Raw genomic sequence first — 144,179 nt, 5'->3', positions numbered from 1 at the left:
TGGTCGGTATATATAATACTTTTGACCCCATATAAGTAGTGCCTCCAAGTCTTTAATGCAAAAACAACCGCGCCTAATTCCAAATCATGCGTCGTATAATTTTGTTCGTGAATCTTCAATTGTCTAGACGCATAAGCAATCACCTTCGTTCGTTGCATTAATACACAACCGAGACCTTGCTTTGATGCGTCACAATAAATCACAAAATCATCATTCCCTTCAGGCAATGACAATATAGGTGCCGTAGTTAGCTTTTTCTTCAATAACTGAAACGCTTTCTCTTGTTCATCATTCCATTCAAATTTCTTCCCTTTATGCGTTAATGCAGTCAAGGGTTTTGCTATTCTGGAAAAGTCTTGGATGAACCTTCTGTAGTAACCAGCTAGTCCTAAAAACGGGCGTATGTGTTTCGGAGTTTTCGGGATTTCCCACTTTTCAACAGTTTCTATCTTTGCCGGATCCACCTTAATACCTTCTTTGTTCACTATGTGACCGAGGAATTGAACTTCTTCCAACTAAAATGCACACTTTGAAAACTTAGCGTACAATTCTTCCTTCCTCAATACTTCTAACACCTTTCTCAAATGTTCACCGTGTTCTTGGTCATTCTTTGAGTAAATAAGTATGTCATCAATGAAAACAATGACAAACTTGTCAAGGTATGGTCCACACACTCGGTTCATAAGGTCCATGAACACAGCTGGTGCATTAGTTAAACCAAACGGCATGACCATAAACTCGTAATGACCGTAACGTGTTCTGAAAGCAGTCTTTGGAATATCATCTTCTTTCACCCGCATTTGATGATACCCGGAACGTAAGTCAATCTTTGAATAAACAGACGAGCCTTGTAGTTGATCAAATAAGTCGTCGATTCTCGGTAGTGGGTAGCGGTTCTTGATGGTAAGTTTGTTCAACTCTCGGTAGTCGATACACAACCTGAATGTACCATCTTTCTTCTTGACAAACAAAACAGGAGCTCCCCACGGTGATGTGCTTGGTCGAATGAAACCACGCTCTAAAAGTTCTTGTAATTGGCTTTGCAGTTCTTTCATCTCGCTGGGTGCGAGTCTGTAAGGAGCACGAGCTATTGGTGCAGCTCCTGGTACAAGATCTATTTGAAATTCAACGGATCGATGTGGGGGTAATCCCGGTAATTCTTTCGGAAATACATCGGGAAATTCTTTTGCAATGGGAACATCATTGATGCTCTTTTCTTCAGTTTGTACTTTCTCGACGTGTGCTAGAACAGCATAGCAACCTTTTCTTATTAGTTTTTGTGCCTTCAAATTACTAATAAGATGTAGCTTCGTGTTGCCCTTTTCTCCGTACACCATTAAGGGTTTTCCTTTTTCTCGTATAATGCGAATTGCATTTTTGTAACAAACGATCTCCGCTTTCACTTCTTTCAACCAGTCCATACCGATTATCACATCAAAACTCCCTAACTCTACTGGTATTAAATCAATCTTAAATGTTTCGCTAACCAGTTTAATTTCTCGATTCCGACATATATTATCTGCTGAAATTAATTTACCATTTGCTAATTCGAGTAAAAATTTACTATCCAAAGGCGTCAATGGACAACTTAATTTAGCACAAAAATCTCTACTCATATAGCTTCTATCCGCACCCGAATCAAATAAAACGTAAGCAGATTTATTGTCAATAAGAAACGTACCCGTAACAAGCTCCGGGTCTTCCTGTGCCTCTATCGCATTAATATTGAAAACTCTTCCACGGCCTTGTCCATTCGTGTTCTCCTGGTTCGGGCAATTTCTAATAATGTGGCCTGGTTTTCCACATTTATAACAAACTACATTGGCATAACTTGCTCCGACACTACTTGCTCCGCCATTACTCGTTCCGACACCATTTGTTCCTTTCGTTCTATTAGCCCCTGGTCCGTAGACCTCACACTTCGCCGCGCTATGACCATTTCTTTTACACTTGTTGCAAAATTTGGTGCAGAACCCCGAGTGATTCTTTTCACACCTTTGGCATAGCTGCTTCTGATTGTTGTTGTTGTTGCGGTTATTATTGTTGTTGGGATGATTGTTGTAGTTGCTGTTGTTGTTGTTGTTGTTGTTGTTGGGCCGTTTGTTGTAGTTGCGATTGATGTTGCGATTGTTGGGATAATTGTTGCGATTATTGTTGTAATTACTGTTGTTGTTGTATTGGTGATTCTTATCACCGTTTTCCTCCCACTTTCTTTTGACTTGCTTCACATTGGCCTCTTCAGCAGTCTGTTCTTTAATTCTTTCTTCAATCTGGTTCACTAGTTTGTGAGCCATTCTACATGCCTGTTGTATGGAGGCGGGCTCGTGTGAACTTATATCTTCTTGGATTCTTTCCGGTAATCCTTTCACAAACGCGTCGATCTTCTCTTCCTCATCTTCGAATGCTCCCGGACACAATAGGCACAATTCTGTGAATCGTCTTTCGTACGTGGTAATATCAAATCCTTGGGTTCGTAACCCTCTAAGTTCTGTCTTGAGCTTATTGACCTCGGTTCTGGGACGGTACTTCTCGTTCATCAAGTGCTTGAATGCTGACCACGGTAGTGCGTACGCATCATCTTGTCCCACTTGCTCTAGATAGGTATTACACCATGTTAACGCAGAACCTGTGAAGGTATGCGTAGCGTACTTCACTTTGTCCTCTTCAGTACACTTACTTATGGCAAACACCGATTCAACCTTCTCGGTCCACCGTTTCAATCCGATCGGTCCTTCGGTTCCATCAAATTCCAAAGGTTTGCAGGCAGTGAATTCTTTGTAGGTGCATCCTACACGATTTCCTGTACTGCTAGATCCAAGGTTATTATTGGTATGTAGCGCAGCCTGTACTGCGGCTATGTTTGAAGCTAGAAAAGTACGGAATTCCTCTTCATTCATATTCACGGTGTGTCGAGTAGTCGGTGCCATTTCCTTCAAAATAGTTAAATGGAACAAGTTAATCATACAGAATATTAAGAGTAGTTAATAGTATTTCGTAGCTTAATATGAACTCATTTATAAAAGCTTTTTCTTCATATTAGCGTTTTATAAGTTTAAATTCGGGTAGTACCTACCCGTTAAGTTCATACTTAGTAGCTAATATACAATTCAACTACTACAATTCTATATGAAAAACTGATTATAATAATATTTCGCGTTCAAAATTTTATACAATATTTTACAAACTTACAATACCGCTTATTTTACATAAAGCATGAAATATAGCACACAATAACTTTGATACAAGATAGTTGTGAAGACAATTTTAGCTAGTACACAAGTCGTTCAGCAAAGGCAATAAAGACACGTAATTCATACGTCCAGAAACAAGTCATGCATTCTGGTTTTACTAGGACTACTTCCCATCCTTGGTCTTGTGTAACATAACCGTTATGGCCGTTGATAAGACAGCGTGTTGTAACGTCATCAAAGGGACGAGGGTTACGTAATGTCCAACAGTCCCGTAATAATCTAAAAACCTCATTTCTTACCCCAATTACCGACTCCGTCACTTGTGGAAACGTTTTGTTTAATAGTTGTAGCCCGATGTTCTTGTTCTCACTTTGGTGAGAAGCGAACATTACTAATCCGTAAGCATAACATGCTTCTTTATGTTGCATGTTAGCCGCTTTTTCTAAATCACGAAGTCCAATATTCGGATATATTGAGTCAAAATAATTTCTTAACCCGTTGCGTAAAATAGCATTTGGGTTCCCCGCAATATATGCGTCAAAGTAAACACATCGTAACTTATGGGTTTCCCAATGTGATATCCTCCATCTTTCAAACGAAAGTCTCTTATAAACCAAGACATTCTTGGAACGTTCTTCGAATGTCTTACAAACTGATCTCGCCTTAAATAGTTGTGCCGAAGAATTCTTGCCGACTCTAGACAAGATTTCATCAATCATGTCTCCGGGTAGGTCTCTTAAAATATTGGGTTGTCTATCCATTTTGTGTTTTTAAACTGTAAAATAGACAAGAGTTAGATTCATAAAAAAAAATACTTATTAATACAAGCAATTTTTACATATATCATAAAGCATAAGAACACTATATTTCATATATTACACCACACGAATACAACTATCTTATTCCGACTCGCTCGTTTCTTCTTCTTCGGTTTTGGTTCGTTTTGCCAAGTTTCTAGGGATATATGATGTTCCCCTAATACGAGCCGTCGTTGTCCACATTGGTTTAGAAAAACCTGGTGGTTTAGAGGTTCCCGGGTCATTGTTACAACTTAAGGACTTCGGGGGTTGACGATACATATAAAGTTCATCGGGGTTGGAATTAGATTTCTCTATTTTTATGCCCTTTCCCTTATTATTTTCTTTTGCCTTTTTAAATTCAGTTGGGGTAATTTCTATAACATCATCGGAATTCTCGTCGAAATCCGATTCATCGGAGAATTGGTAATCCTCCCAATATTTTGCTTCCTTGGCGGAAACACCATTGACCATAATTAACTTTGGTCGGTTGGTTAAGGATTTTCTTTTACTTAACCGTTTTATTATTTCCCCCACCGGTTCTATTTCTTCATCCGGTTCCGATTCTTCTTCCGGTTCCGAATCTTCTTCCGGTTCCGACTCTTCTTCCGGTTCCTCTTCGGGAACTTGTGAATCAGTCCACAAATCATTCCAATTTACATTTGACTCTTCATTATTATTAGGTGAGTCAATGGGACTTGTTCTAGAGGTAGACATCTATCACATAATATCAAACACGTTAAGAGATTAATATATCACATAATATTCATATGTTAAAAATATATAGTTTCCAACAAAAATGTTAAGCAATCATTTTTAAAGAAAACACGGTCGAAGTCCAGACTCACTAATGCATCCTAACAAACTCGATAAGACACACTAATGCAAATTTTCTGGTTCTCTAAGACCAACGCTCGGATACCAACTGAAATGTCCCGTTCTTATTGATTAAAAACGTTCCATATTAATTGATTTCGTTGCGAGGTTTTGACCTCTATATGAGACGTTTTTCAAAGACTGCATTCATTTTTAAAACAAACCATAACCTTTATTTCATAAATAAAGGTTTAAAAAGCTTTACGTAGATTATCAAATAATGATAATCTAAAATATCCTGTTTACACACGACCATTACATAATGGTTTACAATACAAATATGTTACATCGAAATCAGTTTCTTGAATGCAGTTTTTACACAATATCATACAAACATGGACTCCAAATCTTGTCCTTATTTTAGTATGCAACAGCGGAAGCTCTTAATATTCACCTGAGAATAAACATGCTTTAAACGTCAACAAAAATGTTGGTGAGTTATAGGTTTAACCTATATATATCAAATCGTAACAATAGACCACAAGATTTCATATTTCAATACACATCCCATACATAGAGATAAAAATCATTCATATGGTGAACACCTGGTAACCGACAATAACAAGATGCATATATAAGAATATCCCCATCATTCCGGGACACCCTTCGGATATGATATAAATTTCGAAGTACTAAAGCATCCGGTACTTTGGATGGGGTTTGTTAGGCCCAATAGATCTATCTTTAGGATTCGCGTCAATTAGGGTGTCTGTTCCCTAATTCTTAGATTACCAGACTTAATAAAAAGGGGCATATTCGATTTCGATAATTCAACCATAGAATGTAGTTTCATGTACTTGTGTCTATTTTGTAAATCATTTATAAAACCTGCATGTATTCTCATCCCAAAAATATTAGATTTTAAAAGTGGGACTATAACTCACTTTCACAGATTTTTACTTCGTCGGGAAGTAAGACTTGACCACCGGTTGATTCACGAACCTATAACAATATATACATATATATCAAAGTATGTTTAAAATATATTTACAACACTTTTTAATATATTTTGATGTTTTAAGTTTATTAAGTCAGCTGTCCTCGTTAGTAACCTATAACTAGTTGTCCACAGTTAGATGTACAGAAATAAATCGATAAATATTATCTTGAATCAATCCACGACCCAGTGTATACGTATCTCAGTATTGATCACAACTCAAACTATATATATTTTGGAATCAACCTCAACCCTGTATAGCTAACTCCAACATTCACATATAGAGTGTCTATGGTTGTTCCGAAATATATATAGATGTGTCGACATGATAGGTCGAAACATTGTATACGTGTCTATGGTATCTCAAGATTACATAATATACAATACAAGTTGATTAAGTTATGGTTGGAATAGATTTGTTACCAATTTTCACGTAGCTAAAATGAGAAAAATTATCCAATCTTGTTTTACCCATAACTTCTTCATTTTAAATCCGTTTTGAGTGAATCAAATTGCTATGGTTTCATATTGAACTCTATTTTATGAATCTAAACAGAAAAAGTATAGGTTTATAGTCGGAAAAATAAGTTACAAGTCGTTTTTGTAAAGGTAGTCATTTCAGTCGAAAGAACGACGTCTAGATGACCATTTTAGAAAACATACTTCCACTTTGAGTTTAACCATAATTTTTGGATATAGTTTCATGTTCATAATAAAAATCATTTTCTCAGAATAACAACTTTTAAATCAAAGTTTATCATAGTTTTTAATTAACTAACCCAAAACAGCCCGCGGTGTTACTACGACGGCGTAAATCCGATTTTACGGTGTTTTTCGTGTTTCCAGGTTTTAAATCATTAAGTTAGCATATCATATAGATATAGAACATGTGTTTAGTTGATTTTAAAAGTCAAGTTAGAAGGATTAACTTTTGTTTGCGAACAAGTTTAGAATTAACTAAACTATGTTCTAGTGATTACAAGTTTAAACCTTCGAATAAGATAGCTTTATATGTATGAATCGAATGATGTTATGAACATCATTACTACCTTAATTTCCTTGGATAAACCTACTGGAAAAGAGAAAAATGGATCTAGCTTCAATGGATCCTTGGATGGCTCGAAGTTCTTGAAGCAGAATCATGACACGAAAACAAGTTCAAGTAAGATCATCACTTGAAATAAGATTGTTATAGTTATAGAAATTGAACCAAAGTTTGAATATGATTATTACCTTGTATTATAATGATAACCTACTGTAAGAAACAAAGATTTCTTGAGGTTGGATGATCACCTTACAAGATTGGAAGTGAGCTAGCAAACTTGAAAGTATTCTTGATTTTATGAAACTAGAACTTTTGGAATTTATGAAGAACACTTAGAACTTGAAGATAGAACTTGAGAGAGTTCAATTAGATGAAGAAAACTGAAGAATGAAAGTGTTTGTAGGTGTTTTTGGTCGTTGGTGTATGGATTAGATATAAAGGATATGTAATTTTGTTTTCATGTAAATAAGTCATGAATGATTACTCATATTTTTGTAATCTTATGAGATATTTCATGCTAGTTGCCAAATGATGGTTCCCACATGTGTTAGGTGACTCACATGGGCTGCTAAGAGCTGATCATTGGAGTGTATATACCAATAGTACATACATCTAAAAGCTGTGTATTGTACGAGTACGAATACGGGTGCATACGAGTAGAATTGTTGATGAAACTGAACGAGAATGTAATTGTAAGCATTTTTGTTAAGTAGAAGTATTTTGATAAGTTTATTGAAGTCTTTCAAAAGTGTATAAATACATATTAAAACACTACATGTATATACATTTTAACTGAGTCATTAAGTCATCGTTAGTCGTTACATGTAAGTGTTGTTTTGAAACCTTTAGGTTAACGATCTTGTTAAATGTTGTTAACCCAATGTTTATAATATCAAAAGAGATTTTAAATTATTATATTATCATGATATTATGATGTACGAATATCTCTTAATATGATATATATACATTAAATGTCGTTACAACGATAAACGTTACATATATGTCTCGTTTCAAAATCATTAAGTTAGTAGTCTTGTTTTTACATATGTAGTTCATTGTTAATATAATTAATGATATGTTTACTTATCATAATATCATGTTAACTATATATATAACCATATATATATGTCATCATATAGTTTTTTACAAGTTTTAACGTTCGTGAATCACCGGTCAACTTGGGTGGTCAATTGTCTATATGAAACCTATTTCAATTAATCAAGTCTTAACAAGTTTGATTGCTTAACATGTTGGAAACATTTAATCATGTAAACATCAATCTCAATTAATATATATAAACATGGAAAAGTTCGGGTCACTACACAACGCTCAAGTGTGGGAATATTTGATAATGCTAAAAACGAACATATATTTCATAGCATTATTCCTCAAGAAAGACAAGCTTTTAGTTGCAATTGTTCTATTTACAAGTGATATTCGTTTAAATAATAAAAAGTGAAGACAAAAGACAGATTCGACGAATTGAAGACGCAAACGACCAAAAAGCTCAAAAGTACAAAAGACAATCAAAGAGGTTCCAATTATTGATAAGAAACGTCTCGAAATTACAAGAGTACAAGATTCAAAACGCAAAATACAAAATATAAAATTGTACGCAAGGACGTTCGAAAATCCGGAACCGGGACCAGAGTCAACTCTTAACGCTCGACGCAACGGACTAAAAATTACAAGTTAACTATGCATATAAATATAATATAATATATAATTAATTATATTAATTATATATATATTATATATATATATATATTATAAAACCGTCGGCAGAGAAACTCCAAGGGTGTGAGCTGTAAATACATTCTCCGCGACTCGCGGAGTTTGAAGAGGATTTTGCCGCGAGTCGCGGAGCCCCAAATTTGAAAACTGCCTATATAGCCAACCGAATTCTGATCAAAAACCATCATCTTTTTCTTCTCTTATCATACGTAAAATTTATATATATATAATTTATATTTTAATTTTAATTATAATTCTAATAATAAGGGTATGTTAGCGAATGTTGTAAGGGTGTAAGTCGAAATTCTGTCCGTGTAACGCTACGCTATTTTTAATCATTGTAAGTTATGTTCAACCTTTTTATATTAATGTCTCGTAGCTAAGTTATTGTTATGCTTATTTAAAACGAAGTAATCATGATGTTGGGCTAATTACTAAAATTGGGTAATTGGGCTTTGTACCATAATTGGGGTTTGGACAAAAGAACGACACTTGTGGAAATTAGACTATGGGCTATTAATGGGCTTTATATTTGTTTAACTAAATGGAAGTTTGTTAATGTTAATATAAAGATTTACAATTGGGCGTCCCTATAAATTACCATATACACTCAATCGGACACGATGGGCGGGGTATTTATATGTACGAATAATCGTTCATTTAACCGGACACGGGAATGGATTAATAGCCACTAGAATAATTAAAACAGGGGTGAAATTACATTCAAGGGTAATTGGTGTAATTGTTAACAAAGTAGTAAAACCTTGGTTTACACGCAGTCGATAACCTGGTGTATTCATTAAACAAAGTATTAAAACCTTGTTACAATTCGAATCCCCAATTAGTTGGAATATTTAAATTCGGGTATAAGAATAATTTGATGAGGACACTCGCACTTTATATTTATGACTGATGGACTGTTATGGACAAAAACCAGACGGACAAATTAAATAATCCAGGACAAAGGACAATTAACCCATGGGCATAAAACTAAAATCAACACGTCAAACATCATGATTACGGAAGTTTAAATAAGCATAATTCTTTTATTTCATATTTAATTTCCTTTATTTTATATTTAATTGCACTTCTAATTATCGCACTTTTATTTATTGTTATTTAATCGCACTTTTAATTATCGTACTTTTTAATTATCGTAAGTTTATTTTATCGCACTTTTATTATTCGCAATTTCATTATCGTTATTTACTTTACGCCTTAATTTAAGTCTTGTATTTATTTTATATTTTACATTAGGTTTTAACTGCGACTAAAGTCTTAAAATCGACAAACCGGTCATTAAACGGTAAAAACCCCCCTTTATAATAATAATATTACTTATATATATATTTGTATTTTTAATAAAAGTAAACTAATATAGCGTTGAGCTTTGTTTAAAGATTTCCCTGTGGAACGAACCGGACTTACTAAGAACTACACTACTGTACGATTAGGTACACTGCCTATAAGTGTTGTAGCAAAGTTTAAGTATATCCATTCTATAAATAAATAAATATCTTGTGTAAAATTGTATCGTATTTAATAGTGTTTTATGCTAAAATTAATAACTATTTTATATACACCTCGCATAACATCACTCCCGGGGATCATGCATAAAAAGAAATATCTGCTGCAATGCATAGGAAATGTCAGGTCTGGTGAAGGTTAGGTACAGGAGAGCACCCGCGAGACTGCTATATAAAGTAGGGTCCTTAACAGGGGGACCGCCCGCGGTAAGCTTGGTTCCAGTGTCAATGGGAACCCTGCTGGAATTACAACCAATCATATTAGCAAGCTCAATAATCTCGTAGGAATACTTTTGCTGAGAAAGGAACATCCCAGTGGAAGTACGTGTCACAGAAATGCCCAAAAAATAGTGAAGCGGTCCCATGTCAGTCATGGAGAACTCCTGATGTAAGGAACTAATAATACGCTGAAGAAGCGCAGGCGATGATGCAGTCAAGATGATGTCGTCGACATATAATAGAAGATAAGATGTATCGTTGCCCTGTTTATAGATGAACAGGGATGTGTCACATCTGCTATGCTGAAAACCAACACGCTGAGCATATCGGGCAAACCTCTAGAACCAGGCGCGAGGAGCCTGATTTAACCCATAAAGAGATTTCTACAGAAGACAGACATAATCCGGATGTGTAACAACCCTCACTTTTCGACTTCTAAATTACTGAATTAACCCTAGGGTTATATGTCTGACTATATGTATTAAGAGTTGTTATATACAATTAAATATTGACCGAATAGTAATTTTTAGTCAACAATGTACGCTTAAATAAATAATATATTATTAATTTATATAATTTGACATAATTTAACTAAGTATATAAACTTTGTATCACTTTTATTATTTAGTTAATGTATTATTTATTTAACTATATAATAAATCCAATTATATATAAATGTAATAATATTTACAAACTTACTAAAACTATAGTTTAATAATTAAAATCATAATTATTATTAAAAATACAAAATACCGAATTATTTATTATTTTTATGAAAAATTTGTATTTATTAATTAAATAAAACAAAAATAAAAAAAATAAAAAAAAATATTATTGACAAATATTCTTGAAAAAACATTAAATAAATTTGTTTATTTACATAAAAAAATCCTTAAAATAAATAAAAAATAAATAAATAAATAAATAAATAAATAACTTACTTTTTAATTAAAAATTTTAATGGAAAAACTACTTTTATTATTTTATTTTGTGCATTATCCCATGACCTAACATTTAATACTTTTTAATTTTAAAATCCCGTTAAGAATTAAATATTTCTTTTTCTTTTAATTATTTTATTCTTTTTACCTAATTTTTTCAAGTATAAATACCCCTCATTTCTCATTCAAACTCACACCAAAATTTCTCTCATTCTCTCTTTGAAGAATTACTACTAGTAAGTATTCTTTTCTTACTTTTTATTTTTTTTTACTTTTTACTTTTTACTTTTTACTTTTTACTTTTTACTTCGGTTATTATTTTTACCGAAATATGTAAATAATGTTATAAATTATATGCAATTAAAAATAAAATAAATAACATGTATACTCTATTACTATTACTAGCACCTATAACCTACTACTTATATTGTAACATAAAAACATTTTGGGATATGTATTAGAGATGTATAGATCTTTGAACTTTCTTGACGAATGGTTTCTATGAGATTCTAGGCAGAGTGTTTGGATTTCCGATTTAAAGGGTCCTATGGCTCAAGCCCCTAGATCTAAATTAGCCATTCGAAGGGAAAGGGGTGATTGGAAGCTTATCTAATACGGCAAGTATCCTAAAATGGAAAACACTGATAAAAGTAGAAACTCTCTAGTCATAGAAACTTAGTAAAATAAGAAACTTTCTAAAAATGGAAACTTTATAAAAATAGTAACTTACTAGGAATAGAAACTTAGTAAAACAAACACATACTTAAACTTAAACATGGGCAAAACACTTAACTACTCTTAAATGTCAATAGGTTGACTTTTCTGCTCACTCGTTCAACTCTTTATTCCGAGGAATAACTCTCTCTCTACTTACTAAGGTGAATTCATAGCCCCTCTTTATTGCTAGCAAACTTACTTACTTTTACTTGGGGTGAGACACATGCTGTTTTTACTTTTTACACTTTAGACACAAGTACCAAACTGTTAAACTATGCTATACCCGGCTATGTCCGACTAAGTCCTTACAGTGATATTTTTAATTGCTGCGACATGCTTAATTATTGGGGGTAGGCCTATCGGGAGTAACGTCCCCGATACATTTGACCAAGTCATTGTATTACTTAATAATGAAATTAAACCGACAAGGACAGACACAACTTGTCATGGGGCAAAAACTTGAACGTTTAGTCTAAATATCACGCATTGGCATAACTTTTTGATCCTGCGGGAGATCAACTTTACAAACTAAATCTTGTGGTCTAAAATAACAACAAAATTTTTGTTAAACCTATGAACTTCACTCAACCTTTTTGGTTGACACTTTAGCATGTTTTGTCTCAGGTACTGTTTGATTCAAGCTCTTATACTTGCTGCGTATGTGATGCTACTTGGACATAGGATCAAGAGATATCGCATTTATTACTTCTGCATGTGAACATTTACGAAATTGATATTCCTATCATTGTAACGATATTTCATTTTCCGCTGCGTACTCATTAAAGTTAAATTCATCATTTAGTATTGTTCTCGTTTATTATAATATGTTGGTATGTTTTGATATTAGTGACGTTCCTTCCAGACCCTATTGGGAGGACGTTACAGATTGGTATCAGAGCATAACCAGGCTGTTATAGAGAACCAGGATTGCATTTTTATGTGTGCCTTACTTGTTAGCTAGGGTACCTTAGCAATCTAGGAAACTATAACCTTTCCTGCCTTAGACTTTAAAGCACTTAGGATTGCCTTGTAATCTTAAAACATATGTCTTACAATCCTATCCTAAAACTGATCAAAATCTCCTTCCTAATGTTAGGATGTCTAATTATCATCAAACGACCAAAATGAATCTTTTCAAGCCAACCGAAAAAGATACTGAAAGGTCTTCCACAGAAAGACCAGTCCAAAGTCCACCTTATGGCTTTGGTGGTCCTCCCTCACCAAATTATAGCCCAAATACTACTCTAAAGTTACATGGGTCTCCTGAATACTATCCAACCCCGAGGAATAAAGACAAGAGGAAATGTCTTGAAGAAACTGGGCCGTCAAAGAAAAGATCCCGATCTCCTTTCTACGATGAAGTTGATGCCAAGTACGAGCTCATGAATCTGCGAAAAACTACCGATGACCTAATTCGCCATATTGCAAGGATCGATTTTCAAATGAAGGAAAAAGACCTAGCGATCAAGAAGCTCATGGAGGAAAATGCTGAACTAAAGAAAGAGATAAAGTTGGTGAAGTATGAAGGTGATAGAAATACCCGATGGGGGAAGCAATCTCTCTCCTACCTAAGAGAAGATGTTGACCTTAGATTGAAGATGGAGGAAAACCGCTTGAATAATCAACTTTCTATAAGGGACCACAAGTACCATGTAATCAACAATTATGTTTTCAATCTTTATGATAACATCGAGTATCTTTATGAGGAACAAAAGGAGAAGAACGACAAGTTTGAGAAGTTTATGAAGGAGGTTGAGGACGAGAAGAAGAAATATGAAGACTACTTCAATCTTAATATTTCCTAGTTATTTTCTATCTATGCAAAGGCTAGGCCTTAAACTATTTCTATCCCCGAATCGTGTAATAAAAAGGCTTGTTTAAAGCCTTGTTCTTAATAAAATAAAGTGTTTCGTTTATATCATATTCATCTTTATTCCACTTAATTTTTTTTTTCAAACTTATGACCTATCAAGTTTATCAAACTTCTATATGTTATTGAAGATAACGGTTCGTCCACAAGCTCCTGCTACTACTTCAAACACTCACGTATCTTATGCCTTTATGCATCGGTTTGCGAACCGGAAAATATTATTGGGTTATCACAGTATACGAATTGAAATTCTTTAATCAATATCTGGTTACAAATCTCAACACGTCATACCACCATTATTACATAAATGGATGACACATCATATCTTATCATATATTATCATGTCTATAAACTTTGTCTACCACTTATCCTAAATTTCCTCCGTAAATTACGGAAATCTTTTTGCTATAAATACGTATTCAAGGAGACGAATATATCATTCGGTATTCAATACCCATTTCATATCAAACCCTATTCCAAACATATAATATGAATTTCTCAAACTCTTTAAGCTCCCACGGCAGCGTAACCGGAACAAACAAACCAATCAGCCATCATCTATTCTGGATGAATTGGGGATGGGTTCGTAGCCGACTCAATCAATGGAGACAAGAAGAAGGTGATCCCTTCCACCAACCGAATTCACCTCTTGGCGAAGAACCTGAAGCGCTTACCGGTGAACCAGTCCGAAACACCATTTTCTCTCTTCTTTCCAGGGTATCCCGTCACGAATATATAATATCGAAGATTCTAGATCTTATTCACCCCCTTGTTCCAACCACCAATCATCCCGAAATAATAGAAGAAGTCAACGAGCTTCGCGCTCGAGTAGTGGCTCTGGAAAATCTGGTGTGAAACCTAAGAACACCAGCAGCAGCACCAGCAGCATAACCAGCATCACCACCAGTACCATCAACATCACCACTAACAACATCAGCTTCATCAACAATAACATTCGCATCCCCCGTCTCAACAACACACTCAGTACCTCAAACATCAACATGATACGCCCCATAGATACCAAGGAATATTAGCAATAAAGAGTTAAGATGTATTGACTCATTCTTCGTGAAGAATTATATATGTATACCTTATATATATATATATATATATATATATATATATATATATATATATATATATATATATATATATATATGATTTGGAACAATAATAAATCTTGTCGTACTAAGCAATTACGTGAGAATCTCAACTAGTATGTACTACTTGGTTAATTCATATCACTAATATGCTATGATGTACACCCTTCGCTAATGACTTAACAATTGTTAATCACTGCTTCAGCACAATAAACTCCATTTCATAATAAATCAAGTATAACGATGAATGTATTGATTCATAACTTCATTAGCGAAATATTTCGCAACAATTATGAAATCTCTAAGATTTTGGAGATTATTTACTCTCGTTCCAAACCGCAAATCAAATGAGTTTAATATATATTAACTCATTAAATCCATGATTATATCTGAAAAATACATATATGAACGTATATCTTCATAAAGATTGTAAAAACTGTTAATTGTGAAAATATTTTAAAGGGTAGGTAATACCCGAGAAATATTTACATCTCACATAAATACACTGTACATTCTTCAATTTTGATTCATAAATCATTAATTATACTCACTGCCTTCACTGTGATACACAATCATTTTCATACAAATTTAATTACACATTCTGAAATTAACATACCAGAATTCAAGTAAAGCTTTAGCAGGTGTTATCTTCCTAAAGATCACTACATTCATGAATTATATTCATTCGTATTCTATGATGAATTATCACATCAAACCACCGAAATTATCATCAACAACGCCTATTCGTTAACCATTAGATCCGTTGACGATTACAATCAGCGTTTAATCATCTAAAAAAATAAAATTTCTTGAAACCATCTCGGATTGATAACCAATGATTCAGATATGGTAGCATTAAATGCAGAGGAAACAAAAGAATTTTCCTCGTCATTGGAACTTAGAAATTCTGAGATATCACTGTATCTTTCGTTATAAATATCCTCTATATTTCTGAAGATATCTTTATAACGATTCTTGTCAGCAATTAATTATCTCTTTGTGATATCTTTATCACATCATAAAGGAAACTGTTTTAGTTTCTATATTCTGTAAAGTTCAAGTTTAAATTATGAATGATTTGAAGTAGTGTTGAGAATTGAAGCATGAGTTAGTATAATATAATGACGTCAGGCCAACGTGATTATATTACAGTAAGTCATGCTAAATTTTTAATGGAAGATGATGATTCATAGACTTTATAATCATCATTTGTCATGTTACACGACTCTTATCTATTTAAACTCTAAACATATCAAGAAAATATTTTTCTTGATAATTCGGTCTTTTCTGGATATTCTGGTAATATGACAAATCAATTCGTGCTATTACCTTTCCTTCTGCTTTGAATATCATGATCATTCGAAACTTCATACCTACGAATTCTGGACCGTTACTTGCTTTACAAAAGCATGAAGCTTCGACATATACGGGAAAATATAAATCCCGGTAACAACACTGAAATTACAAACCGTGTATATCAATGCGTATAGAAATATAAAGACACGGGAGAACTAAAAACATAATAAATTCTAGAGCATAGTAGAAGTAAACAGACTCCTCTGGTGGGAGTTGGAAAAGAAGGATGATTGTGGCGATAACCAATATAATGTCAAAGACAAGAACTGGATTGAGCATATTAACAAAACTTTTGGAAGTATGAATTGAGAAAGAAAGTATATAAGTGGTGAAGATAATGAAACGGAAGAAGCTAATTTATAGCAAAAATTCCAGACACAGCAATTGAGGCAATTCACCGCCTTTAATTAAAGAAAATCCTAATTTCTGTAATTACCGAAAAATCAAATCTTATAAAGATTTCGAAGATTTCTTTAACTCCTTGAAATCCAGAAATCAATCGTAACTACGTCAAAAGTTAAGGCAAACATTTAATTTTCTCATTTACTCTTTTACGATAGCTTCGATTATACTCTTTCTATAATCGAATTACTTTATCCATATTATTTAATGTCGATAAAACTCTAATTCATCATTCTTGTTATAAAGAATGACGATCTCTATCAAATTTCATGACTATGATTTTCATGAACTCCTCTCTGTTTTGTCTGCCTAATATTGCAGCATAAACGCTCAAGGTTTTAAATGAGCTCAATATTATTCATAACATATTTCATGTATCCAATTTACTGAAATGACTTGCATAACATCATCATTTTGAATGATCTCTGCATTAATGATAAAATGCACTTCGTAGAAGAACCTATAGAGATTATGGTTTGTATGACTTAAACGCTTGAAACAAAACAATATTCTATCCTTTGGAAAACACGCAAGGCCCCGAACATACCTGGGAACGTGAAGACCAAATGAAACAGAAATATCCCCATCTCTTCTCAACCGCTGATGCATCCGAGAAGTCTACCTAAAACTTCGGGACGAAGTTTTTATTAACGGGGAGGTACTGTAACAACCCTCACTTTTCGACTTCTAAATTACTGAATTAACCCTAGGGTTATATGTCTGACTATATGTATTAAGAGTTGTTATATACAATTAAATATTGACCGAATAGTAATTTTTAGTCAACAATGTACGCTTAAATAAATAATATATTATTAATTTATATAATTTGACATAATTTAACTAAGTATATAAACTTTGTATCACTTTTATTATTTAGTTAATGTATTATATATTTAACTATATAATAAATCCAATTATATATAAATGTAATAATATTTACAAACTTACTAAAACTATAGTTTAATAATTAAAATCATAATTATTATTAAAAATACAAAATATCGAATTATTTATTATTTTTATGCAAAATTTGTATTTATTAATTAAATAAAACAAAAATAAAAAAAAATATTATTGACAAATATTCTTGGAAAAACATTAAATAAATTTGTTTATTTACATAAAAAAAATCCTTAAAATAAATAAAAAATAAATAAATAAATAAATAAATTACTTTTTAATTAAAAATTTTAATGGAAAAACTACTTTTATTATTTTATTTTGTGCATTATCTCATGACCTAACATTTAATACTTTTTAATTTTAAAATCCCATTAAGAATTAAATATTTCTTTTTCTTTTAATTATTTTATTCTTTTTACCTAATTTTTTCAAGTATAAATACCCCTCATTTCTCATTCAAACTCACACCAAAATTTCTCTCATTCTCTCTTTGAAGAATTACTACTAGTAAGTATTCTTTTCTTATTTTTTATTTTTTTTTACTTTTTACTTCGTTTATTATTTTTACCGAAACATGTAAATAATGTTATAAATTATATGCAATTAAAAATAAAATAAATAACATGTATACTCTATTACTATTACTAGCACCTATAACCTACTACTTATATTGTAACATAAAAACATTTTGGGATATGTATTAGAGATGTATAGATCTTCGAACTTTCTTGACGAATGATTTCTATGAGATTCTAGGCAGAGGGTTTGGATTTCCGATTTAAAGGGTCCTATGGCTCAAGCCCCTAGATCTAAATTAGCCATTCGAAGGGAAATGGGTGATTGGAAGCTTATCTAATACGGCAAGTATCCTAAAATGGAAAACACTGATAAAAGTAGAAACTCTCTAGTCATAGAAACTTAGTAAAATAAGAAACTTTCTAAAAATGAAAACTTTATAAAAATAGTAACTTACTAGGAATAGAAACTTAGTAAAACAAACACATACTTAAACTTAAACATGGGCAAAACACTTAACTACTCTTAAATGTCAATTGGTTGACTTTTCTGCTCACTCGTTCAACTCTTTATTCCGAGGAATAACTCTCTCTCTACTTACTAAGGTGAATTCATAGCCCCTCTTTATTGCTAGCAAACTTACTTACTTTTACTTGGGGTGAGACACATGCTGTTTTTACTTTTTACACTTTAGACACAAGTACCAAACTATTAAACTATGCTATACCCGGCTATGTCCGACTAAGTCCCTACAGTGATATTTTTAATTGCTGCGGCATGCTTAATTATTGGGGGTAGGCCTATCGGGAGTAACGTCCCCGATACATTTGACCAAGTCATTGTATTACTTAATAATGAAATTAAACCGACAAGGACAGACACAACTTGTCATGGGGCAAAAACTTGAACGTTTAGTCTAAATATCACGCATTGGCATAACTTTTTGATCCTGCGGGAGATCAACTTTACAAACTAAATCTTGTGGTCTAAAATAACAACAAAATTTTTGTTAAACCTATGAACTTCACTCAACCTTTTTGGTTGACACTTTAGCATGTTTTGTCTCAGGTACTGTTTGATTCAAGCTCTTATACTTGCTGCTTATGTGATGCTACTTGGACATAGGATCAAGAGATATCGCATTTATTACTTCTGCATGTGAACATTTACGATATTGTTATTCATGTCATTGTAACGATATTTCATTTTTCGCTGCGTACTCATTAAAGTTAAATTCATCATTTAGTATTGTTCTCGTTTATTATAATATGTTGGTATGTTTTGATATTAGTGACATTCCTTCCAGACCCTATTGGGAGGACGTTACAGGATGAGTAGAATCACGAAACCCTGGTGGCTGATGCATGTAGACAGTCTCCGATAGGTGACCATGAAGAAAGGCATTCTTGACATCAAGCTGATGAATGGGCCAATGTCGAGAGGCAGCAAGGCTGAGAACTGTCCGAATCATGGTCGGTTTGACAACCGGGCTAAAGGTCTCATCACAATCGATACCAACCTGCTGACTGCGGCCGTTTGCGATAAGCCGAGCCTTATACCTGATGAGAGAACCATCTGCATTAAACTTGTGCTTAAAGAGCCACATGGAGCGAACTATGTTCGTGTCCGATGGGCGAGGCACAAGTTTCTAAGTACCATTTTTAATTTTTTTTGAACGGCAAGATTGCATCAGTCCGGACCGAAGCCTAGTCATCATTTGCACACACACACGTTCGGGCAGGAAACCCGAACCACGATCACAGGGATCCGAACCCTTAAACCATCCCGAGGGGCAGGCGGGCCGGACCTTAGTCCCGGATCGGGTTGGTAAAACCTTCCCTTTGGGCTGACCTCAATGGAGCCTATTTCAGTCCATGTTTAATTTGGTCAATCAGAAGCCAGGTTCGAACCCTGGACCTCTTACCCAGCGAGGGTGTTAAACACCACCGCGATACCACTCAGGCAAATGCCTCGGTGGTCAAGTACCATTTTTAATTAAAGCATTGTATTCTTCGGTCATAGCGTTGTGCCAATTGGGGTCGGTTAAAGTGTGAGAGTAAGATTTGGGAACGGGAGTGGGGGAGGATACGAGAAGATTGAGACAATCAACAGGTTTAGTGGTACCGAAACGATGACGAGTGACCATGTGATGGGTGGAGGTGTTATTTGGTGGAGGATGTATAGGTGGCGATGGTGAATTTGGTGGAGGATCTATTGGTGGTGGTGGTGTATTTGGTGGAGCGGGATCCGGTGGTGGAGATAGAGGGGTAGGAGCAGGTGGTGATGGTGGTATGGGAGGGGTGACAGGAATGTTGGCTGTGGGGTAGGTACGAGAGTAAAGATTAGGTGGAGGATCAAGAAAGTCGTAAGTGGGAGGAGTGGATGTGGTGATAGAACTATATGGAAAAGAGGTTTCATCAAAGGTAACATGGCGAGAAAGAATGATTTTGTGGGTGGCAAGATCAAGGCATCGATAGCCCCGATGGTTGGATGGGTAGCCGAGGAAAATGCAAGGTGTGGAGCGAGGGGCAAGTTTGTTAGTGGTGTTTAAGTGAGGGTAGCAAAGGCAGCCGAAGACACGTAGGGTAAAGTAATGAGGAGCGGTTTTGAATAGGCGAGTATGAGGGATTCCGTGGTTTATCGCAGAGGATGGGAGAAGATTGAGTAGATATGTGGCCATATGAAGAGCTTCTACCCAAAAGGATGGAGGGAGATGTGCCTGGAAAAGAAGGGTGCGAATGAGATTATTAATAGTGCGTATCATGCATTCAGATTTTCCATTTTGTTGGGAAGTTTGTGTACATGAAAGACGAATTTGAATTCCATTTTTACGAAAAAGTTGGTGTATTTGGTTATTGTCGAATTCTCCACCTTGATCACATTGGAAGGCTTTGATTTCATGGTTAAATTGAGTTTTTATGTAAGCACGAAATTGCACAAAGATATTAAATACATCAGATCTGTTACGTAGGGGAAAAACCCATAAATAATGCGAAAAATGATCTAAAAAGATAAAATAATATTTATAACCACCAAGACTCGGAACTGGAGAAGTCCATAAATCCGAGTGAACGATATCAAACAAAGAAGTGACATTAGAAACAGAACTAGTAAATGGAAGTCTAACATGTTTACCAAGTTGACATGCATGACAAAACGTATTATGCTTATTATTGCAAGAAATAGAATTGCTAGAACAAAGACGACGAAAAACATCAGTGCTGGGGTGTCCAAGTCGCTGATGCCAAATACTAGGAGTGGTGATGAGAGCATGTTGAGAAGTTGTAGTAGTCGGAGTGGTGACAGGGTAGAGATCTCCGGTGCTATCACATCGGAGGATCAGGCGTGTCAAGTAATCCTTCACAGAAAAACCAAATTCGTCAAAAGAAACAGAAACTTTATTATCACGAGCAAAACGACGTACAAATATAAGATTTTTAACAATGTTTGGGGTGACAAGGACATTGGATAAATGTAAGGGACGATTAGTATTTGGCAAAACGCTATGGCCAGTATTGGTTACGGGGATTGAATTCCCGTCACCAACGGCAACCGAGGGATATATGCAATAATTAAAAATAGTACTTAAGTTATTAATGCTAGATGTGAGATGAGTGGACGCACCGGTGTCCATAGTCCAACCTGCGTTGCTATAGTCAGGAAGAGTCGTAGTACTGAACGCGTTCGGAATAATAGTTTCCTGTCCGTATGCGGGCTGATGTGATGGGCCAGAGAAACCAGGTGGAACAGACCCACAATAAGCCAGAGGCCCAATTCCCTGAAGTGTGGGCTGACCAGTAACAGTAGCAGGCCCATTAGCAGCGGTTGAGGCAAATAAGGGCCCAGCAGACTTAGTTGAGTGACATGGCCTGAGGTAGAACAGGACTGAAAGCATGCGATTGGACTGGACTCACTCGCTGGGCTGAGTTACTTGTCAAACCAAAATTATTAAGTAATAACTGTTGGGCCTCAATAATTTTTAAGAGTTGGGCCTGAGAATTACCATTAGTCCGATTGCTTGGAGAAGAGTTACTAGCAGCCCAATTAGAACCTGATGCAATATGTCCAGGAGATACCCGATTATTATTCACTCGATTAGGTCCCTGGTGCAAGTACCTACAATGTTCACTGAATCTACAGTAACCACGAGTGTATCCTCTACATATATGTTGCGTATTGGAGGTGGAATACGGCCGAGGAGTTGGAGCAGGTGTATGTGCGAGTAGAACAGTGGGACTAGATGGGGTTGCATTATTATCCGTTGACACACGAGTAGAACGATTCGAACGCATCTCTTCCAAAGTGATCATTGATCGAACCGTTTCCAAGTTTGGAAAGGGATTGCTATGAATGATGATATGAGCCGCGTGAGGAAACTTGTCGTTTAACCCATTGACGGCGTATGTAACGAGATCGTCCTCTTCAATTGTGGTGCCAAGATTTCGTAGAAGAGAGGAGATCGAATCGAGTTTGTGAAAATATTCCTCGACGGTAAGATTACCAATGTCGAGGGCTTTGAGCTGAGCAGTGAGTTCGACCGTTTTGGCTCGTTTATTGTCTTGAAATATTTTGGCCAAAAATTCCCATGCTTCTTGTGCATTTTTTGGTTGTGCGTTTTCTAAGAGAGATTCAGAGATCGTAAGGAAGATCCATGATCGAACGACCGAGTCTGCTTTCGACCATTCTGGAGTGTTACGTTCTTCACTGGTTGACGAGCCATCGAGAAATTGTAGCACATCGAACCCGGTGCAGTGAGTAGTAAAAAGGGTGCTCCAATGACTGTAATTGAGTTTGGCTAGATCAAGCTTGATGGGGATTAGGTGACGAACAGAGGTAACCGTATATATTTTATCGTATTTGGTAGTGGGAGCCATGGGAATAAAAGAATGACGATGAAAAAAGAAGGCAGTAGGGGACGACAGTAAGGGATTAGGGTTGGAGAAGAAGATTGTTAGGGTTTTGGGGAGTATTTTGGGATGGCATCTGATACCATGTTAAATCCCATAAATTGTGTTATTGATTGATTTTCTCAACGATACATGCTGGCACATATAAAGGGCATAAACCTAGACTAATAAGGCTCACAGGCCCAACATAATAAACATGGCACGCAGGCCCAAGATACATCTGCTAACACCAATCACACGCCGACACATGTCCCTGACGCGTTTTTTTCGTCGAATTCGTAACTGAATCCCCGTACGCGTTAGCCGTGACGCTGCGTTAAGGGCATCACGGGACGTCAAATTTTGCCAGGTTGGGTGACGGATCGAGTTTGACGTCGGGTTAACTTCGGTATTACAAATTCAGTGGTAGTAAAAGTGTGTGTTCCACGTATGGTGCGTGTTGCACTAGATAAGATTAGATTTTCAGGATAAGTTTTTTCAACATTTTCCAGATTTTTCTGACTTTCATTAAAATATTGTATCTCTTTAAAAATACAACCATTTAATCACTTAGACCAGCTACAATGCAGCGTTAGAATCTTCCGTCAGGTGATGTGGATAAGGAGTGACGGACGGAAAGTTGATTAAGGCAGCGTGAGGTAAACTCGTCAGTTATAATTTTGACGAAATAAAATCAAGGCGTGAGATATGTACGAACCAATGAACGATTTTAATATTAATTTATTTTTTCCAACTCAATTTTCAATCGAATTTTACCACATCACCCAACAAATATTTGACACAAAAACTTGACATTTTGGGTTAATGAAGGTCAAATAAAGTCACAGTTAAGGACCCACTTTTTCATCAAAAAGTGCACAATTTGACTCTGACATCACAGTCGGGGTTAACAGTGGTCTTAGTATCACATTAAACTATTTCTTATGAGACTCTTGTTTAACATTAATGTAGATCAAAGTAACTCTTTTTGATCAAATTCTTATTTAACATGTCACCTGACCCATCCGTTTTATACTGTGTGAAATGGTAATACTATGCAATTTACTATCCAAAAACTTAACTCTGTAGTTAGTGATCCTGTTTTACAAAATGTGCAGATGTTCATGGAAATCTGTTGGTTTATTAGCAGCTCGAATATGGTTTCAATTGTTTAAATGTCCAGTTACAATTGGCATTTTTTTGATAATGCTTATAATTGGAATGCTTAAGTGGCATATGATCCTTTTGTACATATAATGGAAATACACCTTGATATAAACAATTCAAAATTATCAATATTATATTCTAATATATTTAGCCTAACAAATTTAAATACTTTAACATTGTATAGGATTTCCATCTAAGCATAATACGAATCTAAACATCACGAAACACTTTACACATTCAGTGGTAGTAAAAGTGTGTGGTCCATGCATGGTGCGTGTTGCACCAGATAAGATTAGATTTCTAGCAGAATAAGATTTTTGATATTTTCTAGATTTCTCTAACTTTCAAGAAAATATTTTCTCTTTAAAATTACAATCATTTAATCAGTTAGTATCACATTAAACTATTTCTTATCAGACTCTTGTTTAACATTAACGTAGACAAAAGTAACTCTTTTTGATCAAACTCTTATTTAACATGTCACTTACTGTATGAAATGGCAATACTATGTAATTTACCATCCAAAAACGTAACTCCACATTTACTGATTCCGTTTTACAAAATGTGCATTATAATGTTCATGGGAATCTATTAGGTTTATTAGCACAGCCCATCCCATTTAGTAACTTCGTTAGTCTCACTCCACCATTTAGATGTAGTCGCCCCAATATTCCCCGGCATGTCTAGAGCTCAAGTACAATATATATAATAATAATAATATTTCTTGAACTGTGTTGTTTTTTGTCTCTAAACAAGTAATATGAGACGGAGAAGTATACAAAATGAGATGTGGTTAGTGAACCCACCCTTGTGGTTTAGTGGTTCACCACTTTGCACTTGTGCATTGAGATGGGGGTGGGAAGGTCTCAAGTTCGAGTCCCTCCCCTTAAAAATATTTGTGTGATTTATTTCCTGAAAGCTGAATTGCCCCGGGGAAGTTTTACCGACCCGTATTCAGGACCCAGGTCCGACCGCCTGCCCCTCGAGATGGTATAAGGTTCGGATCCCAGTAATGCGGTTCGGATTTCCTGCCCGAAAACGCGTGCGTGCGTGGCAAATGAGAGTATTCGATGCCAACAACTTGCCTTTCAAAAAATAAAAAAATGAGATGTGGTTAGTGAGGTTATGGACAAAAGAGTGGGGTCACCGGCAGACACTCCATTGTACTACCGTATACCTCTGGAATTGATTAATATCATTTGCGGGGGAAAAAATTAAATGCAGTCGTTGTAATATGCCAATGGAAGTCGAGCGGATGTCACTTTTTCAGCGGTAGTAAAAGTCACAATCCATTGTAATCGACACATCTTAATCATGAGGTGGTAACCTAGTAGTAATTATGACTTTCCAACTAAAGTAGAAAATAAGTCATTAGTTCGAGTCAATGGAGCATTAAAAACACCTTATGATCACGAAAGTTTACTTTCCACAACTCCATACCTTTGCAAAGCATGTTGTTGCTTCGATATCAGTCTCCTCGTAAAGCGAGTCAGAAACTCAGACCACAATTAGAAAAAAAACGCATACTATTGTCTTTACATCTTACAAAGCATGTGGCATACTGCCACGTGTCACTCCGTGATTCACCCTCCGTTTTTTTTTCACATGTAATTTTCTGATTGGCACCTAATTTAATCTGCAAAATTACTACAAAATTACTACAAAATTACTACCGCTCCTAAATAAATTAGGGTTAAGAAAAAAAAAAGGGATCCCTCCGCTCTCCCTTTACCCTCTCTGTTCAGTCGCTCCTACACCCACACCATTTACACCGCCGATTATGGCCTCCCCCGCCGTTGATAAACCACGCCGCCACAGCAGACTTAATCGCTGCAATTTTACGCACAAAACGGTACTAATTTTGTATATTAGTACTAATTTTGTACTAATTTTGTATCAAGGTCAAGTGAAGAGCCACGGGATACGGCGCTTCATTTGATTGCTGCCATGAGTAAAATCCAACATGCGTACTTTTTTCTTCCTGAGGGTTACCAATTTTCAAATCAATCTTGAAATTCCTACATCTTCGAATCGATAAATTAGTTAACAAGCAGTTTTGAGAAGCCAATATAAATCAATTTTTTTTGGATAAAAACGGTTTCATTAAACCGTCTACATCATCGGATTCGATTCCCACTGCCGATTAATCGATTCGAAGTAATCATCGGATAAGGTATGTAATAAGGTTGATTTTGAAGTAATCATCTTGATTTTGTATTTATAGATAAGGTATGTATTAACTGATTGATTTTGAGTTTTTCATTTCCTTAGGGTTTTATTTTGATTTTTCAATTTATGTTTATCGAATTTGTTTTTTAATAAACATTATGAAGCCACATATCAGATTTAAAAGAAAGGAACTACAGATTATTTGTTGCTTATGTGTTAATTATTCTGCTGTTTCACTTTTGTTGTTGCACGTTAATAATTAATTGTTGTGAAAAAATAGAAGAAACGTAAGGATAGTGATGTTGTATGTGGTAATCAATCAGATATTGTTTATTTTGATAGTGTTTATTTGGATAGTGATTATTAGGTCAACCACTATTTGGATTATAATTTTCACAGTTTTGTTTAGTTAGTTCGTTTCAGTTTTTCTAATCATCATTATAATCAGTATCAGTTTTATTATCCATTGTTAATTTGTTAAAAGAACTGATAATGGTATGCAAATGTTTAGGATCTTTTTTTAGAAATACTTAATTAGTCATATGAGATAGTGGCTTAACTATTAAATTTATTGAATAAGCAAAATTAGTTAGTTAAGCTTTTTCGGACTGCAAGAAACCAGTGTGCAGTTAAGAAACTTATGGTTCTAACAATTTAACATTCAAAATCACGGGTTGTTAACTTCAATAATACTTGGAACCTGTCACATCTTTATGGTCAACCTGACCCATTTAGTGGTTGACCCATTTTGACACATTTGGTAGCCTGTGTATAAACTGAGACAATGATATCTTAGTGGTTACCCATTTTGACACATTTAGTAGCCTGTGTATAAACTGACTTTTACTAGGGTTGTTTGAATCACTCAAAACATGTTGGTTTGTTGTTATAATGTTTGTATAGTTAATCGTTTGTTGAATTTGGGTACTCAAATCCACGTTTTTATCGGCAATGTAATTGCAATATCTTGATGAAGCTATATAATGTGTAGTAATTTGTCTTTTTTATTTTTTGTTTTTGATTATTGAATGTAGTGACTAGACTATAGTTTTTGTTAGTGTATTTTGTGTTAATTATATATTTTTTCCAGTTTTGTGTTAATTGTATTTTGTATTTTGTGTTACTTATATATGTTTTTTAATTTATATTATTTTATTTTGTTTTAAATGCATCTGGGAATTGGGAATGAGCAATGTTTGATACGTTTGTTTGCAGGTTCTCATTGTTACTTTACATCGTCTTCGATCTTCTTTCTGTTTTACGGTAACTTAATAATTCCACCTTGCGTATATTAGATCTATTAGTAGAAAATAGAAATTAAGATAATGTTGGTAGTATTTTGACACCTGAATTGAGTATGATTTTCGTGTTTATACAATGGCACATTTTAATTCAAATTTTAATAGTTTTCTAAATGCTCGACTGTCAAGATTCTAAGTACCAATCCGAAAATGTATTGGACTTATATTTTTTTAATTTTAGCGATATTCAAATTTAGATTTCAAGTTCCACTGATATATTCCTTGGCACCAGGAGTCATTGGGGTCACATTATTTTTTGGTCAATTGAAGTGTTTTTTGATGAGATGGTGATGGCCATGAACTATGATGCAGGTAAATGTTGCATACGCTAAGATACTATTTGATTTATTTATCATATTTATGTGATCTCTTTTTAGAGTTTGGATAAAGTGACTGTAGTATTGGTTTTGTGATTATTTTAGGATCAAAAAGTATGTTAGCTATATTAGTTTAAAGTTTAAAGTTTTATATTGCTTAATTTGTGTTCTATGTCGGCTATTTCAGGAGTTATAGTTATTACTACGATATTTGATAGTGGTAATTTAGGTTGTTTGAATACATATATGGTTTTAGTCATCATGTTCAAATTTTAGTTTCTTCTCTCATTATGATGCTTAACATTGATTTTTACAAGAATTTTTATAGTTAGGTGCAAAGAATCCATGTGCATTCTCATGTTCAGTTTTTACATATGTCTATCATATAATTTGACACTATCTTTTATCTTCTTTCAAGGTGGCAAAATGGGCGAGTGTTTGCAACAGTTCTCAATGGTTATCGTGTCATTTATATGAATTTTACTTCTACTAGAACCACTAACATGTTTAACCTATAAACTATTGAGAGTTTAATGCGATCCTTATTTTTGTACGTTCAGGTAATGGAACGTTGTGTTGCGATACTTGGAGTAGACATGTTCAATTGCATACTTCGCAAGTCTGCCCATGAAATTCAAACAGATTCTTTGCAACTTATCCTATCACCATGAGTGTCTTTTTTTACATACATAAGAAACATAAGAAGATGAAAAATAGAACCATAAAAAATTATGTATTTTATATAACTCTTGATATAGGAATTTATGTATGTATGTATATGTGTAGTGTATGATATGATTGATGACGATGGACAAGTGATATGAAATGGACAGAAAAACAGAATCAAATATTCTGATGTACGCATGTTTATTATCCGGGCTCCAACCGTCAATAATTGGTGCTAGATCAAATAACGTTACACCTCGGCTCGGGTTATTTCTTCACTCTATCCTAAATTGGTGTAGCATCTTCTATACTTTATATTATCCTTTCAATTTTGGTATAATTTGTTTTGCAGGATCTTTATGAACTTTCCCACAAATCTTTTAATGTGGCTTCAAAGGTATGTTGCTTTTCAATATTCTTAAAGTTTCAACTAACTGGTGTGTATTTTTTTTTTACTGTAGTATAGATTGATTATGGTGTTAATTGCTATATCAAGAAACTTGTTGTTTGATCTTAGTTTAATAAACACTTTTGGTTTAGCGTACAGCTCACGGATTTGCACATCATCTATGCAGTTGCTATATCAAGAAATTACCATGGAATTTTGTTGACTTTTTTGTATGTTTTGGACTCAAAACATGAAGTCTTTTGTAAAAAGCAACAACTTATCTTTGTATGATGCAAAGTAACTAACTACTACCAACTTAGTTTTTGTAAATTTGTCTATGCAATTACCCACCTAGCTTTTGGACTGTTAGTTAACAAGTTAACTAGATATATGTAAATTTTGTAGTATCGCCCACATAGCTTTTGTAATTGTGGTTAGTATTTTCACCAAACTTATGCAGGTACGTGTGAATTTGTACTAAACCTTATAGCTGCTATGTAATGAACCTTAATTAATATGTAAACTGTATTTTGTAACTCCTTTGAAATCAACCACAAGATGTAAACTGTATTTTGTATGTATTGCATTATGTATGAATGATTAACTCCTTAGGAAAAACACTTGATGTTGTATACCAATTTAGAGAGTTATTATTTTACTAAACAATGTTTAACAAAACCATAAAATTGTCGGTTTGACTTTATCGGGTCAAAATGGCCTAATATCGGTTTGGTACGCTAGATTTAGTGGCTTTTTCCTTGTGTCGCTTTTTTTTATTTTGGTGCCTTCATGTGGTATTTTTGTTACTTCAGTAGTTGTTTTGGTCAAGCAACTAAGGAAGTCCGAGAAGTGTATAGCCACAAGAATATGCTACTTCAGTTATATGTATTTGTATTTCTAAATTCTTTGATGCAACCGTTATTCACTTTGGTATCTATATATCATGAATTTGTAGCTTTCACATTATACTCTACTATGTTGTTACTTTTACATATTCATTTAATTTTCGTTTCTGTTTCTACTTGCAATCTTAAAGTTGAACAAAAAATCGCTAAAATCATCATATTGATTGGAGTACCCGGGCAGACATAAATAATATATTATATTTCTAATTATTTTTTTTGCGTGTGTAAGATTCTTCCAAACGAAGTTTATTGTATTCTCGAAATTGTATAGGTGATTACATATGATACTACCAACAAAATCAAAAGCATTTTGGTTGACCAAAAGTTGATTGATGGTTCAAATGCTAATGGAAGGGGAAAACGTTCATCTCTCTGATCTTCAGTAGTGGAGCTAGAGGGGGACTGGGTGGTGCCCAGCCACCCCCAAGGCCAACCAACCTGATATGATTTCATATTTGGAGGTTTGGCTATTAATCTGCAGTTAATGATTAAAATGTTGCATAAAATAGTGGTACGGTCATACATATATATAGTTACTACTTATTCTGTTACTACCAATCTTATACTTAGTCTTTATAGGGCCCTCCATGCAACGCACGGGCTCTTAAAGGCTAGTATACTACATTATGTATGCATGTACACACCACCTGTATACTACATTATGTATGCATGTACACACGACCTTTTGTTGCAACCCACGATGAAGAAGGGTTAATTAGCAACTGAAAATGAAAATTTCAAGAGAGAATGAAAATATATTTGTTGCCTCAAAGCTTAAATGAAGATCCCATCCCACCAAACTTTAAATCTAAATCAATCGTGTCCATTAAACAATCATTGACCTGAGACTTGACCAAAATCCAACGGTTACAATTAAAACATACTGCCAGCCCCCTGTATAAATCGTAGTGCTTGTGGCGACCTCGTGTTCACTCGTATTATCACTCCTAGGGTTTTTCACCGATATCATTTTTCATCTTATCATCTAGTAGTAAAAAAGGTTAGTTCGTTTAACTCATCGATCGATCGCTCTTATCGTTTGCTTTATTAATAACGTCTTCGATTTCATTGAATGTGATTTTCAACTCTGGCTGTTCTGTTAATTTTGTCATTTAGTGACTTGTTGCTCTTGATCAACGGATTGTTAGGTGCTTTTGTGGATGCAAATGTGCATTTGTTTTAGAACTTGATCTATATTCAAATGATCAATTTATACGTTTTTATATTTATATTAGCGTTTGGAAATGATCTCTGTATAGTGTATCTTATTGTTTAAACTTGATCGACATTGAAATGATGATATATTTGTGTTATTTAAAAAATGTATGTAAGTTCCTAGTAATTATTTATTTTTTTATGTCAGAAATGACTAAATGTTGTGGTATATGAAATCGTTTATTTTGTTTGAAGGATAAATTTACATTTAGATTCGATTATTTTGCATGTTAATAATTGTTTTGTTAAATGAAATAATGGATTAGGTTTTTTAAGACGATGGGGAAGTGCTATCCAACTGTTAGTGAAGAGTACCTTAAGGCTGTTGATAAAGCCAAAAGAAAGCTCAGAGCATTTATTTCTGATAAGAAATGTGCACCGTTGATGCTTCGTCTCGCGTAAGAACATTTGGTTTTGTTATGTATTATACATTGCAGTACATGATATTGTTTTTACAATAATTGTGCTGAATTTGGTATTAAATCATCAATCCATGTAATAATTGTTTATTTTATTTATCATATACTGTAGTTATTTATCTTGATTTTGTTTGTGTACATATGATTCTAATTCTTTATTGAGTTGACCTATAAATTTTTTAAGGCTTTTGGATCTATTTAAGTGGTAGACCTGATCCTGTGCTTTGAATCATTGTTACGTTTTTAGTTTCTCAAACAAGTTTCGGATGATTTTGTAGTTTAAACTGAGGTGTTATATTTTATAAACTGTTTTAAACTTTTTTTCTTTTTTTTTTTTTTTTTTTTTTAATTTTAATTTTTTGTTGTTTTGTTGGGATGCAGATGGCACTCTGCTGGTACCTATGATGTGAAAACCAAAACTGGAGGCCCTTTTGGTACCATGAGGCATAAGGCTGAGCTAGGCCATGGTGCCAACAATGGACTTGACATTGCTGTTAGGCTATTGGAGCCAATTAAGGAACAATTCCCCATCATCTCATACGGTGACTTCTATCAGGTAACTCTAACATTTAGGTGATTATTGAATTTGTTTATATTTTATAATTGATTATTGGATGCTGATAGGCTTAATCTTTTGATTTAGTTGGCTGGTGTTGTTGCTGTTGAAATTACTGGAGGACCTGATGTTCCTTTCCACCCTGGGAGGGAGGTTAGTCTTGTTTTCTGTTGCTCCTGTTTGTCGATATTGTTGGTTTTATACTCTATTAGAAATACAAATACCTAACACCCATAACAGTTCGCTATACGTCCAACAACTGTTTGGAGCCACTTAGGGCTTCTCCAATGCATGTTTTTTAAGCTTTTACTATTACAAAAAGCTTGTTTCTATCAGTTATTTTTTACCGGTTAGAGTTGTTTTTTTGTACGATAGGAGAATTATTAGATTGTTGGTGTGATGATTATCTAATATTCATCTTCTAATACTTATAAAGACTTGAAAATAGCTGTTTGCGTTGGATTGATAGGCACTTTTTGCATCATTTAGTAATACTAGACTTGATGATGGCTTTTCCTATTGAAGTGAAAGGCTTTTTTGGAAAACTCTTTTGAGCAAAAGTTTTACCATTAGGATTGTGTTACTGATTATGTTTTGGTTTTCATTATCTATGTGTTACGCTAATGAACTTGACATGGCTTCAGGACAAGGACGAACCACCAGTTGAAGGTCGTCTTCCTGATGCAACCCAGGGTTAGTGTGCTCGATTTTATAATGTTCTTATTCTTATTGATTTGTGAGATGACCTTGTTTTTTATTTGATATATTTCTCTCAATTGATATTTATATGTGAAATGAAATGATGATGTCATCTGATATTCTACTAAAACATCATGTTTGTATTCACTCCAGGAAATGACCATCTAAGAAATGTATTTGTTAAAACCATGGGTCTTGAAGACATTGACATTGTAACTCTATCTGGGGGCCATACTCTGGTTGGTGTTAGACGCTTTCATTATTTCATGCATTAATTTGTAAGTATCAAAAAACGAAGTTTCTAATGTAGTTTTGGATGTTATAGGGTGCTGCCCACACAGAGCGATCTGGTTTTGATGGGCCATGGACCACTAACCCACTTATCTTTGATAACAGCTACTTCACGTAAGATTACTTTATTATAGTCTATAGTTTCTATTAAAATCCTACAATCATGATGTCATTATTAGGCTAATTCCTTTGCTAAGAAAAAATCAAAAAGAAAAAAGAAAAAAAATCTAAGCTCTTAAGGTGATGTCATTAATCTAATTAATGACTAATTAAATTAAATCTACTTATTTATTTATTTCATGTTTTTCGGGGAAAAAATTCACTCTCATTAATTATTATTATATTATTATTCAAATTCAAATATGAGTTCTTTTTACGAGATTAATTACGTTATATATGTATACGAAATACACGTCTTAATAAAAGGTTCCAATGTAAGCTTTTATGACAAGAAAATAGTAATTGTGATGAAAAATAGAAGATGATGGTGAGAGAATAAATGTAGTTCATCTATTCCGACCAAGTTTAGTACATCAATGTGTTTGTAAAAACAACGAGAAGTTTTTTAGTCAGAATTCATTGGGTCATTAAACTAAATGACTTTAATGTTTAAATTCACTTAATTACCTAAAATATACCATTAAACTGTTTCGTTTAAACAAACTCGTGGTTTCACGGGTCATTTCACTAGTAAATAGTAATATGTGTATATATATATATCTTAATTATCATTATTTATTTATTTATTTATTATTATTATTATTATTATTATTATTATTATTATTATTATTATTATTATTATTATTATTATTATTATTTTTTGTGTATTGTTGTTTGAACAGAGAACTCCTTGCTGGTGAGAAGGAAGGACTACTGAAGCTACCAACAGACAAGGCTTTGCTAGAGGACCCTGTATTCCGACCATTGGTTGAAAAATATGCTGCTGTAAGTACACATTAAGTGTTTACCTTTGGGTGAAGATTTTAAATTTTCAAAACTGTTAGTTGAATATTCAGTTGTAATGTTGTTTGCTTGATTCAGGATGAGGATGCTTTCTTTGCTGACTATGCAGTATCCCACATGAAACTCTCCGAGCTCGGGTTTGCTGAGGCATAAGGTTTATGATGGGGGAGGAAGGCCAGGGTGAGAGTTGACCTGCTGGTTGCTGCGCGACATCTTTCATTTGAATTTGAAGTTATTTTGTTATGTTTTCAAGGTATTATTACGCTTAGAAAAACATATTGTGAACATGCAAACTTGTGGTATCGGCTTTTGTGCAGTTTAATGAATCATCTCACCCTGCATTTCCTTTTTTGAGGCTTGGTTGTGTATTCTACTATCTGTTTTGATCAAGTAGACCTTTGTGGCACCATTTGTGTGTGGATGCTTTACTAAGGGCCTGTTTCTTTATGGATTAATGAGCTTAGTTGAGCCAATACATTAATCGGTAATTTTATATGCTGTTTACTTGCAACTTAAAAAAATAAATTAACTAGATGAAGGCATTATTCGGTAAGTTGAAAAAGTGTACTTGTCCCCATATAGCTCCTCCTTAATCCACCATTTCCCCAGATTACCCTTCTTTCTATTTTCTTTCATCTTCTACCTACAATATTATCCCAAAATCAAAACTTTCAGAATATTACCGTCGCTACTTCAGTGACCCATACTCCGGCGACCTGTACTGTGGTGACCTTTGCACACCATCACATGTTCTCAGACGTACTTGTGTATGTAATTGATGAACAAAATCCGTGAAATTTCATTTTAATTAGTGAAGCCCTTTCTTTAAAAGAGTTGTTGGTGTTCATCGTGATATCTTTGTGTTACACAGAAAAGAAAATGGGGGTGGTGTTGTCATAGTTTGGGTAGGTAGGTTAAATAGTGCAGACTACATTATTTATTACTGTTATTTAAAATGATTTTCACATGTTTTAGATTAATTCTTGATTTGTTGCTTTTGATTTTTTTAATACGGATGTTGTTTGTTATAAATATTTCATCAATTTGTTGTTTTGTTCCTCGTGATGTACTGATGTCTCGATGAGCCGTTTGTTGTTAAATAGAAATTAATTAATATATAGTTTAGGTGTAAAATTGTAATTCTCGCTATCTAGATGTTTTATTCAGCATAAAAAGTAAACAGGATTACTCATTTAATGATTACTGGATATAGTCATTCTATATCCATATTGTCATCTATATCCATATATGACTTAATCAGTAAAAAAGTAAACAGCCCCTTAGCTAAATAACTTATAAAGGGCCAGATGTCTTGCGTGTCTGGTTTTATATATCTCTACTATATGTTTGTGTATCCATCATATACATATTCGTTAGATTAAACCATAGAGAATAATGAGTCTGGTAGATATCTGGTAAGCCTTTTACATATCTGTGCTTGACTGGTTACTTCAACGCTTTTTAAATCACTGATTAAGGTTTGGATCCTTGTGTGTATATCAATCAAGGGCTTTTGAGAGCAACAAATCAGTTTTCCTAATTTCTTATCAAGTTTTTACTCTTCAAACTTTTCAATACAGTAACCCATTCAATATTGCACAACATGTCATTTTGCATCTAATAATATGTGCAAAGATAGTTTCTGAATCTACAAAGTTTTTTTTTCGATTTTGTAAAGTGTTCTATCTTGATCTGACCATTGGCTCCACAGAGATTCTTTTCAAGAACAACTATATTTGCTTCGGCATTCAAAATAACATTCATCATCTTACCAGTAATAACATTCAAAATAAAGTGACCGTTTCCGACCCTTTTCCCTGGTCATCCCAACAATGTTTATAGTGAGGATATCGGATATTTTTTAGGTGGATGTTATAGGTAAAAACTATGTTTCCATGTGAACTATCTTAGATGGCTAAGTAACTAAAACTTGCATCAATGAATGCATCTATTAGGTGATGTGTATTGATTTGTTCTTTTAAACAGATAATAGCTATAAAAGATATAATCCCACCACCCGTACGAAGGGAGTTTACAGATGTCTACATTACCACTGAGCTTATGGTTGCTGTGACATCTTTCATTTGAATTTGAAGTAATTTTTGTTATGTTTTCAAGGAATTATTACGCTTAGAAAAACATATTGTGGAACATGCAAACTTGTGGTATCGGTTTTTGTGGAGTTTAATGAATCATCTCCCCCTGTGTTTCGTTTTTGAGGCTTGTTTGTGTATTCTATCTGTTTTTTTAATTATGAAGTAGTGGTTATATTCTACGTTATAGACCTTTATGGCACCATTTGCGTGTGGATGCTTTACTAATCTAAATAACTTGTAAAATGCCAGATGTCTTGTGTATCTGGTACACTGGACTCTAGAGCTTTATGTAAAAACTTTAGATAACTGAAATTGTTATTTATGTAAAAATATGGAGTGAATTGAAATTTGGTTACAACTGGTAATCTGGTACACCTGGACGAATATGGTTGATTTATACCCATATTCGTTAGATTAAACTTTATAGAATAATGAGTCTGCTAGCTTTTTCGTAAGCCTCATATCTGTGTGTGACGTTTGGTTACTTCAACTCTTAATAAATCACTGATTAATATTTGGAACCTTGTGTGTATATCAATTGTTGATACCTATTTCTGGATTACGTCTAACAAGTATGAGTACACTACTAGAACTACTTACAATGATGGGGTGGATTGCCGATTGATGTTTACTCTCGGGACAGATTCCCGCAAACCCGATTCACGGCCAGAATGTCATGAGGTGGCTTTATCAATCTCGTGGAGCCAAATTGTGAGTTGGTCCGTCTAGCGCCTTGCGGCTAAGTGTTAATTTTCTTGAGAGAGGAAGTACTATGTGAGAGAGAGAGAGAGTTTATTTTCTGACACAAGTTACTAACTTGTGTAAAATGATGACCCAAGTGGTCTATTTATAGGCGCAAGTCATCCGTGATGTTCGGAGACACGTGTCATGCTATGATTGATTAATTTTATGTGAAGATTGCGTATTGAATTTTATGCCAAGTAGTGAGTAGCATGTGTGCTAATCACGTACTTACTTAAGGGCTTAAGCATAGAAAGCTGCCTTCAGGGCTTACGTAATACGTTGAGTTCTTGACGAAAAACGTTGAAAAGGTTAAAAAATGCTTTTAATACTATTTTTATATGTTTTAAGTGCTTATTCCGCATAGAAATGATGATTTTATGCATGTAAACCATATGACACACCATTATCAATCAATACTTACGAGAGCAACAAATCAATTTCCTATTTTCTTATCAAGGTTTTTCTCTTCAAACTTTTCAATACAGTAACCCATTCATATGGGGAGATCATCACACACCACTTTTCGATTCATGTACGCCTAATTACCTATTTTACACTTAATTATTTTTTTGAACAGCGATTGGGATCACCCGAGGGGGACTTTACCACCCGTTGCGATCATCTCCCGTTTTGACTATGCCGATGCAGCAATAATAACCCCGCCCTCATAGCTGCTCGGGAGGAAACCTTGAAACCGATTCAAAGGCACGACCAAGTAAAACCCCCTCCCCTTTACCCCCCAAACGATATGAGAAAGGTGTCATGGGTGGATACTTCATGGCAGAGATGAAATTGTGTTTTTAATATATAGCCAACGAGGGTCGAACTCCTGACCTCCCCTAAAGGAAGCAGGCCACCAACCGCTGGACCACATCACAATTTCATTTTTTTTACAATTAATTATACTTACAATAATAATATAAGTTCAACTCCCTAGATTAATCTAGGGACATAACTGTGAATTTATAAGACACAAGTGTACATAGATAAAAAATTGTTGTGTGAGGATCATCTCGCCATTCATATGGCACAACATGTCATTTTACAACTAATAATTTTTGAAAAGATGTTTTCTGAGCTTACACAACAAGAATGTTTTTTTCTTTTGTATTGATTTTGTAAACTGTTTTATCTTGATCTGACCATTGGCTACATGGAGATTTTTTCAAGAACAAACTATATTTCCTTCCTCATTCAAAATAACATTCACCATCTTACCAGCAATAGCATTCAAGATAACTATATTTCAATTTTTGTTTTCGAGTTTGTATGTTGTCATGTTGATCGTATGTATGTACTCTGTATTATTTTCGAGTTTGTATGTCGATCGTTAAAGTTTGATATTAACAATTCTATTTTCATTTGTCGTTGATACTAGTTGTTAGGTCGGTTCGTGTGGCGTGCACTCTTGGGTCGACTACCGGTTCGTGTTGAATTAGACAAACGGGGCATAGAACTTGATTCATTAAGATGCCCCGTGTGTGATGAAGCAATCGAAACCGTCGAACATGTTTTACTAAATTGTTCTTCTGCAAAAGATCTTTGGAATTGTGTAAACCGATGGTGGAACTTAGGCATTATGGATCGGGTCAATTTACAAGAAGCTTTCAAAGGGATATTAAACATGGCAAATACAAGCACCTCAAAAATTTGGCAAGCTATTGAATGGATTTACGAATATATGATTTGGCAAAATAGAAATCTCGTGATGTTTCAAAAGAAAAGAGGAAATGAACCAATGTCATTAATTGAGATTCAACTAAAATTATTTGAATGGATTTCAAGAAGGTCAAAGAAAGTCACATTTGATTGGAAACAATGGTTCATTAATTCAAAATCGTTCGATGATCATGGATGATGTTATCTTAGACGTTGCTAGTTCTCTCATGTTGTAGTACTGCATGTTTTCGATTCTAGCTCAGGATTTAAATTTCAGTTCTATTTTTTTTTTTTTTTTTTTTTGTCGGTTTGTCTAAGACCACAACCAACGGTAGCTTCTTTGCTACCTTCTTTTCTAAACATTAAAGGACACCATAGGTTGCAGTGTGTTTTATGTGTCAATGAATAGAAATACAATGTATTTGTCATTTGCAAGAAGGAGAAGGACACAAGTCAGCAGGGCCTACAAAGAAGGAAAAAGGGGTTGACATCCTACCCATCTATTTTATATTTTATATTTATATTATATTAGTATTATTATTATATAAATATTCAATATATAATAAGTGGGTCCAGATAAATATGTTATTGTTGGAAGTGTTCGGTCTTTTTTAGTGTTTCTCAGAATATATTGAAATGGCACTGATGTAGAATTGTAGAGTTCAATCTTTTTTTAGAAGTATGTCATGGTAGGGAGTGGTCTAAGTATGCTATCGCATATTTCTGCTCTGTACTACCTTAATAATATTAATAAATTGCTTTGCCTTAAAAAAAAAAAAAGTTGTTAGGTGTTACATGTAAAGAATGTAAGATCCAGAGTACTTGTAAACAGATAAATCTTACAGTAATTGTAATCTTCAAAATTAAACAAGTTACAACATAATATTTTACTACCAAACCCACTCAATTCCCAAAAATGGATAAAAAACACACACTAAATTGTGAAATTCACTACTGTTGCCAACCTGTATTTATAAATAATAAATAAATAAATATAATACATTTTACATTACATTTTAATATAAAAATTATTATTATTATATTTATTATAAATTATAAATTTAAATTTTGGTTGCAATACATAAACTTATAGTACTGTATGTATACATATATTAATAATCCCTTCATCACATAAAGCGTGATGTACACCTCCTGTGTGTCATAACCTCACAAAGACCCCTATCTAACCTACAAGTGTCATAATACAATGGGATACACGTGTCCACCTATACACTGGATGCACAATACCATTTATTCCATTCAATACGTCGATTCTCTCTCTCTCTCTCTCCCCTAAATTCTCTCTTCTTCCATAACCAAAAAAACAAACGAATCCGGTGTTTCCCAACCCCCATTTACGTTCTCCGGCGACTGCAACCTTTAACGGAAAAGGTGTATTATTAATCCTCGGTTTTTAACACGCATAACGGTACCGTTTAATCTTAAAACCACCGCTGCACGATGAATTGCTTCCGTCCGATGAACGCAAGTTAGCCAGAAAATCTGAGGCCGAAAAACTACAGTCTATTGCTTCTACACCGGTTACCATCCACAATTGATCATATTGCGGTAATTGTTGATTTTATAAATTTCGTCGATTCATATTTTAATGGCCTGTTGTACGAAACTCTATTTATTCAAACGACTATCCTATTGAATAAACCCTAATTTAACTCTTAATCCGCCAGATTCCATTTGAAGTATCAGTCCGAATTCGGAATTCCGAATTCCGATTCAGATAATCATTGCGCCGGATTCCGTTTATATGACAACGATGTAAGCAATAGTTGATTATTACGGAGTATTATTTTTTATTTATTTTTTTTCCTGTGTGGCTATTTTTCATGTTGGTTTGAGAAGCTGAATTACTAAATGGGTAATATATGTGTCAATTTTGTTTCCAATGTAACAATTAGGAAGATATTTATTGGTGTTTTAGCTAAAGAAACTACTATTGGTTAGTCGCTAATTCCTTTTGTTGGTTAATGATTTTTTTTTAATGATGAATTATTTTTGTTGGTGTTTATCTGATTTGATTGTTATATGTGTATATTTACACATACCTGGATTCTTTAATTAAATAGATTGGAAAGCATATCACTTAATCATCTTTTATTTTGTATATAGTGCTATTCGAAACGATCTCTTTGCAGACATATTTCAAAAAAGTATTGATCGGATTTCTTTTTGTTTATTTGTACGTTGACAATACATTGTTAGAAGTCAAATTGTAGTTCTCTTTGATATTTTAGAGAGTGTGATATTTATTTTGTGGGTTATGGTGAATAATTTTTTAATTGGTTTTAATGCAGGGAGATCCAGTTCTTTGTGAGATATGTGTTGGCAATGGTATTTTGTGTGATGACCCGTCCTAATTCATCCGGACAAAGTCCATATCGATTACAAACGATTCACAATAGTTGGTTACATCGCGAGGTACTTGACTCTATATGATACATTTTACAAACATTGCATTCGTTTTTAAAAGACAAACTTGCTTTATATCGAAAATTGACGACATGCAAATCATTTCATAATATATTCAACTATAATTGACTAAGTAATAATCTTGATGAACTCGACGACTCGAATGCAACGTCTTTTGAAATATGTCATGAATGACTCCAAGTAATATCTTTTAAATGAGCAATTGCACAACGGAAGACTTCTTTCATACATGAGAATAAACATGCTTTAAAGTGTCAACCAAAAGGTTGGTGAGTTCATTAGTTTAACATAAATAATCATTTCATAATTTTAATAGACCACAAGATTTCATATTTCCATTTCTCATAAACATACGTCCCATGCATAGAGACAAAAATATCATTCATATGGATTGAACACCTGGTAACCGACATTCACAATAAACATATTAGAATATCCCCATCATTCCGGGATCCTCCTTCGGACATGATATAAATTTCGAAGTACTAAAGCATCCGGTACTTTGGATGGGGCTTGTTGGGCCCGATAGATCTATCTTTAGGATTCACGTCAATTAGGGTGTCTGTTCCCTAATTCTTAGATTACCAGACTATAAAGGGGCATATTCAGTTTAATAATCCAACCATAGAATGTAATTTCATTTACTCGTGTCTATTTCGTAAAACAGTTATAAAAGCAGCGCATGAATTCTCAGTCCCAAAAATATATATATAGTAAAAACATTTAAAAAGGGAGTAATGAAACTCATCATACTGTATTTTGTAGTAAAAATACATATAACGACATTTAACGAGTGTAGGGTTGGCCTCGGATTCACGAACCTATATCAATTATATATATTAAAACGTATAATAACAATTAACAAATTATATATTAATATTATTATTATACTTTTTATATTAATTATTTATATGTTTCCTTAATTAATTAATTATATTTATTTTATATAGATACTTAATATTTATATATGAAATTCTTATTAAAGTATATTTATATATTTATAAGGTATTAAAATTTATATATAAGCATATATTAAAATAATTTATATTATATATGTAATAATAATAAAATTTTATTTTGAAAATAATAGTATCTAATATTAATATAGTTGTGATATATATATATATATATATATATATATATATATATATATATATATATATATATATATATATATATATATATATATATATATATATATATATTTTATGTAAACATTATCTGTTTGTTAACAATAATTATAATGAGACTAATTTTAATAATAATCGATAATTTTAATAATAATGATAATAATAATAATACTTATATTCATAATAATAATAATAATAATGATAATAATAATAATAATAATAATAATAATAATAATAATAATTCCATTATTAGTGATAATAATAATGATAATATTATTAATAAAAATAATAGAATTAATAATAATGATAAAAATTATACCCTATCATTTTATGTGATTATTATTGTCATAATATCATTATGTAATCACCCCGCACCATCATTATCTTATATCATTATCATCATCATGATCTTGTTACTTATATTATTATCATGTTTATAACCTTATCTTCATTCTACCATCATCTTCTACATCATAACTTAATAATAATAGTAATAGTAACATGTATTTGTAATATGCTTAAATCATACTTTTATATTATTTTCATAACATTAATATCCTTTAAATCATATACTTAACCTTAATCTTAACATTTTAATAATGTAACATTATCATAATAATAATAATAATAATAATAATAATAATAATAATAATAATAATAATAATAATAATAATAATAATAATAATAATAATAATAATAATAATAATAATAATAATAATAATAATAATAGAACTAGAAGTAAATGTGTATACCCTTTAGAAACTTTGTCTAAAAAGAATTGTCCTGGATGAGACTCGAACTCGTGACCTCACATTCATGACAAACACTTCTAACCATCAATCTGCTTACTGTTTTCTTAATTTTACATCTTACGAAAATTCTTTTAACCCTCGAATATGTACGGCCCAGACTCTAGTTCACCATAAGCCCAATATGAGCAGCCCAATTATAAAAATCAGTAAGCAGCCCAACGTATCATCAAATCAAATACTCGATCGTTTGCAGTTTTATGGGCGACAGCAATAAAAAAAATATAGGGTTTACAAAAGGAGCAGCAACAACCGATCACCATCGCTGTAACATATCATCATCTTCTTCATGTTATCGCGTTTAATCATCACCTTCATCGTTGCTTTTTCATAAATATAATAGAAACAGAACGAGAGTTAAACATGGCAGCCTTGATCATATGCTATTCATCATCACTTTAATTGCATCATCATCGTTACCTCACTTCATCATCATCAATATCATTATTCGAAAAAAAATATATTAGCATCACAGATTCATTAACATCGCTCACCATCACCAACCTTATTATTATCCTTCTTACATTCGAGGGTTGTAGATTACGGTGGTGATGGTTTCTCGGTGGGTAAGGGTGCCGGTGATTATGATAGTGATGGCGAGTGGTTTGATATAGGTGACGGTGGTGATGAGGATGGGTTCTTCGGTGGGGTGATGACTTTCGCGAACCTAAACAGAGAACATAATCGAAATAGAAGAAAAATGAAGAATGATAGTAGTTGTGGTGTTTGAAATCTTGATCATGGTTACGTTGTTGGTGTATGCCGAATAAGGAAGTGGTGGAGATTATCTATTTGTTGATGGTGGAATCATGGTAGTTCTTGGTCATGAAAACAAGAGAGAGACGAGAGGGAGATCATGAGAGAGAGGTGGTGACTTCGATGGAAAACAGAAGTATAGTATCTAATAGTAGGCAGTAATAAATGGGTTGTATTAGCATGTATTACAGCTGCAAATAGTAGTTCAAAGTGGCAGTGCAGGTGATGATTCAAATAGAATAGAAATAGTAAACAGCAAACGGTTTAATGATGGGTTGATGTTGGTGTTTTTAGGTGAGTTTAATCGAACCAAAAAGAAAAACGGGGGGTTTGCAGTCGGGGAAGAAGGTGGTTAGTGGTTGTTATGGTGATGGTTGGTGGTGAAGGGTGGTGGGTAAAGAAGGTTGGAGATGATCTCAATGTATGGCTTTGTAATGAGGAAGAGGATGGTTAATCAAGTTAATATATTAATCTCCATATGTATAAGTATATATATATCATTTATGTAAGAGTGCAGAAAATGAATTAATGTGAGTTGATCGTAGACTAGTGTAGGTTTATTGATTGGTGTACAGTTTAGTAAACAAAAGAAATAATAGAAAGTGGTTTTGGTTATATCTATTATCTATCCTTATATGATTGATACGGGTGTTTGAATGAAGCACAAATAATAATATAATTTAATAATAATAATAATATAATATATAATATTAAATCATTGAACTTAAGAAACGTGGAAACAGCGTATCAGCCTTATCATTTAACTTATACTACCGACAGTTTTCACGGACTGTGTCCATTGCTAAACAGTTAGCGTATAAAAGTGTTCCTAAAAATCCCAAACTTTTAGATTAAACATATTTAATTATTTCACTCATTACCTGTTTGAAACCTGATCAAAAAGGTTAAATAATTATTTATTTTATGTTCCAATTCATATGTACGGAGTGCTAATATTTAATCTTAAAAGGGTAAAAATATTTTTGACAAATCTAAAATCTTCGTAATCAATTTACAGTTCAACTTTTATTTCAATCCTTCATGGACATGTACAATATCTATATTAAAACTAACAAATCGTCAACCGAGTGCTATTGACGATTACTTAATTAGACTCGAAATCATTTATTTTTAATATATTATCTTTCTATATATAAAGAGTTTTAAATAGCAAATTTAACTACTAAATAAATATATTATATATCTTTAAACCATTGAATTTAATATAATTTATATATTTACAAGTAATATTTATATACATATTTATATATATAAATATATATCTATATAATTATAATAATAGTTTTCATTACATCGCATATTATTTTTCATATTTATTTTCAACAATTAAATCATATATTATTTCAAATAATATTTTCAAATTAATGTATATGTATCTATTTATATATATTTGTTCGTGAATCGTCAAGAATGGTCAAAGGTCAATTGAATATACAAAACAGTTCAAAGTTTTTGAGACTCAACATTACAGATTTTACTTATCGTGTCGGAATCATATAAGAATTAAGTTTAAATTTGGTCGGAAATTGTCGGGTCATCACAGTACCTACCCGTTAAAGAAATTTCGTCCCGAAATTTGAGTGAAGTGGTCATGGCTAACAATAAAAATATTTTCATGACGCATATGAATTGATAAATAGAGTTTTATCATTATTGAGTAATATGTATAAAACAATTTGATTATTCGAAGAGCACGAATGAAGCTATCATAAAAGAGTGAGATGAATAAATAAAGTTTCATTTTAACTTTTGACGTTGTCTTGGTTGAATTCCGAAATTCAAGGGATTTTAAGAAAATCTTCGAAATCTAAAAGATTTGATCCTTCGGTGAATAAGAAAATTAAGATTTCTATAATTAAATGCGGTGATCTGCCTCGATTACCACGTCTGATTTTTCCATTATAAATTTACCTTTTCCGTTCCATTAGTTTTCACCACTTCTATACTCAATTCTCAAATTCAAAAGATTTATGAAAATGCTTAACCCTGTTCTGATCCTTGTTCTTATTCTAACTATCGTAATGATCGTTCTTCTTTTCCAACTCCCACCTGAAGAATCTGCTTATTTCTATTATGCTCTAGGGATTATTGTATTTATAATCCTCCCGTGTCTTTATATTTCCATACGTACTGATATCCGCGGTTTGTAAATTTCGGTGTTGTCATTGGGCTTTATATTTTCCCTTATGCTTCCGAGTTCTTTGCCTTTTTATTCTCCTCTCAACCTCTAGTAAAGAGAGTAATGGTCCAGAATTCATAAGTATAGATTTCGAAATGAACGTAATTAATGTTCTAAGAAATAAATGGTAATAACACGATCTTGATTCGTCAAATTACCAGAATATCCGAAAAAGATTGAACTATCGATAAGATATGTTCTTAATATGTTTAGAGATTGGATAGAATGTAAGAGTCGTGTAAATGGCACCTGATGACGGTATGTTCTGTGAATCATCATGTTCCATTAGAAACTCAGCATGACTTACTGTAATATAATCACGTTGATCAAGTGTCATTATATTATACTAACTCATGCATCAGTTCCAAACATTACTTCAATAACATTCATATTTTAAGCTTGAAAGTTTACAGAATATAGAAACTAACAGTTTCTATATGATGTAACACTGATAGCACGATGAGATTAATGATTTCAGATAAGAACAGTTATGAAAATATCTTCAGAAATATGGAGAATATTTATAATGAAAAATACGATGATATCTTGGAATTTCTAATATCGATGGATGTTGAAGAAGATTTATCCGTAAGCGTTTAGATTCGGAAGCAAGGTATTCGCTAAAGATTTCATCAGAAACAGAATCATTTGGATTCTTTGAAGTCAAATTTATTCTTTGTGATTTGTCCACGGCTTCCTTCATAGTTTCGCATAATCCGCTTTTCGATACTAAATTTTCTATTGAGTGTTTCCAATACTCCATTCTTTATCATCAAACTTTCGACAGTTAAGGTCGTGTACAGTTTGTGCTGCTGTATTCGGCTTTTTCAGAATTTGTGGTATTGATTTGTAGACTGGGTGCTGTTCAAAATTTCAGAATTGAAGATCATGATTTTAAGAGGTATATGTTATATATATATATATATATGTATATATATATATATATATATATATATATATATATACATACATACATATAACTGTTGTTGTAAAATTGTTGCGAGATTCAAAATAATGATTGCTGATTCCCGGTATTTGGTATGGCAACACTCGTTACAAGATGCGGATGAGTATATGATAGGGTTTCAATGAATATAATGATTTTCGAAAAATCAAAGATCAACGGAGTTGCTAGTACATCTTCTGATAATGTCGTGGAATATAAAAGGTTCATCGGTAACAATAAAAGAGTATACATATAAATCAAGGTGATAATAAAGTTGTTTTGAGCGAAGAGTCGAAGTTGATTTGTTGGAGCTGTGACAAAATTTGCTACTTTGAAAGGGATTACCAAGTTATTTTGGGTAATAATAATGCTAAAGGAGCTAACACAGATACGGGTTAAACGTTTTACTCAGGTTCCGAGTGTTTTCAGGTGCATAACTATATGGATCAATCTCTTCTTCCGTAGATGAAGTGCGGTTGGTTCATACTCTCGATTGAGGTGTTTTCAAGAATCATGAAAGGTTTGAACGCAGATTGTAATCGTCAAGATACAAATGAAGTTTAAGATGAAATCAAGTGACAAACTTGAAGAATTGTTTAGTTTCATATGTTATAGTCAATATTTTAATTCATTTTAATTGCCCAATGTTGGTAGTCCACAGTTGATAGTACACAGTTAGTAATTCAATAATTCATATATAGTTTAATATATAATATTCGAATTAATTAATACGTATCGTGACCCGTATTCGTCTCAGACTCGATCACAACTCAAACTATATATATTATTGTAGAATCAACCTCAACCATGTATAGAGAACTTGATCATTACTGCATATAGAGTGTCTATAGTGATTCCAAATAATATATATAGATGCGTTGATATGATATGTCAAAACCTTGTATACGTGTCCCGATATTTAAAATGCGTAAAATGAATAACAGAGAATAAATGACTATAAATAAAGTGCGTAAAGTAAATAACAGAAATTAAATGACGATAAATAAAATTGCGAGAATATAAATTGCGATAATTAAATTGCGGTAAATAAAATGTAACCAGTTAGCTAGGAACAGTTAGCTAGGAACAGTTAGCGTGGATTCTTAACAATATTTCAATTAGTTAATTCGTTTGTTTCTAACAAATTTTATTTTGTTCAATGTTTTCTTCATTATGCCACTTGTTGAATTCTGAGAAGTCAAAATCCAAATATGAAATTGAATAAAAATGGTTGGTGAACAGATTCGTATATCGGTGGTTGTAAATAGGATAGTAAATGACTGTTGAATCAGATTCGAAGAATGTACAATGTAACTTATTAATATGAAATCTAAATATTCCTTGGGTATTACCTACCCGTTAAAATATTTTCACCATTAACAGTTTGTACAAAAGAATTTTTTTTAATTACAATCTTTATGAAAACATATATACATATATATTTTCTTCAGACGTAATCATGGATTTAATGAGTCAATGTGATATTAAACTCATCAGATTTACGGCTAAAACTAGAGTACATAATCTCTAAAACATTAAAGATAACATAATTGCCATGAAGGACGAAGATAGTTTATGTAGAACGATTCGTAGAACGATGATTATATTCGAGGTACCGAATGAGACGTTGATCATGCATATTTTAACCGTGGGGTTTAATATGCCTGCTCAATACATAAAGAGGGGTTTAAGGATCTTAGAACGTGGCTCTCCGGTCCGGCTACCGTGAATAACCCTGGCTGACATGATGATGTCGGCGGGGTGGCCAAGTGATTAAGTCCACCTCCGATAACGGTCGTCGATCAAGAGGCCCCAAATAAGGTCGTAGGTACTAGCTTACAAAAGACTAACCTGTTAACCTTGAAAAGATGCTGAATGATGTTGTTTTACGTAATGTGTATCGTATGTGATGGTTACGTAATGTGCAGTGTCCGGTGAATGATGATTAGGGTTTGTATTTATAGGCAAACCCTAATTCTAGAACCGTCCCAGATCATGATAATCTCATCCATAACTGACTCCCCCGAATCACGGATATAATTATGGAAAAGATATTTACTTGACAGCTAAGCAACCGCTGTACCGAGAACAAAGGAATCAGATACAATCCGCATACCGCATAGCGCACACAAGCACACGCCTTCGCACACTATTAAGCGCCCGCATGCATATGAGGTGCGCATGCGGGTTGCAGTATCATTATGTCCCCCCAGTTTGATGTTATATGACGCAAGACACATGACATCAAACTATTAAGTGGAAAAAACAAGAAAACGGCTAGCATTCAATGTTCCGCGTGCATTTCGAGGTCATTTAATGCCTGTCACTGTCGCAGAAGACCATTCGGCTGACAAGACATAAAGTGGTAGTTGGCAGGCGCGTGTCAGCCATGCGCTCATAGGTAACCATACCCATCTGACATCCTCACGTGCACTCAAAATGCTAACCGTTGATCGCTGAACACGTGTTCAGCCACGATAAACCCATTCCAGCCCATGGCCCCAAATCGTCTCTATAAATAGCCCCAAATCACACACATTTCCATTTTTCTGCTCCAAGCTTCCTCAATACGCTGCTACATTCAATTTCGATCAAATCCTAAATACTCCGGCCACCGTCTAAAGGTTAGTGATTCTCCAACTATTCTATAGAAAATGACTAAGGCTAACGAAACCTATGTAGATAGTGTCAGATCGATTATAGAGCAGAAACATATTGACCACTTAGTTAAACAATACTCGCCATTAGCGAAATACAATCTGGTGCCACCCTTGCCCAATCAGCGTGCTCACGAGCCACCGGAGAAAAAGGTGGCCATCTACGAACATGCGTTCAAGCACGGTAACTTTAGGGTTCCCCCATCTGACTTCTTCCTAGGCGTATTAGATCACTTCAGAGTGGGATTAGGACAACTACACCCTTATGCCATAGGCAAAATAGTTCTATTTGAAATGTGGTGCGCCGCACTCGATAGGGTTCCGTTGGTTAAAGTTTTCTGTCATCTATACCGCTTAGCCAATCACCACAAATCCTGGTTCACCTTCTTTGCCCGTCAAAATTTCACCAAAACCCCAAAGTCAAATGCGGGTAACTAGAAAGAAACTTTCTTTTTCATTGACCAAACTGTAGTTGGTACCGCTTTTCCGCAAACGCTTATATGGTGCGAGAAGGTGGAAAAGGATGTGAACAAAACCCCGGTCCTTGATGATGAGGAAACAAAGCTGTTAGCGGAGTGCACTAACGCACAACTGGTGCACCGGTCATACGGGAACGTGATGTTGCGGCTAGGGAAGATATCCGTACACTGGCCATGGGAGGATGTGCGTCCAGCCATAGTCGGACCGGATGGAAAGGGTAGGAATAGTATAATCACGTACTAACAGTTTGCTATTTATGTGTTCTAATGCACGCGTGCATGTTTGCAGAGATGAAGATGAAGAGAGTACTGACTGCGGAGGAGATTGCGGGCATCGCCTTCCGCAAACAGAATGTGAACCAGCCGTTAGAGCAGGAGAAGACTGGCGAGAATGCACCTGCCACCTCCGGCAATAAGCGCAAGGCCGCCGAAGCCTCCCAATCCCAACAGAAGAAGAAGAAACTCACTCCTAAATAGAGGGAGGACAAGCGGAACGACAACTTCGTTCCCATCGAACCCCGTTCTGCGGATCTACCTCTCCCATCATCTGGTAAGAGTTCTGCTTGCGCGCATACCGCACATTTAAGTTTGCATTTATTTAACCATTTATGAATACGCAGGGCATGCTGAAGAGACTCATCACACCCCACCGCGGGTCAATCCGGACCTCGAAGCTACCGCCGAGTCAAAGGACAAGACGATACACCTGGACTCCGAGTCTACACCAACCCCGCCACACGGTAGCTGTAGTGACCCGAACTTTTCCATGTTTATATATATTAATTGAGATTGATATTTACATGATTAAATGTTTCCAACATGTTAAGCAATCAAACTTGTTAAGACTTGATTAATTGAAATATGTTTCATATAGACAATTGACCACCCAAGTTGACCGGTGATTCACGAACGTTAAAACTTGTAAAAACTATACGATGACATATATATGGTTATATATATAGTTAACATGTTTTTATTATAAGTATGTATCTCATTAGGTATTTTAACAATGAGTTATATACATAAAAATGAGACTATTAATTTAAGAAACTCGAAAACGATATATATAACGATTATCGTTATAACAACGTCTTACTAGGTACATATGAATCATATTAAGATATTGATACACTTGGTTAATTATGTTAAATGATAAGTAAATATATTATTAAGTGTATTAACAATGAAATACATATGTAAAAATAAGACTACTAACTTAATGATTTCGAAACGAGACATATATGTAACGATTATCGTTGTAACGACATTTAACTGTATATACATCATACTAAGATATATTATATATCATAATATCATGATAATATAATAATTTAACATCTCATTTGTTATAATAAATAATGGGTTAACAATATTCAACAAGATCGTTAACCTAAAGGTTTCAAAACAACATTTACATGTAACGACTAACGATGACTTAACGATTCAGTTAAAATGTATATACATGTAGTGTTTTAATATGTATTCATACACTTTTAAAAGACTTCAAGACACTTATCAAAATACTTCTACTTAACAAAAATGCTTACAATTACATCCTCGTTCAGTTTCATCAACAATTCTACTCGTATGCACCCGTATTCGTACTCGTACAATACACAGCTTTTAGATGTATGTACTATTGGTATATACACTCCAATGATCAGCTCTTAGCAGCCCATTTGAGTCACCTAACACATGTGGGAACCATCATTTGGCAACTAGCATGAAATATCTCATAAAATTACAAAAATATGAGTAATCATTCATGACTTATTTACATGAAAACAAAATAACATATCCTTTATATCTAATCCATACACCAACGACCAAAAACACCTACAAACACTTTCATTCTTCAATTTTCTTCATCTAATTAATCTCTCTCAAGTTCTATCTTCAAGTTCTAAGTGTTCTTCATAAATTCCAAAAGTTCTAGTTTCATAAAATCAAGAATACTTTCAAGTTTGCTAGCTCACTTCCAATCTTGTAAGGTGATCATCCAACCTCAAGAAATCTTTGTTTCTTACAGTAGGTTATCATTATAATACAAGGTAATAATCATATTCAAACTTTGGTTCAATTTCTATAACTATAACAATCTTATTTCAAGTGATGATCTTACTTGAACTTGTTTTCGTGTCATGATTCTGCTTCAAGAACTTCGAGCCATCCAAGGATCCGTTGAAGCTAGATCCATTTTTCTATTTTCCAGTAGGTTTATCCAAGGAACTTAAGGTAGTAATGATGTTCATAACATCATTCGATTCATACATATAAAGCTATCTTATTCGAAGTTTTAAACTTGTAATCACTAGAACATAGTTTAGTTAATTCTAAACTTGTTCGCAAACAAAAGTTAATCCTTCTAACTTGACTTTTAAAATCAACTAAACACATGTTCTATATCTATATGATATGCTAACTTAATGATTTAAAACCTGGAAACACGAAAAACACCGTAAAACCGGATTTACGCCGTCGTAGTAACACCGCGGGCTGTTTTGGGTTAGTTAATTAAAAACTATGATAAACTTTGATTTAAAAGTTGTTATTCTGAGAAAAATATTTTTATTATGAACATGAAACTATATCCAAAAATTATGGTTAAACTCAAAGTGGAAGTATGTTTTCTAAAATGGTCATCTAGACGTCGTTCTTTCGACTGAAATGACTACCTTTACAAAAACGACTTGTAACTTATTTTTTCGACTATAAACCTATACTTTTCTGTTTAGATTCATAAAATAGAGTTCAATATGAAACCATAGCAATTTGATTCACTCAAAATGGATTTAAAATGAAGAAGTTATGGGTAAAACAAGATTGGATAATTTTTCTCATTTTAGCTACGTGAAAATTGGTAACAAATCTATTCCAATCATAACTTAATCAACTTGTATTGTATATTATGTAATCTTGAGATACCATAGACACGTATACAATGTTTTGACCTATCATGTCGACACATCTATATATATTTCGGAACAACCATAGACACTCTATATGTGAATGTTGGAGTTAGCTATACAGGGTTGAGGTTGATTCCAAAAAATATATAGTTTGAGTTGTGATCAATACTGAGATACGTATACACTGGGTCGTGGATTGATTCAAGATAATATTTATCGATTTATTTCTGTACATCTAACTGTGGACAACTAGTTGTAGGTTACTAACGAGGACAGCTGACTTAATAAACTTAAAACATCAAAATATATTAAAAGTGTTGTAAATATATTTTGAACATACTTTGATATATATGTATATATTGTTATAGGTTCGTGAATCAACCAGTGGCCAAGTCTTACTTCCCGACGAAGTAAAAATCTGTGAAAGTGAGTTATAGTCCCACTTTTAAAATCTAATATTTTTGGGATGAGAATACATGCAGGTTTTATAAATGATTTACAAAATAGACACAAGTACGTGAAACTACATTCTATGGTTGAATTATCGAAATCGAATATGCCCCTTTTTATTAAGTCTGGTAATCTAAGAATTAGGGAACAGACACCCTAATTGACGCGAATCCTAAAGATAGATCTATTGGGCCTAACAAACCCCATCCAAAGTACCGGATGCTTTAGTACTTCGAAATTTATATCATATCCGAAGGGTGTCCCGGAATGATGGGGATATTCTTAAATATGCATCTTGTTAATGTCGGTTACCAGGTGTTCACCATATGAATGATTTTTATCTCTATGTATGGGATGTGTATTGAAATATGAAATCTTGTGGTCTATTATTATGATTTGATATATATAGGTTAAACCTATAACTCACCAACATTTTTGTGACGTTTTAAGCATGTTTATTCTCAGGTGATTATTAAGAGCTTCCGCTGTCACATACTTAAATAAGGACGAGATTTGGAGTCCATGCTTGTATGATATTGTGTAAAAACTGCATTCAAGAAACTTATTTTGTTGTAACATATTTGTATTGTAAACTATTATGTAATGGTCGTATGTAAACAGGATATTTTAGATTATCATTATTTGATAATCTACGTAAAGCTTTTTAAAACCTTTATCTATGAAATAAAGGTTATGGTTTGTTTTAAAAATGAATGCAGTCTTTGAAAAACGTCTCATATAGAGGTCAAAACCTCGCAACGAAATCAATTAATATGGAACGTTTTTAATCAATAAGAACGGGACATTTCAGTTGGTATCCGAGCGTTGGTCTTAGAGAACCAGAATTTTGCATTAGTGTGTCTTATCGAGTTTGTTAGGATGCATTAGTGAGTCTGGACTTCGACCGTGTTTACTTGAAAAATGATTGCTTAACAAATTTTGTTGGAAACTATATATTTTTAACATGTGAATATTATGTGATATATTAATCTCTTAACGTGTTTGATATTATGTGATAGATGTCTACCTCTAGAACAAGTCCCATTGACTCACTTAATAATAATGAAGAGTCAAATGTAAATTGGAATGATTCGTGGACTGATTCACAAGTTCCCGAAGAGGAACCGGAAGAAGAGTCGGAACCGGAAGAAGAATCGGAACCGGAAGAAGAATCGGAACCGGATGAAGAAATAGAACCGGTGGGGGAAATAATAAAACGGTTAAGTAAAAGAAAATCCTCAACCAACCGACCAAGGTTAATTATGGTCAATGGTGTTTCCGCCAAGGAAGCAAAATATTGGGAGGATTACCAATTCTCCGATGAATCGGATTCCTACGAGAATTTCGATGATGTTATAGAAATTACCCCAACTGAATTTAAAAAGGCAAAAGAAAATAATAAGGGAAAGGGCATAAAAATAGAGAAATCTAATTCCAACCCCGATGAACTTTATATGTATCGTCAACCCCCGAAGTCCTTAAGTTGTAACAATGACCCGGGAACCTCTAAACCACCAGGTTTTTCTAAACCAATGTGGAAAACGACGGCTCGTATTAGGGGAACATCATATATCCCTAGAAACTTGGCAAAACGATCCAAAACCGAAGAAGAAGAAACAAGCGAGTCGGAATAAGATAGTTGTATTCGTGTGGTGTAATATATGTAATATAGTGTGCTTATGCTTTATGATATATGTAAAAATTGCTTGTATTAATAAGTATTTTTTTTATGAATCTAACTCTTGTCTATTTTACAGTATAAAAACACAAAATGGATAGACAACCCAATATTTTAAGAGACCTACCCGGAGACATGATTGATGAAATCTTGTCCAGAGTCGGTCAGAATTCTTCGGCACAACTATTTAAGGCGAGATCAGTTTGTAAGACATTCGAATAACGTTCCAAGAATGCCTTGGTTTATAAAAGGCTTTCGTTCGGAAGATGGGGGATATCACATTGGGAAATCCATAAGTTACGATGTGTTTACTTTGACGCATATATTGCGGGGAACCCAAATGCTATTTTACGCAACGGGTTAAGAAATTATTTTGACTCAGTATATCCGAATATAGGACTTCGTGATTTAGAAAAAGCGGCTAACATGCAACATAAAGAAGCATGTTATGCTTACGGGTTAGTAATGTTCGCTTCTCACCAAAGTGAGAACAAGAACATCGGGCTACAACTATTAAACAAAACGTTCCCACAAGTGACGGAGTCGTTAATTGGGGTAAGAAATGAGGTTTTTAGATTGTTACGGGACTGTTGGTCATTACGTAACCCTCGTCCCTTTGACGACTGATAATGCTAAAAACGAACATATATTTCATAGCATTATTCCTCAAGAAAGACAAGCTTTTAGTTGCAATTGTTCTATTTACAAGTGATATTCGTTTAAATAATAAAAGATGAAGACAAAAGACAGATTCGACGAATTGAAGACGCAAACGACCAAAAAGCTCAAAAGTACAAAAGACAATAAAAAAGGTTCCAATTATTGATAAGAAACGTCTCGAAATTACAAGAGTACAAGATTCAAAACGCAAAGTACAAGATATTAAATTGTACGCAAGGACGTTCGAAAATCCGGAACCGGGACCAGAGTCAACTCTTAACGCTCGACGCAACGGACTAAAAATTACAAGTTAATTATGTATATAAATATAATATAATATATAATTAATTATATTAATTATATATATATTATATTTATAAATAAAAAACCGTCGGCAGAGAAAGACTCCAAGGACTGAGCTGTAAATTCATTCTCCGCGACTCGCGGAGTTTGAAGAGGATTTTGCCGCGAGTCGCGGAGCCCCAAAAATCGACTCTGCCTATAAAGCAAACCGAATTCTGATCATTTTTCATATCCATCTTTCTCTCTTCTCTCATATATACGTAAAATATATATATATAATTTATATTTTAATTTTAATTTTAATTATAATTCTAATAATAAGGGTATGTTAGCGAATGTTGTAAGGGTGTAAGTCGAAATTCTGTCCGTGTAACGCTACGCTATTTTTAATCATTGTAAGTTATGTTCAACCTTTTTATATTAATGTCTCGTAGCTAAGTTATTATTATGCTTATTTAAAACGAAGTAATCATGATGTTGGGCTAATTACTAAAATTGGGTAATTGGGCTTTGTACCATAATTGGGGTTTGGACAAAAGAATGACACTTGTGGAAATTAGACTATGGGCTATTAATGGGCTTTATATTTGTTTAACTAAATGAAAGTTTGTTAATGTTAATATAAAGATTTACAATTGGGCGTCCCTATAAATTACCATATACACTCGATCAGACACGATGGGCGGGGTATTTATATGTACGAATAATCGTTCATTTAACCGGACACGGGAATGGATTAATAGCCACTAGAATAATTAAAACAGGGGTGAAATTACATTCAAGGGTAATTGGTGTAATTGTTAACAAAGTAGTAAAACCTTGGTTTACACGCAGTCGATAACCTGGTGTATTCATTAAACAAAGTATTAAAACCTTGTTACAATTCGAATCCCCAATTAGTTGGAATATTTAACTTCGGGTATAATAATAATTTGACGAGGACACATGCACTTTATATTTATGACTGATGGACTGTTATGGACAAAAACCAGACGGACATATTAAATAATCCAGGACAAAGGACAATTAACCCATGGGCATAAAACTAAAATCAACATGTCAAACATTATGATTACGGAAGTTTAAATAAGCATAATTCTTTTATTTCATATTTAATTTCCTTTATTTTATATTTAATTGCACTTCTAATTATCGCACTTTTATTTATTGTTATTTAATCGCACTTTTAATTATCGTACTTTTTAATTATCGCAATTTTATTTTATCACACTTTTATTATTCGCAATTTCATTATCGTTATTACTTTACGCTTTAAATTAAGTCTTTTATTTATTAGGTTTTAACTGCGACTAAAGTTTTAAAATCGACAAACCGGTCATTAAACGGTAAAAAAACCCCCTTTATAATAATAATATTACTTATATATATGTTTGTATTTTTATAAAAGTAAACTAATATAGCGTTGAACTTTGTTTAAAGATTTCCCTGTGGAACGAACCGGACTTACTAAAAACTACACTACTTTACGATTAGGTACACTGCCTATAAGTGTTGTAGCAAGGTTTAAGTATATCCATTCTATAAATAAATAAATATCTTGTGTAAAATTGTATCGTATTTAATAGTTTTTCCTAGTAAAATATAAACTATTTTTTATACACCTCGCATAACATCAAGTATTTTTGGCGCCGCTGCCGGGGAAATCTCTTAAAAGCCGGAAGCGGAACGCTAATATAAAAAAAAAAAGATTTTTATTTTTAGTACGTTTTGTAGAAATACGTTTTAAATATTCGAAAATATAAAAATAAAAACAAAAATATAAATATTTTTTAAGAGTTTGTAAGTTATATAAAAGTTTCTTTATCTTTATTTTATAAAAATATAAGTTTTATTTAATTTATATAAATATATTACATAATTTTATTAAAAAAAAATATATATAAAATTTAATTCGGCCTGTACTGTAGCAGCCCACTCTATGGCCCGAAACCCTAGCCCATGCGATCACATGGCTGGGCAACTGAGGACTCATGCGATCGCATGAGCCCATCTGACACGCCAGATTTGACTTCCTGCTGCAATAATTACGAAATTATTATTATTATTATTATATAATTAAAACCCTAATTAGGGTATTATTTTTTTTATTATTAGTTTAGTTTTTATTATTATTAATTTGTTATATTTAGTTTTATTTTAGTTTTCATTAAATTATAAAATTAATAGTTTTATAAAATAAATAATATAAAAATAATATTTTTATAAAATTGTACTTTTTACAACTTTTTATATATTTTTATATTTTGTCCCTTTTTAATCATTGTAGCGTAATATTTGTATTTTTAGCTCATAATTAATTTTAAACTTAGTTTTTGCTATAGTTATTTTTACTCCTAGATTTTTAGGCTTTGCCGTAGAATTCCTTAAGTGCTTTTTCTTTAGACTAAGATTTAGGTGCTCTAGAATTTTGCGACGCCTTTTTAAGTTTTAGTTTCTTTTTAAGTTATTTCCATTTGGTATTTAGTTTTTCCTGTAAGCTTTAATATTTTTTTTAGACACCTTTTACTATGTATCAATTATCATTCCAATTAGTAATTTCAATTTGCGATTATAATTTTAAATTAGTTGTAGTAATAAGGTTAGGTTAGTCAAGTATTTTTAAGTTTTTATAAGTTTCTTTTATTTTTCCGTCACCTTTTATTTTTCAACCATTTTTTCTTTTTCGACCTTTTTCGACGAACTCTTTTTCTTTCTCATTTCTCGCCATTCTAGTTTTTAGGACTTAGAATTTTTTCTACTTCTTATCTAAATTTCTTAAAATTACGAAAATTTATTTTAAGTGGTTAAATTAATAGACATCAAAATTTTCTGGTTCGTAGTAATAGTTGGATTTGTACGTGGACCGGGTTATTGGAGCCAAACAGTCCTCAATTATATTGAGACCAAAAGAATCCTGCCCCTCTGCTGCATCTTTTGGCTATTCAAAACGTGGGCAAAATCAGAAAAGTCTATTGGTTGGATAACTTATTATAATTTTTCTTTCCTTTTAAAAACTAATAGGATATTCAGTGAATGCACCGAGCAAGACGTTCACCACCTGTAACTAGATCAAGACATTTAGCAAATATAACCGCCGTTGATTTTTCTTTAGAATCGTCATCCAGTCGACCAAGTACTTCAGTTCAAATTTCCGATAATCCATTTTTTGAACCCAACATCACAATTGAGAATCCGGAGAATATTCAGGAACGGTTCGTAGATCCTGAACCATTAAACTTTCCTCCGGAGCCACCAATCATTCAAACAGAGATTGTTGAGGAACGAACCATTAAATCAGAATCATCTAGTGATACCGATTCAACAAATTCAATTATGGAGAATCTGGAACCTTTAAGTATGGAAGACCGAATGAGAGCTAAACGCACTGGCCAAGGTCACGCAATTACTCATCCAGACATTAATGCGCCAGATTATGAAATCAAAGGACAAATTCTACACATGGTGACTAATCAATGCCAATTTAGTGGTGCGCCGAAGGAAGATCCAAATGAACATCTACGTACCTTTAATAGGATCTGCACACTATTTAAAATCCGAGAAGTGGAGGATGAACAGATATATCTCATGTTATTTCCCTGGACTTTAAAGGGAGAAGCCAAAGATTGGTTGGAATCGTTACCTGAAGGGGCGATCGATACATGGGACGTTTTAGTTGACAAATTTCTTAAACAATTCTTTCCTGCATCTAAAGCCGTAAGACTTCAAGCAGAAATTGTTACGTTCACACAGAAACCAAATGAAACTCTATATGAGGCGTGGACAAGATATGAAAAGTTATTAAGAGGATGTCCGCAACATGGTTTAGACACCTATCAAATAGTACAAATATTCTACCAAGGATGCGACATCACTACAAGGAAAGACATAGATATAGCAGCTGGTGGTTCTATTATGAAGAAAACCGAAACTGATGCTTACAAAATTATTGATAACACTGCTTCCCACTCACATGAGTGGCACCAAGAAAAAGATATCGTTAGATCATCTAAAGCAGCTAGAGCCGATTCTAGCCATGACTTAGATTCCATTTCCGCAAAGATAGATGCTGTGGAGAGACGAATGGAAAAGATGACTAAAGATATTCACTCAATACGAATTAGTTGTGAGCAGTGTGGAGGACCACATTTGACAAAAGATTGTCTCAGTATTGAATTAACAATGAAACAAAGAGAGAATATTTCATACATAAACCAAAGGCCTGGAAATAATTATCAGAATAATTATCAACCGCCAAGACCAATTTACAATCAAAACCAGAATTATAACCGAAATATTCCATACAACAACCAACAAGGTCCTAGCAATCAACAAGTATCCAATAATACTTATAATCAGCAAAGACCAAATTTTCAAAACAAACCACCACAACAAACCGATGATAAAAAACCGAATTTAGAAGATATGATGACGAAGCTAGTTGAAACTCAAACGCAGTTTTTCACATCTCAAAAACAAACTAATGAACAAAATGCTCAAGCATTTAGAAATCAACAAGCTTCTATTCAAAATCTGGAACAAGAAGTAAGTAACCTAGCAAGGTTAATAGGTGAAAGAAAACCGGGAAGTCTACCTAGTGATACAAATGCTAACCCCAGGAATGAAACAGCTAAAGCTATTACCACAAGAAGTGGTACAACACTTAAACCACCTGAAATACCTGTAACTTCTGATGAAACTATTCCTACTCCACAAGAACCACAACCTGATCAAGATAAGGAAAAAGAACCGGTAGTTGAAAAGGTTAATGAAAATAACACAGTTAAGGATAAACCTTATGTTAAACCATACCAACCACCACTTCCTTACCCGAGTAAAATGAAGAAAGAGAAACTTGAAGCCGAGCAATCCAAATTCTTGGATATGTTTAAACAGATAAATGTAAATCTTCCTTTCATTGATGTGATTTCAGGAATGCCAAGATATGCTAAATTCTTGAAAGATCTAATCTCAAATAGAAAGAAAATGGAAGAACTCTCGGCTGTTACTATGAATGCTAATTGTTCAGCAGTGCTGTTGAATAAGATACCAGAAAAACTATCTGATCCAGGAAGTTTCACAATTCCATGTTTTCTGGGTAGTCTTAGTTCAATAGAAGCATTGGCAGACTTAGGTGCTAGTATAAATCTAATGCCGTATTCACTATACGCTAAACTAGACCTTGGAGAATTGAAACCAACCAGAATAAGCATACAACTAGCCGATAGATCAATAAAATATCCTAGAGGGATAATGGAGAACATGCTAGTTAAAGTTGGTACTTTAGTATTTCCAGTAGATTTTGTTGTTTTGGACATGGAAGAAGATTCTCAAGTTCCTCTCATATTAGGAAGACCATTCTTAAACACGGCTAAAGCAATGATAGACGTGTTCGGTAAGAAATTGACCCTAAGTATAGAGGATGAGAGTGTTACCTTTTCAGTTGATAGAGCAATGCAACAACCACAATCTGCAGATGATACATGTTATTATATTCAAACTATAAATGCACATGCAGAATTATTAGAAGAATTTCCAGAATTACAAGGAACAGGAGAATGTTCTTTAGGAGAAGGTAATGAACCAATTGATGAAGCTGAAATGTTAGCTACACTTATAGCTAATGGATATGAACCAACAACAGAAGAAATTCAAATGCTAAAAGAAGAAGACAGATATCGATATAAATCATCGATAGAAGAACATCCGAAATTAGAGTTAAAGCCACTTCCAAACCATTTGGAATACGCTTATTTACATGGTGAATCTGAATTACCTGTAATAATATCGTCTTCTCTTACTGAAAATGAGAAATCACAACTCATTTCTGTGTTGAAAGCTCATAAACCAGCCATTGCATGGAAGATTCATGATATTAAAGGAATAAGTCCTTCGTATTGCACACATAAAATCCTTATGGAAGAAGGTCATAAAACGTATGTGCAACGCCAACGAAGACTAAATCCTAATATGCAAGATGTAGTTAAGAAAGAGATTATTAAACTGCTAGATGCATGTTTGATATATCCAATTTCTGATAGTCCATGGGTAAGCCCAGTTCAATGCGTACCTAAGAAGGGTGGCATGACTGTCATTACAAATGAGAAAAATGAGCTTATTCCTACTAGGACTGTAACAGGATGGCGTGTATGTATTGATTATAGAAAATTAAATGACGCCACCAGAAAAGATCACTTTCCCTTACCTTTCATAGATCAAATGTTGGAAAGATTAGCCGGAAATAGTTACTATTGTTTTCTAGATGGATTTTCCGGATATTTTCAAATTCCAATAGCACCCGAAGATCAAGAGAAAACCACATTCACGTGCCCTTATGGTACTTTTGCTTACAAACGCATGCCATTTGGACTTTGCAACGCCCCTGCAACCTTTCAAAGGTGTATGATGGCGATTTTTCACGACATGATAGAAGAATGCATGGAAGTATTCATGGATGACTTTTCAGTCTTCGGTGATACATTTAAATCATGTCTAATTAATCTGGAACGAATGCTAATTAGATGCGAAAAATCAAATCTAGTACTTAATTGGGAGAAATGCCATTTCATGGTTAAAGAAGGCATCGTTCTTGGACATAAAATTTCAAAAGAAGGAATTGAAGTGGATAGAGCTAAAGTAGATGTAATTGCTAAACTTCCACATCCCACCAATGTTAGAGGAGTTAGGAGTTTTCTAGGGCATGCCGGTTTTTACCGACGTTTCATAAAAGATTTTTCTAAAATTGCCACTCCTATGAATAAACTCCTAGAAAAGGATGCGCCATTCATCTTTTCAGATGAATGTATCAAATCTTTTAATATTCTTAAAGAAAAACTCACTAATGCACCGATCATGATAACACCAAATTGGAATCTACCATTTGAACTAATGTGCGATGCAAGTGATTTTGCAATGGGAGCCGTTTTAGGACAAAGGATTGAAAAACGATTTCAACCTCTATATTATGCTAGTAAGACATTACAAGGAGCACAAACGAACTATACAACTACTGAAAAAGAACTCCTTGCTATTGTCTTTGCTTTTGACAAATTTCGATCATATCTCGTTCTAGCAAAAACGGTGGTCTATACCGACCATTCTGCTCTTAGATACCTATTTTCAAAACAAGATGCTAAACCAAGATTAATCCGTTGGATCTTACTCTTACAAGAGTTTGATATTGAAATCCGAGATAAAAGAGGAGCAGAAAATCTCGCCGCTGATCATCTTTCTCGTCTTGAAAATCCTGAGTTAGAAGTTCTAAATGAATCGGCCATACAAGACAACTTTCCTGATGAATATCTATTGAAGATAGATTATAAAGAAATCCCATGGTTTGCAGACTATGCAAACTACTTAGTTTGTGGATTCCTTGAAAAAGGATTATCGTACCAAAGACGAAAGAAATTCTTCAGTGATATAAAACACTATTTCTGGGAAGATCCACATCTGTTTAAAAGTTGTCCCGATGGAATAATACGCCGATGTGTATTTGGAGATGAAGCTAGTAAAATTTTAAACCATTGTCACACAGGACCAACAGGAGGGCATTATGGGCCTCAACTAACAGCAAGAAAAGTTTATGAAGCTGAATTCTATTGGCCTACAATTTACAAAGACGCAGACCTTCTTTGCAAATCCTGTGATGCATGTCAAAGGGCCGGAAAAATAAGTCAACGTGATGAAATGCCACAAAATGTCATCCAAGTATGTGAAGTATTTGACATTTGGGGTATTGACTTTATGGGTCCATTTCCAAAATCTAATAATAATCTATATATACTCGTAGCCATTGATTATGTATCTAAATGGGCGGAAGCACAAGCTCTCCCAACTAACGATGCACGAGTTGTAGTTAACTTTTTAAAACGTCTTTTTGCAAGGTTTGGAACACCGAAAGCTTTAATAAGTGATCGGGGTACTCATTTATGTAATAATCAACTTGAGAAAGTTCTTAAAAGATATGGAGTAACTCATAAAATCTCCACCGCATATCATCCACAAACAAGTGGACAAGTTGAAAATACCAACCGAGCTTTAAAACGTATTCTAGAGAAAACCGTAGGATCAAATCCGAAGGAATGGTCCATTAAATTGGAGGATGCACTCTGGGCTTTTAGAACAGCCTACAAAACTCCAATTGGAACCACACCTTTTAGACTTGTTTATGGAAAAGCATGTCATCTTCCAGTAGAAATTGAACACAAAGCATTTTGGGCTTTGAAGACATGTAATCTTGATTTACATGAAGCCGGACGTCTACGATTAAGTCAACTAAATGAATTAGAAGAATTAAGACATGAAGCATACGAAAATTCGTTAATCTATAAAGAAAGAACGAAGAAATGGCATGATAAAAGAATCAGAAGTTCAAAAGAATTTAAAGAAGGAGACAGAGTTCTTCTTTTCAATTCACGATTCAAGCTATTTCCTGGAAAATTGAAATCAAGATGGTCTGGACCATTCATAGTCAAAAGAGTTTTCCCATACCGAACGATAGAATTAATAAATTCAAATGGGATTGAATTTAAAGTTAATGGTCACAGAGTTAAACATTACATACATGGTCCGATGGAAGTCGACAACGAAGTTAATCACAATTTCGACACCACAGCTAACTAAGTGTGGGGAGAATCAAGTCTTTAAAGGATAATATGTATTTCTGTTAGAGTTAAATTGTCTGTTTTCGTGTAAATCTCGAAAATGGAACCCGAATGGTCTTTCCCTAGCAGACCCTAAAGAACTAGTCTTCTCCCCCCATTCTGAATTTTTATTTTTTTTTAGGTTTTTACGAAATGAAGACTGCCTGTGAACTAAACCATGGTCTAATGCTACACGCTTTGATCACTAAACGTAATAATGACATACTCCCGAGTGAAATAGTATCAGTAATCAGAGAAAGAATGGACGGAGTTAGAAAAGAATCCAGATGCGAAGATAATAAGTTACAATTTGGTAAAGGAAAATCAAAATCCGCAGCGAAAAGAAGAGCACGACACCTAGAACGATGTCACAAATGCGAAAAATGGTCACATGGAGGTAAATGTTCAAATAATCAAACCTATTCAAATACCGAATTTATTACTTTATGCAGAGACGGACCGTTCATATGTTTAGAAGAAAAGACACTGAATGCTCGAGGTTACGCCTATGTAGCCATGGAAAATCAATTAAACCGACTATCTTATGAATGGGATAGATCATATAACTAAGAAATCTATTTCACAGGTATGTCTGTACAGTTTTTATTTTTATTTTTATTTTTAACCTTTTGATAATAAACGCTAATTTGTTCGCTAAAAAGTATTAAATTGGTATTGAATAAAATTAGGTTTGGCGACCGAAATTATTGATATCATTCAAAAATTTATTACATCACTGCGAAATTTAACGTTTATTCTTAAGGTATAAATATCTTTAAACAATCAACCCAAAATATTTCAAAAATTCGTCATGAGTTAAATTAGGTCTTGGAACCGAAATTACTTTACCGAAAAGAGGGGCGCATATTTTTGATAATATTTGATTGATTAAAGTGGGATAAAAAGACAAAAAGATTTTTAATTTTATTTTTACCATATTTTTAAAATTAATATTTAAATCTTAAATTAATATTGTAAACTTTGTAAAAACAATATATTTAAAATTGTAAATATTTGAAAAATTAATATAAGTTTGATATGAATTTATAAATTTTTAAATTAAATTTGGTGTGAACTTTTAATTTTTAAAATATGAATTTTTAATTTTATGCATTTCAAATTTTAAGTTTGGTGTGAATTTTTAATATTAATTTTGAATTTCATATTTAAGTTGTGTGAATTTAAAAACAAAAATTTACTTTATCTCATTAAGTTAAGAATATGATTTTTAAAATTCGTCGTAAGTTGAAGACTAGGTCTTTGAACCGAAATTGCTTTACCCAAGGGAGGGACGAGAACTTTTATTATCATTATTTTTAATCTTTTTGATTTAAAGTATGCCAAAAACATTAAAAAAAACCCAAAAATCTTAGCTTTTAAAACAATCGCTACAAAAAGACAAATTTTAAAATTTTGTCGAGGGACGGACTAGGACATCGATCCGAAACGACCTCGTCCTAAATAATAAGGGAAACAAAATTTTAAAAATTAATTACTTAATTGTTTTAATAAGTTAATGATTATAAAAAAAAATAATAATAATACCAAACTCTGCGAGTCGCGGAGTTTGGAGGGTAAATCCCCGCGACTCGCGGAGGAGTCGGATTACAGAAAAAAAATAAGAGCTGCAACAGCTCAGTTTCACACTCCACAAACTCAAAAAACTGCTGCGAAAAAACTCCGAAAAACCCCGCAAAATACACCCCAAAATCACAATTTTTAACCGTTAATCACCAAATCTTTTGCTAAAATCATGTTGAGAAGGATGCTATCTAAGAATTACTCAAGAAAAACGGTAAATTTCTACACCTAAACACCATTTAATCCGAAATTTGGTGTTCTTGAGCAAATTTTTCCCCAATTTGATTTTGATGCTTTTTAGTGTAATTAAGCTTAAATTGTTTATGTATTATGCTTGTATAACCTAGATTGATGCTGTTTAACATGATTAGAAGCCTTAAACTTCAAATTTTGAGTAATCTAGGGTTTGTGTTCTTGAGCAATTTGGGGCTTTTTGATATAAACAGGTTATGGCCGATTTTTGTCATGAATTGTTGCTAAATTAAGTAGTGTAACATGTTTAGGTAGTTAAATGATCCAAACTTTGAGCCTAAACATGATTTTGAGAATTAAAGTGGACTTTTTCAAGTCTAAAATTCATGAACTTGATTTTTGAAAGATAATGCCATTTGAGACTTGTTTGATTGCTAGTAATGATTATTTTGACATGTTATTTGAGTTGAATGCTTATGAACTTGGAGAAAATTTTCGTATATGCTTATTTGAAAAAGTGTAGATTTGATAAAAATGTGAAAATAAGCTTAAGTTTGATATAAATTGATAATGTCATTGTAATTATTTTGATTGATGATTTTGCTGACACTAATGCATATTTGGATGCACAAAAATTGTGTTTGATGTGTTTTGCAGAATGAAAGGGGTGAATCTTCATCCCAAGCCCGCAATGCTCCTGCTGAGAATTTGGAACAACAGGAGGTGGATAACTACTACAAGCAGGATATACCTCATCCAGTCATGACCTTTTCCGATATGCATTTGGAAGAGTTGCACCCGAACCTGAGATTTGACAGACTTTGGATAGATTATCCAAAATATCAACGGGGTTTGCATACTCTTCATTCCAAGGTTGTTGAGGTACCGAGGGTCATAGAATGGGGACCCTTAGAAGCTGTAGAATTGGCCGGGCCAATTAGGGAATTACTTGTACAGAGGTATGGTAATTCTTCTTTTAATGACTGGGTATGTTTATTCACCATACGTAGACCTGTATATAAAGTATGGTGTGAAGAATTGTTATGTAGTATAGAGTTGAATGATCGGGTAGCTAGTTTAACCGATCGTTCTTTTATTAGATTTTTGTTAGGCGGTTCGATGCGCCACATGTCTTTACTGGACATGGCTCAGGCTTTACGTATATATACGCCTGAGGAGTTAGCGTCTGCCGATTGTAGAGGATTGATACTAAACGGTAGAAATATAGATGAAAATTTTGATACACACGGTGTGTGGAGTCAAATGACAAGCCATCACCATTTCAAAGGGGGAAATTACTCTTATTTGGATATAGATAGAGCCGAATTAAGAGTGATACATAGATTTTTAGCTAATTCGATTACACAAAGGGGTAAGAACAAAGAAAAAGTAAATGAACAGGATTTGTTTTACCATATGTGTATTCGAGACCCACAAAGCGCTGTAAGTATACCATATTGTGTGGGTTATTATTTATCAGCTATGGTTCGGGGGATGCGACCACATAGCATAATAGGAGGTGGTATTTTTATTACTTTGATTGGTGAATATCTCGGTGTGGATATAAGTCGGGGGGGATTATTACTAGAAGAACCGGAACCCCGCGATACTATAGGTTTAAATGTATACCATGGTGCGAAAGTTTTGAAGAGGCAAAATAACGCCGCAGTACGATACCATGGTAGACATCCATAGGTGGAGAGAAACCAGCAGCAAGGTAATGTAGGAGGGGGGAATGAAATGCAAGAAATGCATAGGTTTATAGCTTCTCAGGAATACGAAAATGCTAGACAGAGAGCATTTGAAGATTGGCAAGTTCATCAGAACCAAATCATAGCTCATTGCCAACATATAGGTAGAAACTATATTCCTACACCGAAACCCATCTTCCCTCCTTGGTCTATAGAGATGCAGCCACCATATCCTACGTATGACCCTGCCGAAGCATTCTATAGCACTTATGGTTATGCCTGGAACCCCTATTGGTACCAATATCTTCCTTAGTATACTTATTTTTTTTTATTTTGTAATTTGTAATTATTGATACGTTTAATACTTTTGTTAATATTGTAATCATTTTTATAATTATCTAACTTTTATTCTTAGATTTTAATAATTTTTGAATGTGGGGTAATATACCAAACTTCAAAAATATGTATATATGTTTGCAGTTTATCTTATGTACACAACAGGGTAAAACAACGCATTTTCAAAGACTGGCATTAAGTTCAGCAAAAGCTACTAATTTTGACGACAAGATAACAAATAAATGTGATGTCACAAAAGACGGAATGAACAAATGATGTGCACCATTTATCATTCAGCAAACAAACGCCAATATATTTGGAAACTTTGGTAAAATTTAATCATTTTCACACAAATCACCCTCAATAATTTAAATTGTTACTGATTTCTTGCAAATGAGGGCATTGCAAGATCTTAAGTGTGGGAAGGGGTTAAATTCTTTCGGATTTTAAAATTTTTTACTTTATACACTTGGTTACCATTAAAAATACTAGTAAAGCAGTAGTTGTATTAGAATCTAGTGCTCTCTGATAAAAAAGAACAGCCCTAGTCTTATATACTGACTACCCAATTCTAGTAAAATTTTTCAAAATTTTCAATTAAATGAATTCAAAATCATGTTTATACATATTTATGAACGATAAAACTAGGTTTTAACACCGAAATTATTGTTACCTCGGAAAGGACATAAATTAAGAAACAAACTAAAATGTTAAAATTCATTTAAAATGGAATAGAGGACGATAAAAAGGAAAATAAAAGCCAAGTGTGGGAAAATTTACCAAGTTATCTTAAACATATGTCACATATATCTGTAACAAATAACTGAAAATACTTTTGCTTTGGACTAAACTAAACTGTTTTACCCGATGAAAGAAAAGAAGAAATGGATCTACACGATGAATCAATTCCATCATTAAAAGGAAGTAAAGTCTTCCGAAAAAGACACGCGCTTCTTGATTTAGGTCATGAAGTTGTCGTCCAGACCAGCTGTAGGTTGACGAAAAATCTAGAAAAGTCATCACTAAAATCAGCAGGAAATCCACGGACCTTAGCATTAAACAGGGTCGCCATGTGGTCAGATTTATCCTAACCATGAGAAGGATTTATCTCGTACAATGGGGGGGCACCGTGCAAATTAGCTTGATAAGACTAATGAATCAGATCCCCAGAAAGGATAATCTCCTTAAAGATTAAAAATCAGCTTTTAAGACTGATATTACTCAATCCTAGAGATTGACCTTAAAGATTGAGAATTACAAACTCATGGAATTCGATGATATCTAAAACTCGAGCTTAAACGAGAAAATATTTTTGATCAAAATTACAAACCGATTTGTTTTCTGAAAACCCTATTTTCAATGCGTTCATTACCATTGAACGTAAAATCCTAGGAATTCACCTGGAATTCATTAGGTCACCTGAACTAAATCGGGTGTCAACCGTAAGAACGGTGGTTGCATAGCATGGTCAAAGTCAGGACCTTGTGCCAGACCGAAAAATTCCTAGGGTGAGCTTTACTATTGCTCCTACAAAGGATAGTAATTGCGTCCGACACGTTATAGACCATAATTAAAAGCATGTCAGGGGACATTGCCTTAACAGTTGCTTGTTCAACGCTTTCCTTTACAACCGGACGGTAGTTTGCCGAAAGGTAATATACGGGACAAGTAAACTGGACGTGTTGCTTTCCAAATACAAGGTTAGCAAGTGGGTGACACAAAACCGCAAGTTTTGAGCTAAAATTTTCAAATCTGAAACCCACCAAACCCACAAAAATATTTTGCAAACACCGGTAAAGGGTTATTCCGGAAAACTTATCTAGGGTAAAAACTAGATTTAATTTTCAAAAGATCAAATGTTTTCATAAAGATCCAATTTCCTTAATGGATCTAAATTTTTATAGTCATGTGGGACTGTAAACCATATCGTTACTACCATTGTTTATACCGCCGTATAGAAATCACTGATGTACAAAGTGTGAAGAATAAAGAAGTGATTCTAGTATTTCAAGACAATATTGCTTGAGGACAAGCAACGCTCAAGTGTGGGAATATTTGATAATGCTAAAAACGAACATATATTTCATAGCATTATTCCTCAAGAAAGACAAGCTTTTAGTTGCAATTGTTCTATTTACAAGTGATATTCGTTTAAATAATAAAAGGTGAAGACAAAAGACAGATTCGACGAATTGAAGACGCAAACGACCAAAAAGCTCAAAAGTACAAAAGACAATTAAAAAGGTTCCAATTATTGATAAGAAACGTCTCGAAATTACAAGAGTACAAGATTCAAAACGCAAAGTACAAGATATTAAATTGTACGCAAGGACGTTCGAAAATCCGGAACCGGGACCAGAGTCAACTCTTAACGCTCGACGCAACGGACTAAAAATTACAAGTTAACTATGTATATAAATATAATATAATATATAATTAATTATATTAATTATATATATATTATATTTATAAATAAAAAACCGTCGGCAGAGAAAGACTCCAAGGACTGAGCTGTAAATTCATTCTCCGCGACTCGCGGAGTTTGAAGAGGATTTTTCCGCGAGTCGCGGAGCCCCAAAAATCGACTCTGCCTATAAAGCAAACCGAATTCTGATCATTTTTCATATCCATCTTTCTCTCTTCTCTCATATATACGTAAAATATATATATATAATTTTAATTTTAATTTTAATTTTAATTATAATTCTAATAATAAGGGTATGTTAGTGAATGTTGTAAGGGTGTAAGTCGAAATTCTGTCCGTGTAACGCTACGCTATTTTTAATCATTGTAAGTTATGTTCAACCTTTTTATATTAATGTCTCGTATTAAAACCTTGTTACAATTCGAATCCCCAATTAGTTGGAATATTTAACTTCGGGTATAATAATAATTTGACGAGGACACTCGCACTTTATATTTATGACTGATGGACTGTTATGGACAAAAACCAGACGGACATATTAAATAATCCAGGACAAAGGACAATTAACCCATGGGCATAAAACTAAAATCAACATGTCAAACATTATGATTACGGAAGTTTAAATAAGCATAATTCTTTTATTTCATATTTAATTTCCTTTATTTTATATTTAATTGCACTTCTAATTATCGCACTTTTATTTATTGTTATTTAATCGCACTTTTAATTATCGTACTTTTTAATTATCGCAATTTTATTTTATCGCACTTTTATTATTCGCAATTTCATTATCGTTATTACTTTACGCTTTAAATTAAGTCTTTTATTTATTAGGTTTTAACTGCGACTAAAGTTTTAAAATCGACAAACCGGTCATTAAACGGTAAAAAAACCCCCTTTATAATAATAATATTACTTATATATATGTTTGTATTTTTATAAAAGAAACTAATATATCGTTGAGCTTTGTTTAAAGATTTCCCTGTGGAACGAACCGGACTTACTAAAAACTACACTACTTTACGATTAGGTACACTGCCTATAAGTGTTGTAGCAAGGTTTAAGTATATCCATTCTATAAATAAATAAATATCTTGTGTAAAATTGTATCGTATTTAATAGTTTTTCCTAGTAAAATATAAACTATTTTTTATATACCTCGCATAACATCAACGACGTTACAACACGCTGTCTTATCAATGGCCATAACGGTTATGTTCCACAAGACCAAGGATGGGAAGTAGTCCTAGTAAAACCAGAATGCATGACTTGTTTCTGGACGTATGAATTACGTGTCTTTATTGCCTTTGCTGAACGACTTGTGTACTAGCTAGAATTATCTTCACACCTATCTTGTATCAAAGTTATTGTGTGCTATATTTCATGCTTTATGTAAAATAAGCGGTATTGTAAGTTTGTAAAATATTGTATAAAAGTTTGAACGCGAAATATTATTACAATCAGTTTTTCATATAGAATTGTAGTAGTTGAATTGTATATTAGCTACTAAGTATGAACTTAACGGGTAGGTACTACCCGAATTTAAACTTATAAAATGCTAATATGAAGAAAAAGCTTTTATAAATGAGTTCATATTATGCTACGAAATACTATTAACTACTCTTAATATTCTGTATGATTAACTTGTTCCATTTGACTATTTTGAAGGAAATGGCACCGACTACTCGACACACCGTGAATATGAATGAAGAGGAATTCCGTACTTTTCTAGCTTCAAACATAGCCGCAGTACAGGCTGCGCTACATACCAACAATAACCTTGGATCTGGCAGTACAGGAAATCGTGTAGGATGCACCTACAAAGAATTCACTGCCTGCAAACCTTTGGAATTTGATGGAACCGAAGGACCGATCGGATTGAAACGGTGGACCGAGAAGGTCGAATCGGTGTTTGCCATAAGTAAGTGTACTGAATAGGACAAAGTGAAGTACGCTACGCATACCTTCACAGGTTCTGCGTTAACATGGTGGAATACCTATCTAGAGCAAGTGGGACAAGATGATGCTTACGCATTACCGTGGTCAGCATTCAAGCACTTGATGAACGAGAAGTACCGTCCCAGAACCGAGGTCAATAAGCTCAAGACAAAACTTTGAGGGTTACGAACCCAAGGATTTGATATTACCACGTACGAAAGACGATTCACAGAATTGTGCCTATTGTGTCCGGGAGCATTCGAAGATGAGGAAGAGAAGATCGACGCGTTTGTGAAAGGATTACCGGAAAGAATCCAAGAAGATATAAGTTCACACGAGCCCGCCTCCATACAACAGGCATGTAGAATGGCTCACAAACTAGTGAACCAAATTGAAGAAAGAATTAAAGAACAGACTGCTGAAGAGGCCAATGTGAAGCAAGTCAAAAGAAAGTGGGAGGAAAACGGTGATAAGAATCACCAACACAACAACAACAGCAATTACAACAATAATCGCAACAATTATCCCAACAATCGCAACATCAATCGCAACTACAACAAACGGCCCAACAACAACAACAACAACAACAACAACAACAGCAACAGCAACTACAACAATCATCCCAACAACAATAATAACCGCAACAACAACAACAATCAGAAGCAGCTATGCCAAAGGTGTGAAAAGTATCACTCGGGGTTCTGCACCAAATTTTGCAACAAGTGTAAAAGAAATGGTCATAGCACGGTGAAGTGTGAGGTCTACGGACCAGGGGTTAATAGAACGAAAGGAACAAATGGTGTCGGAACGAGTAATGGCGGAGCAAGTAGTGTCGGAGCAAGTTATGCCAATGTAGTTTGTTATAAATGTGGAAAACCGGGCCACATTATTAGAAATTGCCCGAACCAGGAGAACACGAATGGACAAGGCCGCGGAAGAGTTTTCAATATTAATGCGACAGAGGCACAGGAAGACCCGGAGCTTGTTACGGGTAAATTTCTTATTGACAATAAATCTGCTTACGTTTTATTTGATTCGGGTGCGGATAGAAGCTATATGAGTAGAGATTTTTGTGCTAAATTAAGTTGTCCATTGACGCCTTTGGATAGTAAATTTTTACTCGAATTAGCAAATGGTAAATTAATTTCAGCAGATAATATATGTCGGAATCGAGAAATTAAACTGGTTAGCGAAACATTTAAGATTGACTTGATACCGGTAGAGTTAGGGAGTTTTGATGTGATAATCGGTATGGACTGGTTGAAAGAAGTGAAAGCAGAGATTGTTTGTTACAAAAATGCAATTCGCATTATACGAGAAAAAGGAAAACCCTTAATGGTGTACGGAGAAAAGGGCAACACGAAGCTACATCTTATTAGTAATTTGAAGGCACAAAAACTAATAAGAAAAGGTTGCTATGCTATTCTAGCACACGTCGAGAAAGTACAAACTGAAGAAAAGAGCATCAATGATGTTCCCGTCGCAAAAGAATTTCCTGATGTATTTCCGAAAGAATTACCGGGATTACCCCCACATCGATCCGTTGAATTTCAAATAGATCTTGTACCAGGAGCTGCACCAATAGCTCGTGCTCCTTACAGACTCGCACCCAGCGAGATGAAAGAACTGCAAAGCCAATTACAAGAACTTTTAGAGCGTGGTTTCATTCGACCAAGCACATCACCGTGGGGAGCTCCTGTTTTGTTTGTCAAGAAGAAAGATGGTACATTCAGGTTGTGTATCGACTACCGAGAGTTGAACAAACTTACCATCAAGAACCGCTACCCACTACCGAGAATCGACGACTTATTTGATCAACTACAAGGCTCGTCTGTTTATTCAAAGATTGACTTACGTTCCGGGTATCATCAAATGCGGGTGAAAGAAGATGATATTCCAAAGACTGCTTTCAGAACACGTTACGGTCATTACGAGTTTATGGTCATGCCGTTTGGTTTAACTAATGCACCAGCTGTGTTCATGGACCTTATGAACCGGGTGTGTGGACCATACCCTGACAAGTTTGTCATTGTTTTCATTGATGACATACTTATTTACTCAAAGAATGACCAAGAACACGGTGAACATTTGAGAAAGGTGTTAGAAGTATTGAGGAAGGAAGAATTGTACGCTAAGTTTTCAAAGTGTGCATTTTGGATAGAAGAAGTTCAATTCCTCGGTCACATAGTGAACAAAGAAGGTATTAAGGTGGATCCGGCAAAGATAGAAACTGTTGAAAAGTGGGAGACCCCGAAAACTCCGAAACACATACGCCAGTTTTTTAGGACTAGCTGGTTACTACAGAAGGTTCATCCAAGACTTTTCCAGAATAGCAAAACCCTTGACTGCATTAACGCATAAAGGGAAGAAATTTGAATGGAATGATGAACAAGAGAAAGCATTTCAATTATTGAAGAAAAAGCTAACTACGGCACCTATATTGTCATTGCCTGAAGGGAATGATGATTTTGTGATTTATTGTGACGCATCAAAGCAAGGTCTCGGTTGTGTATTAATGCAACGAACGAAGGTGATTGCTTATGCGTCTAGACAATTGAAGATTCACGAACAAAATTATACGACGCATGATTTGGAATTAGGCGCGGTTGTTTTTGCATTAAAGACTTGGAGGCACTACTTATATGTGGTCAAAAGTATTATATATACCGACCACAAAAGTCTTCAACACATATTTAATCAGAAACAACTGAATATGAGGCAGCGTAGGTGGATTGAATTATTGAATGATTACGACTTTGAGATTCGTTACCACCCGGGGAAGGCAAATGTGGTAGCCGATGCCTTGAGCAGGAAGGACAGAGAACCCATTCGAGTAAAATCTATGAATATAATGATTCATAATAACCTTACTACTCAAATAAAGGAGGCGCAACAAGGAGTTTTAAAAGAGGGAAATTTAAAGGATGAAATACCCAAAGGATCGGAGAAGCATCTTAATATTCGGGAAGACGGAACCCGGTATAGGGCTGAAAGGATTTGGGTACCAAAATTTGGAGATATGAGAGAAATGGTACTTAGAGAAGCTCATAAAACCAGATACTCAATACATCCAGGAACGGGGAAGATGTACAAGGATCTCAAGAAACATTTTTGGTGGCCGGGTATGAAAGCCGATGTTGCTAAATACGTAGGAGAATATTTGACGTGTTCTAAGGTCAAAGCTGAGCATCAGAAACCATCAGGTCTACTTCAACAACCCGAAATCCCGAAATGGAAATGGGAAAACATTACCATGGATTTCATCACTAAATTGCCAAGGACTGCAAGTGGTTTTGATACTATTTGGGTAATAGTTGATCGTCTCACCAAATCAGCACACTTCCTGCCAATAAGAGAAGATGACAAGATGGAGAAGTTAGCACGACTGTATTTGAAGGAAGTCGTCTCCAGACATGGAATACCAATCTCTATTATCTCTGATAGGGATGGCAGATTTATTTCAAGATTCTGGCAGACATTACAGCAAGCATTAGGAACTCGTCTAGACATGAGTACTGCCTATCATCCACAAACTGATGGGTAGAGCGAAAGGACGATACAAATGCTTGAAGACATGCTACGAGCATGTGTTATTGATTTCGGAAACAGTTGGGATCGACATCTACCATTAGCAGAATTTTCCTACAACAACAGCTACCATTCAAGCATTGAGATGGCGCCGTTTGAAGCACTTTATGGTAGAAAGTGCAGGTCTCCGATTTGTTGGAGTGAAGTGGGGGATAGACAGATTACGGGTCCGGAGATTATACAAGAAACTACCGAGAAGATCATCCAAATTCAACAACGGTTGAAAACCGCCCAAAGTCGACAAAAGAGCTACGCTGACATTAAAAGAAAAGATATAGAATTTGAAATTGGAGAGATGGTCATGCTTAAAGTTGCACCTTGGAAAGGCGTTGTTCGATTTGGTAAACGAGGGAAATTAAATCCAAGGTATATTGGACCATTCAAGATTATTGATCGTGTCGGACCAGTAGCTTACCGACTTGAGTTACCTCAACAACTCGCAGCTGTACATAACACTTTCCACGTCTCAAATTTGAAGAAATGTTTTGCTAAAGAAGATCTCACTATTCCGTTAGATGAAATCCAAATCAACGAAAAACTTTAATTCATCGAAGAACCCGTCGAAATAATGGATCGTGAGGTTAAAAGACTTAAGCAAAACAAGATACCAATTGTTAAGGTTCGATGGAATGCTCGTAGAGGACCCGAGTTCACCTGGGAGCGTGAAGATCAGATGAAGAAGAAATACCCGCATCTATTTCCAGAAGATTCGTCAACACCTTCAACAGCTTAAAATTTCGGGACGAAATTTATTTAACGGGTAGGTACTGTAGTGACCCGAACTTTTCCATGTTTATATATATTAATTGAGATTGATATTTACATGATTAAATGTTTCCAACATGTTAAGCAATCAAACTTGTTAAGACTTGATTAATTGAAATATGTTTCATATAGACAATTGACCACCCAAGTTGACCGGTGATTCACGAACGTTAAAACTTGTAAAAACTATACGATGACATATATATGGTTATATATATAGTTAACATGTTTTTATTATAAGTATGTATCTCATTAGGTATTTTAACAATGAGTTATATACATAAAAATGAGACTATTAATTTAAGAAACTCGAAAACGATATATATAACGATTATCGTTATAACAACGTCTTACTAGGTACATATGAATCATATTAAGATATTGATACACTTGGTTAATTATGTTAAATGATAAGTAAATATATTATTAAGTGTATTAACAATGAAATACATATGTAAAAATAAGACTACTAACTTAATGATTTCGAAACGAGACATATATGTAACGATTATCGTTGTAACGACATTTAACTGTATATACATCATACTAAGATATATTATAGATCATAATATCATGATAATATAATAATTTAACATCTCATTTGTTATAATAAACAATGGGTTAACAATATTCAACAAGATCGTTAACCTAAAGGTTTCAAAACAACATTTACATGTAACGACTAACGATAACTTAACGATTCAGTTAAAATGTATATACATGTAGTGTTTTAATATGTATTCATACACTTTTAAAAGACTTCAAGACACTTATCAAAATACTTCTACTTAACAAAAATGCTTACAATTACATCCTCGTTCAGTTTCATCAACAATTCTACTCGTATGCACCCGTATTCGTACTCGTACAATACACAACTTTTAGATGTATGTACTATTGGTATATACACTCCAATGATCAGCTCTTAGCAGCCCATTTGAGTCACCTAACACATGTGGGAACCATCATTTGTCAACTAGCATGAAATATCTCATAAAATTACAAAAATATGAGTAATCATTCATGACTTATTTACATGAAAACAAAATAACATATCCTTTATATCTAATCCATACACCAACGACCAAAAACACCTACAAACACTTTCATTCTTCAATTTTCTTCATCTAATTGATCTCTCTCAAGTTCTATCTTCAAGTTCTAAGTGTTCTTCATAAATTCCAAAAGTTCTAGTTTCATAAAATCAAGAATACTTTCAAGTTTGCTAGCTCACTTCCAATCTTGTAAGGTGATCATCCAACCTCAAGAAATCTTTGTTTCTTATAGTAGGTTATCATTCTAATACAAGGTAATAATCATATTCAAACTTTGGTTCAATTTCTATAACTATAACAATCTTATTTCAAGTGATGATCTTACTTGAACTTGTTTTCGTGTCATGATTCTGCTTCAAGAACTTCGAGCCATCCAAGGATCCGTTGAAGCTAGATCCGTTTTTCTCTTTTCCAGTAGGTTTATCCAAGGAACTTAAGGTAGTAATGATGTTCATAACATCATTCGATTCATACATATAAAGCTATCTTATTCGAAGTTTTAAACTTGTAATCACTAGAACATAGTTTAGTTAATTCTAAACTTGTTCGCAAACAAAAGTTAATCCTTCTAACTTGACTTTTAAAATCAACTAAACACATGTTCTATATCTATATGATATGCTAACTTAATGATTTAAAACCTGGAAACACGAAAAACACCGTAAAACCGGATTTACGCCGTCGTAGTAACACCGCGGGCTGTTTTGGGTTAGTTAATTAAAAACTATGATAAACTTTGATTTACAAGTTGTTATTCTGAGAAAAATATTTTTATTATGAACATGAAACTATATCCAAAAATTATGGTTAAACTCAAAGTGGAAGTATGTTTTCTAAAATGGTCATCTAGACGTCGTTCTTTCGACTGAAATGACTACCTTTACAAAAACGACTTGTAACTTATTTTTCCGACTATAAACCTATACTTTTCTGTTTAGATTCATAAAATAGAGTTCAATATGAAACCATAGCAATTTGATTCACTCAAAATGGATTTAAAATGAAGAAGTTATGGGTAAAACAAGATTGGATAATTTTTCTCATTTTAGCTACGTGAAAATTGGTAACAAATCTATTCCAACCATAACTTAATCAACTTGTATTGTATATTATGTAATCTTGAGATACCATAGACACGTATACAATGTTTCGACCTATCATGTCGACACATCTATATATATTTCGGAACAACCATAGACACTCTATATGTGAATGTTGGAGTTAGCTATACAGGGTTGAGGTTGATTCCAAAAAATATATAGTTTGAGTTGTGATCAATACTGAGATACGTATACACTGGGTCGTGGATTGATTCAAGATAATATTTATCGATTTATTTCTGTACATCTAACTGTGGACAACTAGTTGTAGGTTACTAACGAGGACAGCTGACTTAATAAACTTAAAACATCAAAATATATTAAAAGTGTTGTAAATATATTTTGAACATACTTTGATATATATGTATATATTGTTATAGGTTCGTGAATCAACCAGTGGCCAAGTCTTACTTCCCGACGAAGTAAAAATCTGTGAAAGTGAGTTATAGTCCCACTTTTAAAATCTAATATTTTTGGGATGAGAATACATGCAGGTTTTATAAATGATTTACAAAATAGACACAAGTACGTGAAACTACATTCTATGGTTGAATTATCGAAATCGAATATGCCCCTTTTTATTAAGTCTGGTAATCTAAGAATTAGGGAACAGACACCCTAATTGACGCGAATCCTAAAGATAGATCTATTGGGCCTAACAAACCCCATCCAAAGTACCGGATGCTTTAGTACTTCGAAATTTATATCATATCCGAAGGGTGTCCCGGAATGATGGGGATATTCTTAAATATGCATCTTGTTAATGTCGGTTACCAGGTGTTCACCATATGAATGATTTTTATCTCTATGTATGGGATGTGTATTGAAATATGAAATCTTGTGGTCTATTATTATGATTTGGTATATATAGGTTAAACCTATAACTCACCAACATTTTTGTGGCGTTTTAAGCATGTTTATTCTCAGGTGATTATTAAGAGCTTCCGCTGTCGCATACTTAAATAAGGACGAGATTTGGAGTCCATGCTTGTATGATATTGTGTAAGAACTGCATTCAAGAAACTTATTTTGTTGTAACATATTTGTATTGTAAACTATTATGTAATGGTCGTGTGTAAACAGGATATTTTAGATTATCATTATTTGATAATCTACGTAAAGCTTTTTAAAACCTTTATCTATGAAATAAAGGTTATGGTTTGTTTTAAAAATGAATGCAGTCTTTGAAAAACGTCTCATATAGAGGTCAAAACCTCGCAACGAAATCAATTAATATGGAACGTTTTTAATCAATAAGAACGGGACATTTCAGTAGCTTTCGATTGGCGAACCTGGCGCAGCTCACCCAGTCTTCTGCGGAAAACACCGCAGAGCAATCCGTCTTCCTTCAACAAATCTTCCCTGCTGAGTTCCGCAACCAACTAGCCGCACTGCCTTTTAATCAGGCGCTCAACGCCTTCGTCCAAAACGGCCTCGTCTTTTTTGGCATGGTTGCGGATCAAGCCCGCCGTTCCACTAACTTGTATCAAGTGGCCGTGTGGAAAGAAACAGAGCTAGGGCTGCTGCAAGCGGGGGTTGATCAGGTGAAGAAAGACAGGGACGCCGCAGAAGAAGCGCGCAAGGCGGTGGAGTTAACCGCGGCGGAAACCAAAACTGCACTGATTGAAGAGAGAAAGAAAAACCGCGAGCTGGTTGGGGCGGTTGACCAGTCCAAGGGGGAGGCAGAGCATCTGCGGGTGGAGCTGGAAAGGGTGACAAGGGAAAAGGATGACGCCGTTACAGGTCGCGAGCTAGCGGAGGCGGACTTGACAAAACTCCGCACCGCTCTTCCTACCATTGCTCAGAAAGTAATGGATTCCGAGCCTGTGTCCGATAAGTTCAATGCCTATGTTGACACGGTTAAAGACCACGAAATCAACAAGGTAGTGCTAGAGGTGATCCAAGCCTGCGGGCTCACACCGCCGTACCCCGACGTCGTGCAGAAAAAATTGAAGGAGGGTACGGCTGCGGTGCTCATGGAAGCGGAAGAAGCCATCACTGCCATCCCGATCCCCCTAATTAATGCGTTTTCCACGGACCCTAATATGTCGATTGATGGGTTCCTCAAGGAGGAGTTTTAGTTTGTTGTAATAGTTTGCGCCGTAAGTCCTTTGCTTAGGCAGGCAATTGTAAATACAATTTTTGAGCCATAGGTCCCGTGATGGGCAGGTGTTTAAAACAATTACCATTTGTGTAACAACTTAATTTGATGTATATATATTTCTGTTATGCATGCGTAGTGTGTTTATTTGTTTATATATCGCGAATCAAAACAAAAGGTAAACCGCATGCCCATGCGCATAGTTAACCAAAACTCATGCGTATGCGGATGGTACTGCGTAAAATAAACCAATACTTTAACAATTTACCTTTAACAATTTAGACTCAGAAGCTACTGCGTTTTTGCTTTGTCATATACTAGAGGTGCACGGTAGCTGTATGGTAAGCAACTCAACTAAAAACAAGCCAATGTCTTTATGCTTAAGAGTTCCTCAAGCAAACCAATGCGAGAGTAATTACGCACAAGCAAACCAATGCTTGTAATTTTTTAAGTCGACTTTGCAGCCATCTAGTCTGCGTGGTGCTTGGCTAGGGGAAAACCAATTCCCTTTGCCTGCCGTTAGCGTCTAGCCTTGTAACCAAACAGGCTTCTGCCGCACGGGGGCTAGAGGACACCCCTTAAGTAGGCAGGAACCGCATACAAAAAAGATTTAAACAACAAAAGTATGCGCGAGTAAATATTTAATTGGCATTAATCACAATTACAACCGCGACACATCCAAACGGACGGAAATTACATAGAAAAAATAATGTGCTACAATAAACTGGAGTGATCAGGTCCACCTAGCTACATATAACATTTTTTCAATAACGTCGCATGCCAAGTGCGTTTCATAGGTTTTCCATCTAATGTCTCGAGATGGTACGCCCCGGTATTGTTTGCCTTCGCTACCCTGTACGGACCTTACCAACGGGGGCCCAGTTTCCCAGTATCCTCCGCATGACTTGTGTCGTTCTGATGCCAAACCAAGTCACCGCACTTGTAAGAGCGCGAACGCACACGCTGATTATAGTACTTTGCAATTTTTTGCTTGTTATTTGCTTCGTTGACAGCCGCATAGAGTCTGCGCTCTTCCAGCAAATTAAGATTTTCCCGCAAAGCTTCAGAGTTATTTTGCTCATCAAAATTTTGTATGCGGAACGTTGGTACCCCGATTTCTGCGGGTATAACAGCTTCTGATCCATAGACCAAACTGAACAGGGTCTCACCAGTGCTTGCTTTGGGTGTTGTTCTATGCGCCCATAAAACCTTCGGTAGTTCATCCACCCAACCAACGCGACCTTGACCCAACCTAGCTTTGATTCCAGCTACTATATCCCGGTTGGTGACTTCGCACTGGCCATTCTCCTGCGGATGCACAACAGATGTAAAAGTTTGCTTAATATTAAGCTCCGCGCACCAGCTGCGAAAAGGGTCACCCGCGAACTGCGTACTGTTATCGCTAACAATTTCGTTTGGTATACCAAATCGACAGACGATGTCTTTCCATACAAAATTTCGCACCCTTTTTCCTGAGATTGCTGCCAGCGGTCTCGCTTCGACCCACTTTGTGAAATAGTCGATTGCAACAATCAAGAATTTGATGTTTCCTGCGTGTGCAGAATGTGCGTAAGGTACTGATGTGAGTAACATGTTTAGAAAATAAATGATAAAATTACCTCGGCCTTTTGGGAATGGTCCGACTATGTCGATTGCCCATTTGCAGAATGGCCACGGTGAGGAGACTGGTATCATTGGATGCGCAGGTGCTCTGCTAATAGGTGCATGTATTTGGCATGATTCACATTGCTTAACTATGCGCGCAGTATCCGCGTACATGGTGGGCCAATAATATCCTAGCCGCATTATTTTTGACACAATGGACCTGTGCCCCGAATGGAGTGCGCATGCACCGTCATGCACCTCGCGTACAACTTCCTCTGCCTCTTTCGGGCCAATGCACCTTAAGTGCGGTCCCAAATAATTCTTTCGATATAGGACGTCACCCTCAAGGGCATACAGCGGTGCCTTAACGCGGACTTTCTTTGCATCAGCGGAATTCGCAGGAGATGTGCCATCCCGCAGAAAAGCCACAATGGGCGTCATCCATGTTGAGCTTGATTCCTCAACTGGTGCCACTAAAGGCATCATAACAATGGATTTCGCATTGAGTTCTTCTATTAGAACTTTCTTCCCCATATGATCAAAAGGCAAGGCAGCCAGTTTGCTTAGCGCATCCGCCTTCTTATTTTGCCCACGCATTACGTGGGAGATTTGAAAAGCTTCAAATTGGTTAGCGAGGTTGTGAACAAGCGATAGATATTGCTGCATGGCTATGTCATGCGCTTCGAAATCTCCGCTGACCTGACTGCATACTAGCTTTGAATCCACATATGCGTGAAAATTTTTAACATTTAACTTATGCGCAATGCGCATACTTGCTAACAGAGCCTCATACTCTACTTCGTTGTTCGTAACAGCAAAATTAAACCGCAGTGCGTATGTATGCTCTTCGCCATCTGGGCCTGTTAAAATTATACCCGCACCTGCACCAGATGCGCTGCACGCACCATCGGTGTACAATTCCCATGGTGACAAAGTTGGTGCAGGTGGATCCTGATGTTCTGCTGACGCCTCGACATCCGCAGGTAATTCTGCTAGGTAATCAGCAAGTATTTGACCCTTAACCGCACTGCGCGAAGAGAAATTTATTTCATGTTCACCTAATTCAACTGCCCACTTAGCCATTCGGCCAGAAATCTCAGGCTTGTATAACACCTGAAAGAAAAATGATTGCGTTAGTCAATGCGGTAACCCCGGTCATTGCCGCAAAGTAGGCGTTTACCAACCTGTTTGATTGGTTGATCAGTTAGAACCACGATTGGATGTGCTTGAAAATATCGGCGCAAACGCCGCGCCGTATGGACCAGCGCATATACAAGCTTTTCTATTGGTGAGTAGTTTACTTCGCTTGATGTCAGTGTCTTGCTTACGAAGTAGACCGGCATTTGCGTCTGATAAAAACCTCAGTCATTAAATTTCTGCGATATAAATAAAGCATGTAAATTAATGGATTACCTTTCCGCGATCTGCGATGAGGACTGAGCTGACAGCTTCCTTCGATGTCGCGAGGTACAGTGTTAGCGTTTCTCTTGATACTGGCACAGTAAGTGTTGGTAATTCTGCAAGCACCTTTTTCATCTCCTGAAAGGCTGATTCTGCTTCCTGAGTCCATACGAAGTCTTTTTTCTTCAAACAATTTTTCAAAGTATTGAAGAATGGTAACTGTCGTTCTGCGGCTTTCGACAGAAACCGTGTGATAGCCGCAAGCTTTCCCGTTAGACTCTGCACATCTTTCTTTGTCTTCGGAGATGGAAAATTATCAATGGCTTCAATCTTTTTGGGATTGGCCTTGATACCCCGCGCTGTCACCACATGACCTAAAAACTTGTCTTCCTCATCCCCAAAACTACATTTAAGCGGGTTAAGCTTCATGTTGATCCTGCGCAGAGATGCAAACATTTCCAGGATGTCCGTGAGCATGTCTTCTTCGGTGTTACTTTTAATTACCAAGTCGTCGACGTACGCTTCAAGATTTCTACCGATTTGGTGCTTGAATGCTGCGTCAATTACACGCTGATAGGTCGCGCCCGCATTCTTTAAACCGAAAGGCATCTTCGTGTAACAATAAATACCCTGCGGCGTATGAAAAGCAGTCTTGTCCTCATCTTCCGCGGCCATTAAGATTTGGTGATAACCCTTGTATGCGTCCAAAAAACACTTGTACCTAAATCCCGACAGTGATTCTACCTTCCAGTCTATCTCCGGGAGAGGGTAGTTGTCCTTAGGACATGCCTTATTAATGTCTTTGAAATCAACGCACATTCGCCAGTTACCGTCAGCCTTTTTTACCAACACAGGATTTACAACCCATGTCTGATAACGCACTTCCCGCAGAATGTTTGCTTTGACAAGGTTATCCACCTCTGCGCACAACCAATCACTGCGGTCTAGAGCCATATGCCGCTTCTTTTGCCTAACGGGTGTTAATGATGGATTAATGTTTAACTTATGTTCCGCAATATCCCGCGGAACCCCGGTCATGTCTGACTCGCGCCATGCGAAAATATCTGCGTTAGCTGACAATATTCCATGCAACTTGCCCTTCGTTTCGGCTGACAAGCCTGCGCCGATTTTAATTCGCTTATCCGGATGCAAGCGATTAGCTATTACTGCACAGTTTGCAAGTTGCTCTTCTACGCTAGGAGCGCTTACAGACGCGACAGAGCCACACAACTCGGTTGCTTGATGTGACGCAACTGTGGCGATGCCTCCTACTGTGGGAAACTTAATCAATCCATGCACTACCGATGGTATGATGTTGAAACGCCGTATGAAGTTTCTCCCTAACAGTGCGTTATATCGTGAAGTTGAACGAACCACATAAAAATCGACCAATTCATGCCTGATCATCTGCGGGTTCCTGTCATCCGCATGCTCTATCATTAATTCTATCCGGCCTAGCGGCCACGAGTTTTCTCCGGAAAACCCTGATAGCGTAATATCAGGCTGGCGTAACTGCGCTTTGACTTCTGCCGGAAGGAAACGATAACAATGCTCATACATAATATCGACACCGCTGCCAGTGTCAACATGCATGCGCTTAATCTGGATTCCGCAATCAGGGATGCGACATTTGATGATAATGGGCTCATTAATAGAATCAATTGACATTACAGGAGGGAAAGTGATTGGGAGAAGCTTCCAATCCTGGTGATCATTGTACTTTCTCCGCTGGCTGATTTTCTCTGCGTCAACCATGTTAATGGTTAAGTCGGCATTTTTCGCTTTGTCAACTTTCTGCCACGCGAAAGTCTTAGACTTCGAAGCCTCTTCTGCGGCCTTTCCCTTGTCCTTTTTAGGTGGTTTTAGATGATCCAATTTGCCCTCGCGAAGCGCTTCCAGAACCCGTTCCATCAAGTTTTTACACCGATTGGTGTCGTGACCATAATCGACATGAAATTCACAATACTTTGTTTTGTCCCGCTTGCCAAATTCTGTAAGCGGAGTTGGAACCGCGAAGGTCGCGCATACTGGCTCCGTTGCCAAAATTTCCTTGGGCGTTTTGGACAAACTTTTGAGCAGCGCATAGTTCTGATTATTGATGCCGCGCTGATTATTGTTTCGATAATTGCCACTTGATTTCCCTTTATCATTCCTGATAGGACCACCGCTAGGATACCTTCCGCGAGAGTTGTTACCACGATTTTGATCGCGCGAACGATCATCATCGTCCTTCCTCTCATTGCGTGAGGTAGCTTTAGGGATGTCATTATCTTCGCCACTCCGCATATAGTCGTGGCATTCATTAAGCGCCTCAGCATAAGTTGTTGGGACTGTATGGCGCAGACGCCTTACCAGTATTGGATGACGTTCTGAGTTTATACCATGTATGAGTCTGGAAATCTGTTGCTCTGGTTTGAGATCTGGTATACGCAGGCACTCATTAGTATACCTTGTGAGAAATTTGCCCAAAGATTCCTTGGACTTCTGCACGATGTCATGGCATTCAATGTGAGTGCGCTTGCGTGGTCTCTGATTCTGATATTGCAGCAAAAACTTTGTCCGCAGATCCATAAACCCGGCAATACTACCCGCCGACAACTTATTAAACCACTCACGAGCAATACCCTGTAGTGTCATAGGAAATATCTGACACGCAACCGGATCCACCCAGCCTTGAGTGCGCATTGCGCCTTCGAAACGCTGTAAAAAATCATCTGGATCGGTCAGGCCATTGTAAGTACCCAACGTGCTAGGTATCTTTGGTGCTGATGGAAACGGGTATGCGGATATATGCGGAGGAAACTTGTCAAAGGTAGTCGGTAGCTCGAAGGGTGGTTTAACAGGATCCCCTTTCAAGTTTGCAAAGAAACGCTTCATCATGTCCTGAACAAAGTCAGGTTGTGAAAATAAGTGAACCATATCAGGAGGTGCGGCCTGCATGAATTGACTTGCAAGATTTGCCTGCCCTTGAACATTTTCCCAAGGATGACCCTGCGTCTGCGGATATAACCAAGGCTGCTGCGTTGGAAAAGAGGGATAACTTGAAGACGCAGAGTACACAGGTGGCTGTAAAGGAAGCGAAACCTGTGGCGCAGATATCTGCGAAACTTGAGGATACACACTTAAAAGCCCAACTGTATGCGCTGTGCTTTGCTGCTGCGCTGTTATCGGCGCCCAATGAGAGTTTGCATCTAGGATGACACCAAATCCCCAACTATTAAGTAACGCCTGCGCATCCGCAGGAGTTAAAAATTGTGAAACTGGGCGCGGTGGTTGCCAAGGTTGCAACGGTGTAAATGACGAATTCTGCTGAATGCTCTGCGTATGCAGAGGTATTGAAACAGTGGTACTGTAAATAGGTACCTGGCCGCAACAAACTACATGCGGCCCCGTTCTCAATGAAAGCACCACTTGATCATGCATATTTTAACCGTGGGGTTTAATATGCCTGCTCAATACATAAAGAGGGGTTTAAGGATCTTAGAACGTGGCTCTCCGGTCCGGCTATCGTGAATAACCCTGGCCGACATGATGATGTTGGCGGGGTGGCCAAGTGATTAAGTCCACCTCCGATAACGGTCGTCGATCAAGAGGCCCCAAATAAGGTCGTAGGTACTAGCTTACAAAAGACTAACCTGTTAACCTTGAAAAGATGCTGAATGATGTTGTTTTACGTAATGTGTATCGTATGTGATGGTAACGTAATGTGCCGTGTCCGGTGAATGATGATTAGGGTTTGTATTTATAGGCAAACCCTAATTCTAGAACCGTCCCAGATCATGATAATCTCATCCATAACTGACTCCCCCGAATCACGGATATAATTATGGAAAAGATATTTACTTGACAGCTAAGCAACCGCTGTACCGAGAACAAAGGAATCGGATACAATTCGCATACCGCATAGCGCACACAAGCACACGCCTTCGCACACTATTAAGCGCCCGCATGCATATGAGGTGCGCATACGGGTTACGGTATCATTAGACGTTGAGGCGTGTGACGTTGAAACTTGGGTTGTTGGTGGTAATGGTATTGATGTTGTTGCTGAAGTTGGTAAGTTTTGCACCATATTCTGCAAATTGATTACTCGAGCGCGAAGCTTGTTGGCTTCTTCCATTATTCCGGAATGATTGTCGGTTGGAACGAGTGGATGAATAAAGTTGGGTATTTTGGGATATCATATAATCATTGCGAGATATCCTAGAATTGAGGGTAAATATGGTGTTTCGGACTGATTCGCTGATAAGTGCTTCAGGTTCATCGCCAAGAGATAAATTCGGTTGGCGAAAAGGATCGCCTTCTTCGCGACTCCATTGATTAAGTCGACTACGAACCCATCAGATGAATTGGGGATGGATGATTGGTTGATTCATTCTGGTGACACCGCTTCGGAGCTTAGGTGAATATCTATGTCGGAATAGTTGTCTGAATAACTATCGAAATAGCTATCGAAATCTAAGGGACTCGAACTGGTTAAGTGATTCATCTCGTACGATCAGATGAAGGATTTTTCGATAAGAAATAGATTATAGGATGTAGATTAGTACTCTGCAATACATAATTTACATATGCATATATATTACTAAAATCCCATAAGTTACGGAGGATTCTACGAAAGCTGTCAGGCAAAGGTAACAATAGCAGATACGCTAAGATATGAATTTATCTATACACTGTCTATGCAATAGAGGCAGTAAGACGTGTCTAGACTTTAAGGATGATAAACAATTTTTTTTTTCGACACTAAATGATAAGCAAAACTTTTGACATGCAGACACGGTCGAAGTCCAGACTTTCTAATGCATCGTAACGACTATTAGTTAGACACGCTAATGCAAGACTTGTGTAGTGACCCGAACTTTTCCATGTTTATATATATTAATTGAGATTGATGTTTACATGATTAAATGTTTCCAACATGTTAAGCAATCAAACTTGTTAAGACTTGATTAATTGAAATAGGTTTCATATAGACAATTGACCACCCAAGTTGACCGGTGATTCACGAACGTTAAAACTTGTAAAAAACTATATGATGACATATATATGGTTATATATATAGTTAACATGATATTATGATAAGTAAACATATCATTAATTATATTAACAATGAACTACATATGTAAAAACAAGACTACTAACTTAATGATTTTGAAACGAGACATATATGTAACGTTTATCGCTGTAACGACATTTAATGTATATATATCATATTAAGAGATATTCGTACATCATAATATCATGATAATATAATAATTTAAAATCTCTTTTGATATTATAAACATTGGGTTAACAACATTTAACAAGATCGTTAACCTAAAGGTTTCAAAACAACACTTACATGTAACGACTAACGATGACTTAACGACTCAGTTAAAATGTATATACATGTAGTGTTTTAATATGTATTTATACACTTTTGAAAGACTTCAATACACTTATCAAAATACTTCTACTTAACAAAAATGCTTACAATTACATTCTCGTTCAGTTTCATCAATAATTCTACTCGTATGCACCCGTATTCGTACTCGTACAATACACAGCTTTTAGATGTATGTACTATTGGTATATACACTCCAATGATCAGCTCTTAGCAGCCCATGTGAGTCACCTAACACATGTGGGAACCATCATTTGGCAACTAGCATGAAATATCTCATAAGATTACAAAAATATGAGTAATCATTCATGACTTATTTACATGAAAACAAAATTACATATCCTTTATATCTAATCCATACACCAACGACCAAAAACACCTACAAACACTTTCATTCTTCAATTTTCTTCATCTAATTGAACTCTCTCAAGTTCTATCTTCAAGTTCTAAGTGTTCTTCATAAATTCCAAAAGTTCTAGTTTCATAAAATCAAGAATACTTTCAAGTTTGCTAGCTCACTTCCAATCTTGTAAGGTGATCATCCAACCTCAAGAAATCTTTGTTTCTTACAGTAGGTTATCATTCTAATACAAGGTAATAATCATATTCAAACTTTGGTTCAATTTCTATAACTATAACAATCTTATTTCAAGTGATGATCTTACTTGAACTTGTTTTCGTGTCATGATTTTGCTTCAAGAACTTTGAGCCATCCAAGGATCCATTGAAGCTAGATCCATTTTTCTCTTTTCCAGTAGGTTCATCCAAGGAACTTAAGGTAGTAATGATGTTCATAACATCATTCGATTCATACATATAAAGCTATCTTATTCGAAGGTTTAAACTTGTAATCACTAGAACATAGTTTAGTTAATTCTAAACTTGTTCGCAAACAAAAGTTAATCCTTCTAACTTGACTTTTAAAATCAACTAAACACATGTTCTATATCTATATGATATGCTAACTTAATGATTTAAAACCTGGAAACACGAAAAACACCGTAAAACCGGATTTACGCCGTCGTAGTAACACCGCGGGCTGTTTTGGGTTAGTTAATTAAAAACTATGATAAACTTTGATTTAAAAGTTGTTATTCTGAGAAAATGATTTTTATTATGAACATGAAACTATATCCAAAAATTATGGTTAAACTCAAAGTGAAAGTATGTTTTCTAAAATGGTCATCTAGACGTCGTTCTTTCGACTGAAATGACTACCTTTACAAAAACGACTTGTAACTTATTTTTCCGACTAGAAACCTATACTTTTTTTGTTTAGATTCATAAAATAGAGTTCAATATGAAACCATAGCAATTTGATTCACTCAAAACGGATTTAAAATGAAGAAGTTATGGGTAAAACAAGATTGGATAATTTTTCTCATTTTAGCTACGTGAAAATTGGTAACAAATCTATTCCAACCATAACTTAATCAACTTGTATTATATATTATGTAATCTTGAGATACCATAGACACGTATACAATGTTTCGACCTATCATGTCGACACATCTATATATATTTCGGAACAACCATAGACACTCTATATGTGAATGTTGGAGTTAGCTATACAGGGTTGAGGTTGATTCCAAAATATATATAGTTTGAGTTGTGATCAATACTGAGATACGTATACACTGGGTCGTGGATTGATTCAAGATAATATTTATCGATTTATTTCTGTACATCTAACTGTGGACAACTAGTTGTAGGTTACTAACGAGGACAGCTGACTTAATAAACTTAAAACATCAAAATATATTAAAAGTGTTGTAAATATATTTTGAACATACTTTGATATATATGTATATATTGTTATAGGTTCGTGAATCAACCAGTGGCCAAGTCTTACTTCCCGACGAAGTAAAAATCTGTGAAAGTGAGTTATAGTCCCACTTTTAAAATCTAATATTTTTGGGATGAGAATACATGCAGGTTTTATAAATGATTTACAAAATAGACACAAGTACGTGAAACTACATTCTATGGTTGAATTATCGAAATCGAATATGCCCCTTTTTATTAAGTCTGGTAATCTAAGAATTAGGGAACAGACACCCTAATTGACGCGAATCCTAAAGATAGATCTATTGGGCCTAACAAACCCCATCCAAAGTACCGGATGCTTTAGTACTTCGAAATTTATATCATATCCGAAGGGTGTCCCGGAATGATGGGGATATTCTTATATATGCATCTTGTTATTGTCGGTTACCAGGTGTTCACCATATGAATGATTTTTATCTCTATGTATGGGATGTGTATTGAAATATGAAATCTTGTGGTCTATTGTTACGATTTGATATATATAGGTTAAACCTATAACTCACCAACATTTTTGTTGACGTTTAAAGCATGTTTATTCTCAGGTGAATATTAAGAGCTTCCGCTGTTGCATACTAAAATAAGGACAAGATTTGGAGTCCATGTTTGTATGATATTGTGTAAAAACTGCATTCAAGAAACTGATTTCGATGTAACATATTTGTATTGTAAACCATTATGTAATGGTCGTGTGTAAACAGGATATTTTAGATTATCATTATTTGATAATCTACGTAAAGCTTTTTAAACCTTTATTTATGAAATAAAGGTTATGGTTTGTTTTAAAAATGAATGCAGTCTTTGAAAAACGTCTCATATAGAGGTCAAAACCTCGCAACGAAATCAATTAATATGGAACGTTTTTAATCAATAAGAACGGGACATTTCAGTTGGTATCAGAGCGTTGGTCTTAGAGAACCAGAAAATTTGCATTAGTGTGTCTTATCGAGTTTGTTAGGATGCATTAGTGAGTCTGGACTTCGACCGTGTTTTCTTTAAAAATGATTGCTTAACATTTTTGTTGGAAACTATATATTTTTAACATATGAATATTATGTGATATATTAATCTCTTAACGTGTTTGATATTATGTGATAGATGTCTACCTCTAGAACAAGTCCCATTGACTCACCTAATAATAATGAAGAGTCAAATGTAAATTGGAATGATTTGTGGACTGATTCACAAGTTCCCGAAGAGGAACCGGAAGAAGAGTCGGAACCGGAAGAAGAATCGGAACCGGAAGAAGAATCGGAACCGGATGAAGAAATAGAACCGGTGGGGGAAATAATAAAACGGTTAAGTAAAAGAAAATCCTCAACCAACCGACCAAAGTTAATTATGGTCAATGGTGTTTCCGCCAAGGAAGCAAAATATTGGGAGGATTACCAATTCTCCGATGAATCGGATTCCGACAAGAATTCCGATGATGTTATAGAAATTACCCCAACTGAATTTAAAAAGGCAAAAGAAAATAATAAGGGAAAGGGCATAAAAATAGAGAAATCTAATTCCAACCCCGATGAACTTTATATGTATCGTCAACCCCCGAAGTCCTTAAGTTGTAACAATGACCCGGGAACCTCTAAACCACCAGGTTTTTCTAAACCAATGTGGAGAATTACGGCTCGTATTAGGGGAACATCATATATCCCTAGAAACTTGGCAAAACGAACCAAAACCAAAGAAGAAGAAACGAGCGAGTCGGAATAAGATAGTTGTATTCGTGTGGTGTAATATATGTAATATAGTGTGCTTATGCTTTATGATATACGTAAAAATTGCTTGTATTAATAAGTATTTTTTTTTATGAATCTAACTCTTGTCTATTTTACAGTTTAAAAACACAAAATGGATAGACAACCCAATATTTTAAGAGACCTACCCGGAGACATGATTGATGAAATCTTGTCTAGAGTCGGTCAGAATTCCTCGGCACAACTATTTAAGGCGAGATCAGTTTGTAAGACATTCGAAGAACGTTCCAAGAATGTCTTGGTTTATAAGAGACTTTCGTTTGAAAGATGGGGGATATCACATTGGGAAACCCATAAGTTACGATGTGTTTACTTTGACGCATATATTGCGGGGAACCCAAATGCTATTTTACGCAACGGGTTAAGAAATTATTTTGACTCACTATATCCGAATATTGGACTTCGTGATTTAGAAAAAGCGGCTAACATGCAACATAAAGAAGCATGTTATGCTTACGGATTAGTAATGTTCGCTTCTCACCAAAGTGAGAACAAGAACATCGGGCTACAACTATTAAACAAAACGTTTCCACAAGTGACGGAGTCGGTAATTGGGGTAAGAAATGAGGTTTTTAGATTATTACGGGACTGTTGGACATTACGTAACCCTCGTCCCTTTGATGACGTTACAACACGCTGTCTTATCAACGGCCATAACGGTTATGTTGCACAAGACCAAGGATGGGAAGTAGTCCTAGTAAAACCAGAATGCATGACTTGTTTCTGGACGTATGAATTACGTGTCTTTATTGCCTTTGCCGAACGACTTGTGTACTAGCTAGAATTGTCTTCACAACTATCTTGTATCAAAGTTATTGTGTGCTATATTTCATGCTTTATGTAAAATAAGCGGTATTGTAAGTTTGTAAAATATTGTATAAAAGTTTGAACGCGAAATATTATTATAATCAGTTTTTCATATAGAATTGTAGTAGTTGAATTGTATATTAGCTACTAAGTATGAACTTAACGGGTAGGTACTACCCGAATTTAAACTTATAAAACGCTAATATGAAGAAAAAGCTTTTATAAATGAGTTCATATTATGCTACGAAATACTATTAACTACTCTTAATATTCTGTATGATTAACTTGTTCCATTTAACTATTTTGAAGGAAATGGCACCGACTACTCGACACACCGTGAATATGAATGAAGAGGAATTCCGTACTTTTCTAGCTTCAAACATAGCCGCAGTACAGGCTGCGCTACATACCAACAATAACCTTGGATCTAGCAGTACAGGAAATCGTGTAGGATGCACCTACAAAGAATTCACTGCCTGCAAACCTTTGGAATTTGATGGAACCGAAGGACCGATCGGATTGAAACGGTGGACCGAGAAGGTTGAATCGGTGTTTGCCATAAGTAAGTGTACTGAAGAGGACAAAGTGAAGTACGCTACGCATACCTTCACAGGTTCTGCGTTAACATGGTGGAATACCTATCTAGAGCAAGTGGGACAAGATGATGCGTACGCACTACCGTGGTCAGCATTCAAGCACTTGATGAACGAGAAGTACCGTCCCAGAACCGAGGTCAATAAGCTCAAGATAGAACTTAGAGGGTTACGAACCCAAGGATTTGATATTACCACGTACGAAAGACGATTCACAGAATTGTGCCTATTGTGTCCGGGTGCATTCGAAGATGAGGAAGAGAAGATCGACGCGTTTGTGAAAGGATTACCGGAAAGAATCCAAGAAGATATAAGTTCACACGAGCCCGCCTCCATACAACAGGCATGTAGAATGGCTCACAAACTAGTGAACCAGATTGAAGAAAGAATTAAAGAACAGACTGCTGAAGAGGCCAATGTGAAGCAAGTCAAAAGAAAGTGGGAGGAAAACGGTGATAAGAATCACCAATACAACAACAACAGCAATTACAACAATAATCGCAACAATTATCCCAACAATCGCAACATCAATCGCAACTACAACAAACGGCCCAACAACAACAACAACAACAACAACAGCAACTACAACAATCATCCCAACAACAATAATAACCGCAACAACAACAACAATCAGAAGCAGCTATGCCAAAGGTGTGAAAAGAATCACTCGGGGTTCTGCACCAAATTTTGCAACAAGTGTAAAAGAAATGGTCATAGCGCGGCGAAGTGTGAGGTCTACGGACCAGGGGTTAATAGAACGAAAGGAACAAATGGTGTCGGAACGAGTAATGGCGGAGCAAGTAGTGTCGGAGCAAGTTATGCCAATGTAGTTTGTTATAAATGTGGAAAACCAGGCCACATTATTAGAAATTGCCCGAACCAGGAGAACACGAATGGACAAGGCCGTGGAAGAGTTTTCAATATTAATGCGGTAGAGGCACAGGAAGACCCGGAGCTTGTTACGGGTACGTTTCTTATTGACAATAAATCTGCTTACGTTTTATTTGATTCGGGTGCGGATAGAAGCTATATGAGTAGAGATTTTTGTGCTAAATTAAGTTGTCCATTGACGCCTTTGGATAGTAAATTTTTACTCGAATTAGCAAATGGTAAATTAATTTCAGCAGATAATATATGTCGGAATCGAGAAATTAAACTGGTTAGCGAAACATTTAAGATTGATTTGATACCAGTAGAGTTAGGGAGTTTTGATGTGATAATCGGTATGGACTGGTTGAAAGAAGTGAAAGCGGAGATCGTTTGTTACAAAAATGCAATTCGCATTATACGAGAAAAAGGAAAACCCTTAATGGTGTACGGAGAAAAGGGCAACACGAAGCTACATCTTATTAGTAATTTGAAGGCACAAAAACTAATAAGAAAAGGTTGCTATGCTGTTCTAGCACACGTCGAGAAAGTACAAACTGAAGAAAAGAGCATCAATGATGTTCCCATTGCAAAAGAATTTCCTGATGTATTTCCGAAAGAATTACCGGGATTACCCCCACATCGATCCGTTGAATTTCAAATAGATCTTGTACCAGGAGCTGCACCAATAGCTCGTGCTCCTTACAGACTCGCACCCAGCGAGATGAAAGAACTGCAAAGCCAATTACAAGAACTTTTAGAGCGTGGTTTCATTCGACCAAGCACATCACCGTGGGGAGCTCCTGTTTTGTTTGTCAAGAAGAAAGATGGTACATTCAGGTTGTGTATCGACTACCGAGAGTTGAACAAACTTACCATCAAGAACCGCTACCCACTACCGAGAATCGACGACTTATTTGATCAACTACAAGGCTCGTCTGTTTATTCAAAGATTGACTTACGTTCCGGGTATCATCAAATGCGGGTGAAAGAAGATGATATTCCAAAGACTGCTTTCAGAACACGTTACGGTCATTACGAGTTTATGGTCATGCCGTTTGGTTTAACTAATGCACCAGCTGTGTTCATGGACCTTATGAACCGAGTGTGTGGACCATACCTTGACAAGTTTGTCATTGTTTTCATTGATGACATACTTATTTACTCAAAGAATGACCAAGAACACGGTGAACATTTGAGAAAGGTGTTAGAAGTATTGAGGAAGGAAGAATTGTACGCTAAGTTTTCAAAGTGTGCATTTTGGTTGGAAGAAGTTCAATTCCTCGGTCACATAGTGAACAAAGAAGGTATTAAGGTGGATCCGACAAAGATAGAAACTGTTGAAAAGTGGGAAACCCCGAAAACTCCGAAACACATACGCCAGTTTTTAGGACTAGCTGGTTACTACAGAAGGTTCATCCAAGACTTTTCCAGAATAGCAAAACCCTTGACTGCATTAACGCATAAAGGGAAGAAATTTGAATGGAATGATGAACAAGAGAAAGCGTTTCAGTTATTAAAGAAAAAGCTAACTACGGCACCTATATTGTCATTGCCTGAAGGGAATGATGATTTTGTGATTTATTGTGACGCATCAAAGCAAGGTCTTGGTTGTGTATTAATGCAACGAACGAAGGTGATTGCTTATGCGTCTAGACAATTGAAGATTCACGAACAAAATTATACGACGCATGATTTGGAATTAGGCGCGGTTGTTTTTGCATTAAAGACTTGGAGGCACTACTTATATGGGGTCAAAAGTATTATATATACTGACCACAAAAGTCTTCAACACATATTTAATCAGAAACAACTGAATATGAGGCAGCGTAGGTGGATTGAATTATTGAATGATTACGACTTTGAGATTCGTTACCACCCGGGGAAGGCAAATGTGGTAGCCGATGCCTTGAGCAGGAAGGACAGAGAACCCATTCGAGTAAAATCTATGAATATAATGATTCATAATAACATTACTACTCAAATAAAGGAGGCGCAACAAGGAGTTTTAAAAGAGGGAAATTTAAAGGATGAAATACCCAAAGGATCGGAGAAGCATCTTAATATTCGGGAAGACGGAACCCGGTATAGGGCTGAAAGGATTTGGGTACCAAAATCTGGAGATATGAGAGAAATGGTACTTAGAGAAGCTCATAAAACCAGATACTCAATACATCCTGGAACGGGGAAGATGTACAAGGATCTCAGGAAATATTTTTGGTGGCCGGGTATGAAAGCCGATGTTGCTAAATACATAGGAGAATGTTTGACGTGTTCTAAGGTCAAAGCTGAGCATCAGAAACCATCAGGTCTACTTCAACAACCCGAAATCCCGGAATGGAAATGGGAAAACATTACCATGGATTTCATCACTAAATTGCCAAGGACTGCAAGTGGTTTTGATACTATTTGGGTAATAGTTGATCGTCTCACCAAATCAGCACACTTCCTGCCAATAAGAGAAGATGACAAGATGGAGAAGTTAGCACGACTGTATTTGAAGGAAGTCGTCTCCAGACATGGAATACCAATCTCTATTATCTCTGATAGGGATGGCAGATTTATTTCAAGATTCTGGCAGACATTACAGCAAGCATTAGGAACTCGTCTAGACATGAGTACTGCCTATCATCCACAAACTGATGGGCAGAGCGAAAGGACGATACAAACGCTTGAAGACATGCTACGAGCATGTGTTATTGATTTCGGAAACAGTTGGGATCGACATCTACCGTTAGCAGAATTTTCCTACAACAACAGCTACCATTCAAGCATTGAGATGGCGCCGTTTGAAGCACTTTATGGTAGAAAGTGCAGGTCTCCGATTTGTTGGAGTGAAGTGGGGGATAGACAGATTACGAGTCCGTAGATTATACAAGAAACTACTGAGAAGATCATCCAAATTCAACAACGGTTGAAAACCGCCCAAAGTCGACAAAAGAGCTACGCTGACATTAAAAGAAAAGATATAGAATTTGAAATTGGAGAGATGGTCATGCTTAAAGTTTCACCTTGGAAAGGCGTTGTTCGATTTGGTAAACGAGGGAAATTAAATCCAAGGTATATTGGATCATTCAAGATTATTGATCGTGTCGGACCAGTAGCTTACCGACTTGAGTTACCTCAACAACTCGCGGCTGTACATAACACTTTCCACGTCTCGAATTTGAAGAAATGTTTTGCTAAAGAAGATCTCACTATTCCGTTAGATGAAATCCAAATCAACGAAAAACTCCAATTCATCGAAGAACCCGTCGAAATAATGGATCGTGAGGTTAAAAGACTTAAGCAAAACAAGATACCAATTGTTAAGGTTCGATGGAATGCTCGTAGAGGACCCGAGTTCACCTGGGAGCGTGAAGATCAGATGAAGAAGAAATACCCGCATTTATTTCCAGAAGATTCGTCAACACCTTCAACAGCTTAAAATTTCGGGACGAAATTTATTTAACGGGTAGGTACTGTAGTGACCCGAACTTTTCCATGTTTATATATATTAATTGAGATTGATGTTTACATGATTAAATGTTTCCAACATGTTAAGCAATCAAACTTGTTAAGACTTGATTAATTGAAATAGGTTTCATATAGACAATTGACCACCCAAGTTGACCGGTGATTCACGAACGTTAAAACTTGTAAAAAACTATATGATGACATATATATGGTTATATATATAGTTAACATGATATTATGATAAGTAAACATATCATTAATTATATTAACAATGAACTACATATGTAAAAACAAGACTACTAACTTAATGATTTTGAAACGAGACATATATGTAACGTTTATCGCTGTAACGACATTTAATGTATATATATCATATTAAGAGATATTCGTACATCATAATATCATGATAATATAATAATTTAAAATCTCTTTTGATATTATAAACATTGGGTTAACAACATTTAACAAGATCGTTAACCTAAAGGTTTCAAAACAACACTTACATGTAACGACTAACGATGACTTAACGACTCAGTTAAAATGTATATACATGTAGTGTTTTAATATGTATTTATACACTTTTGAAAGACTTCAATACACTTATCAAAATACTTCTACTTAACAAAAATGCTTACAATTACATTCTCGTTCAGTTTCATCAATAATTCTACTCGTATGCACCCGTATTCGTACTCGTACAATACACAGCTTTTAGATGTATGTACTATTGGTATATACACTCCAATGATCAGCTCTTAGCAGCCCATGTGAGTCACCTAACACATGTGGGAACCATCATTTGGCAACTAGCATGAAATATCTCATAAGATTACAAAAATATGAGTAATCATTCATGACTTATTTACATGAAAACAAAATTACATATCCTTTATATCTAATCCATACACCAACGACCAAAAACACCTACAAACACTTTCATTCTTCAATTTTCTTCATCTAATTGAACTCTCTCAAGTTCTATCTTCAAGTTCTAAGTGTTCTTCATAAATTCCAAAAGTTCTAGTTTCATAAAATCAAGAATACTTTCAAGTTTGCTAGCTCACTTCCAATCTTGTAAGGTGATCATCCAACCTCAAGAAATCTTTGTTTCTTACAGTAGGTTATCATTCTAATACAAGGTAATAATCATATTCAAACTTTGGTTCAATTTCTATAACTATAACAATCTTATTTCAAGTGATGATCTTACTTGAACTTGTTTTCGTGTCATGATTTTGCTTCAAGAACTTTGAGCCATCCAAGGATCCATTGAAGCTAGATCCATTTTTCTCTTTTCCAGTAGGTTCATCCAAGGAACTTAAGGTAGTAATGATGTTCATAACATCATTCGATTCATACATATAAAGCTATCTTATTCGAAGGTTTAAACTTGTAATCACTAGAACATAGTTTAGTTAATTCTAAACTTGTTCGCAAACAAAAGTTAATCCTTCTAACTTGACTTTTAAAATCAACTAAACACATGTTCTATATCTATATGATATGCTAACTTAATGATTTAAAACCTGGAAACACGAAAAACACCGTAAAACCGGATTTACGCCGTCGTAGTAACACCGCGGGCTGTTTTGGGTTAGTTAATTAAAAACTATGATAAACTTTGATTTAAAAGTTGTTATTCTGAGAAAATGATTTTTATTATGAACATGAAACTATATCCAAAAATTATGGTTAAACTCAAAGTGGAAGTATGTTTTCTAAAATGGTCATCTAGACGTCGTTCTTTCGACTGAAATGACTACCTTTACAAAAACGACTTGTAACTTATTTTTCCGACTAGAAACCTATACTTTTTTTGTTTAGATTCATAAATTAGAGTTCAATATGAAACCATAGCAATTTGATTCACTCAAAACGGATTTAAAATGAAGAAGTTATGGGTAAAACAAGATTGGATAATTTTTCTCATTTTAGCTACGTGAAAATTGGTAACAAATCTATTCCAACCATAACTTAATCAACTTGTATTATATATTATGTAATCTTGAGATACCATAGACACGTATACAATGTTTCGACCTATCATGTCGACACATCTATATATATTTCGGAACAACCATAGACACTCTATATGTGAATGTTGGAGTTAGCTATACAGGGTTGAGGTTGATTCCAAAATATATATAGTTTGAGTTGTGATCAATACTGAGATACGTATACACTGGGTCGTGGATTGATTCAAGATAATATTTATCGATTTATTTCTGTACATCTAACTGTGGACAACTAGTTGTAGGTTACTAACGAGGACAGCTGACTTAATAAACTTAAAACATCAAAATATATTAAAAGTGTTGTAAATATATTTTGAACATACTTTGATATATATGTATATATTGTTATAGGTTCGTGAATCAACCAGTGGCCAAGTCTTACTTCCCGACGAAGTAAAAATCTGTGAAAGTGAGTTATAGTCCCACTTTTAAAATCTAATATTTTTGGGATGAGAATACATGCAGGTTTTATAAATGATTTACAAAATAGACACAAGTACGTGAAACTACATTCTATGGTTGAATTATCGAAATCGAATATGCCCCTTTTTATTAAGTCTGGTAATCTAAGAATTAGGGAACAGACACCCTAATTGACGCGAATCCTAAAGATAGATCTATTGGGCCTAACAAACCCCATCCAAAGTACCGGATGCTTTAGTACTTCGAAATTTATATCATATCCGAAGGGTGTCCCGGAATGATGGGGATATTCTTATATATGCATCTTGTTATTGTCGGTTACCAGGTGTTCACCATATGAATGATTTTTATCTCTATGTATGGGATGTGTATTGAAATATGAAATCTTGTGGTCTATTGTTACGATTTGATATATATAGGTTAAACCTATAACTCACCAACATTTTTGTTGACGTTTAAAGCATGTTTATTCTCAGGTGAATATTAAGAGCTTCCGCTGTTGCATACTAAAATAAGGACAAGATTTGGAGTCCATGTTTGTATGATATTGTGTAAAAACTGCATTCAAGAAACTGATTTCGATGTAACATATTTGTATTGTAAACCATTATGTAATGGTCGTGTGTAAACAGGATATTTTAGATTATCATTATTTGATAATCTACGTAAAGCTTTTTAAACCTTTATTTATGAAATAAAGGTTATGGTTTGTTTTAAAAATGAATGCAGTCTTTGAAAAACGTCTCATATAGAGGTCAAAACCTCGCAACGAAATCAATTAATATGGAACGTTTTTAATCAATAAGAACGGGACATTTCAACTTGGTTCGCTAAGACCACCGCTCTGATACCAACTGTGATGACCCGTCCTAATCCATCCGGACAAAGTCCATATCGATTACAAACGATTCACAATAGTTGGTTACATCGCGAGGTACTTGACCTCTATATGATACATTTTACAAACAATGCATTCGTTTTTAAAAGACAAACTTGCTTTATATCGAAAATTGACGACATGCAAATCATTTCATAATATATTCAACTATAATTGACTAAGTAATAATCTTGATGAACTCGACGACTCGAATGCAACGTCTTTTGAAATATGTCATGAATAACTCCAAGTAATATCTTTTAAATGAGCAATTGCACAACGGAAGACTTCTTTCATACCTGAGAATAAACATGTTTTAAAGTATCAACCAAAAGGTTGGTGAGTTCATTAGTTTAACATAAATAATCATTTCATAATTTTAATAGACCACAAGATTTCATATTTCCATTTCTCATAAACATACGTCCCATGCATAGAGACAAAAATATCATTCATATGGATTGAACACCTGGTAACCGACATTCACAATAAACATATTAGAATATCCCCATCATTCCGGGATCCTCCTTCGGACATGATATAAATTTCGAAGTACTAAAGCATCCGGTACTTTGGATGGGGCTTGTTGGGCCCGATAGATCTATCTTTAGGATTCGCGTCAATTAGGGTGCCTGTTCCCTAATTCTTAGATTACCAGACTATAAAGGGGTATATTCAGTTTAATAATCCAACCATAGAATGTAGTTTCATTTACTCGTGTCTATTTCGTAAAACAGTTATAAAAGCAGCGCATGAATTCTCAGTCCCAAAAATATATATATAGTAAAAGCATTTAAAAAGGGAGTAATAAAACTCACCATACTGTATTTTGTAGTAAAAATACATATAACGACATTTAACGAGTGTAGGGTTGGCCTCGGATTCACGAACCTATATCAATTATATATATTAAAACGTATAATAACAATTAACAAATTATATATTAATATTATTATTATACTTTTTATATTAATTATTTATATGTTTCCTTAATTAATTAATTATATTTATTTTGTATATTTTATATAGATACTTAATATTTATATATGAAATTCTTATTAAAGTATATTTATATATTTATAAGGTATTAAAATTTATATATAAGCATATATTAAAATAATTTATTTTATATATGTAATAATAATAAAATTTTATTTTGAAAACAATAGTATCTAATATTAATATAGTTGTGATATATATATATATATATATGTTTTTATGTAAACATTATCTGTTTGTTAACAATAATTATAATGAGACTAATTTTAATAATAATCGATAATTTTAATAATAATGATAATAATAATAATACTTATATTCATAATAATAATAATAATAATAATAATAATAATAATAATAATTCCATTATTAGTGATAATAATAATAATGATAATATTATTAATAAAAATAATAGAATTAATAATAATGATAAAAATTATACCCTATCATTTTATGTGATTATTTTTGTCATAATATCATTATGTAATCACCCCGCACCATCATTATCTTATATCATTATCATCATCATGATCTTGTTACTTATATTATTATCATGTTTATAACCTTATCTTCATTCTACCATCATCTTCTACATCATAACTTAATAATAATAGTAATAGTAACATGTATTTGTAATATGCTTAAATCATACTTTTATATTATTTTCATAACATTAATATCCTTTAAATCATATACTTAACCTTAATCTTAACATTTTAATAATGTAACATTATCATCATCATAATAATAATAATAATAATAATAATAATAATAATAATAATAATAATAATAATAATAATAATAATAATAATAATAATAATAATAATAATAATAATAATAATAATAATAATAATAATAAGATAAACAAAAGAAAGAATAGAAAGTGGTTTTGGTTATATCTATTATCTATCCTTATATGATTGATACGGGTGTTTGAATGAAGCACATAAAATAAGATAATTTAAGAATAATAATAATATAATATATAATATTAAATCATTGAACTTAAGAAACGTGGAAACAGCGTAGCAGCCTTATCATTTAACTTATACTACCGATAGTTTTCACGGACTGTGTCCATTGCTAAACAGTTAGCGTATAAAAGTGTTCCTAAAAATCCCAAACTTTTAGATTAAACATATTTAATTATTTCACTCATTACCTGTTTGAAACCTGATCAAAAAGGTTAAATAATTATTTATTTTATGTTCCAATTCATATGTACGGAGTGCTAATATTTAATCTTAAAAGGGTAAAAATATTTTTGACAAATCTAAAATCTTCGTAATCAATTTACAGTTCAACTTTTATTTCAATCCTTCATGGACATGTACAATATCTATATTAAAACTAACAAATCGTCAACCGAGTGCTATTGACGATTACTTAAATAGACTCGAAATCATTTATTTTTAATATATTATCTTTCTATATATAAAGAGTTTTAAATAGCAAATTTAACTACTAAATAAATAAATTATATATCTTTAAACCGTTGAATTTAATATAATTTATATATTTACAAGTAATATTTATATACATATTTATATATATAAATATATATCTATATAATTATAATAATAGTTTTCATTACATCGCATATTATTTTTCATATTTATTTTCAACAATTAAATCATATATTATTTCAAATAATATTTTCAAATTAATGTATATGTATCTATTTATATATAGTTGTTCGTGAATCGTCGAGTATGGTCAAAGGTCAATTGAATATACAAAACAGTTCAAAGTTTTTGAGACTCTACATTACAGATTTTGCTTATCGTGTCGGAATCATATAAGAATTAAGTTTTAATTTGGTCAGAAATTGCCGGGTCGTCACAGTACCTACCCGTTAAAGAAATTTCGTCCCGAAATTTGAGTGAAGTGGTCATGGCTAACAATAAAAATATTTTCATGACGCATATGAGTTGATAAATAGAGTTTTATCATTATTGAGTAATATGTATAAAACAATTCGATTATTCGAAGAGCACGAATGAAGCTATCATAAAAGAGTGAGATGAATAAATAAAGTTTCATTTTAACTTTTGACGTTGTCTTGGTTGAATTCCGGAATTCAAGGGATTTTAAGAAAATCTTCGAAATCTAAAAGATTTGATCCTTCGGTGAATAAGAAAATTAAGATTTCTATAATTAAATGCGGTGATCTGCCTCGATTACCACGTCTGATTTTTCCATTATAAATTTACCTTTTTCGTTCCATTAGTTTTCACCACTTCTATACTCAATTCCCAAATTCAAAAGATTTATGAAAATGCTTAACCCTGTTCTAATCCTTGTTCTTATTCTAACTATCGTAATGATCGTTCTTCTTTTCCAACTCCCACCTGAAGAATCTGCTTATTTCTATTATGCTCTAGGGATTATTGTATTTATAATCCTCCCGTGTCTTTATGTTGCCATACGTACTGATATCCGCGGTTTGTAAATTTCGGTGTTGTCATTGGGCTTTATATTTTCCCTTATGCTTCCGAGTTCTTTGCCTTTTTATTCTCCTCTCAACCTCTAGTAAAGAGAGTAATGGTCCACAATTCATAAGTATAGATTTCGAAATGAACGTAATTAATGTTCTAAGAAAGAAATGGTAATAACACGATCTTGATTCGTCAAATTACCAGAATATCCGAAAAAGATTGAACTATCGATAAGATATGTTCTTAATATGTTTAGAGATTGAGTAGAATGTAAGAGTCGTGTAAATGGCACCTGATGACGGTATGTTCTATGAATCATCACGTTCCATTAGAAACTCAGCATGACTTACTGTAATATAATCATGTTGATCAAGTGTCATTATATTATACTAACTCATGCATCAGTTCCAAACATTACTTCAATAACATTCATATTTTAAGCTTGAAAGTTTACAGAATATAGAAACTAACAGTTTCTATATGATGTAACACTGATAGCACGATGAGATTAATGATTTCAGATAAGAACAGTTATGAAAATATCTTCAGAAATATGGAGAATATTTATAATGAAAAATACGATGATATCTTGGAATTTCTAATATCGATGGATGATGAAGAAGATTTATCCGTAAGGGTTTAGATTCGGAAGCAAGGTATTCGCTAAAGATTTCATCAGAAATAGAATCATTTGGATTCTTTGAAGTCAAACTTATTCTTTGTGATTTGTCCACGGCTTCCTTCATAGTTTCGCATAATCCTCTTTTCGATACTAAATTTTCTATTGAGTGTTTCCAATACTCCATTCTTTATCATCAAACTTTCGACAGTTAAGGTCGTGTACAGTTTGTGCTGCTGTATTCTGCTTTTTCAGAATTTGTGGTATTGATTTGTAGACTGGGTGCTGTTCAAAATTTCAGAATTGAAGATCATGATTTTAAGAGGTACATGTTATATATATATATATATATATATATATATATATATATATATATATATATATATATATATATATATATATATATATATATATATATATATATATATATATATATATATACATATAACTGTTGTTGTAAAATTGTTGCGAGATTCAAAATAATGATTGCTGATTCCCGGTATTTGGTATGGCAACACTCGTTACAAGATGCGGATGAGTATATGATAGGGTTTCAATGAATATAATGATTTTCGGAAAATCAAAGATCAACGGAGTTGCTAGTACATCTTCTGATAATGTGGTGGAATATAAAAGGTTCATCGGTAACAATAAAAGAGTATACATATAAATCAAGGTGATAATAAAGTTGTTTTAAGCCAAGAGTCGAAGTTGATTTGTTGGAGCTGTGACAAAATTTGCTACTTTGAAAGGGATTACCAAGTTATTTTGGGTAATAATTGTAGTGACCCGAACTTTTCCATGTTTATATATATTAATTGAGATTGATATTTACATGATTAAATGTTTCCAACATGTTAAGCAATCAAACTTGTTAAGACTTGATTAATTGAAATATGTTTCATATAGACAATTGACCACCCAAGTTGACCGGTGATTCACGAACGTTAAAACTTGTAAAAACTATATGATGACATATATATGGATATATATATAGTTAACATGATACTATGATAAGTAAACATATCATTAAGTATATTAACAATGAACTACATATGTAAAAACAAGACTACTAACTTAATGATTTTTAAACGAGACATATATGTAACGATTATCGTTGTAAAGACGTTTAATGTATATATATCATATTAAGAGATATTCATACATGATAATATCATGATAATATAATAATTTAAAATCTCATTTGATATTATAAACATTGGGTTAACAACATTTAACAAGATCGTTAACCTAAAGGTTTCAAAACAACACTTACATGTAACGACTAACGATGACTTAACGAATCAGTTAAAATGTATATACATGTAGTGTTTTAATATGTATTTATACACTTTTGGAAGACTTCAATACACTTATCAAAATACTTCTACTTAACAAAAATGCTTACAATTACATCCTCGTTCAGTTTCATCAACAATTCTACTCGTATGCACCCGTATTCGTACTCGTACAATACACAGCTTTTAGATGTATGTACTATTGGTATATACACTCCAATGATCAGGTCTTAGCAGCCCATGTGAGTCACCTAACACATGTGAGAACCATCATTTGGCAACTAGCAAGAAATATCTCATAAAATTACAAAAATATGAGTAATCATTCATGACTTATTTACATGAAAACAAAATTACATATCCTTTATATCTAATCCATACACCAACGACCAAAAACACCTACAAACACTTTCATTCTTCAATTTTCTTCATCTAATTGATCTCTCTCAAATTCTATCTTCAAGTTCTAAGTGTTCTTCATATATTCTACAAGTTCTAGTTACATAAAATCAAGAATACTTTCAAGTTTGCTAGCTCACTTCCAATCTTGTAAGGTGATCATCCAACCTCAAGAAATCTTTGCTTCTTACAGTAGGTTATCATTCTAATACAAGGTAATAATCATATTCAAACTTTGGTTCAATTTCTATAACTATAACAATCTTATTTCAAGTGATGATCTTACTTGAACTTGTTTTCGTGTCATGATTCTGCTTCAAGAACTTCGAGCCATCCAAGGATCCATTGAAGCTAGATCCATTTTTCTCTTTTCCAGTAGGTTTATCCAAGGAACTTAAGGTAGTAATGATGTTCATAACATCATTCGATTCATACATATAAAGCTATCTTATTCGAAGGTTTAAACTTGTAATCACTAGAACATAGTTTAGTTAATTCTAAACTTGTTCGCAAACAAAAGTTAATCCTTCTAACTTGACTTTTAAAATCAACTAAACACATGTTCTATATCTATATGATATGCTAACTTAATGATTTAAAACCTGGAAACACGAAAAACACCGTAAAACCGGATTTACGCCGTCGTAGTAACACCGCGAGCTGTTTTGGGTTAGTTAATTAAAAACTATGATAAACTTTGATTTAAAAGTTGTTATTCTGAGAAAATGATTTTTATTATGAACATGAAACTATATCCAAAAATTATGGTTAAACTCAAAGTGGAAGTATGTTTTCTAAAATGGTCATCTAGACGTCGTTCTTTCGACTGAAATGACTACCTTTACAAAAATGACTTGTAACTTATTTTTCCGACTATAAACCTATACTTTTTCTGTTTAGATTCATAAAATAGAGTTCAATATGAAACCATAGCAATTTGATTCACTCAAAACGGATTTAAAATGAAGAAGTTATGGGTAAAACAAGATTGGATAATTTTTCTCATTTTAGCTACGTGAAAATTGGTAACAAATCTATTCCAACCATAACTTAATCAACTTGTATTGTATATTATGTAATCTTGAGATACCATAGACACGTATACAATGTTTCGACCTATCATGTCGACACATCTATATATATTTCGGAACAACCATAGACACTCTATATGTGAATGTTGGAGTTAGCTATACAGGGTTGAGGTTGATTCCAAAATATATATAGTTTGAGTTGTGATCAATACTGAGATACGTATACACTGGGTCGTGGATTGATTCAAGATAATATTTATCGATTTATTTCTGTACATCTAACTGTGGACAACTAGTTGTAGGTTACTAACGAGGACAGCTGACTTAATAAACTTAAAACATCAAAATATATTAAAAGTGTTGTAAATATATTTTGAACATACTTTGATATATATGTATATATTGTTATAGGTTCGTGAATCAACCAGTGGCCAAGTCTTACTTCCCGACGAAGTAAAAATCTGTGAAAGTGAGTTATAGTCCCACTTTTAAAATCTAATATTTTTGGGATGAGAATACATGCAGGTTTTATAAATGATTTACAAAATAGACACAAGTACGTGAAACTACATTCTATGGTTGAATTATCGAAATCGAATATGCCCCTTTTTATTAAGTCTGGTAATCTAAGAATTAGGGAACAGACACCCTAATTGACGCGAATCCTAAAGATAGATCTATTGGGCCTAACAAACCCCATCCAAAGTACCGGATGCGTTAGTACTTCGAAATTTATATCATATCCGAAGGGTGTCCCGGAATGATGGGGATATTCTTATATATGCATCTTGTTAATGTCGGTTACCAGGTGTTCACCATATGAATGATTTTTATCTCTATGTATGGGATGTATATTGAAATATGAAATCTTGTGGTCTATTATTATGATTTGATATATATAGGTTAAACCTATAACTCACCAACATTTTTGTTGACGTTTTAAGCATGTTTATTCTCAGGTGATTATTAAGAGCTTCCGCTGTCGCATACTTAAATAAGGACGAGATTTGGAGTCCATGCTTGTATGATATTGTGTAAAAACTGCATTCAAGAAACTTATTTTGTTGTAACATATTTGTATTGTAAACCATTATGTAATGGTCGTGTGTAAACAGGATATTTTAGATTATCATTATTTGATAATCTACGTAAAGCTTTTTAAACCTTTATTGATGAAATAAAGGTTATGGTTTGTTTTAAAATGAATGCAGTCTTTGAAAAACGTCTCATATAGAGGTCAAAACCTCGAAACGAAATCAATTAATATGGAACGTTTTTAATCAATAAGAACGGGACATTTCAGTTGGTATCCGAGCGTTGGCCTTAGAGAACCAGAATTTTGCATTAGTGTGTCTTATCGAGTTTTTTAGGATGCATTAGTGAGTCTGGACTTCGACCGTGTTTACTTGAAAAATGATTGCTTAACAAATTTTGTTGGAAACTATATATTTTTAACATGTGAATATTATGTGATATATTAATCTCTTAACGTGTTTGATATTATGTGATAGATGTCTACCTCTAGAACAAGTCCCATTGACTCACCTAATAATAATGAAGAGTCAAATGTAAATTGGAATGATTCGTGGACTGATTCACAAGTTCCCGAAGAGGAACCGGAAGAAGAGTCGGAACCGGAAGAAGAATCAGAACCGGAAGAGGAGGAACCGGATGAAGAAATAGAACCGGTGGGGGAAATAATAAAACGGTTAAGTAAAAGAAAATCCTCAACCAACCGACCAAGGTTAATTATGGTGAATGGTGTTTCCGCCAAGGAAGCAAAATATTGGGAGGATTACCAATTCTCCGATGAATCGGATTCCGACGAGAATTCCGATGATGTTATAGAAATTACCCCAACTGAATTTAAAAAGGCAAAAGAAAATAATAAGGGAAAGGGCATAAAAATAGAGAAATCTAATTCCAACCCCGATGAACTTTATATGTATCGTCAACCCCCGAAGTCCTTAAGTTGTAACAATGACCCGGGAACCTCTAAACCACCAGGTTTTCTAAACCAATGTGGATAACAACGGCTCGTATTAGGGGAAAATCATATATCCCTAGAAACTTGGCAAAACGAACCAAAACCGAAGAAGAAGAAACAAGCGAGTCGGAATAAGATAGTTGTATTCATGTGGTGTAATATATGTAATATAGTGTGCTTATGCTTTATGATATATGTAAAAATTGCTTGTATTAATAAGTATTTTTTTTTTTATGAATCTAACTCTTGTCTATTTTACAGTATAAAAACGCAAAATGGATAGACAACCCAATATTTTAAGAGACCTACCCGGAGACATGATTGATGAAATCTTGTCTAGAGTCGGTCAGAATTCCTCGGCACAACTATTTAAGGAGAGATCAGTTTGTAAGACATTCGAAGAACGTTCCAAGAATGTCTTGGTTTATAAGAGACTTTCGTTTGAAAGATGGGGGATATCACATTGGGAAACCCATAAGTTACGATGTGTTTACTTTGACGCATATATTGCGGGGAACCCAAATGCTATTTTACGCAACGGGTTAAGAAATTATTTTGACTCAATGTATCCGAATATAGGACTTCATGATTTAGAAAAAGCGGCTAACATGCAACATAAAGAAGCATGCTATGCTTATGGGTTAGTAATGTTCGCTTCTCACCAAAGTGAGAAAAAGAACATCGGGCTACAGCTATTAAAAAAAACGTTCCCACAAGTGACGGAGTCGGTAATTGGGGTAAGAAATGAGGTTTTTAGATTGTTACGGGACTGTTGGACATTACGTAACCCTCGTCCCTTTGACGACGTTACAACACGCTGTCTTATCAACAGCCATAACGGTTATGTTGCACAAGACCAAGGATGGGAAGTAGTCCTAGTAAAACCAGAATGCATGACTTGTTTCTGGACGTATGAATTACTTGTCTTTATTGCCTTTGCTGAACGACTTGTGTACTAGCTAGAATTATCTTCACAACTATCTTGTATCAAAGTTATTGTGTGCTATATTTCATGCTTTATGTAAAATAAGCGGTATTGTAAGTTTGTAAAATATTGTATAAAAGTTTGAACGCGAAATATTATTATAATCAGTTTTTCATATAGAATTGTAGTAGTTGAATTGTATATTAGCTACTAAGTATGAACTTAACGGGTAGGTACTACCCGAATTTAAACTTATAAAACGCTAATATGAAGAAAAAGCTTTTATAAATGAGTTCATATTATGCTACGAAATACTATTAACTACTCTTAATATTCTGTATGATTAACTTGTTCCATTTGACTATTTTGAAGGAAATGGCACCGACTACTCGACACACCGTGAATATGAATGAAGAGGAATTCCGTACTTTTCTAGCTTCAAACATAGCCGCAGTACAGGCTGCGCTACATACCAACAATAACCTTGGATCTGGCAGTACAGGAAATCGTGTAGGATGCACCTACAAAGAATTCACTGCCTGCAAACCTTTGGAATTTGATGGAACCGAAGGACCGATCGGATTGAAACGGTGGACCGAGAAGGTCGAATCGGTGTTTGCCATAAGTAAGTGTACTGAAGAGGACAAAGTGAAGTACGCTACGCATACCTTCACAGGTTCTGCGTTAACATGGTGGAATACCTATCTAGAGCAAGTGGGACAAGACGATGCGTACGCACTACCGTGGTCAGCATTCAAGCACTTGATGAACGAGAAGTACCGTCCCAGAACCGAGGTCAATAAGCTCAAGACAGAACTTAGAGGGTTACGAACCCAAGGATTTGATATTACCACGTACGAAAGACGATTCACAGAATTGTGCCTATTGTGTCCGGGAGCATTCGAAGATGAGGAAGAGAAGATCGACGCGTTTGTGAAAGGATTACCGGAAAGAATCCAAGAAGATATAAGTTCACACGAGCCCGCCTCCATACAACAGGCATGTAGAATGGCTCACAAACTAGTGAACCAGATTGAAGAAAGAATTAAAGAACAGACTGCTGAAGAGGCCAATGTGAAGCAAGTCAAAAGAAAGTGGGACGAAAACGGTGATAAGAATCACCAATACAACAACAACAGCAATTATAACAATAATCGCAACAACTATCCTAACAATCGCAACATCAATCGCAACTACAACAAACGGCCCAACAACAACAACAACAACAACAACAGCAACCACAACAATCATCTTAACAACAATAATAACCGTAACAACAACAACAATCAGAAGCCGCTATGCCAAAGGTGTGAAAAGTATCACTCGGGGTTCTGCACCAAATTTTGCAACAAGTGTAAAAGAAATGGTTATAGCGCGGCGAAGTGTGATGTCTACGGACCAGGGGTTAACAGAACGAAAGGAACAAATGGTGTCGGAACGAGTAATGGCGGAGCAAGTAGTGTCGGAGCAAGTTATGCCAATGTAGTTTGTTATAAATGTGGAAAACCGGGCCACATTATTAGAAATTGCCCGAACCAGGAGAACACGAATGGACAAGGCCGCGGAAGAGTTTTCAATATTAATGTGGCAGAGGCACAGGAAGACCTGGAGCTTGTTACGGGTACGTTTCTTATTGACAATAAATCTGCTTACGTTTTATTTGATTCGGGTGCGGATAGAAGCTATATGAGTAGAGATTTTTGTGCTAAATTAAGTTGTCCATTGACGCCTTTGGATAGTAAATTTTTACTCGAATTAGCAAATGGTAAATTAATTTCAGCAGATAATATATGTCGGAATCGAGAAATTAAACTGGTTAGCGAAACATTTAAGATTGATTTGATACCAGTAGAGTTAGGGAGTTTTGATGTGATAATCGGTATGGACTGGTTGAAAGAAGTGAAAGCAGAGATCGTTTGTTACAAAAATGCAATTCGCATTATACGAGAAAAAGGAAAACCCTTAATGGTGTACGGAGAAAAGGGCAACACGAAGCTACATCTTATTAGTAATTTGAAGGCACAAAAACTAATAAGAAAAGGTTGCTATGCTATTCTAGCACACGTCGAGAAAGTACAAACTGAAGAAAAGAGCATCAATGATGTTCCCATCGCAAAAGAATTTCCCGATGTATTTCCGAAAGAATTACCAGGATTACCCCCACATCGATCCGTTGAATTTCAAATAGATCTTGTACCAGGAGCTGCACCAATAGCTCGTGCTCCTTACAGACTAGCACCCAGCGAGATGAAAGAACTGCAAAGCCAATTACAAGAACTTTTAGAGCGTGGTTTCATTCGACCAAGCACATCACCATGGGGAGCTCCTGTTTTGTTTGTCAAGAAGAAAGATGGTACATTCAGGTTGTGTATCGACTACCGAGAGTTGAACAAACTTACCATCAAGAACCGCTACCCACTACCGAGAATCGACGACTTATTTGATTAACTACAAGGCTCGTCTGTTTATTCAAAGATTGACTTACGTTCCGGGTATCATCAAATGCGGGTGAAAGAAGATGATATTCCAAAGACTGCTTTCAGAACACGTTACGGTCATTACGAGTTTATGGTCATGCCGTTTGGTTTAACTAATGCACCAGCTGTGTTCATGGACCTTATGAACCGAGTGTGTGGACCATACCTTGACAAGTTTGTCATCGTTTTCATTGATGACATACTTATTTACTCAAAGAATGACCAAGAACACGGTGAACATTTGAGAAAGGTGTTAGAAGTATTGAGGAAGGAAGAATTGTACGCTAAGTTTTCAAAGTGTGCATTTTGGTTGGAAGAAGTTCAATTCTTCGGTCACATAGTGAACAAAGAAGGTATTAAGGTGGATCCAGCAAAGATAGAAACCGTTGAAAAGTGGGAAACCCCGAAAACTCCGAAACACATACGCCAGTTTTTAGGACTAGCTGGTTACTATAGAAGGTTCATCCAAGACTTTTCCAGAATAGCAAAACCCTTGACTGCATTAATGCATAAAGGGAAGAAATTTGAATGGAATGATGAACAAGAGAAAGCGTTTCAGTTATTGAAGAAAAAGCTAACTACGGCACCTATATTGTCATTGCCTGAAGGGAATGATGATTTTGTGATTTATTGTGACGCATCAAAGCAAGGTCTCGGTTGTGTATTAATGCAACGAACGAAGGTGATTGCTTATGCGTCTAGACAATTGAAGATTCACGAACAAAATTATACGACGCATGATTTGGAATTAGGCGCGGTTGTTTTTGCATTAAAGACTTGGAGGCACTACTTATATGGGGTCAAAAGTATTATATATACCGACCACAAAAGTCTTCAACACATATTTAATCAGAAACAACTGAATATGAGGCAGCGTAGGTGGATTGAATTATTGAATGATTACGACTTTGAGATTCGTTACCACCCGGGGAAGGCAAATGTGGTAGCCGATGCCTTGAGCAGGAAGGATAGAGAACCCATTCGAGTAAAATCTATGAATATAATGATTCATAATAACCTTACTACTCAAATAAAGGAGGCGCAACAAGGAGTTTTAAAAGAGGGAAATTTAAAGGATGAAATACCCAAAGGATCGGAGAAGCATCTTAATATTCAGGAAGACGGAACCCGGTATAGGGCTGAAAGGATTTGGGTACCAAAATTTGGAGATATGAGAGAAATGGTACTTAGAGAAGCTCATAAAACCAGATACTCAATACATCCTGGAACGGGGAAGATGTACAAGGATCTCAAGAAACATTTTTGGTGGCCGGGTATGAAAGCCGATGTTGCTAAATACGTAGGAGAATGTTTGACGTGTTCTAAGGTCAAAGCTGAGCATCAAAAACCATCAGGTCTACTTCAACAACCCGAAATCCCAGAATGGAAATGGGAAAACATTACCATGGATTTCATCACTAAATTGCCAAGGACTTCAAGTGGTTTTGATACTATTTGGGTAATAGTTGATCGTCTCACCAAATCAGCACACTTCCTGCCAATAAGAGAAGATGACAAGATGGAGAAGTTAGCACGACTGTATTTGAAGGAAGTCGTCTCCAGACATGGAATACCAATCTCTATTATCTCTGATAGGGATGGCAGATTCATTTCAAGATTCTGGCAGACATTACAGCAAGCATTAGGAACTCGTCTAGACATGAGTACTGCCTATCATCCACAAACTGATGGGCAGAGCGAAAGGACGATACAAACGCTTGAAGACATGCTACGAGCATGTGTTATTGATTTCGGAAACAGTTGGGATCGACATCTACCATTAGCAGAATTTTCCTACAACAACAGCTACCATTCAAGCATTGAGATGGCGCCGTTTGAAGCACTTTATGGTAGAAAGTGCAGGTCTCCGATTTGTTGGAGTGAAGTGGGGGATAGACAGATTACGGGTCCAGAGATTATACAAGAAACTACCGAGAAGATCATCCAAATTCAACAACGGTTGAAAACCGCCCAAAGTCGACAAAAGAGCTACGCTGACATTAAAAGAAAAGATATAGAATTTGAAATTGGAGAGATGGTCATGCTTAAAGTTGCACCTTGGAAAGGCGTTGTTCGATTTGGTAAACGAGGGAAATTAAATCCAAGGTATATTGGACCATTCAAGATTATTGATCGTGTCGGACCAGTAGCTTACCGACTAGAGTTACCTCAACAACTCGTGGCTGTACATAACACTTTCCACGTCTCGAATTTGAAGAAATGTTTTGCTAAAGAAGATCTCACTATTCCGTTAGATGAAATCCAAATCAACGAAAAACTTCAATTCATCGAAGAACCCGTCGAAATAATGGATCGTGAGGTTAAAAGACTTAAGCAAAACAAGATACCAATTGTTAAGGTTCGATGGAATGCTCGTAGAGGACCCGAGTTCACCTGGGAGCGTGAAGATCAGATGAAGAAGAAATACCCGCATCTATTTCCAGAAGATTAGTCAACACCTTCAACAGCTTAAAATTTCGGGACGAAATTTATTTAACAGGTAGGTACTGTAGTGACCCGAACTTTTCCATGTTTATATATATTAATTGAGATTGATATTTACATGATTAAATGTTTCCAACATGTTAAGCAATCAAACTTGTTAAGACTTGATTAATTAAAATATGTTTCATATAGACAATTGACCACCCAAGTTGACCGGTGATTCACGAACGTTAAAACTTGTAAAAACTATATGATGACATATATATGGATATATATATAGTTAACATGATACTATGATAAGTAAACATATCATTAAGTATATTAACAATGAACTACATATGTAAAAACAAGACTACTAACTTAATGATTTTTAAACGAGACATATATGTAACGATTATCGTTGTAAAGACGTTTAATGTATATATATCATATTAATAGATATTCATACATGATAATATCATGATAATATAATAATTTAAAATCTCATTTGATATTATAAACATTGGGTTAACAACATTTAACAAGATCGTTAACCTAAAGGTTTCAAAACAACACTTACATGTAACGACTAACGATGACTTAACGAATCAGTTAAAATGTATATACATGTAGTGTTTTAATATGTATTTATACACTTTTGGAAGACTTCAATACACTTATCAAAATACTTCTAATTAACAAAAATGCTTACAATTACATCCTCGTTCAGTTTCATCAACAATTCTACTCGTATGCACCCGTATTCGTACTCGTACAATACACAGCTTTTAGATGTATGTACTATTGGTATATACACTCCAATGATCAGCTCTTAGCAGCCCATGTGAGTCACCTAACACATGTGGGAACCATCATTTGGCAACTAGCAAGAAATATCTCATAAAATTACAAAAATATGAGTAATCATTCATGACTTATTTACATGAAAACAAAATTACATATCCTTTATATCTAATCCATACACCAACGACCAAAAACACCTACAAACACTTTCATTCTTCAATTTTCTTCATCTAATTGATCTCTCTCAAGTTCTATCTTCAAGTTCTAAGTGTTCTTCATATATTCTACAAGTTCTAGTTACATAAAATCAAGAATACTTTCAAGTTTGCTAGCTCACTTCCAATCTTGTAAGGTGATCATCCAACCTCAAGAAATCTTTGCTTCTTACAGTAGGTTATCATTCTAATACAAGGTAATAATCATATTCAAACTTTGGTTCAATTTCTATAACTATAACAATCTTATTTCAAGTGATGATCTTACTTGAACTTGTTTTCGTGTCATGATTCTGCTTCAAGAACTTCGAGCCATCCAAGGATCCATTGAAGCTAGATCCATTTTTCTCTTTTCCAGTAGGTTTATCCAAGGAACTTAAGGTAGTAATGATGTTCATAACATCATTCGATTCATACATATAAAGCTATCTTATTCGAAGGTTTAAACTTGTAATCACTAGAACATAGTTTAGTTAATTCTAAACTTGTTCGCAAAAAAAAGTTAATCCTTCTAACTTGACTTTTAAAATCAACTAAACACATGTTCTATATCTATATGATATGCTAACTTAATGATTTAAAACCTGGAAACACGAAAAACACCGTAAAACCGGATTTACGCCGTCGTAGTAACACCGCGAGCTGGTTTGGGTTAGTTAATTAAAAACTATGATAAACTTTGATTTAAAAGTTGTTATTCTGAGAAAATGATTGTTATTATGAACATGAAACTATATCCAAAAATTATGGTTAAACTCAAAGTGGAAGTATGTTTTCTAAAATGGTCATCTAGACGTTGTTCTTTCGACTGAAATGACTACCTTTACAAAAACGACTTGTAACTTATTTTTCCGACTATAAACCTATACTTTTTCTGTTTAGATTCATAAAATAGAGTTCAATATGAAACCATAGCAATTTGATTCACTCAAAACGGATTTAAAATGAAGAAGTTATGGGTAAAACAAGATTGGATAATTTTTCTCATTTTAGCTACGTGAAAATTGGTAACAAATCTATTCCAACCATAACTTAATCAACTTGTATTGTATATTATGTAATCTTGAGATACCATAGACACGTATACAATGTTTCGACCTATCATGTCGACACATCTATATATATTTCGGAACAACCATAGACACTCTATATGTGAATGTTGGAGTTAGCTATACAGGGTTGAGGTTGATTCCAAAATATATATAGTTTGAGTTGTGATCAATACTGAGATACGTATACACTGGGTCGTGGATTGATTCAAGATAATATTTATCGATTTATTTCTGTACATCTAACTGTGGACAACTAGTTGTAGGTTACTAACGAGGACAGCTGACTTAATAAACTTAAAACATCAAAATATATTAAAAGTGTTGTAAATATATTTTGAACATACTTTGATATATATGTATATATTGTTATAGGTTCGTGAATCAACCAGTGGCCAAGTCTTACTTCCCGACGAAGTAAAAATCTGTGAAAGTGAGTTATAGTCCCACTTTTAAAATCTAATATTTTTGGGATGAGAATACATGCAGGTTTTATAAATGATTTACAAAATAGACACAAGTACGTGAAACTACATTCTATGGTTGAATTATCGAAATCGAATATGCCCCTTTTTATTAAGTCTGGTAATCTAAGAATTAGGGAACAGACACCCTAATTGACGCGAATCCTAAAGATAGATCTATTGGGCCTAACAAACCCCATCCAAAGTACCGGATGCTTTAGTACTTCGAAATTTATATCATATCCGAAGGGTGTCCCGGAATGATGGGGATATTCTTATATATGCATCTTGTTAATGTCGGTTACCAGGTGTTCACCATATGAATGATTTTTATCTCTATGTATGGGATGTATATTGAAATATGAAATCTTGTGGTCTATTATTATGATTTGATATATATAGGTTAAACCTATAACTCACCAACATTTTTGTTGACGTTTTAAGCATGTTTATTCTCAGGTGATTATTAAGAGCTTCCGCTGTCGCATACTTAAATAAGGACGAGATTTGGAGTCCATGCTTGTATGATATTGTGTAAAAACTGCATTCAAGAAACTTATTTTGTTGTAACATATTTGTATTGTAAACCATTATGTAATGGTCGTGTGTAAACAGGATATTTTAGATTATCATTATTTGATAATCTACGTAAAGCTTTTTAAACCTTTATTGATGAAATAAAGGTTATGGTTTGTTTTAAAATGAATGCAGTCTTTGAAAAACGTCTCATATAGAGGTCAAAACCTCGCAACGAAATCAATTAATATGGAACATTTTTAATCAATAAGAACGGGACATTTCAATAATAATGCTAAAGGAGCTAACACAGATACGGGTTAAACGTTTTACTCAGGTTCCGAGTGTTTTCAGGTGCATAACTATATGCATCAATCTCTTCTTTCGTAGATGAAGTGCGGTTGGTTCATACTCTCGATTGAGGTGTTTTCAAGAATCATGAAAGGTTTGAACGCAGATTGTAATAGTCAAGATACAAATGAAGTTTAAGATGAAATCAAGTGGCAAACTTGAAGAATTGTTTAGTTTCATATGTTATAGTCAATATTTTAATTCATTTTAATTGTCTAATGTTGGTAGTCCACAGTTGATAGTCCACAGTTAGTAATTCAATAATTCATATATAGTTTAATATATAATATTTGAATTAATTAATACGTATCGTGACCCGTATTCGTCTCAGACTCGATCACAACTCAAACTATATATATTATTGTAGAATCAACCTCAATCCTGTATAGAGAACTTGATCATTACTGCATATAGAGTGTCTATAGTGATTCCAAATAATATATATAGATGCGTTGATATGATATGTCAAAACCTTGTATACGTGTCCCGATATTTAAAGTGCGTAAAATGAATAACAGAGAATAAATGACGATAAATAAAGTGCGTAAAGTAAATAACAGAAATTAAATGACGATAAATAAAATTGCGAGAATATAAATTGCGATAATTAAATTGCGGTAAATAAAATGTAACCAGTTAGCTAGGAACAGTTAGCTAGGAACAGTTAGCGTGGATTCTTAACAATATTTCAATTAGTTAATTCGTTTGTTTCTAACAAATTTTATTTTGTTCAATGTTTTCTTCATTATGCCACTTGTTGGATTCTGAGAAGTCAAAATCCAAATATGAAATTGAATAAAAATGGTTGGTGAACAGATTCGTATATCGGTGGTTGTAAATATGATAGTAAATGACTGTTGAATCAGATTCGAAGAATGTACAATGTAACTTATTAATATGAAATCTAAATATTCCTCGGGTATTACCTACCCGTTAAAATATTTTCACCATTAACAGTTTGTACAAAAGAATTTTTTTTAATTACAATCTTTATAAAAACATATATACATGTATATTTTCTTCAGACGTAATCATGGATTTAATGAGTCAATGTGATATTAAACTCATCAGATTTACGGCTAAAACTAGAGTACATAATCTCTAAAACATTAAAGATAACATAATTGCCATGAAGGACGAAGATAGTTTATGTAGAACGATTCGTAGAACGATGATTATATTCGAGGTACCGAATGAGACGTTGAGGCGTGTGACGTTGAAACTTAGGTTGTTGGTGGTAATGGTATTGATGTTGTTGCTGAATTTGGTAAGTTTTGCACCATATTCTGCAAATTGATTACTCGAGCGCGAAGCTTGTTGGCTTCTTCCATTATTCCAGAATGATTGTCGGTTGGAACGAGCGGATGAATAAGGTTGGGTATTTTGGGATATCATATAATCATTGCGAGATATCCTAGAATTGAGGGTAAATATGGTGTTTCGGACTGATTCGCTGATAAGTGCTTCAGGTTCATCGCCAAGAGATAAATTCGGTTGGTGAAAAGGATCGCCTTCTTCGCAACTCCATTGATTAAGTCGAATACGAACCCATCAGATGAATTGGGGATGGATGATTGGTTGATTCATTCTGGTGACACCGCTTCGGAGCTTAGGTGAATATCTATGTCGGAATAGTTGTCTGAATAACTATCAGAATAGCTATCGAAATCTAAGGGACTCGAACTGGTTAAGGGATTCATCTCGTACGATCAGATGAAGGATTTTTTGATAAGAAATAGATTATAGGATGTAGATTAGTACTCTGCAATACATAATTTACATATGCATATATATTACTAAAATCCCATAAGTTACGGAGGAATCTACGGAAGCTGTCAGGCAAAGGTAACAATAGCAGATACGCTAAGATATGAATTTATCTATACACTGTCTATGCAATAGAGACAGTAAGACGTGTCTAGACTTTAAGGATGATAAACAATTTTTTTTTTCCGACACTAAATGATAAGCAAAACTTTTGACATGCAGACACGGTCGAAGTCCAGACTTTCTAATGCATTCTAATGACTACTAGTTAGACACACTAATGCAAGACCTGGTTCGCTAAGACCACTGCTCTGATACCAACTGTGATGACCCGTCCTAATCTATCCGGACAAAGTCCATATCGATTACAAACGATTCACAATAGTTGGTTACATCGCGAGGTACTTGACCTCTATATGATACATTTTACAAACATTGCATTTGTTTTTAAAAGACAAACTTGCTTTATATCGAAAATTAATGACATGCAAATCATTTCATAATATATTTAACTATAATTGACTAAGTAATAATCTTGATGAACTCGATGACTTGAATGCAACGTCTTTTGAAATATGTCATGAATGACTCCAAGTAATATCTTTTAAATGAGCAATTGCACAACGGAAGACTTCTTTCATACCTGAGAATAAACATGCTTTAAAGTGTCAACCAAAAGGTTGGTGAGTTCATTAGTTTAACATAAATAATCATTTCATAATTTTAATAGACCACAAGATTTCATATTTCCATTTCTCATAAACATACGTCCCATGCATAGAGATAAAAATATCATTCATATGGATTGAACACCTGGTAACCGACATTCACAATAAACATATTAGAATATTCCCATCATTCTGGGATCCTCCTTCGGACATGATATAAATTTCGAAGTACTAAAGCATCTGGTACTTTGGATGGGGCTTGTTGGGCCCGATAGATCTATCTTTAGGATTCGCGTCAATTAGGGTGTCTGTTCCCTAATTCTTAGATTACCAGACTATAAAGGGGTATATTCAGTTTAATAATCCAACCATAGAATGTAGTTTCATTTACTCGTGTCTATTTCGTAAAACAGTTATAAAAGCAGCGCATGAATTCTCAGTCCCAAAAATATATATATAGTAAAAGCATTTAAAAAGGGAGTAATGAAACTCACCATACTGTATTTTGTAGTAAAAATACATATAACGATATTTAACGAGTGTAGGGTTGGCCACGGATTCACGAACCTATATCAATTATATATATGAAAACGTATAATAACAATTAACAAATTATATATTAATATTATTATTATACTTTTTATATTAATTATTTATATGTTTCCTTAATTAATTAATTATATTTATTTTATATATTTTATATAGATACTTAATATTTATATATGAAATTCTTATTAAAGTATATTTATATATTTATAAGGTATTAAAATTTATATATAAGCATATATTAAAATAATTTATATTATATATGTAATAATAATAAAATTTTATTTTGAAAACAATAGTATCTAATATTAATCTAGTTGTGATATATATATATATATATATATATATATATATATATATATATATATATATATATATATATATATATATATATTTGTTTTTATGTAAACATTATCTGTTTGTTAACAATCATTATAATGAGACTAATTTTAATAATAATCGATAATTTTAATAATAATGATAATAATAATAATACTTATATTCATAATAATAATAATAATAATAATAATAATAATAATAATAATAATAATAATAATAATAATAATTCCATTATTAGTGATAATAATAATGATAATATTATTAATAAAAATAATAAAATTAATAATAATGATAAAAATTATACCCTATCATTTTATGTGATTATTATTGTCATAATATCATTATGTAATCACCCCGCACCATCATTATCTTATATCATTTTCATCATCATGATCTTGTTACTTATATTATTATCATGTTTATAACCTTATCTTCATTCTACCATCATCTTCTACATCATAACTTAATAATAATAGTAATAGTAACATGTATTTGTAATATGCTTAAATCATACTTTTATATTATTTTCATAACATTAATATCCTTTAAATCATATACTTAACCTTAATCTTAACATTTTAATAATGTAACATTATCATAATAATAATAATAATAATAATAATAATAATAATAATAATAATAATAATAATAATAATAATCATAACAATTAATAATAATAATAATAATAGAACTAGAAGTAAATGTGTATACCCTTTAGAAACTTTGTCTAAAAAGAATTGTCCTGGATGAGACTCGAACCCGCGACCTCACATTCATGACAAACACTTCTAACCATCAATCTGCTTACTGTTTTCTTAATTTTACATCTTACGAAAATTCTTTTAACCCTCGAATATGTACGACCCAGACTCTAGTTCACCATAAGCCCAATATGAGCAGCCCAATTATAAAAATCAGTAAGCAGCCCAACGTATCATCAAATCAAATACTCGATCGTTTGCAGTTTTATGGGCGACAGCAATAAAAAAAATATAGGGTTTACAAAAGGAGCAGCAACAACCGATCACCATCGCTGTAACATATCATCATCTTCTTCATGTTATCGCGTTTAATCATCACCTTCATCGTTGCTTTTTCATAAATATAATAGAAACAGAACGAGAGTTAAACATGGCAGCCTTGATCATATGCTATTCATCATCACTTTAATTGCATCATCATCGTTACCTCACTTCATCATCATCAATATCATTATTCGAAAAAAAAAATATATTAGCATCACAGATTCATTAACATCGCCACCATCACCAACCTTATTATTATCCTTCTTACATTCGAGGGTTGTAGATTACGGTGGTGATGGTTTCTCGGTGTGTGAGGGTGCCGGTGATTATGATAGTGATGGCGAGTGGTTTAATATAGGTGATGGTGGTGATGAGGATGGGTTCTCCGGTGGGGTGATGACTTTCGCGAACCCAAACAAAGAACATAATCGAAATAGAAGAAAAATGAAGAATGATGGTAGTTGTGGAGTTTGAAATCTTGATCATGGTTTCGTTGTTGGTGTATGCCGAATAAGGAAGTGGTGGAGATTATCTATTTGTTGATGGTGGAATCATGGTAGTTCTTAGTCATGAAAACAAGAGAGAGACGAGAGGGAGATCATGAGAGAGAGGTGGTGACTTCGATGGAAAACAGAAGTATAGTATGCAATATTAGGCAGTAATAAATGGGTTGTATTAGCATGTATTGCAGCTGCAAATAGTAGTTCAAAGTGGCAGTGCAGGTGATGATTCAAATAGAATAGAAATAGTAAACAGCAAACGGTTTAATGATGGGTTGATGTTGGTGTTTTTAGGTGAGTTTAATCGAACCAAAAAGAAAAACGGGGTGCGGTTTGCAGTCGGGGAAGAAGGTGGTTAGTGGTTGTTATGGTGATGGTTGGTGGTGAAGGGTGGTGGGTAAAGAAGGTTGGAGATGATCTCAATATATGGCTTTGTAATGAGGAAGAGGATGGTTAATTAAGTTAATATATTAATCTCCATATGTATAAGTATATATATATCATTTATGTAAGAGTGCAGAAAATGAATTAATGTGAGTTGATCGTAGACTAGTGTGGGTTTATTGATTGGTGTACAGTTTAGTAAACAAAAGAAAGAATAGAAAGTGGTTTTGGTTATATCTATTATCTATCCTTATATGATTGATACGGGTGTTTGAATGAAGCACAAATAATAATATAATTTAAGAATAATAATAATATAATATATAATATTAAATCATTGAACTTAAGAAACGTGGAAACAGCGTAGCAGCCTTATCATTTAACTTATACTACCGACAGTTTTCACGGACTGTGTCCATTGCTAAACAGTTAGCGTATAAAAGTGTTCCTAAAAATCCCAAACTTTTAGATTAAACATATTTAATTATTTCACTCATTACCTGTTTGAAATCTGATCAAAAAGGTTAAATAATTATTTATTTTATGTTCCAATTCATATGTACGGAGTGCTAATATTTAATCTTAAAAGGGTAAAAATATTTTTGACAAATCTAAAATCTTCGTAATCAATTTACAGTTCAACTTTTATTTCAATCCTTCATGGACATGTACAATATCTATATTAAAACTAACAAATCGTCAACCGAGTGCTATTGACGATTACTTAATTAGACTCGAAATCATTTATTTTAATATATTATCTTTCTATATATAAACAGTTTTAAATAGCAAATTTAACTACTAAATAAATATATTATATATCTTTAAACCATTGAATTTAATATAATTTATATATTTACAAGTAATATTTATATACATATTTATATATATAAATATATATCTATATAATTATAATAATAGTTTTCATTACATCGCATATTATTTTTCATATTTATTTTCAACAATTAAATCATATATTATTTCAAATAATATTTTTAAATTAATGTATATGTATCTATTTATATATAGTTGTTCGTGAATCGTCGAGAATGGTCAAAGGTCAATTGAATATACAAAACAGTTCAAAGTTTTTGAGACTCAACATTACAGATTTTGCTTATCGTGTCGGAATCATATAAGAATTAAGTTTAAATTTGGTCGGAAATTGCCGGGTCGTCACATTTTGTTTTTTCTGAATTCATTGTGTTCTTGCTAAATTGGCATGCTTTATGTTTGCTTTTAATGGTTTTCTTGCAGGGAGATCAATCTTTGCACTTCCATTTTGCAGTAACAGTTGTGTACAATCTTTAATACTGATATCAGGTTTGTTATATTATCTCACTAATGTTAATTCAACTTATTTTTTATTTTAGTGGTCTTACATACATCTGGTATACCTTTGCAATTTGATCGTCTGCTTCATAATGGATCCTATAAGTCAAAATAGATTTTGAAAAACTTGGCTTCTGGTGATTCTGTATACGTTTGTAATGACTTTCTAATGTAATTAATTTACTTCGAACTTGAATAATTCTGTATTTTTGAGTGGCAGTTTATAGATTTATGGATTTGTAGCTATGTTTGTTTGATATATTCTTCTAATAGAAATATATTTTCTAATAGGTTTGTAATGACTCAAAATAGATTTTTGTGTGGCTGCAACGCATAATTTTGCACGCTTTTTTAACCACCGTTTTTTGACTGTTGATATTTGCATTGTGTATTGGTTAAACATGTGTGCAGATCTAAATAGAAATGATGTGATTTGTTGTTGGTTTAATGGTATTTTGGTTGGTATCAATTATTCAATTGTCAAACAAAATGTGTTTCATGAGAGAATTTTTCATTTTAGCACACTGATGGTTTGAGTGTTTGCATTTTCATGCTTATTTGGTTGAGTCATATGTCACAATACAGAGCTCCCTGGAACATGCATTACTCTATTTGAAGGTGGCAAATTTTACCCATTTCAGCATGCTCGTGTCCTTAAATACTTATTGATCATTTTTCAAATATATATGCTTTATGTGGCAGTTTTTTCATGTTTATATTTATATATTTATATTTATATTTACATATATATTTGTAAAATTTTTAGAAGAAATTTCAATCGTATCTGATGGGTTTATAACATGATCTGATATTATAATTTCCATGTACGAGTGGGCTGGCCACAATCGCTTCATCAACGTTATGCCTATTACCCCTTTATGCTTTGGGTGAAGGAGCATATGGTATAAGTTTTGATCTATGGTTTTTTTTTTTTTTTTTTTTTTTTTTTTTTTTTTTTTGAATTAATAGTTTGCTTCTTATATTACTTTACTATTGACATTAATAGAAGTTTCCGTTTTCAGTCTATTCCCTTTTCAACTATTCTAGACTAGAAGGCAACTTCAACCCAAATTTGATGCAGTTTATAGTCTTCTTGAAAATGTGTAGTGACTTGCTTTGTATGACAATCATGTCATGAACCATCTACCGTGTTACTTTGTTGCTATAAAAATCTTGCAAACATGTTGCAGTTAATTTTTTTTTAAAGTAACATGTGCGTTGCTTTTGATGAATATTTGGACCCATAATAACTAATTTAAAGAAGTTCTTAATTATCTTGCTGTTAAAGTCACTTTAACACATTTAAAGTTTGAGTGTTGGTAACTATATATTTGTCTATGTTGGGTCAGATAATGACTTATTGGTTAAACTGTAATAGTCTTTATGTTAGGTTTTGCCAGATTGAGTAAAGTTTGAATGTTGAAAGTTAGCATGTGCAAATGAGAAGAAAGTTTGACTTGCGAAAGGATCCTCCTACTTCTTGCAGTACTGGTAAGTTTGCCTCTTTCGACGCATGTTATATTGGCCTTATGTTGTGCATCAACTTATATGCTGCCATGTGACAGTATTTAGTTCCCTTAAACTTTGTCTTCGGAATGATCTTCATAATAGATATCTGACACGAATAAATGAATAGCGTACATAGCAGAATCTTGCTTGACAACATGACTTGATGTGAATATGGTAACATGATTTGAACCCACGAGAAATTTTATTAAAATATAAGCAGTGATTATCTTTAACACTTTTACATGTTATTAGTGTCTTATTTGCTTCACATTAGGATCCAGTGATCTAAAAGTTTTTTGCAAAAACCTTTGTGGGTATACATTAATGTTAAGTTGTGTATACAAAATTTGTGTAATTAATCAGAAGTATCAATTGATACTCAATTCATACATTGATCTAGAAGGTGATATATTGAGCATAATATACATGAATCATGATAATGCAAAACTGGTCTTTGAGTTTTGTATGGTATAATTAATTACTTTTGGGGGTGGTAACTTTGACCCATAATGACTGTGTAAGGGATTGTATTGAATTGAAAAGTAATGAAATCTCAATTTAATATAGAAATAGAAGACTAATGCAGTCAATTATTTGTGATGCAATACAAAAGAGTTTCATTATGTATAAGAAAACTTGAGTTTCATTATGTTTATAGTTATTTCAATCTTGAACCTTTCATTATGTATATAGTTAATTCAATCTTGAAACTTTTGTATGTAGTCTGTTTCTAAACTTGAGAGACATGGTGCACTGAATGGGTTAATCGAAATATATAATAATTAAGTATAAAAAAATAAGGTGTTTCATTTGATTTCTTTTGCAGTTAGGCCCTTGCATATTTTCAGTATCTTTGATCTTGGCAGCAAATCTCATGTTTACAATATCATTATTTACCAGGTGCCATTGTACTTTGGATTTGACGGCTTAAGAAGGTATTTCTATAGTTTTGTATGATTTTGGTTATAAACTTTGTTGATATCATTTATATTTATATTAGTTTTATAGTATTTTGGTAAAGGTTTGTTGATATAATCTATATTAGTGCAGCTTATAGATACTTAAATTGATTTGATATTAGGTCAGTATCTTATACGTTAGTAAGTGTGATTGTGTATGTTGTCTCATACTTTGATATATAATTACACAAGTACTAATTGCATAAAAGCTTCACTAAAATTGAATTTTTTGTGTGTACACATGTATTGATATGTATATAGTGTGGTCTAATGAATGATGTTTTTTTTAAAGACCCCTGCTCCAAAATATATTCTATCGGGATACTTGAGCGTCCATTAGAGACTCCAAGTCCCCACTACTAGGCTATCCCTCGGAGTTTACTCTATCGAATGAACCTTGAACTATTATATTCTTCTATTAGATATGTATCTCAACTATATAATTTCAGATGCAAGCCAAACACTAGGTGGGCACAGGGATCATAACAATAGGGTACAACTGAACAACAAGCTCATTGGTCAACTATATAATTTAGATACGTAATACTTATTCATGTCTATTTTGTTCAACCACTTTATTTATTTTATATGGTTACAAATCTATTGTCAAAAGATCGGTTGGACATGATGTGATTATAATTGTTTATAAAGTATTTTTAACGATAAGATTATGGGGTTAGAAAGAAAAATTGAAGACTTGAGTAGATTTGATAGGGATATGGCCTTAAGTTTTTGGCGTTAAAAGTGGTTTTAAATAAAGATAGCTCTAAGAACGATATCTCAACTACATTTTCATTTTTTTTTTTTTTTTTTAATCCAAGAACGTGTGAAACAATAAGATGGGTCATATCGTTACTCATCTTTTATACACTTGATGAACTTAATATAGAGCTAATAATCTATAACCAATATGGTTGTGAAGATACAAACATTTTAAATGATAAGATCGATGAAATGGATCTCCCTACTAAATTGCAAAAACAAGTCACTGTATGGGAGTGCGAAATGGTCGTACCACGCAGTAATGTATTGGTAAGCAAACTAATTACTCATATTTATTAAACTATAAAATAACATTTGGATTAATATAATTGTGTATTCCATCCACTAATATAAAGTCATTTACAACTTTAAATCAATACAGTTTTATATCTTTATTCTATACTACTATATTTAACAACTATCTACTATTGTAGCGTCTTCTAAACAAACTTATGTTACTACCAGGCTTAAGGAGTGGTAAAGCAGTTAAATGCATCGATCTAGGAAAAATAAAATACAAGTGGAGGTTGAGACGAGAAGAATAAGAAAAGGCAAAACCTCTGCGTGTCATGGATTTACAAGTTTTCGAAGAAAAACTAAACTCAAACCGGGGTCAGCATGTTCTTTCAAGTACTGCTGCAAATACCGTACCTTTTACTACTATCATGTTTCCAAAACCTAAAGTGTTACGATTCCATTTCAACTTTTTTTATGAACCACTTTTATGCACTTTATGAATCTTTACAACATTCCTTAGAACAACTTATTTTGATTATGTTTGTTTACATGTCAACTTATATGTCTTATATTGAAGATGTTTTGTTCTTTGTTAATAAATTCATTCGTACTTTATACTTTTTTTTTTATTAGGGTCTGTCGTGCAACTCACGGGCTCTTAAAAGCTAGTATTAATACATGTAGGGACAAGAGAAAAAATAAAATAATGATAGATGAAGGAGAAATATTAATTAAGTAATATAGTCACTCGCATTTCTAAACGCGTACTGGTTTGTATTAGCATCTTGTTCCTTGATTGTCCCCCAAATTGTCTGTACATATACATATACATATAAAGTATAGTTGCAATCGGAGTCGTCAGTAAGTAAGTGAGAGTTAAAGTGAGTGTGAAAATGGCAGACGCAAGCGGAGGTTCTGATTTTCCGGCAGTAGCAACTCACGGAGGTCAATTCATCAAATACAACATATTCGGTAATGAATTTGAAATCACTAACAAATATCGTCCTCCAATTATGCCTATTGGTCGTGGTGCTTATGGAATCGTATGGTATGCTACTTACTCACTTCAGATCATTATCTTTTCACATCGTTGACTTTTTTTTTTTTTGATTAATTATTATAAACTGATGATAAGTAAATGAATGAATTTATTAATAGTTCGATGTTGAACTCTGAGACAAATGAAATGGTTGCTGTTAAGAAGATTGCTAATGCTTTTGATAATTACATGGATGCTAAGCGGACTCTTCGTGAGATTAAACTTCTCAGACATTTGGATCATGAAAATGCAAGTTCATTTCCTATCCTCATCTCGTTTGATTATTCATCATTCAGTATTCATATCAATCAATCAATACATAAATTGAACTTATTGAGACCATGTCAGTTGATGCGCATTAACGAATGGATCTAATTGAGTACTCCCTCCGTCCCATATTTATTGTCACTTGACAAAAAACCGCACAGTTTAACGAAATGTTATAAAAGTACTGTACTTTTATTTCTCCTTTAATCATATTCACACACATTAAGGGCATAATAGAACTTAATCTTCTTATTCTTTTTCTATTTATGAAGGTGACCAATTAATTTGTTATATCCTAAAATGAAATACCGGACACTAAATTAGGGACGGAGGGAGTTTTTCATTAGATCAATATTTATTAGGTAGATAAATTGTAAACGGGTAAGGTTTTCCTTGTTCAGGAAAAGATCAATATTTTTATTCAGATGTAGACGACCTAATCGGGTTATCCCATAACTGTTTCCGACCCTTTTCCCTGGTCACCCCAACAATGTTTATAGTGAGGATATCGGATATTTTTTAGGTGGATGTTATAGGTAAAAACTATGCTTCCATGTGAACTATCTTAGATGGTTAAGTAACTAAAACTTGTATCAATGAATGCATCTATTAGGTGATGTGTATTGATTTGTTCTTATAATCAGATAATAGCTATAAAAGATATAATCCCACCACCCGTACGAAGAGAGTTTACAGATGTCTACATTACCACTGAGCTTATGGATACCGATCTTCACCAAATTATCCGCTCTAATCAGAACTTATCTGAGGAGCATTGTCAGGTATTTTTGTTAAATACTAATTAGATTATTTCTATTAAATTAGTCCCTTCACCTAATTCTTTTCATGTTGTGCACTGTTTCTAGTACTTTTTGTATCAGCTGCTAAGAGGTTTAAAGTACATTCACTCTGCGAATGTCATTCATAGAGACCTCAAGCCTAGTAATTTACTGCTAAATGCAAATTGTGATCTCAAGATTTGTGATTTCGGACTTGCTAGAACCAGTGCTGAGAATGATTTTATGACTGAGTATGTTGTGACTAGATGGTATAGGGCCCCTGAGCTGCTACTAAACTCTTCAGATTATACAGCTGCCATTGATGTCTGGTCTGTTGGTTGCATCTTCATGGAACTCATGAACAAGAAGCCCTTGTTTCCGGGCAAGGATCATGTCCATCAAATGCGCCTCTTAACAGAGGTATTTTTATACTGTCAACTCAATAATAATGACATGTGAATAATTATACATGATTTCTCACTATTTACTTCAAAACTGAAAAGTTTGAAAATTGGAGAAAATTCGAAACTTAAATGATGGTTTTTGTGTTCAAATGTTTAGCCAGACTGTTAAAAGTCGTTAGCCCGTGGGTTCATCCCGTAAGGGGCGATCCTAGGTATAGTTGAGGGGTCTGTCACACCACTAGTTCGGAAATTTTCTTTATAAAGTAGCTTTCAATTTGTATAGGACACCACTAAATTTAACTATAGGACCCATATATTTTTAAGATTTATGATTTTTTTAAGGTAAACAAATAGTAAAGTATCTATCAAATATATTTGGATTTGAAAATTTGGGACACCTTGGAGTTTTGATCTTGGATTCTCCACTGGATCAATTTGAGATGTTTTTCGTGGATTACACCATATAATTTATGTCAATCATCGTTTACATACAGTTTTCATTAGATGCTTGTACAAACGACAGTTGTATCGAGGTAACTCATCAACTTTAAGGTTGTGAGTTTGAGTCCCGTAATGGTCTATTTGTATTGGGCGTATATGTTTGCTCTTCTAAAAAAACAATTAGATACTTGTACAAATATGGAGACTTAGATGCTATTTCAAATGCCAAATATAATTTCAGCTTCTTGGTACACCAACGGAATCTGATCTTCGATTCATACGGAACGAAGATGCGAAAAGGTATCTTGCTCAGCTCCCTCAACATCCTCGCCAGTCATTATCCATGATGTTCCCACACGTTCATCCATCAGCCATCGATTTAGTGGACAAAATGTTAACAATGGATCCAACTAAACGAATCACAGGTAAATCATACCTTCTGTTACTAACTAGCAAGCACAAAACTTAACCAAAATCATTTCTTAATTGCAGTTGAAGCTGCATTAGATCACCCTTACCTTGCTAGACTACACGATGTAGCTGATGAACCAATCTGTAGTGATCCCTTTTCATTCGTATTCGAGCAACAAGTTCTTGGTGAAGAACAAATTAAGGACTTGATATACGAGGAGGCATTAGCACACAACCCTGGGTTTGTTTAAAACAAGACTTTTGAGTATTCGATGGTACTAATTACTATGAATTACCATATGCTAAATAAATCTGCTACATGAAGACTCATGGAAGTAGATATCAGAACGATCCAGCTAGACATGTTGTATTATTGATCTAAAGATTTTGCAGATGAATCCAGTGGCTGATCAGTCATCATCATCTTGTGTTGTTTGTAATTGTGTTATTTGCTTTTTGGTTCTCGGAAGGGGTTCTGTTTCTTTCTCCTTATGTACCTTGTGATTTGTGTTTAGATTTTATATTAGATTCTACGACGGTGTACTGCAATCTGTAGTCAACTGTATAAGTACTTGAGATTTATTTGTGTAATTTTATTGCAAACACTTTTTTTTTTTTTGAAAGGCAAGTTGTTGACATCGAATACTCTCATTTACCACGCACGCACGCGCTTTCGGGCAGGAAACCCGAACCGCATTACAGGAATTCGAACCTTATACCATCCCGAGGGGCAGGCGGTCGGACCTGGGTCCTGAATACGGGTCGGTAAAACCTTCTCCGGGGCAATTCGGCTTTCAGGAAATAAATCCCATGAATATTTTTAAGGGGAGAGACTCGAAATTGAGACGTACCCACCCCCATCTCAATGCACAAGTGCAAAGGGGTGAACCACTGGACCACAAGGGTGGGTTCTATTGCAAACACTTTCTTTTAAGTTGTTTCACCATCTCCTTCTCCCTCTGCAGCTGATGATCCTTGCATAATCTCTATTTTGAAACTGAAAACCCAAACAATAAACCCTGATTCTAAACCCTTACCATCCTGCTAACAAGATAAGAAACATATATAAATTGGTCAGTTCATGTGTTTTGTATTATCGTAAACCTATTACTCGGGCCATTCGGTTTTATAGTTTTCTATTGGGCTAACTAAAGTACTACATACTATGTGACTGGACCCAATAGCATGAAGGAAAGACACTATGGTTTATTGATTCCTAAACATAAATCAATCATACATCCTTAAGAATCTCCACTCAAGATGAAATACTCTTGGTCAGCTACTTTTTCCTTTTTTGCACAATCAACAAAAGTTCAAACCCTGATGCCAAAAAATCGCCGTTCAAAAAAAAAAAAAATTGATAGATCACATGAGTTTGTGTCTGTACCTCGAATCCCAGACGTATTACTAATGCTCTGTTGATAACTGTATTCCCTTCTTTGGACAAAAGTGTTTCACTAATTATCTTGATTGTCCCTGAGTGTTTCGACAGAAAGATTATTTATTTGCCTAATACTTGCAGTTAGTATAGCTTATTGCCAGTAAGTCTTATAATTGCTCTAGTTCCTCATAACCTTCATATTTAAGTTGAAAAAAATGCAGTTCCTAATTATGTGGATAATAATAATCTGTATTTTTTTGTTGATTGTCATGTATCAGTACTATTCCTTTACAATAATACTGTTGGATGCCACTTACTCTGGTTGTCACTATTTATGACATCTTTGTTTAAGCAAGTGCTAATTAGCTAATTCTGTTATATCAGTTAGGCCAATCTGTGTATATTGATAGCTAACTGAGATTATCTGTATTGAGGGAAACTACTAAATCATTAATCACCACGAAAATATTTATTTGTCATGTTGCATCCTTTTAGAAGGTAATTTATACTGTATTTCGCCATTCAAAAAACATGCGGAGTTTCGCTAGTCAGAGCAAAAGCTAAGTTTTAAAGTTTGATATAGACATGAGTTGAAAGTTTGCATGTTTATGGCAACCAATTATATTTTTCGCACGTTTTGGGTAGAATTAAGCGAAAGAGGACAGACATAATCAATATGCTATAACGGCTAGTCATATGTAACCCCTTGGCACTTTATGTTTATGATATTAAAATTTAAATTAACTACTTCGTTTCACAAAAGGTTTAGATTCCGAATCAATGACTTCATTTTTGTATCCATCAATCTGATTAGGTGACTGATTAAATGGATATGCTATTATTATTTTACTCGCAACATGGTGCACATCAAATAACAAGTTCCTGTATGGGTTACAAGCCTACAATGCCATCTTATATTATATTGATGGTATGGAAATATAACCCATAAAGAACTTATTTCCAAGCATTTGCTTGAACTATACAACATTTTCTGATCACATTTCACCATTTTCGAACTACATGTTCTGTCTAGTTTAAAGCTATATATATAGTATATAGAGGTATTAAATTATAAAACTAGTTAAATTCAGGTATGGTATCTAATTCTGGTTTCCATCTTCTACAATTTCTATCATCTTCATCTTCATCTTCATCTTCAATCACCATAGACTTATTTGAGTTTTCGTTCTTCATATGAGAAACCAACTCACCTATCGAAACTCCACCTTTTTTCAACATCAGCCCCAATTCTTGCTTAGTTATTACCACCTTAATCCTCACAACTCCATTATTGCTTTCTGATCCTGCCTTTATTTCTTGATTCTTGTTGAATTCCACAGGAAATGGCACAGGAAGTAAGTCTGATAAGACCTGATCAACACTTATGGGTTCTTTATGTACTGTGACTTTTTGACCCATTTGCAGGACCTTGTTTTGCAGATGTATACAATTTCCCATTTTTGTTTGCTTTAATGTAACTTTAAAATGCTGAAATGGTTAGTTTCAGAGTAAGGTTATTTAGATTTGATATTTGTTGTATATATAGAAGTAAAACAGAAGTATGCCCTTGTAGTTATTGCTTATTACCGAAAGGCCATATTCGCACTTTTTTTTTTTTTTTTTTTTTTGATAAAGGCCATATTCGCACTTTGGACCCCGCATAGATTTTATGTTGGGAATCATGCTTGATCTTCTCATAATGACATTCATAATTCAATGTTTAAGGTTGCTTTAATCGATTATTACCGAGATTAGCAATGTTATGTTAAACCAAATTAAATTTGAGCACTTTATACCAAGTTCGCCATATTGATTGGTCAAATTTTTCATTTCTGTCTCTTAAGTAAAATATCTATAATTTTTATTTTTTATACATGTTAAAAGATAATAGAATTTCTTAATGAAGAAAATTTTAGTCAATATACGATGTGTTTTAGATGGTTACTGTAAATGGACTAAATAAATACTGTCAGTGGAAAGTTTGAATCTTTTTTGTAATTCAAATAAAAACAGATATCAAACCAAAGTTGGTTACCAATTTATTCGGCTTGTCATGTTATTTATTTATTTTTTTAAAAGGCAAACTTATATTTAAATGCAAACCGAAGGATACAAGGTCCCGTTTGTCATTTTGCAAAAAACGGGTAAATGTTTTCTCTGAGGAGAGTACTTAACTCAAGATGTACGTGCTTTATCCTAGTATCGTGTGACTTATCCTAGTATCGTGTGACCGTTTCCAACTATTTTCCTGTTCGGGCAACTAAGGAAGGGGAATCATTTTGATACATGTTTGTTAAAATTTAAAATTTGTGTATTGTCCTAAATAGGAATTTGATTTTTCGCCTTTAGAGCCAGTGAAAGTCGAACTAACCGATAATAATCGTAGTAGATTTATCAACAGGCCCCTGCCTTCACAGATTGATCCTTGTATTTTATTTATCACACTTTGTAATGCTTTCTCTACTGGTTTTAAAGTGTAAGTTGGCCATTAACTTGCTTTGACATTAGTTGCTATTATTGTTTGCATATGGTAATGTAAGTGGGTTAGTGCAAGACACTAAAGTTACAGTGAAATATCAGTTAGGATCCAGTAGGACCACTAAAGCTTTCAACTAATAAGTGGTTGACCATTTCAGTTTATGATTATGAGTCTTTTGCACATGCACGTTATTCATATCCCTTTTGTCAATAACCTCGGTCAGTGGGAATCAGTTCCTTAACGTGTTAAGAACTTCAAAAAACAAGTAATATGTTTGGCTAAGAAGAGTAATTATATTTTTGGGGAGATAATATATCTGTTTAGGGGTTTTTATTTGTGGGGAAATGAACATAAAAAGCAAAGAGTACGAATAGGATAACGTTGGAATAGGAAGCATGAACTTTTATAAATCTTATTATGCCCAATAAAGACAAAGTTATATGAGAGGAATGAATGTGATTGCAACTTATACCATCCACTAAAAACAGGGGAATGAATGATAGGTAAAGATGTTTGTGGTAAGTGATGTTAACTTGACATATGCAATGATATAAGCAATATGATATTGTGGGCAGGGAAATTTATTTTTTAAGCATAATTGTACCTAAACAAGGCACAAAGAATTAATCTCGTTGTGTAACTTGAACTTTTGTGAGATCAAAGCGTCAGTTACTTAATATTATTATTATTATTTTTATTAGACTTAATTACATGAATGGTCACTGTGGTTTGTCAAATTTTATAAGTTTAGTCACTAAATTTTTTTTTTGCAAAAATGATCATTGTGGTTTCAAAATATTACACATTTAGTCACTCACGCTGACTGACGTTAGTTTGATCCGTTTGACCTGGTCATGTGCTGCTCACGTGATGGGTAATTTTATCAATTTCCTCTATTTTTATTTAATCACCCCACTTACCTCCATTGTTCTTCATATATGTTCTTCAAATCTGGATTCTTTCTATCTTCTAATCTAAGAACACATTTATTATTATTATTAATTAAACTATAACAAATCAAAATCAAAAACCCAATTCCTTTCTAAAATAAAAATAGCTTTTTCTCAACAAAACACCCATCTAATTAAAATTGACACATACACATAAACCAGTGATGATTCATCAAAATACACATCATCAAACATTAGTATTGATTCATCAACTCACGGTCAGTAACAAAATAAACTTTCCCCATTAATATTGATTCACTATTAACTCATGGTCAGTAACAAAAATACATAAACGAAAATTATCAAATATTTAACCGATAAATCAAAACTATTACAAATCAAACCTTTAACATTTGTGGGTTGATAACGCCACTAAATCAAACATTTAAACCAAAACAAACATTCATCACACTCACGTTCATAATCTGTGTTGTAGATGTAGCACAACGTTCTTCGCCGAAAAATAAATCGGAAGTCGGATCGGAAGTCAGGTCAAAGGTTGGAGTACAGGTCGGTAGTTGAACATCGGCGAAATCGAATACCAGTGATGAACACCGATGGTGTTCAACTCGACTTCGACAATTTCGTACCAGATCTTGAGATTTTGTACTAGATCTGGGGATTTTAACACCACCGCCAACGTTTTCGTACCGAAATTCGATGCAAAATAGTCGTCGGAGTTAATCACGCACAAAAAAGATCGAGCAGAGGTGGTGGGGTTTTCAGATCTGAAACACCTTTACTTTTGTAAATGACAACAATAAATGGAATGTTATTTGTTTGGAGGTGTTTGATGAAATGAACCTGAGCTCTTTGATGAAATGAAATATGAAATATGGAGACAGCAACGATGACATTAATTTTTGTATGGATCGTTTTAACCATGATGGCGTCTGACTTAGTTGTAGAAAGAAATGGTATATGAAATATGGATCAGGTTTTGTGTGTGTGTGTGAAATTGTTACAGGTGAGACAAAAGGGGGAAAATTAAGAAAATAAAAATAAAAATGTTTTGGTAAAATGACAAATATACCCTCATGTGCTAGACATGTGATGTAACTTAACGGATTAAATTAACGTCTGTGAGGCTGAGTGACTAAACGTGTAATAATTTTTAACTACCGTGACTATTTTTGCAAAAAAATAACCTTAGTGATTAAACTTGCAAAATTTGACAAACCACAGTGACCATCCGTGTAATTAAGGCTTTTTATTATTAGAAAATATGAAATATGATAGGATTAGGGTGAAGGACCATGAATAATGATAACTTAGTAATCAAGTGTGATTTGGATATCCATCCTAAGGATCATGATATTTGATATGATCAATTTGCCTAAGCAAAAAATTCTTCGTATAAGTCTAAAAGTCTCTTAGTACTCTAAAATAAATTGATACTAGAGAAAATCTCCACTCATAATTGAGTGGTCAGAGGTTCACCTTAATATGCTTACTTATTAGGAGGGTATATGCCAGGGATTCGATCCCTATCTTCTAGGAAGTCCGCAAGGAAGATTTATCGATCATATTCAGGATCCAGGTCTGAACCACTTGCTCATCGGGATGGTTTAAGGTTCGGATCCCTGTGATACGGTTCGAGTTTCCTACCCGAAAGTGCTTGCGTGCGTGGCAAATGATCGCGAAATTGGATAATACCCTTCTAGGTGATGCCGACAACTTGTCTTTGAAAAAAATTGGTACTAGGGATGTTCTCTAAACTAAGACTTATATGCATACATTTATCGTGTTAAAATTACAATCTTACCTTGATATTATTGTTACATCTGTTCTAACTTAAAATGTTGTTAGTTTCAGGACTTTGTTTGTTATGCTGAGAATTGAGAGGGACTAAAGTTGTCAATGTTTTTAGTAGATTAAAGCTGGATTCAAGTTGAAGGGTCTGAATGCACTTATCAAAAGTTGAAGGTCTACTTGGAGCCCAAGTTATTTTATGACATATAACCCGGTTTAGGGTTTGAGCAGTTCAACATTCTATCATTCTACAGATTCATTCTCTCATTGTTCTTCTCAATTGATGCAATCTTGTTTTAAGGTCTATTGTTCATATTCTGTGAACAATTGTTAGTGTATTGTTTTGATTTCTGTAATCTTGAGATTTGTTACTCTTGTGTGTTATTTTGTTCAATTAAGGATCTTATAATTGTGATTTTGATTGAGAAGATTAATCAAGTGTTCTTAATTGTGATTGGTTTTGTATATTCTCACATGGTATCAGAGCTTTACGGCCGATCGTGGTGATTATTTTTCTGGTTGTTCATCTGGTTTTCGAAGGTTTTTTCTAGGGTTTCTTCATTCGCTCAAAGATTGAAGGACGTTCTGGTGTTGTGTTGTTTTCTCTGTGTTCGTGTGGGTGATAAATTCTTCGATCCATCTGGTTTTGCAGAAAACCCTAATTTTTCTCAAATTAGGGTTAGGGTTTGGTGTTGTTCGTCTGGTCTTCTGGTGTTCATCATTCTTCTTGTTTCTTATTGTCTTCCGCTGCATCATCAATCATTCGTGATTGATTGGTTACATCTGAACTCTTCTTTTTAATTTTGTTATTATTTACCATGTGTTGACTGAATCCCAGTGCCCAACTCTTGATCTGCGTTCTTGAAACGTATGAAAACCTGATCAAGCACTTGGTTGATTCTTGACCATTTGTTATATTGTGCTTCTTTATCCTTACAGGTTATTTTTGTTTGTGTGACTTATTTTTGTGTTTCTTTCTGTTAATTTGTTTTTAATATGGTTATTTCAACTGGTGATGGTTCCAAGATCACTCAGGTGAGTGATCTTGATTTTGGAGACCCACTTTATTTGCATGCTAGTGATACAAGTACTACTGCTCTAATATCCTTAAAACTCAAGGGAACAGAGAACTATAATGTTTGGTCTAGGGCTATGCTTCTTGCTTTACAGACTAAGAATAAAACTGGATTTATTGATGGTACTTGTATTAAACATGATTCTGATGTGGTGTTAATGAGACAATGGGATAGGTGTAATTTTGTGGTCTTATCTTGGATTTTAAATTCTATTTCTGATGAGTTGTATTCTGGTCAAGTGTTTTCTCAATCTGCTCAAATTGTTTGGGAGGAACTTAAAGAAACATATGATAAAATAGATGGATCAATTACTTTTAATCTACATCATAAAATTAATACTTTAACTCAGGGTAGTTCATCTGTGTCTGATTATTATCATAATCTTAATGCTTTGTGGAAACAATTTGATGCTTTGGCTAAGTTCAGTGGCGGATCCAGGAAATTTTTTCACCGGGGGCGAATTTTTTTTTAAAACGTAAGGATTTTTTTTTGACAAAATATAGAGGTTTTGGGGCAAAATATAGAGTTTTTTGAGCAAATTTTAGAGGTTTTTGAGCAAAATACGAATGTTTTGGGGCAAAATATGGAGGGTTTGGGGCAAAATATGAAGGGTTTGGGGAAAAAAAAAAATTCCACCGGGGCAAAATCGAAAAACCGAAAAAATTTGCACTAAAATTTCGAAATCCACCGGGGGCGGGCGCCCCCCCTCTAACACATTGAATCCGCCTCTGGCTAAGTTACCTTCTTGTACTTGTAATGCTAATAAAGAATATAAAAGCCATAGTGACCTAATTAAACTCATGCAGTTTTTAATGGGCTTAAATGATTCTTATTCTTCAATAAGAAGTAATATCTTAAGTAGAGATCCTTTACCTAATATTAAAAGTGCTTTTGCTATAATATCTAGAGAAGAATCACATAGAAGTTCATCTACATCTACTTCTTCTAATATTTCTGGTAAAGGTCAAAATTCTGCTTTTCTTGTGGGTAAAACCTTTGACTTTAAGAAAAAAAATTGGAAATGGTCCTAATCCTAATCTGAAATGTACTAAGTGTTTAAGGATTGGCCATACTATTGATAGGTGTTATGAAGTTCATGGGTGTCCTCCTGGATGAGTAAAAAGACCTGGGAACACTGGAAATTCTGGAAATTTTAATAATAACAAGTCTGGTTCCAATTATAATTCTGTGCAGACTAGTTCTAATGTGATGTCACCTGTGTCATCCATGCCTTTTTCACCTGATCAAATTAATAAACTTATGGATTTAATCAAGGATCAGTCTATTAATGGAAATAGTCAAAGTAATATGGCAGGTACCTTTCAGAATTATAATGTGTTTTTTAATTCTAATTTCAACATTTTTTTTCAGATCTTCAAATGTATTTAAAACAAGTCCTATTAAAGGGTGGATTATTGATTCTGGAGCTACTCAACATATGACTGGAGATTTTGAAAATATCTTTAATTCTTATGATGTTTCTCATTTAAATTTAACTGTGTGTCATCCTAATGGTACTTGTGCTAAAATCACTAAAATTGGAAATTTACAACTGTCTAAAAATATCATTTTATATGGTGTGTTAGTAATTCCAGAATATAAAGTTAGTTTACTCTCCGTTAGTAAATTACTAAAAGATTGTAACATGTTTGCTGGTTTTGATGAAAAGTTTTGCTATATTCAGGATTTGAGTCTAAAGCAGATTGTGGGGATTGGTAATGAAAGTAATGGACTTTACTTGTTTAATTGTAGTCAAGGTAATAATCATAACATAAATGTTTGTTCCAATGTATCTGCTAGTTTATGGCATAATAGATTAGGACACCCTGCAAATCAAGTCTTAAGTATTCTAAAGGATCAGATTAGGGTTAATCCTAGTTCTGTTAATGATGTTTGTGATATATGCCATAAGGCTAAGCAGTCAAGGGAACCTTTTCTCTTAAGTGACCATAAGTCTGTTTCTGTTGGTGATCTTGTACATCTTGATGTTTGGGGTCCTTATAGGGTCACAAGCAGACAAGGATACAAGTATTTTCTTACCGTTGTGGATGACTACTCTAGAGCTGTCTGGTTGTATCTTCTCAAAACTAAAGAAGATGTCTTTGTTAATCTGGAATTGTTTTATAATATGCTTAAGAATTAGTTTAGTAAATGTGTAAAAGTCTTTAGAAGTGATAATGGTACTGAGTTTGTTAATCATAAAATGGATTTGTTTTGTAAAATCAATGGTATTACACATCAAACTTCTTGTGCTTATACTCCTCAACAAAATGGTACTGTTGAAAGAAAACATAGACATTTACTTAATGTAGCTAGATCTTTGTTATTTCAAAGTGGTTTACCACTTATATATTGGTCTGAGTGTGTTCTAACTGCAACTTTTTTAATTAACAGGCTCCCTTCATCAGTGTTACATGAAAATCTCCTTTTGAAATGGTTTATAATGTTAAACCTAATCTCTCTCTTTTAAGAACTTTTGGATGTTTGTGTTTTTCTGTTATTTTGAATGATTCTGACAAGTTCTCTGAAAAATGTGTTTTGATTGATTATTCAAATGAGAAAAAAGGATACAAGCTGTTGAGTTTGGAAAATAATAATATAATTTTCTCTAGAGATGTCAAATTTTATGAAACAGTTTTTCCTTTTAAAAATGATTCTGTTCTTAAAACTTCTGACTCTACTGAATCTGTTACTCATTTAAATTTTTTTGATTCTTTTTTTGAAAAAATCAAAAGTTCTTCAAGTCCCAATGATG

The 144,179-nt window shown here is 34.1% G+C and overlaps 3 protein-coding genes and 3 long non-coding RNA genes across 8 annotated transcripts; 5 read left to right on the top strand and 1 right to left on the bottom strand.

Annotated features, from left to right (window-relative positions):
* Nucleotides 1-25,857: 25,857 nt before the first annotated feature.
* Nucleotides 25,858-30,543, top strand: LOC139852508 (uncharacterized). Of its 3 annotated transcripts, none has more exons than XR_011761095.1 (7): nt 25,858-26,359; nt 27,571-27,618; nt 27,889-27,968; nt 28,392-28,429; nt 28,534-28,905; nt 28,992-29,036; nt 29,215-30,543. It is a non-coding gene; the product is annotated as an uncharacterized lncRNA (long non-coding RNA). The 3 variants fall into 3 exon arrangements; XR_011761096.1 differs by having other exon boundaries at nt 29,187-30,543; XR_011761094.1 differs by having other exon boundaries at nt 29,180-30,543.
* Nucleotides 30,544-30,787: 244 nt separating this feature from the next.
* Nucleotides 30,788-34,423, top strand: LOC139852506 (L-ascorbate peroxidase, cytosolic-like). Its single transcript, XM_071841808.1, has 9 exons — nt 30,788-30,932; nt 31,414-31,545; nt 31,948-32,122; nt 32,210-32,275; nt 32,767-32,815; nt 32,975-33,060; nt 33,147-33,226; nt 33,955-34,057; nt 34,154-34,423. The coding sequence occupies exons 2-9, from the start codon at nt 31,427-31,429 to the stop codon at nt 34,226-34,228; spliced, it is 753 nt and encodes a 250-aa protein (XP_071697909.1). The 5' UTR covers nt 30,788-30,932; nt 31,414-31,426; the 3' UTR covers nt 34,229-34,423.
* A 5,838-nt stretch (nt 34,424-40,261) lies between these two features.
* On the top strand, nt 40,262-126,970 carry LOC139852399 (uncharacterized). The gene is made up of 3 exons (XR_011761057.1): nt 40,262-40,350; nt 40,887-40,923; nt 126,904-126,970. It is a non-coding gene; the product is annotated as an uncharacterized lncRNA (long non-coding RNA).
* Nucleotides 126,971-127,814: 844 nt separating this feature from the next.
* LOC139851758 (uncharacterized) lies at nt 127,815-130,240 on the top strand. The gene is made up of 4 exons (XR_011760710.1): nt 127,815-127,880; nt 128,369-128,469; nt 129,388-129,422; nt 129,896-130,240. It is a non-coding gene; the product is annotated as an uncharacterized lncRNA (long non-coding RNA).
* A 1,029-nt stretch (nt 130,241-131,269) lies between these two features.
* LOC139852048 (mitogen-activated protein kinase 3-like) lies at nt 131,270-134,409 on the top strand. The gene is made up of 6 exons (XM_071841264.1): nt 131,270-131,493; nt 131,604-131,733; nt 132,396-132,533; nt 132,618-132,950; nt 133,617-133,800; nt 133,868-134,409. The coding sequence occupies exons 1-6, from the start codon at nt 131,339-131,341 to the stop codon at nt 134,035-134,037; spliced, it is 1,110 nt and encodes a 369-aa protein (XP_071697365.1). The 5' UTR covers nt 131,270-131,338; the 3' UTR covers nt 134,038-134,409.
* Nucleotides 134,410-136,244: 1,835 nt separating this feature from the next.
* Nucleotides 136,245-136,625, bottom strand: LOC139854018 (uncharacterized). The gene has a single exon (XM_071843348.1). It carries the CDS (start codon nt 136,623-136,625, stop codon nt 136,245-136,247), a length of 381 nt encoding a protein of 126 aa, XP_071699449.1.
* Between the last annotated feature and the right edge of the window lie 7,554 nt (nt 136,626-144,179).

Source organism: Rutidosis leptorrhynchoides, chromosome 6, assembly GCF_046630445.1.
Source record: "Rutidosis leptorrhynchoides isolate AG116_Rl617_1_P2 chromosome 6, CSIRO_AGI_Rlap_v1, whole genome shotgun sequence".
Taxonomy (NCBI): domain Eukaryota; kingdom Viridiplantae; phylum Streptophyta; class Magnoliopsida; order Asterales; family Asteraceae; genus Rutidosis; species Rutidosis leptorrhynchoides.
This window is presented reverse-complemented; position numbering and strand designations above follow the sequence as displayed.

Coding starts and splice junctions, on each gene's coding strand:
- LOC139854018 (XM_071843348.1), bottom strand. CDS start 136,625: ATGGGAAATTGTATACATCTGCAAAACAAGGTCCTGCAAATGGGTCAA.
- LOC139852506 (XM_071841808.1), top strand. CDS start 31,427: ATGGGGAAGTGCTATCCAACTGTTAGTGAAGAGTACCTTAAGGCTGTT. Junction 32,123..32,209: donor CATACGGTGACTTCTATCAG/GTAACTCTAACA, acceptor CTTTTGATTTAG/TTGGCTGGTGTTGTTGCTGT. Junction 33,227..33,954: donor TTTGATAACAGCTACTTCAC/GTAAGATTACTT, acceptor TTGTTTGAACAG/AGAACTCCTTGCTGGTGAGA.
- LOC139852048 (XM_071841264.1), top strand. CDS start 131,339: ATGGCAGACGCAAGCGGAGGTTCTGATTTTCCGGCAGTAGCAACTCAC. Junction 131,494..131,603: donor GGTGCTTATGGAATCGTATG/GTATGCTACTTA, acceptor ATTTATTAATAG/TTCGATGTTGAACTCTGAGA. Junction 133,801..133,867: donor TCCAACTAAACGAATCACAG/GTAAATCATACC, acceptor TCTTAATTGCAG/TTGAAGCTGCATTAGATCAC.